This window comes from Anomaloglossus baeobatrachus, chromosome 5 (genome assembly GCF_048569485.1).
Source record: "Anomaloglossus baeobatrachus isolate aAnoBae1 chromosome 5, aAnoBae1.hap1, whole genome shotgun sequence".
Taxonomy (NCBI): domain Eukaryota; kingdom Metazoa; phylum Chordata; class Amphibia; order Anura; family Aromobatidae; genus Anomaloglossus; species Anomaloglossus baeobatrachus.
In genome coordinates this window covers 425,310,343-425,432,238 of record NC_134357.1, presented here as the reverse complement: position 1 = coordinate 425,432,238, position 121,896 = coordinate 425,310,343, and the positions used below count along the sequence as shown (strand labels likewise).

Below are 121,896 nucleotides of genomic sequence, written 5' to 3'. Positions count from 1 at the left end.
GCACCGCGCCGCGCTGTCCCTGCAACCCTGCACCTCACCAACCCTGCCTCCCCGTCACACCACTGGGCCCCGGGACCACCGACCCCTACCCACGGAGGGGGAAAACAACATCCCAGCTTCTCCCTACCATCGCTCCCGGGATCCCCGTCACCAGCAGCGGTGGTGCCCATCTTCACCACAACCCGTGGGTGGCGTCACGGACTAAATCCCCCAAACCAACCACCCTTTTCACTCACGGGCGAGGAGCGTCGCTCGAGTCCCCGGATCCGGCCCACCGCTCGAGCCACCGAGCACCAGCCGCAGCTGCGCCGGACCCGAGCGTTAGCAAGCGCAGCAGCGGCGTCCTCCTCGCCCGCGACACATGGCATTATAGCTATGGTTGTATTTTTGATATATGCTCCAGTGGTCTAGTTTTTCACACCAGATGGGATTACGGCACACATTATAGACTTCAGGCCCATATCCCAACCCCATAGTACAGTGAACAGAGATAGCATTTTGTATAATATATAATGGTCTCACTATTATTATTGTATCCCATGCAGCATAAGAAATCCTGTTAACAGTTTTTTCCCAGTCTGTACATCCTGCTTTATTTTTTCTGTTATATGACATTTTTTCATTATCTGTAATTACCCTCATTTCCTGCATCATTACTATTATTGCTTTCTAAGTTATTTCAGTTTTCAGACTTTTGTATACTGTAGTTTAAACAGATGGATTTTTGTATTGTGTAACTTACACATTTGTATATTTTTTTTCATAAATAGGGCTTTACACGCTACGATATTTCTATCAATTGCTAGCGATATCGTACGCAAAAGCACCCGCCCCCGTCATGCATGTGATATCGTGTGATCGCTGCCGCAGCGAACATTATCGCTACGGCAGCGTCAGACGCACTTACCTGGTCGGCGGTGGCGCTGTGACTGCCGAACAATCCCTCCCTCAAGGGAGAGGTGCATTCGGTGTCACGGCGACGTCACTAAGCGGCCGGCCAATCAAAGCGGAGGGGCGGAGATGAGTGGGACTATCATCCCGCCCACCTCCTTCCTTCCACATAGCTGGCGGGACGCAGGTAAGGTGAGGTTCCTCGCTCCTGCGGTGTCACACACAGCGATGTGTGCTGCCGCAGGAACGAGGAACAACATCTATAAACAACCATTAACAATTTTTGGTTTTATGACGACCTCTCTATGCTGAACGATTTTCACCACTTTGGAGGACATTTAAGGTCGCTGGTAAGTGTTACACGCTGCAATACCGTTAATGACGCCGGATGTGCGTCACTAACGTCGTGACCCCGGCGATAAAACATTAACGATATCATAGCGTGTAAAGCCCCCTTAAGTCTGATGAAGGGTCTAAGGGGTACTTTGCACGCTGCGACATCGCAGGCCGATGCTGCGATGCCGAGCGCGATAGTACCCGCCCCCGTCGCGGCAACGATATCCTTGTGATAGCTGCCGTAGCGAACATTATCGCTACGGCAGCTTCACATGGACTCACCTGTCCTGCGACCGTCGCTCTGGCCGGCGACCCGCCTCCTTGTTAAGGGGGCGGGTCGTGCGGCGTCATAGCGACGTCACACGCCAGGCGGCCAATCGGAGCGGAGGGGCGGAGATGAGTGGGATGTAAACATCCCGCCCATCTCCTTCCTTCCGCATATTCTATGGAAGCCGCGGTGACGCCGGTAGGAGATGTTCCTCGCTCCTGCGGCTTCACACACAGCGATGTGTGCTGCCGCAGGAGCGAGGAACAACATCGGACCGTCACGTCAGCGTAATTATGGATTACGCCGACGCTGCAGTGATGATACGATTACGACGCTTTTGCGCTCGTTAATCGTATCATCGAGCCTTTACACACTACGATGTCGCATGCGATGCCGGATGTGCGTCACTTTTAATTTGACCCCACCGACATCGCACCTGCGATGTCGTAGTGTGCAAAGTACCCCTAAGATACCCAAAAAGTTGTTTGTAACAGAAATATACATCATGACTTGGGAGATGCTCCATCATTCTATACAGAAAGTGTTGCTACATAGGCGCTGCTTAGTTTTGATGTAAGCGGTCAGCCATCATTTTGGAGTAAGTTTGTTTCCTGATGAGCGACTGACGACAGGTTATACGGCAGCTGCAGAATATATTCTAGAACTCTGGTCTGAATGTATTACAGAAAATTCTAATAATCTGACATATATACGGGATTATGGAAAATTAAACACCACCAAAGGATTGTATATTGGTGTTAAGTAGATGTAGGATTTTAGGAGCTCTTATAGAGGACCAGTGCCAGATCCTAGAGTCAGCGAGCGCAGATGATGGCAGGGTAACCACATAGGAGACGGCCCACTGCTCTGCCAGAGTGATCTTGCAAGGCCTTATGTCCAATGTGAGATTACCAGAAATTGTGGACCATCAGGACTTTTCCTCAAAATAAATATAGCACAATAAATAAATAAAGCAATAATTTAATTTATTTATTCACTAAATGTTCACATTTAAGGGTTTGTATGAAAAACAGCATCACTCCTTTCCATTAGCTGTGTCATATAATACAACTCAGCTTCAGTCAGTTTACCCCGTTAAAGGGAATCTGTCAGCAAGATTTTGCTATGTAATCTGCAAGCACCATGATAATTCAAGTGATGTGTCACTTACTAGGCTGCTTTTGTTTCAATAAAATCAGTGTTTTATCAGTGGGAGATAATTACTACAGGACAAATTTCCACATGCCTCTTTGTCCAACCACTTCCCCACTACTGATACCAGCTTTATGTGAATAAACAATGTAATAAACAATGCTGCCAATCAGTTGTGTGGGAGGGGTTATGCCAATTCTATCACAACTGCTGCACCCCGTAAACTAAGTGACACATCACTGGAATCAAGGGTTCTGTCCCTACATCATACTGCTGTGAGGTTACTTAGTAAAAACCTGCAGACAGATTCCCTTAAAAGGCAATTTGTCAGTTTCCAAACACATTTCAAACTAACTACATACCCATTTTAGCCATTATTAAATGTATACCTTTAGTTTAATAATTGTTCCTTACGTAGTGCAGCAAATGTTTTTATTCACTGTGCAAATTGGGTTATTGGTGCACACTTAACGTGGCTGGAAACCCAGTGTCCCTTGATTTTTCTTGCCTTGCTACCTCCCTCTATGGTGAATGACAGTGCTGGTTTGCTCAGAGAAAGCTGTGTGAAGAGGAAACTTTCTGCATGCGCTCACTGTTTCAGTGCCGGAGCGGTCACACACACACAGCACTCTCTCATCTTTGCTTCAGCTGCTCACCACACAGGGTAACAAATGCAGCAAAGATGAGAGAGCGCTGTGTGAGCTGTTTCAGTGCTGGGTGTGACTGTATCAGTGCTGGCCAGGGGCCTGCACACAGGCCTCTCACTGTGTGGAGAGGAGCCTTAGCTTAGAGATAAGAGAGAGGTGCATGACTGCGCACTCTGCTGCTAACACAGTGATCTGACTGTGCACTCTGCTGCTAACGCAGTGATCACATGAATGAGTGCACTCTGCTGCTAACGCAGTGATCACATGCATGAGCGCGCACTCTGCTGCTAACACAGTGATCACATGCATGAGCGCACTCTGCTGCTAACACAGTGATCACATGCATGAGTGTGCACTCTGCTGCTAACACAGTGATCACATGCATAAGCGCACACTCTGCTGCTAACGCAGGGATCACATGCATGAGCGCACTCTGCTGCTAACACAGTGAGCACATGCATGAGCGCGCACTCTGCTGCTAACACAGTGATCACATGCATAAGCGCACACTCTGCTGCTAACGCAGGGATCACATGCATGAGCGCACTCTGCTGCTAACACAGTGATCACATGCATGAGCGCACCCTGCTGCTAACACAGTGATCACATACAGGAGCATGCACTCTGCTGCTAACACAGTTATCACATACAGGAGCGCGCACTCTGCTGCTAACACAGTGATCACATGCATTAGCGTACTCTGCTGCTAACACAGTGATCACATGCATTAGCGTACTCTGCTGCTAACACAGTGATCACATGCATGAGCGTGCACTCTGCTGCTAACACAGTGATCGCATGCATGAGCACGCACTCTGCTGCTAACACAGTGATCACATGCATGAGCGCGCACTCTGCTGCTAACACAGTGATCACATTCATGAGCGCACTCTGCTGCTAACACAGTGATCACATGCATGAAATTTTCACATCAGGTGGTGCTCATCCAGGACAAGCCAGTTAACATTAGAGTGAGAGGTGATTAAGCATGCTAAATCAGGGGATGGAACAATGTACTGACTGCTCAGCCATGTCAAGCATGTACTATGCACTCAAATTTACATGTTGGATAAAGATCTTTTTCTGTACAATAGAGGAAATGACTATTAAGCCAAAGTAGCCTATATGGCTAAGTAGTTCATTTGAAATGTGTTTGGGGGCTAATTGACTCCTTTTAAAGGAGTTGTTCAATGAACAAAGTACATTTTCATCAATACACATTGGAATGGTAAAAAGTTCCATAATTGGATGTGTTACAAAAAAATGATCCTGTGCTGAGCTAATCCTATAAATGAGTCCATGCTTTGTACTATCATTGTGTCCAACTATGTAGAGTTGCTCCAGTTCAAGATTAGCATATACCAAGAGCATGGCCAGGGAAGGAAATATAAGTCACTTATGATAAGTGAGTATACAGACGAAACAGCGGGGGCTCACAGCTATGGCTTTTTGAAAGAATACATTTCCCCACCTAAGGTAACACATTTTCCTGCCTGAGGCAACACATTTTCCTGCCTGAGGCAACACATTTTCCTGCCTGAGGCAACACATTTTCCTGTCTGAGGTAACACATTTCCCTGCCTGAAGTAATACAGGAGTGAGTGTTTCTGCCAAGTCTCCAACCCTGCAGCAGCTGCTGTGCACGTGTCACTGACTTTTTTTTAAGAAGAGCTTACTGGACTGGCTCCAATGACAAGAAAGACAGGGGAATGAGTACCCTTAGAAGGTAGCAGCTGTGAGCCCTCTTCTGTTTCATCTCTATACTCACTTATCACAAGTGACTTCCTCCCCTGGCCAGGAGCTGTGGTATGTACAGACAATGAACTGGAGCAGCTCTGCATGGTTGGACTCATTACACAGCACATACCAGGACACATATATAAAATTATCTCAGCACAGGGCCATTTTTTAAACACATCCAATTGAGGAACTTAATATTATTTTAAGATCTAATAACAAAAAATGTACTTAGTTCATGGGACTAACCCCTTTAATGTTTTGTCCCGCTACTAAACAGAAAGAACAAGATAAATACAAATATAAACACCATACAGATCTATAGCATGCTATAGTCACCAAATACTGTACATGGAATGTCCACAATAGCAGCCATCAAGATTGAAACCCATATAAAGCTCCATTCAGATGTCATAAGGCAGACACATTACATACACAAGACCCAAAACCCACACTGTTAAGTGAATTAAACTAAATCTAACCCCCCCCCCCCATACACATTAGACCAATGTCGGCTGAAACCAACAATATCGATGGGTTCGGCCTACTGACTTGTGTGGGGGCCCTGAAGAACTGATTGTTGGGAGAGGTAAGGATCGGACCTGTCCGATTTTGGATTTCTGATCCTTCTTGGCAGCGGCTCTCATAGAGAACACAGGAGCGCTCAGCCAAATAAGCGCTTCTGTCTATGGGAGAGATGGCTGCCAGCAGAACGATTGGCTGAGGCATTATTCAGCCAATGGCCATTTTGTGTGTGGCTGGCTTTAGTTTACTTCAATTCACCTGGAGGTGGTTCCCAGTCTGGCCCTAAAATGTGGCTGCGTTACATTTCTCTGAATGAGGCATATACATTACAGTGATTTATGAAATACATTGGATAAAACTTGCCACAATCAACATATCAAACATGAACAAAAAGAAAATGTTTCCATCAATTTCTACAGCATATTAAAATCTCCAAAATAAGCTATGCACAATGACGCAATCATCCAATATGAATACGTCATATGATACAACGCAACATATTTACAAATCGGCACCTTTTTAGTGCATTATTTAGGCAGGGATCACACGTTACAGACCTAATGCATGAAAATGACTGCTAAAAGCAGATTCACTGTCAATGGCCGTGCAGTATGATGCCATTTAGCTGCTGAACCGCACGACCATTGACAATTAAATAGATTTTAAATGCTGTCAGCGTAGATTTGTCCACATTGCAGACACACTTCATCTGTAGGGCACTCACAATGTGTGAACACAGCCATATAAAAGACACAAATACTCAAACATTTGTCTATATAGAGCCCTCATTGCACCTGGGCACAAAGGTGGCAACACAACAGATGACATAGGACTATAGTGATGAAGAAAACTGTTCGTTTCAAATCAGATCCAATGTGTTAACACAGTGGGCTACCTTCTCACAGTGGGCTACCTTCTCTGAGAGTCATGCCTCCTTTATCTTCCACCATGAAAGGTGAAGAAACCCTTAGCTCTTTCTACTCTGATGGAACCAGAATAAAGAAACATCCTATTATTACTAATAATCCAAAGATAGGATCATAGTTACATGTTCATAAAAAACTTAGATCCATCAAGTTCAACCTTTCTTCACTCTTCGAGGCACCGGACACTTGGGTATGACCCACCAAATAAGATGTAATATTTGTGTTCAAAACACTGACCCAAAGACCCACTAGAGAAGATAACATATCTCCTTGATGGTGAGATCTATGACTTCTTGGAGATTGTCTCTTTTAAAGAGATATCTACTGTTGGACTTGCAAGGACCTTCAGTAGACCAATATTAGTCCTTCATCAGTTTCATACCTAACACTTCCTTATAGACTGGTGTTCTTGATGCCATCTAAAAAGTTAATTTACCACTGATGATGGATTTGGTCCCTTTTAAGGCTCTAAGGTATTTTGTCCTATCCATGGTATCCTATAAGGATCCAATGAGAAGGAGTTCACATTAAATGAATAGTTGACCTGAGGTATATGACACATCAGATACATGCAGTCCTATATACAGTATATGACTGCTATCTTATTGCAATTTTGGTAAAATTGTTGATGATATACACAATTGTGTAACAATTAAAAACAAATAATCAAATACCAAAAATATTGTAGTCTTTGAAAGTGACCCAGTGGCAGATACAGAGCAGCCATTTTGTTTTTAGAGTTACAGGCAAACTTATTTCAACATTAGTGTCATCAATGTCAGTCTTTGTGATCATCGTCGATGAAGGTGTGAAGCTCGCACAGTTATCCCCCAGTGGTCATGTTATATGTAGTAGCAGCCAAGGTAGTACTGTTGTCCAAATTGATTCCAACCCAGTCAGGGAAGGTGCCTAGCTGAAATAAACTTGAGGCCCAAGTATTCATAGCTAAGCTAAGAAGCAGGACACCCATCAGGTTCATCAATAGTCCAGTTCTAGCCTATAAAAAAACAAATATAACAAATAATTTAAAATAATGGCAGCAGGACAACCTTATCACTTATTACATGGAGTTTTATTGGATCGAAACAATTAGCTTAACTGCATCCGCATATACTTACCATGTCTTTCACCAACAAATGTCCAGTGGAAAATGCTATAGAGTTGGGAGGTGTAGACACAGGGAGCATGAATGCATAGGAACAGCCGACAGTACCAGGAATCATTAGGTACAATGGATTTACCTTCAAACGTATGGCCTAAAACAGCAGAGAGATACTCAATTTAAGATTCTATGTATACATTGTTGTTACTCTTTGATGAGTGAGCATGTTGTACTGATGAATAGGTAGATTCCTTTAGGATATTTTCACACAGGGCCTTTTTGATTAACTTTTTTAGCATGTTTTTTGCTCTGGTTATGCATATCCATGCTAATAAAACAAAGCCTTCACAGTCCCAGCAAAGTCTATGAGATTCCATAAATCTCACACACACAAAACACCTGTGTTTTTTTCTTACTGTTTTGTCAACCTACTTGAGTTTTGCTCCGTTTTTGAAAGAAAGAGCATGTCAATACTTTTTAGTGTTTTTGTCACAGTTTTTCACCCAACAAGTAGTGATGGGCGGACTCACAGATATCCAGAATTGATCCCTGAAATCTGGCCAGATGCCAGTTCCCATATAAGTCTATGGGGACCAGAATCCGGCGCTTAAAGATGTTGGTAGGAAGGATAGGGGAATTGCAGCAAGTGCACCATACTTATCGAGTCTCCGGTGCGGCAGTAACTCCTGGCCACTCATTCTACTTCCGGGGCCACTCATTAGCCTTCATGCATATGCACTGCTTCCCCTGCAGGCCTGGCTTCTGTGATTGGTTGCAGTCAGATGTGCCCCCACCCTGTGTGACAGCATCTGACTGCTTGCAATCACAGACCCTGTCTGCGGGTCCCTATCGCGGTATATAAATAAATTGGCGTAGGGTCCCCCTGTATTATGATACCCAGCACAGATAAAGCACATGTTTATCTTGGCTGTGCACCAAATAAGGGGAACCGCATGCGCTTTTTTTTTTTAAATCATTTAAGTAAATAATGTAAAAAACTGGCGTGTGGTCCCCCCCACTCAGCCATGATAAAGCCCGACATCCCCCCCAACCTAAAAATAGTAGCCTGCAGTCGCCCAGGATTGTTGCATCTATTAGATGTGACAATCCTGTAACTTTACCTGGTTCTTCCCGATTACCCTAGTGCGGTGGCAATCGAGGTAATAAGGGGTTCATGTCAGCTCACATCTGCAACAAAGCCCTATAAAAGTAATGAGGAGAGTCTATGAGACCCCCCAATACTAATCTGTCAGTGAAAAGAAATAAAACAGAAATACCAAAAAAAATATTTTATTTGAAATAAAAGACAATAAGCATGAGTCACCCCAGCCTGAGAATACCAGCCCCCAGCTGTCAGCTTTACCATGGCTGGGTATCAAAATTGGAAGGGACCGGACACCGTTTTTAAAATTATTTATTTAAATAGGGTTTTTTGTTTTTTTTTTTTGAAAAGCCACATGCGGTTCCTCTTATTTTTATACACAGATAAGATAAGCGCATGGTTGGAGTCTGCATTCTGTAGCGATATGCTTTATATGTGCTGGGTATCATGATATGGAGGAACCCTATGCCAATTTTTTTTAATTTATTTTTTATTTTATACCACGATATAGACGCACACAGCACCTGTGATTGGAAGCAGTCACACTAGCTGCCACTTAGGCTGGGGGGCGCTATCTCAATGGGGAGTAAGCAGTGATTGTGTATGAGGCTAATGAGAGTCCCCGGAAGCAGTTACAGCTGTGCTGGAGAATCAGTAAGTATGGCGCGAATGCTGTATTTTTTTTCTTTATTTTTACTTTATTTTTTTTATTACCCGAGTTTCAGGCTCTACATTCGGGTACTTTTAAACCCGCACGGGGTCTGCCCATCACTACCAACAAGTCATCGAGGAAGTGGAAGAAACACAGAAAAAAAACGCAGAAAAAGTCATAAAACTGCACCAAAAACTCAGAAAACCACCAGGAGACTTCCTGCCACAAGATAAAGTTTTGCTGCAGAAATAAAACGCAGCAAAAACGCCCTGTGGGAATATAGCCTTATTATGGGGGTACATTACTTTAATATGTATGTAAAAAACTATGATTTGTGAGTAGAGTTGAACAAATCCATTTCTGCTTTCTATGGCAGCATGGCCAGGGCAGTCATCAATTCTGCGTCCGACAACCACTGACCGACATTTGGGTACCTTTTGCACTTATTAGACTCTTAAGGGTACTTTACACACAACGATATCGCTAACGATATATCATCGGGGTCACGGTGTTCGTGACGCACATCTGGCGCCGTTAGCGATATCGTTGTGTGTGACTAAAAGGAGCGACGATCAACGATCGCAAAAACGTCAAAAATCGTTGATCATTGACACATCGCTCTTTTTCATAATATCGGTGGTGCATGCCGCTGGTTGTTCGTCATTCCTGCGGCATCACACATCGCTATGTGTGACACCGCAGGAACGACGAACATCTCCTTACCTGCGTCCACCGGCAATCAGGAAGGAAGGAGGTGGGCGGCATGTTCCGGACGCTCATCTCCGCCCCTCCTCTGCTATTGGGCGGCCGCTTAATGACGCTGCTGTGACGCCGAACGAACCGCCCCCTTAAAGGAGAGATTGTTCAGTGTCTCCAGCGACGTCGCTAAGCAGGTATGTGTGTGTGATGCTGCTGTAACGATATTGTACGCTATGGCAGCGATCACACCCATGACAAAACAGCGATGTGGGCGGGTGCTATTGCTAGCGATGTCGCAGCGTGTAAAGCACCCTTTAGACGTTATTTGAGGCCTAGGCAGAAACCCTCACATGACATCAGGTCATGTAGTCACATTAGACTTAAGGGGGCTTTACACGCTGCGACATCACTAATGCGGAGTCGTTGGGGTCACGGAATTTGTGACGCACATCCGGCCGCATTAGCGATGTTGTTGTGTGTGACACCGATGAGCGATTTTGCATCGTTGCAAAAACGTGCAAAATCGCTCATCGGTGACATGGGGGTCCATTCTCGATTATCGTTACTGCAGCAGTAACGATGTAATTCGTCGCTCCTGCGGCAGCACACATCGCTCCGTGTGACACCGCAGGAACGAGGAACCTCTCCTTACCTGCGTCCCGGCCACAATGCGGAAGGAAGGAGGTGGGAGGGATGTTCCGGCCACTCATTTCCACCCCTCCGCTTCCATTGGGCGGCCGCTCAGTGACGTCGCTGTGACGCCGCACGGACCGCCCCCTTAGAAAGGAGGCGGTTCGCCGGTCACAGCGACGTCGCCGGGCAGGTAAGTATGTGTGACGGGTCTGCACGATGTTGTGCGGCACGGTCAGCGATTTGCCTGTGTCGCACAACAGATGGGGGCGGGTACCCACGCTAGCGATATTGGGACCGATATCGCAGTGTGTAAAGTAGCCTTTAGTGAAGGAAGACCAGACTGGTCACCAGACAAGGGTACCACACATTTTTTTGCTGAACTGCTGTAGATGGATTTTTTTATAAGTGGGTTGATTTTTTTTTTTATTAGTGAGTGAATCTTTTTTTTGTTAGGTGGGAAGATCCATGTCTTGCTTTGATGGGTGGATTTCTTTCATGATTGAATAGACTACTTTGATCTGTGAGTCAGTGGATTCCTTTTCTGGGTGGGTGGATTTCTATTGTGGAACAATGGATTATTTTGAGAGATGGGTGCTTCCCTTTTTATGAGTGATCCCTATCTTACACAGGTGAATCTCTTTGATAGGTTGGTTTAATTTTTTAATGAGTGGGTAGAATCCTTCTGTGGTCAAAAATATATTAAACTTCAAAAGCCTCATAAGACAAACATTCATCAATTCAGTCATATGTGTATGAGACAATGGCCCTTTATCATGCCTCCCATCAGACACCCTTCAGTATTAACCCACTCACCAGCTCAGACAGGACAGGGAGAAAAACAATGATGGTGGCCGTGTTGCTGGCAAATTCTGTAAATGAAGCAATCAGGATGGTAATAAGGAGGACAGCGAGCGCTGGTGGAAGGCCTTCAAGGGGTTGCAAGCGACTTCCAATCCACGTGGATAAACCAGATGCCTAAAAGAGAGTGGCAATACCCAACATGCATGTAGGAAAAACAAATAGACAAAAGATCACAGATACAAAAGAAGGTGAATGTGAATAAATCAGGTGTCTAAAAGAAGGGTTGTAACACCTGCATATTACTATATACAGTATAAGTGCATCTCAATAAATTAGAATATCATCAAAGAGTTATTTATTTCAGTAATTCAACACAAAAAGGGAAACACATATTATATACAGTCATTGCACACAGAGTGATCTATTTCAAGTGTTTATTTCTGTTAATGTTGATGATTATGGCTGACAGCCAATGAAAACCCAAAAGTTATTATCTCAGAAAATTAGAATAATTATCACAAAAAACTTGCAAAGGCTTCCAAAGGATTTAAAATGGTCCCTTTGTCTGGTTCCGTAGGCTACACAATCATGGGGAAGACTACTGACTTGATAGATGTCCAGAAGGCAGTCACTGACACACTCCACAAGGAGGATAAACCAAAAGAAGGGAATTTTGTTTACTTACCGTAAATTCCTTTTCTTCTAGCTCCTATTGGGAGATCCAGACAATTGGGTGTATAGCTACTGCCTCCGGAGGCCACACAAAGTATTACACTTTAAAAAGTGTAACCCCTCCCCTCTGCCTATACACCCCCCCGTGCATCACGGGCTCCTCAGTTTTGGTGCAAAAGCAGGAAGGAGGAAACTTATAAATTGGTCTAAGGTAAATTCAATCCGAAGGATGTTCGGAGAACTGAAAACCATGAACCAAAAGAACAATTCAACATGAACAACATGTGTACACAAAAGAACAAACAGCCCGAAGGAAACAGGGGCGGGTGCTGGGTCTCCCAATAGGAGCTAGAAGAAAAGGAATTTATGGTAAGTAAACAAAATTCCCTTCTTCTTTGTCGCTCCATTGGGAGACCCAGACAATTGGGACGTCCAAAAGCAGTCCCTGGGTGGGTAAAAGAATACCCCGATAAAAAGAGCCGACAACGGCCCTCCTCTTACAGGTGGGCAACCGCCGCCTGAAGGACTCGCCTACCTAGACTGGCGTCTGCCGAAGCATAGGTATGCACCTGATAGTGTTTCGTGAAAGTGTGCAGACTAGACCAGGTAGCTGTCTGACACACCTGCTGAGCCGTCGCCCGGTGCCGCAATGCCCAGGACACACCCACGGCTCTGGTAGAATGGGCTTTCAGCCCTGAAGGAATCGGAAGCCCAGAAGAACGATAGGCTTCAAAAATCGGTTCCTTGATCCACCGAGCCAAGGTTGACTTGGAAGCCTGCGACCCCTTACGCTGGCCAGCGACAAGGACAAAGAGTGCATCAGAACGGCGCAGTGGCGCCGTGCGAGACACGTAGATCCGGAGTGCTCTCACTAGATCTAACAAATGCAAATCCTTTTCACATTGGTGAATTGGATGAGGGCAAAATGAAGGTAAGGAGATATCCTGATTGAGATGAAAAGGGGACACCACCTTAGGGAGAAAGTCTGGGACCGGACGCAGAACCACCTTATCCTGGTGAAATACCAGGAAGGGGGCTTTGCATGACAGCGCTGCAAGCTCTGACACTCTTCGGAGTGATGTAACTGCCACTAGAAATGCCACCTTCTGCGAAAGACGTGATAGAGAGACATCCCGCAGCGGCTCAAAAGGTGGTTTCTGAAGAGCCCGTAGAACCCTGTTGAGATCCCAGGGTTCCAGCGGCCGCTTGTAAGGTGGGACTATGTGGCAAACTCCCTGCAGGAACGTGCGGACCTGCGGAAGCCTGGCTAGACGCTTTTGAAAAAACACGGAAAGCGCCGATACTTGTCCCTTGAGAGAGCCGAGAGACAAACCCTTGTCCATTCCGGATTGAAGGAAGGAAAGAAACGTGGGTAAGGCAAACGGCCAGGGGGTAAACCCCTTATCAGAGCACCAGGCTAAGAAGATCCTCCAAGCTCTGTGATAGATCTTGGCTGACGTTGGTTTCCTGGCCTGTCTCATAGTGGCAATGACCTCTTGAGATAACCCTGAGGACGCTAGGAGCCAGGACTCAATGGCCACACAGTCAGGTTGAGGGCCGCAGAATTCAGATGGAAAAATGGCCCTTGAGACAGCAAGTCTGGTCAGTCTGGGAGCGCCCACGGTTGACCCACCGTGAGGTGCCACAGGTCCGGGTACCACGACCTCCTCGGCCAGTCTGGGGCGACGAGGATGGCGCGGCGGCAGTCGGACCTGATCTTGCGCAACACTCTGGGCAGCATTGCCAGAGGAGGGAATACATAAGGCAGTCGAAACTGCGACCAATCCTGAACTAAGGCGTCCGCCGCCAGAGCTCTGTGATCCTGAGACCGTGCCATGAATGCCGGGACTTTGTTGTTGTGCCGAGACGCCATGAGATCGACGTCCGGCGTTTCCCAGCGGCAACAGATCTCTTGAAACACGTCCGGGTGAAGAGACCATTCCCCTGCGTCCATGCCCTGGCGACTGAGAAAGTCTGCTTCCCAGTTTTCTACGCCCGGGATGTGAACAGCGGAGATGGTGGAGGCTGTGGCCTCCGCCCACAGCAGAATCCGCCGAACTTCTTGGAAGGCTTGACGACTGCGAGTGCCGCCCTGGTGGTTGATGTACGCGACCGCCGTGGCGTTGTCCGACTGTATGCGGATCTGCCTGCCCTCCAGCCACCGATGGACCTGGTTCTCACATGTCTGTTGAGCAATTTGAGGTCCAAAACGGGACGGAATGAACTGTCCTTTTTTGGCACCACGAACAGGTTGGAGTAAAAACCTCGACCACGTTCCTGAAGGGGAACGGGGATCACAACTCCTTCTGTCTTCAGAGTGTCCACCGCCTGAAAAAGTGCAACGGTTCGCTCGGGGGGCGGAGATGTTCTGAAAAAACGAGTCGGAGGACGAGAGCTGAACTCTATCCTGTAACCGTGAGACAGAATGTCCCTCACCCATCGGTCTTGGACATGTGGCCACCAGGCGTCGCAAAAGCGGGAGAGCCTGCCACCGACCGAGGATGCGGTTTGGGGAGGCCGAAAGTCATGAGGAGGCCGCCTTGGAGACGGTGCCTCCGGCGGTCATTGGAGGACGTGACTTAGACCGCCATGCCGAAGAGTTTCTCTGGCTCTTCTGTGGCCTGTTGGACGAGGAGGATTGGGATCTGGCTGAGGGCCGAAAGGACCGAAACCTCGCTTGAATTTTTCGTTGCTGAGGTCTCTTTGGTTTGGGCTGGGGTAAGGACGAGTCCTTTCCCTTGGATTGCTTAATAATTTCATCCAATTGCTCGCCAAACAATCGGTCGCCAGAAAAAGGCAAACCGGTCAAGAACTTCTTGGAAGCAGAGTCTGCCTTCCATTCGCGTAGCCACATGGCCAAGCGGATGCTACCGCTGTACGGCTAGCCGAGTCCAGGACAGCATTCATGGCGTAGGATGAAAATACCGACGCCTGAGAAGTCAAAGACGCTACTTGCGGAGCAGAGGTACGGGTGACCGCATTAATCTCAGACAGACAAGCTGAGATAGCCTGGAGTGCCCACACTGCTGCAAAGGCTGGGGCAAAGGACGCGCCTATGGCTTCATAGATGGATTTCATTAGGAGCCCTATCTGCCTGTCCATGGCATCCTTGAGCGATGAACCGTCAGCCACTGCTACTACGGATCTAGCCGCCAGTCTAGAGACTGGAGGATCCACCTTGGGACATTGAGCCCAACCCTTAACTACGTCAGGGGGGAAGGGGTAACGTGTGTCATTAAGGCGTTTAGTAAAGCGCTTGTCCGGAAATGCTCTGTGTTTCTGGACAGCATCTCTGAAGTTAGAGTGATCGAAGAAAGCACTCCGAGTACGTTTGGGAAACCTAAACTGGTGCTTCTCCTGCTGAGAGGCCGACTCCTCTATAGGTGGAGTTGGGGGAGAAAGATCTAGCACCTGGTTGATGGACGCTATAAGGTCATTTACTATGGCGTCCCCATCAGGTGTATCAAGATTGAGAGCAACGTCAGGGTCAGAGTCCTGGGCTGCGACCTCCGCCTCATCCTCTAGAGAGTCCTCAAGCTGAGACCCCGAACAGCGTGATGAAGTCGGGGAAGATTCTAAGCGAGCCCGCTTAGCCGGTCTGGGACTGCGGTCCGTGCCGGAGTCCTCCACGTAATAACTAGAGGCCACCCCAGGAGCACGCTTCGTCGCAGACCGAGAGGGGCCTGGGGGCGATCCCGCAGTGCCCGGGGCCTGTGTAAGGGCCGGTCTGGACTGCAAGACTTCTAGTATCTTAGCAGACCATTTGTCCATAGACTGAGCCATGGATTGTGAAAGTGACTCAGAGAGTTTCTCAGCTAAAACTGCAAACTCTGTCCCTGCCACCTGTACAGGGGTAGCCGGCGGTTCTACCTGGGCCGAGGGTCCCACCAGTGCCCCAGGCTCCGGCTGAGCGAGTGCCACAGGGCCCGAGCATTGCTCACAGTGAGGGTAGGTGGAACCTGCAGGTAGCATAGCCGCACAAGAGGTACAGGTTGCAAAATAACCCTGTGTCTTGGCACCCTTGCTCCTTGTGAACGACATGCTGTTGTCTCCCAGGAGAATGATCACTGAGGGATATATAGCCACAAGCTAACAGTACAGCCGAACCGAGAAAATGTATACAAATATAATATATATAAATACAGTTCGGCACTCTAGGGGGACCAGCACCGGGTGACCGGTGTGGCTTACCGACCGCTCAAGCGGTGTGTGGCCACCAGATTCCCTGCCTCGGGTCTCCCAGAGCTGCAGCCAGAAGTCCTCCACCGGCAGAATGTGCTTAAAACATGGCTGTCGGCGTTCACAGGGGAGGAGGGAGCCGTGGGCGTAACTACAAAAGTGCGGGAATCTGGTGCCCCAGAGTGATTAGTGAGGGGGGAGGAGGACAGCTAAGTGTGCTCCAGCCCTCACTGTCGGCGTCAGACCGACCGTCCCGCCCTTACCCCTGACTGGCAGGCCCGGGGGCGGGAGTTTAAGGCACTAGGCCGCAAAAGCCGGGGACTAAAGTTAAAACCGCGTCCGGCAAGCAGGCGCGGTCGGCGCGGTAGTCCCGGTCTCATACCAACACCGCAGTCGCTGCAGCGTCTGAGGCCAAAGTGCTCCATGCACCGTCCCCAAGGGGACACAGAGTACCTGTAGATGCAGGGCCCTGTCCCTGATGATACTCAGTCTCCTGTCCGTCAGAATCCCAAAGGGGCTGCGGAGGGAGCCCGGTCCCAGTGCCTGGATGACCGGATAGGATCCCACTTCTCCCAGAGCCCCTAAGGGATGGGGAAGGAAAACGGCATGTGGCTCCAGCCTGTGTACCCGCAATGGGTACCTCAACCTTAACAACACCGCCGACTTAGTAGGGTGAGAAGGGAGCATGCCGGGAGCCCTGTTAGGGGCCCTCTTTTCTTCCATCCGATACAATCAGCAGCTGCTGCTGACTAAAATGGGAGCATGAGTGAATGTGTGCCTCCTTCAACACAAAGCATAAAAACTGAGGAGCCCGTGATGCACGGGGGGGTGTATAGGCAGAGGGGAGGGGTTACACTTTTTAAAGTGTAATACTTTGTGTGGCCTCCGGAGGCAGTAGCTATACACCCAATTGTCTGGGTCTCCCAATGGAGCGACAAAGAAAAGGTCATTGCTAAAGAATCTGGCTGTTCACAGAGTGCTGTATCCAAACATATTAATGGAAAGTTGACTGGAAGGAAAAAGTGTGGTAGAAAAAAGTGCAAAAGCAACCGGGATAACCACAGCCTTGATAGGATTGTTAAGAAAAAGTACAATAAAAAATTTGGGGGAGATTCACAAGGAGTGGACTGCTTTTGGAGTCAGTGCTTCAAGAGCCACCACACACAGACATATACAGGACATGGGATACAACTGTCGCATTCCTTGTGTCAAGCCACTCATGACCAATAGACAACGCCAGAAACGTCTTACCTGGGCTAAGAAGAAAAAGAACTGGATTGCTGCTCAGGGGTCCAAGGTGTTATTTTCAGCTGAAAGTCAATTGTGCATTTCATTTGGAAATCAAGTTCCCAGAGTCTGGAGGAAGAGTGGAGAGGCCACAATCCAAGTTGCTTGAGGTCTAGTGTGAAGTTTCCACAGTCTGTGATGGTTTGAGGAGCCATCTGCTGGTGTAGGTCCACTGTGTTTTATCAAAACCAAAGTTAGTGCAGCTGTCTACCAGGAAATTTTAGAGCACTTCATGCTTTCCTCTACCGACAAGCTTTTTGGAGATGGAAATTTCATTTTCCAGCAAGACTTGGCACCTGATCACACTGCCAAAAATACCAATACCTGGTTTAATAACCACAGTATTACTGTGCTTGATTGGTCAGCCAGCAAAGTCGCGCCTGACCTAAACCCCATAGAGAATCTATGGGGTATTGTCAAGAATAAGATGAGAAACACCAGACCCAACAATGCAGACGAACTGAAGGCTGCTATCAAAGCAACCTGGGCTTCCATACCACCTCAGCAGTGCCACAGGCTGCTCGCCTCCATGCCACCCCGCATTGATGCAGTAATTCATACAAAAGGAGCCCCGACCAAGTATTGAGTGCATTAACTGTACACACTTTTCAGTAAGTACCAACATTTCTGAGTTTAAAATCATTTTTTCATTTGTTCTTAGGCTCTGTGCGCACTAGAAAAAGGATTTTTCTTAAGAAATTTCTTGAGAGTGAAGGGTTAGCTCACCTATGTTAAAGAATGCACCAATAACGCACTGAAAAACGCATGCGTTTTTACCGCATTTTGGTGCGGTTTTGGTGTGTTTTTGGTGCGTTTTTTTGCAGGTTGGTCCCTGCGTTTTTTAACCCCTTCACGACCTTGGACAGATCCATCCGTCCAGGATCGTGTCCCGTTAAGCCCCGCCCCCTGCCGCGGGCAGGTGGCGTGGATCGGCACACATTTCAGCTGTTTTCAACAGCTGACATGTGTGCCTGCTAGCCGCGGGTGGAATCGCTTCCACCCGCGGCCATTAACCCCTTAAATCTTGCTGCCAAAGTCAGCAAGATTTAAATGCGCGCGGCCATGTTTTTTACTTACCGCCGCCCCCACCGGAAGTCACGTGTCTTATCACGTGACTATCAGTGGTTGCCATCGTAGCACAGGGTCATGTGATGACGCCTGCAGCTATGATGTTTCACTTTCGTTTTCCCTCGGCCAAGAGCAGAGGGAAAAACAAAGTGACTGAATCTGCTGTTTACAGCTGTATTGCTGTGATCAGCAGATAGATAATAGCGATCGGATTGCTGATCGCTATAGCCCCCTAGGGGGACTAGTAAAATAAAAAAAAAAGTAAAAAAAAAAGTTTTAAAAAATAAAAAAAACAAAAAACCTAAAAGTTCAAATCACCCCCCTTTCCCCCCATTGAAAATTAAAGGGTTAAAAAATAAATAAATATACACATATTTGGTATCGAGGCGTTCAGAAATGCCCGATCTATCAAAATAGAAAATCAATTAAAGGAGTTGTCCGACATAACAAAAATGTTTGAGTTTAAGCTAATCTGTGCTGTATTGTCATATTAATCACCCCTACATTGTTATTTTTTGTTTTCTAACTTTTGTTCCTCTTGAATTATACCTTTATTCTGTGAAGCTTCTTGTTTACATTCAGCTCCAGCAAACTGACCACTTCCTGTGCAAAACCTCCCAGTCACAGCTGTCACCGCCCGGCCTCAGTGTCCAGCCCCACCCTCTGCCCGCCCCCTGCACACACATTCCCTGTCAGTATATTCTGCCCCAGCACTGACCTCTCATCACTACACGGCAGGACACTACAGGGCAGGACACTGCAGGGCAGCACATTACAGGACACTACAGGACAGGACACTACAGGGCAGCACATTACAGGACACTACAGGACAGGACACTACAGGGCAGCACATTACAGGACACTACAGGACAGGACACTACAGGGCACTACAGGGCAGGACACTACAGGGCAGCACATTACAGGACACTACAGGACAGGACACTACAGGGCAGGACATTACAGGACACTACAGGACAGGACACTACAGGGCAGGACACTACAGGGCAGCACATTACAGGACACTACAGGGCAGCACATTACAGGACACTACAGGACAGGACACTACAGGGCAGCACATTACAGGACACTACAGGACAGGACACTAGAGGGCAGCACATTACAGGACACTACAGGACAGGACACTACGGGACAGCACATTACAGGACACTACAGGACAGGACACTACAGGCAGGACACTACAGGACACTACAGGGCAGCACACTACAGGGCAGCACATTACAGGACAGGACACTACAGGGCAGCACATTACAGGACACTACAGGGCAGCACATTACAGGACACTACAGGACAGGACACTACAGGGCACTACAGGGCAGGACACTACAGGGCAGCACATTACAGGACACTACAGGACAGGACACTACAGGGCAGGACACTACAGGGCAGCACATTACAGGACACTACAGGACAGGACACTACAGGGCAGGACACTACAGGGCAGCACATTACAGGACACTACAGGACAGGACACTACAGGGCAGCACATTACAGGACACTACAGGGCAGCACAGTACAGGACACTACAGGACAGGACACTACAGGGCAGCACATTACAGGACAGGACACTACAGGGCAGCACATTACAGGACACTACAGGACAGGACACTACAGGGCAGCACATTACAGGACACTACAGGACAGATCACTACAGGGCAGCACATTACAGGACACTACAGGACAGGACACTACAGGGCAGCACATTACAGGACACTACAGGACAGGACACTACAGGGCAGCACATTACAGGACACTACAGGACAGGACACTACAGGGCAGGACACTACAGGGCAGGACACTACACGGCAGGACACTACACGGCAGGACACTACAGGGCAGCACACTACAGGGCACTACAGGGCAGGACACTACAGGGCAGGACACTACAGGGCAGCACATTACAGGACACTACAGGACAGGACACTACAGGGCAGCACACTACACGGCAGCGCACTGCACGGCAGCGCACTGCACGGCAGGGCACTACAGGGCAGCGCACTGCACTACAGCATTGCAAATAACAGCCCCACATCGGGCTCTGCACCCCACACCACATCAGGCTCTGCACCGCATACACACACATCAGGCTGTGCACCGCATACACAAACATACATACACACACACACACATCGGGCTGTGCACCGCATACACACACACACACACACACACACACACACCACCCCATAGGGAGTACATACTCACCCGTCATCGGTCCCCGCCGCTCCTGCACGTTCGCGCGCTGTCTGTGCTCTAGACATATCAGCACAGTGGTGACTTCACCGCTGTGCTGAAGAGAGCTCAGACAGCGTGCAAGATGAGAAGCAGCGCTGCGCTGCTTCTCATCAGCACTTTCAAATGTACCGGCATCTGTGATCTGTGATGCCGGTATATTTGAATGTGTGATCCTGAGCAGGGGGGCCGGTGCTGGAGCTGACACCATGGCAGCTGCCGCCAGGCCCCGCCGCCAGGTCACGGACCCCCACAGCAGTGCAGGGGGAGGTGTGGGGGAATGTGTGGGAGGGTGCAGGGAAGGGGGGCGGGGCTCATCGCACTGTACAGCCCAGCAGGGAGGCGACATGCTGTTTCCACATTTGCATGTCAACATGGCCCTGCCCATGTAGACATGAAATGACCGGAAGCAGCAAAATCGCGGCAGGAGCGGTCACATGACCGCTCTGAGCCGGGGGAGAGGGGCTGACAGCAGGGCAGGTAAGTGGTCTCTATCTACTTACCTGCCCCAATGTAGCCCCATAGGGAAATAATAAAAAAAAAGAAAATTAAGCCGGATAACCCCTTTAATCTGATTGGTAAACGGCGTAGTGGCAAAAAAATTCCAAACGCCAAAATTACGTTTTTTGGTCGCCGCAAGTTTTACGCAAAATGCAATAACAGGCGATCAAAACGTAGCATCTGCGCAAAAATGGTACCATTATAAACGCCAGCTCGAGACGCAAAAAATAAGCCATCACTGTGCCATAGATCCCAAAAAATAAGAATGCTACGTGTTTCGGAAAATGGCGCAAAACGTGCGCCACTTTTATTGGACAAACTTGTTAATTTTTGTTAACCCCTTAGATACAAGTAAACCTATACATGTTTGGTGTCTACAAACTCGCACCGACCTGAGGCATCACATGGATACATCAGTTTTATCATATAGTGAACACGGTGAATAAAACATCCCAAAAACTATTGTGCGATCACACTTTTTTTGCAGTTTTTGCACACTTGGAATTTTTTTACTGTTTTCCAGTACAATATATGGTAAAACCTATGGTTTCATTTAAAAATACAACTCATCCCGCAAAAAACAAGCCCTCATATGGCAAGATTGACGGAATAATAAAAACGTTACGGCTATCGGAAGAAAAGGAGCAAAAAACAAAAACGGAAAGTGCCCGGGGGCTGAAGGGGTTAATGCTTTAACAGCAATAAATAATATAGATAATAGATAGATAATTGATAGATAAATAGATAGATAGATGGATAGACAGATACATAGATAGATAATGGATAGATAGAAAGATGGATAGATGAATTAAAAAAAAAAAACGACGTGGGGTCTCCCATATCTTTTGTAGCCAGCTAGGGTAAAGCAGACGGCTGCAGCCTTCAGACCACAGCTGGCAGCTTTACCTTGGCTGGTAATCCAAAACAGAGGGCACCCCACACTGTTATTTTACATTAAATAAATAATTTAAAACAAAAAACGTGGAGTCTCCCCCCAAATTGGATCACCAGCCAAGGTAAAGCGGACAGCTGTGGTCTGGTATTCTCCAGGCTAAAAATAGCAGGCCACAGCCGCCCCAGAACTGGCGCATCCATTAGGCGTGCCAATCCTGGCGCTTTGCCCCAACTCCTGGTGCTTGTTACCCTGGTGCGGTGGCAAACGGGGTAATAAATGATACCAGATGTGTAATGTCACCTGGCATCAATCCCTGGAGTTAGTGATGTCACGCGTCTATCAGATACCTGACATCACCAACCCAGTCAGTAAGAAATAAAAAATAGACAACAAAAAAAAATTTATTTGAAGAAACACTCCCCAAAACATTCCCTCTTTCAACATTTTATTGAAAAGAACAATCAAATCCGGGTCTTGCATAATCCAATAAGGGGGTCCCACGACGATCCATACCATAGTCACTGTCCCAGTCAACGAAGAACAGGATGTTCCCCATTGGCTGGGAGAGTAGTGCAGTGACCTGAGCTAACATCAATAGGTCAGCCCAGGTCACTGCAGGGGATGACGAGTTCTGCTGTCAGGAGGTTAGATGAGATCATTACCTGCTGTGACGATCTCCTGCACTCTTGACATCAGCACTGTCAAATAAAGAGAAAGAGACTGTACACTGACTTCCATTGCCTGCCGCTTTCTCAGCGACACATGGGAGCCCGTGACGTCACTGCTAGTGAGAGTCTTGGGCCGCCCGGGAGACATGACGTGAAAACGCGGCGGGCAATGGAAGGCAGTGACAGCGCTGATGTCAGGAGAGCAGGAGATCGTCACAGCAGGTAATGATCTCATATAACCTCCTGACAGCAGCACTCGTTATCCCCACGGCTGCCCGCACTGCAGTGTGAGAAGCTGCTGATACTGCAATGCGAGCAGCTGCGGAGCTGGCAGTGAGTGGGACACAGACTGCACGGGCACCTGACGGAAGTCACACGTAAGTGCTTCCGTGCGGCGTCCAGGGATTGAGTGTGATCTTTGTGTGTTTACTCTCTCCTCAGCTTCCTCTTCCTGTCATAATGACATCACTTCCTTGCAAAATGCAAGGCAGTGATGAACATTATGTCCCGAAAAACGTGAAATAACGCGGGAATAACACAGGAAAACGCAATGAAACGCACAGAATTTGCTACCTACGTTATTCCCTGCGTGATTTCATGATGACATTACAGTCAATGTGTGACGCCCTGGCGGAACCAGGTAGTCACAGACAGGCCCCTGCATAACACCTTCCCTCACTAGGAAACACACAGCCAACCATTAAACCCTAGTCACCCCCCTTAGGGACAGATAGACACAGCAGTGGGCATGGCCAGGCGGTTGGTGCACGCCCACCCAGGGGTTTAGACTGCCCGGGGCGGGAAAAGCAGCAGATCAGTTTTAGAGTTCAGTGAGAGTGGAGGTCAGGCCTGTGTGTCAGGCCTGAAGCAAACTGACAGGTACCAGGGTAGGAGCCATGGTGCCTTGGCTAGGAGGCAGACGGTGGTCTCCGTCAACAGGAGAAGATGGCTCGGTGGAACCGAGGTGGACCGGGCCAGGGTTGTAGCTCGCCAATACCGACACGGGGAACCGACCCGGAAACCGTAGCACAAAGGGGGGTACTCGGACCCTGAAACCAGGAACCAGAACCTACTGGAACTGGTTAATTAACCGATTGAGGCCAGGTCCTGTCCCACCCAAAGTCCCTCATAAAAGACAACAGCCCACCGATTAGGGATAAGAGGTCACCGCCAGGGCCTATAGATCCCACAAGCCAGCGTCTGCGGGCACGGCTCCTTAGGCCACATCCAGCCGGGAGCGGACTCCTACGTTTCGTACAAGGAAGTCTTTTCTACTTAAACAGTGCAGAAAAAGGATAGAGACCACTAGCCGGGTGGGAGATCCCGAGCACAACTGTCCGCAGCACCGGCCACCACCACCTTGGTTTACCAAAGATTCGTGTGTTTTACTGAAAGTGAGTACACCAACACCCCCTGCAGTCGTCATTCCCCCTGCACCAGAGCCATTGGGTCCCGGGGCCACCATCCCTGCCCACGGAGGGGTTAACTTCTTGCTGCACAACATCTCCCCCGGGTGCCCCGTAACAGCAGCGGTGGTGACCCACCTCCCCACACACCATGGGTGGCGTCACGAACCAATTACAGCCTAGCCTGTACATCTACGTCCCCCATTTTATTCGGCGTGTTCGCAAGACCCACGGGTCTGGAGACCCTCGAGCCACCACCCCTGAAGGTCCGGATCCGAGCAGCGGCGGCTGCTGGCACGGGGGCGGCATAAATGGAGTGAATAACGCAGTTCGCTGCAGAAAAGAAGTGACATGCTCATTCTTTTTCTTAAGAACATCTACTGAAAGAATTTTCTTAAGAAAAAAACGCAGTGTGCACACAGCTAATTGTTTTTGCCATAGGTTTTGCTGGGGAATGTCTGTAGAAAGGTTACAACCATTTTCTCAAGCAATTTCTGCAGCAATTTTCTGAGATAATGACTTTTGGGTTTTCATTGGCTGTAAGCCATAATTATCAACATTAACAGTAATAAACACTTGAAATAGATCACTCTGTAATGACTCTATATAATATGTTTCACATTTTGTACTGAATTGCTGAAATAAATTGACTTTTTGATGATATTCTTATTTATTGATATGCGCGTGTATATATGATGTATCATAAGACAACCGAATAGATAAGTCATCACATCAGCGAAAGAGGGTTAATGTTTTATGTGGTTGGACAGATCACCGCTCCTCACCTCACAACCCTTTGCCATGGCAAATCCACCACCCAACAGTAAGATGATGTTCCAGGGTACAGTCTCCTGAGCTTTCTTCCAAGACAGCAAGGGCTTATTTTCTTTATTCGGGGCTAATGAAAGTAATATTCCATTTATCAATGATTACTTCATGATTACACTTTTCCTAATGGACATTAATATATGCATTATTCCTGTACTGTGACATTACTGTGTGCATTAGTCTTGTACTATAATTTATTTTAATTGATTACATCTCTACTCTGACATTACCATGTGTAATATACCCGCACACTAGGGCTATGTGCGCACGCTGCGTTTTTTTCACGCTGCGTTTTTGTATGTTTTTGGCCGCTAAAAACGCACAAAAACGCACCTGCGTTGAAAAAACGCATAAAAAAAACGCATGCGTTTTTACCGCAATTTGGTGCGTTTTTGGCTGCGTTTTGCTGCATTTTTGATCTCTGCGTTTTGCTGCGTTTTTCCAATGCATTGCATGGGCGGAAAACGCAGAAAAACGCAGGAAAGAACTGACATGTCCATTTTTCTTTTCAAGCTCAAAAACGCAGCTTAAAAAAACAGTTGTGTGCGGACAGCAAAAATGAAAACTCATAGACTTTGCTGGGGAAGCAAAGTCATGCAGTTTTGAGGCCAAAAACGCACCCGAAAAACGCGCAAAAACGCCGCGAAAAACGCACTGTGTGCACATAGCCTAGCTTTGTAGTGTGAGAATACAGTTTGCGTTACACCTGTACCTTCTTCTTGTAATGTGACATCACTGTGAGCCATACTCACATTGTTACATCATTGTGTGCATTACTAATGTGTTGTAAGCTCTCACGAGCAAGGTTGTCTTTTTTACTCTAATTATTGTATTTTCTATAACTGTTACTTGTTTGTATATGAACCTCCTGCATTATAAAGCGCCACAGAAAATGCTGGCGCTATAGAAATAAAGATATTATTATTGTTATTATTACTGTGACATCGCGGTGTCATTATTTGTCTGCTATATTTTGTGCAGACTGTAACATCACTGTTTCTTTCCAATTATCGAGTATCCATATATTGTAACATTATTATGTGCATGCTCACTGGGCTGTGAGTTTGTGTTTTGCATTATCCCATTACTGTGACATCCCTGTGATGTCAGTAATTTAATTGAGTTAATTGTCCCTGTAGTATGACGATACTATGTATATCATCTCAATGATGTAAAAAAATACAATGTGCATTATCTCTAGATTGTGACATTGTTGTGTCCATTTATCCCTTTGCTGTAGAATTGTATAGATTGAGGACAAGGACTGGCTTCGGTAGGTGAACATGGTGGAGTAACACCCCAGGTTTTATTATGCAAGCCATGGTTCTAAAGGCCGCTTTACACGCTGCGACATCGCTAGCGATCGCACCCGCCCCCGTCGTGCGTGCTTCACGAGCAAATCGCTGCCCATGGCGAACAATATCTCTAGTACACGTCACACGAACTTACCTTCCTAACGACATTGCTGTGGCCGGCGAACAAACTCTTGTTTAAGGGGGAGGTTCGTGCGGCGTCACAGCGACGTCACACAGTAGGCAACCAATAGAAGCAGAGGGGCGAAGAGCAGCCGCCTTAACGTCACTCCCACCTCGTTGCCGGAGGACGCAGGAACGCAGTTGTTCGTCGTTCCTGGGGTGTCACACGTAGCGATGTGTGCTGCCTCAGGAACGACGAACAACCTGCGTCCAGAACGAGAACGATATTTGGAAAATGAACGACGTGTCAACAATCAACGATTTTGTGAGTATATGGGATCTTTAGCGGTCGCTCATAAGTGTCACACGCAACAACATCGCTAACAAGGCCGGATGTGCGTCACGAATTCCGTGACCCCAGCGATATCTCGTTAGCGATGTTGTTGCGTGTAATGGGGCCTTTAGTCACTCTAATTGATGGCCCAAACTGGAAAATTGACTTAAATGTAATGAAGAAAAATTATTTTGAAAATCCTCAGCTTTATCTGATTATGGTATAGTTTAAGAAAAAAAAACCCCTCTCCTGTACCTTTAAGATCGAACCACCATGACAATGAAGGCTTTTCAGACGGGAAGAAAAATAAAATAATGGAGATAGTAATTCCAGTGACCGCGTCGGAGGTGAACCTGCAGTCAGAATTCATTATATTAGGGCATTATTTAGATTTAAGCAAAGCAGATTAACATTTTTAACAACACCCCTACTGTGGTCGGCCTGCTGAATGCAATTTATAACAAAGTGCAAATGATATTCTATGAGGCTCAAGGGAATGTAACTCATCGCCAGCATGAAGTCAAGTAAGGTAAGATCAGATAATACTGCCAGGAGAGAATAGAAACATTAGATTATTGCGCTGTAAGGATTTGCCTATGTCAGAGCCAGGAATGGTGGTCCCATGGCCGCGAGAATGCAATATAGATACTCCTGGCCACACTCCGACTAGATGGGCACGGCCTCATTCAATATAGTTGTGTTGAGCATTGAGCGAGTGTAAGGAGGTGGACATATTGCTAACGTCCCCCCTTGAAGACACTGATGTTATTGTTATGATAAGTAATGTTTTTAATGTGTAATGTGATAAGGGTTAATAAGGTGCAATGTAAATTGTAAAATGTGTAATTAGTGATAGACTGTGTTGTGCAAGACAGTAGGGTAAGTGAAAGGTAATGTTTGGGATTGGCCCAGAGTGGGAGGGGCTAGGCTGAAGGGACAGTGACTGTTTGCTGTTAGATAGGCAGACAGGGCCTAACTTGTAGCTAGAGCAGACATTTGGTCTGAGTGTTCAGCAGCGCTGCATGAGTTGGGTGTCGCTAGAGAGAAAGGAGGCCAAAGTCATGGATAGCAAGATCCTGGAGAGAAAGAGTTGACCGAGAATCAGAATCATCCATTGGAGACAGGTTAGAGAATCGACAAAAGTATAGAGTTATCAACAGGAGACAGGTCCTGGAAAAGGATGCCTAGCAGTACGGCCCCGATTTTATAATTCTTATGGTAATAGGCCAAGACGGAACACAAGTGTGAGACAAAGAGTGTGACCCAGGCAGTAGTTCCTTAAGCATCAGAGAGCTTGAGACTACAGTTGGCCATATTGGTAAATCACCTCCTTCAATAGAAAGACAGGACGCTAAACCGCGGGTGGAAGATTTGACTGTTATGGACTGTACTGGGGTGCTAAGCTGCATTGTGGTGAAGTAAGTGAGACAAACAAAGGGAGGCAGACTAAAGGTACCGTCACACATAACGAGATCGCTAGCGAGATCGCAGCTGAGTCACGGTTTCTGTGACGCAGTAGCGATCCCGTTAGCGATCTCGTTATGTGTGACATCTACCAGCGATCAGGCCCCTGCTGTGAGATCTCTAGTCGTTGCAGAATGGTCCAGGCCATTTTCTTCAAAGGCGATGTCCTGCTGGGCAGGACACATCGCTGTGTTTGACACTGTGTGACAGGGTCACAGTGACTGCTGAGATCGTTATACAGGTCGCTACTGCGACCTGTATTGTTCCTGCATCGCTGGTAAGATCTGACTGTGTGACATCTCACCTGCGACCTCCCAGCGACTTACCTGCGATCCCTATCAGGTCGCATCGTTTTCGGGATCGCTCGTAAGTCGTTGTGTGTGACTGGGCCTTAAGTGAGTGTGAAGCAGTAAAGAAACTGTGTTTAGGCATGCTCTGTGTTCATGGCGAAATGTATGAGAAGCTGTGTACTATCTACTGTACATAGTTATCATCATATAACTATTATGTAACATAACGTTTATAAAAGAAACTTGTGGTCTCCTTTATTGAACTGGTTAACATCTGGTTCTGGCCAGCTGAGGTCATCGGCACCATGCGGCCGGTAAAGGCATATCGCCTCTATAGTTCAAATCCAGTCAGGACCCCCTCTTTCATGTAACGTGCCGTGCGTGAGAGAAGACTACCTCACCCATGACTACCGAATCATACCACGCTACATGGGGCTGCGCTGATCTAGTCGTATTCTGGCCAGAAGTATGCAGTATATTGCATACTCGTGGCAATATGTCTGCCATTCCCGACTCTTATACCGTAGAGCCCTCATAGTGCACAGTGCGTGAGATGTGAGGATTCACAAGTTTTCAGTCACATACAGTGACTGTAGATTTGTGGATTTAGACTGGACAACCCCTTTTAACTCTACCAATCAAATGTTTTCTCCACGCTGACCACATGTGACTACACTTCCAATCTTTACAAAGACTTAAGATTTATCGTGCCTACCCATTCCTGTCTTACCCGGGTCTGAAAGCTGATGCCCATCCAGGAATAAACTTTGGGTCTCTTGTAAATAAGAGGATGGCAAAAAGACAAAAGAAGACAAAGACTGCCTTCTCTGCAAAACTAAAAAAAAAAAGAGAACAACATTAGTCATAGGGCTAAATAGAGAGTCTTTATGGAAACTATTCATGGCTTTACTGAGATTGGATACTCTATAGACTAGGTCTAATATATGGGCACTGTTTGCGGACAAGGAGTTCACTATTTTTCTGGGTACTATGTCATTAATTATATGGCCAATGATGAAAGAAGTGCGACAGTATTTTTGACTAAGATGCTACTTTTTCTGGAAAATGTACACTTTCATGGCTGACACTATTAGCAGGCATAACTATTATTGACACTATTGAATAGGAGCTGATATGTTGTATGGTTGGTTCAGGAGTTAGGCTATGTTCCCGCGGATTTTGACCGGAAAACCTGCGGATTTATCTGTATTTTCCAGATAAATCCGCAGGTTTGCGCAAGTATAGACACTCCCCATGTTATCCTATGGGATTTGGGAAGTGCTGTAACAATGCTGCGGTATGTTCGGCTGCGGAAAATGCTGCGGATTTCCCGCAGCCGCACGTAACTGTATGTCAATTATTCATGCGAAAATATCTGCGGAAGTCTCGCCTCTCCACTATGAAGATACAGGGCGGAATATCCGCAGATATTTCCGCACTTGTCCCGCAGGTTTACCGCAACAAAAATGCTCGAATCCCACAGCAATGGATAGCTGCGGATTCCGGGGAACAGCTGCGGTAAACCTGCAGACAAACCTGCGGCAAAGTCCGCGCGTACATTGTCCCGTGGGCACATAGCCTTTGTGCGACTCTATTGGGCAGTGGCATGGGGTTAGCACTATTTTATAGTCACTGGTCATTTCATACATATGTATAAAATATATTTTTATAGCAATGTTTTCCCTGGGTATGCAAAGATAATATTAATATATGTTCTACATTGAGGGGATGGAGAACCAAGCTAACCAACCAAGTGAAAGAAAGCTTTGCTTCTTCTATGGTCCCTTTAATAGTTAAAGGGACAGTACTTTCATATACACTGTATCTAGTAGGGGTTTAAAGAAAAATTAACAACTGGGGCACATTTTGAAACATTTGCTTTTTTCTACTCACATAATGGGTCCGAGTTTGCGGTAATCTTCCCTTACTACTTCCTTTGCTTTAGCTTCTGCATCCGACCTAACCTCCGACTTCTCCTTCTTTCTGCAGCTGATACATAAATGGAAACATACATCTTATGTAATGAAGAACAAAGTAAAAAGAATATTTATAGAATGTGTTAACTTCCAAGATTTCCATCATACCTTAAGCTGATAGCGCCATGTAAAATTGAGATCCATAACCAACTGAGAATAAGGAACAAAATCATCAGCGGACACGCAAAGACGAACCAGGAGCCAAAATTGATCACATCACAATCCGGGAAAAAACTGGAAGGAACAAAACAATGTTTAGGCTTTCAGAGCTAGGTACCAAAACCATACCTATCATGGTTGTAACATGATTGGAGCATATATCCAAACAGTACATCATACTCAGCGACCGGAAACCTTATGAGTAGGTCACTATCTCACAAATCATGCTGGACACCTGTTCCTGTTTGCTTACATTGACCCCTATCAATATGTTATTTACAGTTTTCCCTGTTGTCCTTAAGGCCCCGTCACACTAAGCAACATCGCTAGCAACATCGCTGCTAACGAACAACTTTTGTGACGTTGCTAGCGATGTTGCTGTGTGTGACATCCAGCAACAACCTGGCCCCTGCTGTGAGGTCGTTGGTTGTTGCTGAATGTCCTGGGCCATTTTTTAGTTGTTGCTGTCCCGCTGTGAAGCACAGATCGCTGTGTGTGACAGCGAGACAGCAACAACTAAATGTGCAGGCAGCAGGAGCCGGCTTCTGCGGAGGCTGGTAACCAATGTAAACATCGGGTAACCAAGAAGCCCTGTCCTTGGTTACCCGATATTTACCTTTGATACCAGCCTCAGCCGCTCTCACTGTCAGTGCCGGCTCCTGCTCTGTGCACATGTAGCTGCAGGACACATCGGGTTAATTAACCCCATGTGTGCTGTAACTAGGAGAGCAGGGAGCCAGCGCTAAGCATTGTGTGCTGCTCCCTGCTCTGTGCACATTTAGCTGCAGCACACATCGGGTTAATTAACCCCATGTGTGCTGTAACTAGGAGAGCAGGTAGCCAGCGCTAAGCATTGTGTGCTGCTCCCTGCTCTGTGCACATTTAGCTGCAGCACACATCAGGTAATTAACCCGATGTGTGCTGTAACTAGGAGAGCAGGGAGCCAGCGCTCAGTGTGCGCTGCTCCCTGCTCTCTGCACGTGTAGCTCCGTGCGCTGGTAACCAAGGTAAATATCGGGTTGGTTACCCGATATTTACCTTAGTTACCAAGCGCAGCATCTTCCACGCTGCGCTGGGGGCTGGTCACTGGTTGCTGGTGAGCTCACCAGCAACTTGTGTAGCGACGCTCCAGCGATCCCTGCCAGGTCAGGTTGCTGGTGGGATTGCTGGAGCGTCACAGTGCGACATCTCACCAGCAACCTCATAGCAACTTACCAGCGATCCCTATCGTTGTTGGGATCCCTGGGAAGTTGCTTAGCGTGACTGGACCTTTAAGCTGGGTTTACACACTGCAACATCGCAAAGGACATCGCTGTAACGTCACCGGTTTGGTGACGCAATAGCGACCTCCCTAAGTCTCTGCTAAGTCTCTGGTGAGCGTTCAAACAGGCAAACCTGGCCAACAACTCAACAGCGATCCGGACCTGCAGAGCGACCTAGCTGGTTGTTGGGGACGTTGATAAGCAGCCTTTTGAAAGGGAAGTTGCTAACAAAGTCGCTGCAAAGTCTTAACACACTGAAACTTCATGCTGCACAGCGGGAAACAAAGGACCTAGGAATGGTCCTGAACGATTTGTAAGGATTACAACTTCACAGCAGGGGCCGGGTCGCTGATAGGTTTCACACACTGCAACATCGCAAACAACATCGCTATTTCGTCACAAAACCGGTGACGTTACAGCGATGTCGTTTGAGATGTTGCAGTGTGTAAACCCAGCTTTACAGTCACCTTAATCCGACAATAAAATGATAATCCTATCAAAAAAAGGTGGTCATCAGTGACATGTTGTATTGTGCTGGCATTTTATTTTTTCATTGTTTTCAGCAGGCTCTTTATCATCAAGGGCAAGATTACAATAATAGGTAACACCTCTTTACACAACTGATAAGATGGTATCCACCAATCACAATAAGTGATGTCACAGCTGACCCTACAATTACCTTTGCACACGCTCATTAGACACTTCAATACAAAAGATAGGGTTGGTGTGACTAATGTACATGTGTTGTTTCTTGAAATAATAGGAAGATAGAACCTAAAAAAGCCACAGTGGCAAGTATGAAAATTGCAAGAATCCTATGTTATTTTGTAAAAGAGATTATGATGTGTTAAATTTATTTTTCTTTATATAAAAACCTAATTTTAACAGCAGGTAATTTTGTTATGACATATTGCATATAAAACACCTTCTCAGTTGACCAAGAAGAATGAGGTTGGGTGCCGTCCCAGTGAGGGTGGCGGTTCCTCCGATACTGGCCGAGTATGGGATAGAGATAAGAAATGCCTTCCAGATCCTGTTTTGGTATTCGCGCTCTTTCTCCATGTCCGCATGATTCTCAGTGGGCATGTCCACCTTCTCTTGGGCTTCTTTGCTTTAGAAATAATGACATGGATTTCATTAGTTAATGTCACAAAACTCTATGGTAGTAAGATGGATGTACTGTATGCAAAGGCAACAAGAATTATGGAGGCCACATGAGGCATACCAAGAGTTTACCGTCTATCTCAGTATACTGATTGTATCAGTATAAGGGTGATATCCATTGCAGTCCATGTGTACACCATTTGAGAACACACACTTGTTGCCAATTACACAACTGCACCATCATTACTAAATAATCCATGTTGTATGGCTCTATCTGCTCACCCCATTGTCTTGTTTAAAGCACTACTCCAGCGTTTTTTCTTACTGCACTGCTGGAGTGGTGCTTTAAATCTATGTCCCTTTCTCCCAGTATTATACTCCCCTTCCTGTGCCTTATTATTATTATTATTATTGTTTATTTATAGAGCACCATTGATTCCATGGTGCTGTACATGAGGGGGTTACATACAGAATACATGTACACGTTACAATAGACAGACTAGCACAGGGGGAAGAGGGCCCTGCCCTTGCGGGCTTACATCCTAAAGGATTTTGGGGAGGAGACAGTAGGTGGGGTGTAGGTGGGGCGGCAGCTCCGCACGGTGGTGGGGCGGCAGCTCCGCACGGTGGTGGGGCGGCAGCTCCGCACGGTGGTGGGGCGGCAGCTCCGCACGGTGGTGGGGCGGCAGCTCCGCACGGTGGTGGGGCGGCAGCTCCGCACGGTGGTGGGGCGGCAGCTCCGCACGGTGGTGGGGCGGCAGCTCCGCACGGTGGTGGGGCGGCAGCTCCGCACGGTGGTGGGGCGGCAGCTCCGCACGGTGGTGAAGCAGTGAGGTCATTGAAGGTTATAGGCATTTCTGAACAGATGAGTCTTTAGGTTCCGTTTGAAGCTTGCGAGTGTAGTAGATAGTCTGACGTGTTGAGGCAGTGAGTTCCAGGAGACTGGGGATGCTCGGGAGAAGTCTTGGAGTCGGTTGCATGAGGAGCGAATGAGAGAGGAGGATAGAAGGAGATCTTGGGAGGACCGGAGGTTACGTTTTGGAGTGTAGCGAGAGATTAGTTCAGAGATATATGGAGGAGACAGATTATGGATAGCTTTGTAGGTCAGTGTTAGTAATTTGAATTGGATACGGTGGAAGATTGGGAGCCAGTGGAGGGACTTGCAGAGAGGAGAAGCGGGGTGGTATTGAGGAGAGAGGTGGATCAGTCGGGCAGCAGAGTTAAGGATGGACTGGAGAGGGGCGAGTGTGTTAGCAGGGAGACCACAGAGGAGGATGTTGCAGTAGTCGATGCGGGAGATTATGAGGGCGTGCACTAGAATTTTTGTAGATTGGGGATTGAGAAAAGGGCGGATTCTGGAGATATTTTTGAGTTGAAAACGGCAGGAGGTGGTGAGGGATTGGATGTGCGGTATGAAGGACAGGGCAGAGTCAAAGGTCACTCCGAGGCACCGAACTTTGGGTGCTGGGGAGAGCGTGATGTTATTAATTGTAATGGATAGATCAGGTGGAGAGTGCAGGGGAGATGGAGGAAAGATGATCAGTTCAGTTTTGGCCATATTGAGCTTTAGGAAGCGAGAGGAAAAGAAGGAAGATATAGCAGATAGGCACTCTGGGATTCTGGACAGCAGAGATGTGACATCTGGACCAGAGAGGTAGATCTGAGTGTCATCGGCATACAGGTGGTACTGGAAGCCATGGGACTTTATGAGTTGTCCCAGGCCAAATGTATAGATAGAAAAAAGTAAGGGTCCCAGGACAGAGCCTTGAGGGACACCAACAGAGAGAGAACGGGATGAAGAGGTTGTGTGGGAATGGGAGACACTAAAAGTGCGGTTGGAGAGGTATGAAGAGATCCAAGAGAGAGCGAGGTCTCTGACACCAAGGGAAGAGAGGATCTGTAGTAGCAGGGAGTGGTCAACAGTGTCAAAGGCTGAGGATAGGTCTAGAAGTAGGAGTACAGAGAAGTGGTTGTTAGCTTTGGCGGTAAGTAAGTCATTTGTGATTTTAGTCAGGGCAGTTTCAGTGGAATGATGTGGACGGAAGCCGGACTGTAGGTTGTCAAAGAGAGAGTTAGAGGAGAGGTGGGAGGAAAGTTCAGCATGGACATGCTGTTCCAGGAGTTTTGAGGCAAGTGGGAGTAGCGATATGGGTCGATAGCTGGTAGTAGAGGTTGGGTCGAGGGAAGGTTTCTTTAGGATAGGTGTGACTGTTGCATGCTTAAAGGCAGAAGGGAAGGTACCAGTTGTTAGAGATAGGTTGAAGAGATGGGATAAGGCGGGAATAAGGATAGTGGTGAGGTTGGGGAGGAGGTGGGATGGGATGGGGTCAAGTGCGCATGTAGTGAGGTGCGCTTTTGAGAGAAGATGTGCAAGCTCTCCTTCGGTGATAGTGGGGAGGAAGTTTATGGGGGAGGGGCAGTGGTCTGTTATATAAAGGGGTTGTGGTGGTTCAGCAGAAAAGACTTGTCTGGTTTGGTCGATCTTTTCTTTGAAATATGTGGCAAATTCTTCTGCGGAGATGAGGGAGGTTGGAGGGGGCAGCGGTGGGCGAAGGAGGGAGGTAAAAGTGTTAAATAGCTGTTTGGGGTTGTGTGTTAAAGAGGATATGAGGTTTTTGAAGTAATTCTGTTTAGCCGAGGTAAGGGCCAAGCGAAATGTGTGAATTGCATTTTTGAATGTGGTGAAGTCTTCCTGGGAGTGCGTTTTCTTCCAGCGCCGCTCTGCGGCTCTAGACACTTGCCGTAGTTTTTTAGTGAGGCTGTTGTGCCAGGGTTGTCTATTGATTCGTCTTGCTCTGCCGTTCACAAGAGGAGCGACTGAATCAATAGCTGATGTGAGAGTGGCGTTGTAGAAAATGGTGGCACTGTTTGTGTCGTGGAGTGAAGATATGGAGGACAGCGGTAGGATAGAGTCAGAAAGGGTGTGTATGTTGATGTGTGCAAGGTTTCTGCGGGGGTGTGATATGTGCTGGACAGGGGGGGCAGGTGAGGAGGACAAGGCTGAAAAGGTCAGCAGATGGTGGTCAGATAAGGGGAGAGGGGAGGTAGTGAGGTTAGATAGAGAGCAGAGACGGGTGAAGATAAGGTCTAGTGTGTGGCCATCTTTGTGGGTGGCAGAGGCGGACAACTGAGTTAGACCAAAAGATGAGGCGAGGGAGAGGAGTTTGGAGGCCGCTGACTGGCGGGTGTCAGTGGGGATGTTGAAGTCACCCATGATGATAGTGGGGATGTCAGCAGAGAGAAAGTGTAGAAGCCAGGCGGAGAACTGGTCGATAAAGGCAGTGGTTGGGCCCGGGGGTCTGTATATGACGGCCACTTGGAGGTTGGAGGGAGAGTAGATGCGGACAGAGTGCACTTCAAAGGAAGGCAGGACAAGGGAGGGTAGAGGTGGCATTGGGGTGAAGCTGCAGTTGTTAGAAAGGAGGAGGCCCACTCCTCCACCCTGTCTATTGCCAGGGCGAGGGGTGTGGGTGAAGTGGAGGCCGCCGTAGCACAGCGCAGCAGGGGAGGCAGTGTTGGATGGTGTCAGCCATGTTTCGGTGAGGGCCAGAAAGGATAGATTGCTAGAGATAAGGAGGTCGTGAATGAAGTGCAGTTTATTACAGATGGAACGGGCATTCCAGAGCGCTCCAGAGAGAGGGGGCTGCGGAGTGGCAGAGAGGGGAATGGATTTTATGTTGGAGAGGTTGCGGTAGTTACTACTAGATGGGGAGCGGTAGGGGGGTGATAAAGAGGAGTGTCCCATCTGTGGGGGTCCAGGATTGGGAGATATGTCGCCAGCAGCGAGGAGAAGTAGAGAAAGGGAGAGCAGGTGGGAGAAGGAGAGTGGACGGCCTGGTCTGCGCGATACTAGAAGCGATCTGCGGTTTAGGAGCAGGTCAGCAGATGAGGACAGGTGGGGAGGTAAGAGGGAAGGGGAGATGAATATTTGTTTGGAGAGTGCTGGGGTTTGGGGATAGCGAAGGAGAGTGAGGAGGAGTGGAGCAAAGACTGTGAGGGCGTAAGTGAACATGGTGTGAATTGGGTTTTCAAGTGGGAATAAGGGGGAAGGAGCAAAATGCAAGTGAAAGACACAGTTAAAGAAGTAGAGTTCACCTTCTGGTCACTTCTGGGACATTTCTGGTATATTTCTGAGCACTTATGAAGCACTTGTAGAAGTACACAGACCAAGGTGCACAGACCTAATGGCCTAAATTTATACCAGTCTCATTACACAAGATGAACAGCAGGTGAGCAAGAGAAAAGGAAGCAGATCAAAGAGTTACACCATGTATGGAAACAACTCACAGGAGAGAAGACAACACATAACTAATTACACAGCAGAGATAGGTCAGTTTAACATACCAATATCAGAAACAGCTTTAAGTGTGAAGACAGAGCATGAGAATAGATTAGGATCTGTGCAGGAAATTCAGAGGGTCAATTCAAATGAACAGTGTTCATACCTGTGAATTCTATCAATACCGTCAGTCTTAGTACAACTACAATCCTCAATACAACTCAATACAAGTCTATGAGAGCCTCATTCTGGCTCTCATAAACATGCATTGCGAGCTTGTGATGTAACTTTGGACTTCCGGCCAGACAGACGCTACAGTCACGAGATGACACCGCGGGACTGGAATGGTGTCAGTAAAAGGTAAAACCATGGGAAGGTGAGTTCAGGATATGACAGAGGGCTTACATTTAGAGGATCAGCTTCTGCTCATATATATATATATATATATATATATATATATATATATATATATATATATATATATATATATATATATATATATAAATCTGCAACAAAAGATGTAATAAAAAACGATTATTGGAAAACACTACCATCATTTTCCTGCATATCCTTTTGTCTATGTTCCCCTGTCTGTCCTCCTCCCCCTTTGTTATATTACAGTCGCGATGATGTCTAGTGTACTCACCGGCCTTGGCACTAGACAGGGTGAGTGGAGGGACAGTTAGTTAGAGACAAGGAACGTGACAGCAATGAGGGGAAGGACTTGTATAGGGATGTTAGGGGAGGTCAGAGGCCAGACACAGCTAAGTGTCAGGAGGTGTCCCATCCCCTGCTCCCTATGGTCTTCCTTTCCCTTTCTATCCCATTGTAACCTCTGTGTTGCGCCGTGCGCCAAACATTCCCTGTTCCATGTGAGACACCCATACATAGGAACGTTCAGCTTATTTTATTGTTCGTCTGTTTTCTAAGGGAAGAGCAGGGAAAGCTTCTGTAAAATGGCTCATGGTAGCAAATTATCTCCTGAAAAAACAAAAAAACCCAACTGGCTAACCCTTCTGGGGGAGAATCGGGAGGCTTCCTTATATAATATTCACAAAAAGTTAGGGATATTTGGCTTTCAGGTGAAATTTCAAAATGATCCTAAAATGCCCTCTAATCTTTCCAGGTGGACCTAATATGACCTTCTCTAAACCTCTGAATGCACATGTCCAACGGTCTAGTGTCTCAGAATTTTGTGCACAACTTGCTGTTCTCTAACAAGGAGCTTAATGGCAAAATTTACAAGTGTTTGATTCATACATGCTCAATACATTTTGTGGTTCAATTGGAATTGGTATTTAAACAGACCTCCTCATCTTGCTGTTCACATTTTGACATTATGAGACAAAGGCGACACCTAGCAATCAGTCAACAGTACATCACCATTACGAAGCTTCAAGTGTGATGTTCTCAGACAAAAGTGGCCTCTGAGCTTAGAGTGTCATCACCAGGTTGCAACAGAGATATAGAGAAACTGGAACAGTCACAGAAAGGCATAGAAGTTGACGTCCTTTGGCCATATCCCACACTGATGACTGCTTCATTGTGAACCGAACCAAATGATGAATGCCACACAACACCAGTAAGACTTAAGGGAGGTGAGAGTCACCCATGTGTCACGTCAGACCATTCAAAACCATTTACATCACAATGGTCGGCGTGCTAGATGACGTGCTAGGGAACCTGACCACACCACCAGGCACAGGCGTCATCATCTTGCTGGACGAGGCACCAGTGGGCCTCAGTGCTATTCAATGATGAAAGTCGAGTCACACTGAGCCAAAATTATTGACATCAACGATGTTGGAGACATCAATGAGAGCGCTATGTATCATCCACAGTTGTCAGCAGACAAGCCTTTGGTGGTGGTGTTACAGTGTGGGCCAGTGTGTCCAATCAATAGAGAATTGCCCTAGACTTTGTGAATGGTACAGTGACAAGCCCCTACTACTTGAATAACATCATTATTCCAGTCATTGTGCTCATCGAGGTCACATCATTTGGGAATGGCTGCTGGAGACTGGGGCACCTCAAATGGAGTGGCTTGCATTGCACTTTATCCACATCTGAATCCATTAGAAAACCTATGAGATCAGCTAAGTTGCCGTGTAGAGCGTGGTAACTCTGTACCCCAGGACCACAATGACCTGAGGGAGGCCTTCAAGAAGAGTGGGATGCCATGCCTCAGCAGACAGTAACTCCACTTGTGAACAGCATGAGATGTTGTCAGCTGTGATTGATGCTCAAGCCCACATGGCAAGTTATTGAGACACTGACATTTTTGGGGGTATACCCACCACTGTTGGTGACTTTTGCTTCAATAGATTTTTTGAGATCACCAAGGAAATCACCATTGCATGTGTGACGCCCTGGACTAGCCAGGTAGTCACATGCATACCAACATACACACCCCCCACCCTAGACAGTAACAACAGTCAGACAAAAACCCTTGTTGCCTCCCTCCAGGGCCTGATGTCCACACCAGGTGGGGCGGAGCCAGGCGGTTGGCCCCACCCACCGAGGAGTTCACAGGCCTGGAGGCGGGAAAAGGAGTCAGATTCTGGAGGTGAAAGTGAGAGGAGTAAAACGTCTGCGTGTGCCTGGGTAGGAGCCCAGGCACTGACAGCAAGGTTGGCAGACGGTGGTGGCTGTCTGCAGGAGTTGGTGGAACTCTGCAAAGCCGTAAGGACCGAGGCTGGGCGGTGGCCCACCGGTACCGAACAGGGGAGCGGAGTGAAGCTAAGCACACAGGCAGGGCCATCGGACCCCGACCAGGCTTGGAGCCGCCGTAAATAGTCAAATCCGAGTGTGACAGGAACCCCAGAAGGCAACAGTCCACACCGTGAGGATATAAAGCCACCGCCACAGGCTAGAGATCCAAGGGCCAGCGCCTGCGGGCAAAACGGGCTCCTACGGCCCCTATACGCCGGGGAGCAGACTACCGGTGGGCAACCACAGGAGTCAGAACATTCTAAAAGGTGCAGGGAAAGACAGCCACCATCAGCCGTCCGGGGAGAGCACAACAACACTGCAGCCGGCTGCGGGACCCGTCCATCTGGCCGTTTGGTTTACCAGAGACTCTGCCATTGATTGTCTGAGTGAGTACACCAGTGCCGTCCGGCACCGCGCCGCGCTGTCCCTGCAACCCTGCACCCCAGCCATCCAGCCTCCCCGTTACATCACCGGGCCCCGGGATCACCAACCCCCTACCCACGGAGGGGACAACATCCTAGCTGCACCCTACCATCTCTCCCAGGATCCCCGTTACCAGCAGCGGTGGTGCCATCATCACCACGTCCCGTGGGTGGCGTCACGAACAATCTCCCCAACCAAACTATCCCTTTTCATTCACGGGCGAGGAGCGCTGCTTGAGTCCCCGGGTCCGGTCCCCCGCTGGAGCCACCGAGCAGCAGCAGCAGCAGAAGCTCCAGACCCGAGCGTGGTGAGTGCGTCCCCACCGCCCGCGACACATGTTTCTACTTAAATGCCCTACTATCATGATAAAATATCACTGTAGCGTGAACATTTTACTTTTTACATATATTTCATCTGAGCCAAATATCCCTAACTTTTTGTGAGTAGTCTATATTAGACTATTGGGCGATCCTGACAATATTTAAATTAACTTTGAAAATATAATTTTATTTAGAAGTTCTTCTCTGAAATGTCTTCTAAAAATCCATGCTGTTGGCAGCATTTAATAAACTACTTACTCTTCCACACAGGTGAGCAGTTGCAGTTCTGTTGGGACTTGGTGTAACCCGTTCTCCGATAACGTAGCTGGTTTATAAAGAAAATAAAAATAGATCAGCAACAAGCAATAACTTTTCACTCATCTACACATATTCATATGTATCCTCTTAGGTTACACAGGATATAAAGATACACCGCCATATTATATGGGGCCCCTGAAATCATGGTTAGTAAGTAATCAAAGTAATCAACTTTAGAGAATACAGAAGCACAGGGCCAAGATGAGCGATCCTGTGTATGGGAGAGATGGAGAGAGCTGTCAGCTAAACAATTGTCCAGATGACAGCTAACTACTGCATATGGGGGGCTTTTGGTGGCAAACCTCAGTGTAATAAAAGGGGCTATCTTGTATCTGTAAGGATTTTTATTCTCCTATGTACACTTCTGTGTAAGGTCACATAAAAATGGCTGCGTAAAGCAGTGAAGTCCAGAACCACAAAAAAATATGCCCATAGAATTGTACGGGTCCGTAATGTACCTATATTTGTTAGAGACAATTCTAACATGTTCCATCACATTCCTTCCAAAGGGAAATATAGTAAGACAGAAGGGCCCTACATAGTGGCACCTCAAATGTTATGGGTCTATAATATAGGACCATAGGGACTCTGTTTGCCAAGGTAGGCATTTGATGTAAAAGCCCCTAGTCTGCACCCACCTATATACAATAATTCTTTCCTTCCCATGTCCTTCCCCCTGCATGTCTTTGATGGGAACACAACTGACATTCAAGGTCCCTGGATGTCTGGACTGCCCGTGGGTGTCCTGATTCAGATTCAATCTCTTTGCGGTCCTTACTCATACTGTACATGTCGGATGTGTGAAACTGGCCTAACCCCAATAATTGTTTCCGATTGACTCATGTGGATTACAAGGGGAAGGAATTGAGGAATTGGATTTGGTAAAGCCCCACATGAACTTCCATAGTTGATTACAATGTCACCCGACATCCCATATGCAGGGAATGCGGTGAGTGAATGACTATTGCTCTCATGTGATGAGTGAATGACTATTCCCCCCATCTATTGGGTACGGAGGAAGTGGACTAAGCTTCTCAGACAATGTTCACAGCAGCTTATCTTTAGGGAGAACAAAATGGTTGAGCATGTAAAATTCAACATGCCCAATAGCCACCAGGTTCAAGTGTATGAGGGCCTCTTACATAATTTCTTATTCAATTTCTAGGACTTGCACTCATTTCCAGAACAAGTGTTCTTTGATCCTCCATTCCAGCTTTTGTCGGACCACCACTGAGTGGAGAGGTGTCAGCTCATGCTTTCTCAGCTCTTTCCATTCATTGCTATTGAAGTTCCAAATACAGACGAGTGCATTTGCCTCATGATAGTCCACATGCATGTAAATATTAAGTTGACTTTATGCATTTAAAGAGAACCTTTCACCATTCTGGCGCAGCCCTTATCTATATATATAATTGCCTTATTCTGTCTGTCTGTCTGTCTGTCTGTCTGTCTATCTGTCTGTCTATCTGTCTGTCTATCTGTCTGTCTGTCATGCTCCGAAATTGTGTCGTTACGGTGACACAAAGCTGATTGGCCGCTGGGCTCGCCATGGCCCCGCCCCCCCCACACGGATTGGCCTCTCGCCCCGGCTCTCTGCAGGCCCCGCCCCCCTCACGCAATGCACGCTCGCTCTGGCCCAACTGACACGGAGCCGCGACTCCCAGGTGAGTACACACACACATCAGATCACACTCACTCTCACACTCACTCTCACACATCACATCCACACACTCACAACATCCTGGGATATCGCTTGCTTCTACACCGGCTCCGTCAGGATCCCAGCAGCGCCACACATAACCTTGCGATGCTGGCATCTTGACGGAGGCCGTGAAAGCTGGTAACCATTATACACATCGGGTAACTAAGGTCCCTTAGTTACCCGATGTGTATCATAGTTACCAGTGTACACCGGCTCACACTCACTCTCATACACACCTCACACACACATCACATCGCATCCACACATCAAGGTCCTGCAGCGGCGGAAAATACAGACACATAACAGCACACACACACACATACACACACACACACATACACACACACAAATCAGATCACACTCACTCTCACACACACATCGCATCCACATACTCACAACATCCTGGGATATCGCTTGCTTCTCGGCGGCGATACTGTGCTGTTGTGAGCTTCCAGGACCTGCGGGAGGATCACATGGCCAGAAGCATGTGATATCCCCGGATGTTGTGAGTATAAGCGCGTATGTGCGATATCGTCAGTGTCTGTGTGTGTGAGTGTATGCGATCGGGTGTGTGTGAGTGGATGCGATCGGGTGTGTGTGAGTGGATGCGATCGGGTGTGTGTGAGTGGATGCGATCGGGTGTGTGAGTGTCGGCAGAGGAGCACGGCGTGCTGGAGGAGGCTGGGAGCAGAGAGGCTGATCATGGGGAAGGCTGGGAGGAGAGAGGCTGATGCTGGGGGAGGCTGGGAGGGGGAGGCTGGGACGAGGGAGGCTGATGCTGGTGGAGGCTGATGCTTGGGGAGGCTGATGCTGGGGGAGGCTGGAAGGAGAGAGGCTAATGCTGGTGGAGGCTGATGCTTGGGGAGGCTGATGCTGGGGGAGACTGGGAGGGGAAGGCTGATGCTGAGGGAGGCTGGGAGGAAGGAGGCTGGGAGGAGAGAGGCTGATCCTGGGGAAGGCTGGGAACGGGAGGCTGATGCTGAGGGAGGCTGGAAGGAGAGAGGCTGATGCTGGGGGAGGGTGGAAGGAGAGAGGCTGATGCTGGTGGAGGCTGATGCTTGGGGAGGCTGATGCTGGGGGAGACTGGGAGCGGAAGGCTGATGCTGAGGGAGGCTGGGAGGAAGGAGGCTGGGAGGAGAGAGGCTGATCCTGGGGAAGGCTGGGAAGGGGAGGCTGATGCTGCGGGAGGCTGGAAGGAGAGAGGCTGATGCTGGTGGAGGCTGATGCATGGGGAGGCTGATGCTGGGGGAGACTGGGAGCGGAAGGCTGATGCTGAGGGAGGCTGGGAGGGGGAGGCTGGGAGGAAGGAGGCTGGGAGGAGAGAGGCTGATCCTGGGGAAGGCTGGGAAGGGGAGGCTGATGCTGAGGGAAGCTGGAAGGAGAGAGGCTGATGCTGGGGGAGGCTGGAAGGAGAGAGGCTGAGGCTGGGAGGAGAGAGGCTGATGCTGGGGAAGGCTGATGCTGAGGGAGGCTGGGAGGGGAAAGCTGATGCTCGGGAAGGCTGGGAGGACGGAGGCTGGGAGGAGAGAGGCTGATCCTGGGGAAGGCTGGGAGAGGGAGGCTGATGCTGGCGGAGGCTGATGCTGGGGGAGGCTGGAAGGAGAGAGGCTGATGCTGGTGGAGGCTGATGCTTGGGGAGGCTGGGAGAGGGAGGCTGATGCTGAGGGAGGCTGGGAGGAGGGAGGCTGGGAGAGGTAGGCTGATGCACACACACACACACACACGCGCGCGCACTGCACAACACACCACACACACACACACACTGGGAACCACAAACAACTGCCCTACACAGACACCCACACACACAGACAACGCTGCACACACACAACACCCAAACACCGCGGCACACACAAATATACGCACATACCGCACAACACACACATTGCACAAAACATACCTCCCCCCAAAACACACCACACACACACAAACCGCGCAACACACACACACAACGCTACAGACACACAGCGCTCCACAAACAACGCAACACACGCAACACACATACAACACCGCTCTCACCCCCCGTCACACCCAGACAACACCCAGAACATGTACAGCGCCCTACACAAACACTTGGTAACTACACACAACAACATCTCTATATATATATATATAACAAAAATCATACATGAACTACACAATACGTAAATTCTAGAATACCCGATGCGTAGAATCGGGCCACCTTCTAGTCTATATATATAATTGCCTTATTCTGTCTGTCTGTCATGCTCCGAAATTGTGTCCTTACGGTGACACAAAGCTGATTGGCCGCTGGGCTCGCCATGGCCCCGCCCCCCCACACGGATTGGCCTCTCGCCCCGGCTCTCTGCAGGCCCCGCCCCCCTCACGCAATGCACGCTCGCTCTGGCCCAACTGACACGGAGCCACGACTCCCAGGTGAGTACACACACACACATCAGATCACACTCACTCTCACACACACCTCACACATCACAACATGCTGGGATATCGCTTGCTTCTACACCGGCTCCGTCAGGATCCCAGCAGCGCCAGATATAACCTTGCGATGCTATGATCTTGACGGAGGCCGTGAAAGCTGGTAACCATTATACACATCGGGTAACTAAGGTCCCTTAGTTACCCGATGTGTATCATAGTTACCAGTGTACACCGGCTCACACTCACTCTCACACACACCTCACACACACATCACATCGCATCCACACATCAAGGTCCTGCAGCGGCGGAAAATACAGACACATAACAGCACACACACATAACAAACAGCACACACATACACACACACACAAATCAGATCACACTCACTCTCACACACACATCACATCGCATCCACATACTCACAACATCCTGGGATATCGCTTGCTTCTCGGCGGCGGTACTGTGCTGTTAGCTTCCAGGACCTGCGGGAGGATCACATGGCCAGAAGCATGTGATACCTCCGGATGTTGTGAGTATAAGCGCGTATGTGCGATATCGTCAGTGTCTGTGTGTGTGAGTGTATGCGATCGGGTGTGTGTGAGTGAATGCGATCGGGTGTGTGTGAGTGGATGCGATCGGGTGTGTGTGAGTGGATGCGATCGGGTGTGTGTGAGTGGATGCGATCGGGTGTGTGAGTGTCGGCAGAGGAGCACGGTGTGCTGGAGGAGGCTGGGAGCAGAGAGGCTGATCATGGGGAAGGCTGGGAGGAGAGAGGCTGATGCTGGGGGAGGCTGGGAGGGGGAGGCTGGGACGAGGGAGGCTGATGCTGGTGGAGGCTGATGCTTGGGGAGGCTGATGTTGGGGCAGGCTGGAAGGAGAGAGGCTAATGCTGGTGGAGGCTAATGCTGGTGGAGGCTGATGCTTGGGGAGGCTGATGCTGGGGGAGACTGGGAGGGGAAGGCTGATGCTGAGGGAGGCTGGGAGGAAGGAGGCTGGGAGGAGAGAGGCTGATCCTGGGGAAGGCTGGGAACGGGAGGCTGATGCTGAGGGAGGCTGGAAGGAGAGAGGCTGATGCTGGGGGAGGCTGGAAGGAGAGAGGCTGATGCTGGTGGAGGCTGATGCTTGGGGAGGCTGATGCTGGGGGAGACTGGGAGCGGAAGGCTGATGCTGAGGGAGGCTGGGAGGGGGAGGCTGGGAGGAAGGAGGCTGGGAGGAGAGAGGCTGATCCTGGGGAAGGCTGGGAAGGGGAGGCTGATGCTGGGGGAGGCTGGAAGGAGAGAGGCTGATGCTGGTGGAGGCTGATGCATGGGGAGGCTGATGCTGGGGGAGACTGGGAGCGGAAGGCTGATGCTGAGGGAGGCTGGGAGGGGGAGGCTGGGAGGAAGGAGGCTGGGAGGAGAGAGGCTGATCCTGGGGAAGGCTGGGAAGGGGAGGCTGATGCTGAGGGAAGCTGGAAGGAGAGAGGCTGATGCTGGGGGAGGCTGGAAGGAGAGAGGCTGAGGCTGGGAGGAGAGAGGCTGATGCTGGGGAAGGCTGATGCTGAGGGAGGCTGGGAGGGGAAAGCTGATGCTGGGGAAGGCTGGGAGGACGGAGGCTGGGAGGAGAGAGGCTGATCCTGGGGAAGGCTGGGAGAGGGAGGCTGATGCTGGAGCAGGCTGGAAGGAGAGAGGCTGATGCTGGCGGAGGCTGATGCTGGGGGAGGCTGGAAGGAGAGAGGCTGATGCTGGTGGAGGCTGATGCTTGGGGAGGCTGGGAGAGGGAGGCTGATGCTGAGGGAGGCTGGGAGGAGGGAGGCTGGGAGAGGTAGGCTGAGAGAAGAGAGGCTGATGCACACACACACACACACACACACACACACACACACGCGCGCACTGCACAACACACCACACACACACTGGGAACCACAAACAACTGCCCTACACAGACACCCACACACACAGACAACGCTGCACACACACAACACCCAACACACAAACACCGCGGCACACACAAATATACGCACATACCGCACAACACACACATTGCACAAAACATACCTCCCCAAAACACACCACACACACACAAACCGCGCAACACACACACACACACAACGCTACAGACACACAGCGCTCCACAAACAACGCAACACACGCAACACACATACAACACCGCTCTCACCCCCCGCCACACCCAGACAACACCCAGAACATGTACAGCGCCTACACAAACACTTGGTAACTACACACAACAACATCTCTATATATATATATATATATATATATATATATATATATATATATAACAAAAATCATACATGAACTACACAATACGTAAATTCTAGAATACCCGATGCGTAGAATCGGGCCACCTTCTAGTCTATATATATAATTGCCTTATTCTGTCTGTCTGTCTGTCTGTCTGTCTTGCTCCAAAATTGTGTCCTTACGGTGACACAAAGCGGATTGGCCACTGGCCTCGCCATGGCCCTGCCCCCCCGCACGGATTGGTTGCTCGCCCTGGCTCCCCCTCCCCCACTGATTGGCCGGCCGCTCGCACAGGCTCCGCCCCCCACACGGATTGGCCTCTCGCCCTGGCACCCTGCATGTATTGGCAACTCGGCCACGCCCCGCCCCGCCCCCCTCACGCAATGCACGCTCGCTCTGGCCCCGCCCCCCGCACGCATCCCCCGAACTGACACGGAGACACGACTCCCAGGTGAGTACTGTACCCCCGGGAGCTCACATCAGCGTACGCCGCCAACCCAGCCAACACAAACCGTCGCATTGCTGGGGTTTGCCACCGTATGCTGGTGTGGGCTCCCGTGCGAGTGGGGGACGTGATACGCTGGTAACCATGGTAGCATAGTTACCAGCGCATCAAGGTCCTGCAGCAGCGGAAAATACACACACGCACACACATAACAGCACACACACACACACACACACACACACACACACACATCAGATCACACTCACTCTCACACACACCTCACACACACATCACATCGCATGCACACACTCACAGCATCCGGAGATATCGCTTGCTTCTCGGCCGCGATACTGTGCTGTGAGCTTCCAGGACCTGCCGGAGGATCACATGGCCAGAAGCATGTGGTATCTCCGGATGTTGTGAGTGTGAGCGCGTATGTGCAATATCGTCAATGTGTGTGTGCATGAGTGTATGCGATCGGGTGTGTGTGAGTGTATGCGATCGGGTGTGTATGCGATCGGGTGGGTGTGAGTGTATGCGATCGGGTGTGTGTGAGTGTATGCGATCGGGTGGGTGTGAGTGTATGCGATCGGGTGGGTGTGAGTGTATGCGATCAGGTGGGTGTGAGTGTATGTGATCAGATCTGTGAGTGTCGGCAGAGGAGCACGGCGTGCTGGAGGAGGCTGGGAGGAGAGAGGCTGATCCTGGGGAAGGCTGGGAGGGGGAGGCTGATGCTGGGGGAGGCTGATGTTGGGGGAGGCTGGGAGGGTGTAGGCTGATGCTGGGGGAGGCTGATGCTGGGGGAGGCTGGGAGGAGAGGGGCTGATGCTGGGGGAGGCTGATGCTGGGGGTGGCTGGGATGGGGGAGACTGATGCTGGGGGAGGCTGGAAGGAGAGAGGCTGATGCTGGGGGAGGCTGATGTTGGGGGAGGCTGGGAGAGTGTAGGCTGATCCTGGGGGAGGCTGATGCTGAGGGAGGCTGGGAGGAGAGAGGCTGATGCTGGGGGAGGCTGATGCTGGGGGTGGCTGGGATGAGAGAGGCTGATGCTGGGGAAGGCTGATGCTGGGGGAGGCTGGAAGGAGAGAGGCTGATGCTGGGGAAGGCTGATGCTGGGGGAGGCTGGGAGGGGGAGGCTGATGCTGGGGGAGGCTGGGAGGAGAGAGGTTGATGCTGGGGGAGGCTGATGCTGGGGGAGGCTGGAAGGAGAGAGGCTGATGCTGGGGGAGGCTGATGCTGGGAGAGGCTGGGAGGGGGAGGCTGATGCTAGGGGAGGCTGGGAGGAGAGAGGCTGATGCTGGAGGAGGCTGGGAGGAGAGAGGCTGATGCTGGGGGAGGCTGGGAGGAGAGAGGCTGATGCTGGGGGAGGCTGGGAGGAGAGAGGCTGATGCTGGGGGAGGCTGGGAGGCGGAGGCTGATGCTGGGGGAGGCTGGGAGGCGGAGGCTGATGCTGGGGGAGGCTGATGCTGGGGGAGGCTGGAAGGAGAGAGGCTGATGCTGGGGGAGGCTGATGCTGGGGGAGGCTGGGAGGGGGAGGCTGATGCTGGGGGAGGTTGGGAGGAGGGAGGCTGGGAGGAGAGAGGCTGATGCTGGGGGAGGCTGGAAGGAGAGAGGCTGATGCTGGGGGAGGCTGATGCTGGGGGAGGCTGGAAGGAGAGAGGCTGATGCTGGGGGAGGCTGATGCTGAGGGAGGCTGGGAGGTGGAGGCTGATGCTGGGGAAGGCTGGGAAGAGGGAGGCTGGGAGGAGAGAGGCTGATCCTGGGGAAGGCTAGGAGGAGGGAGGCTGGGAGGAGAGAGGCTGATGCTGGGGGAGGCTGATGCAGGGGGAGGAGTGCAAGGAGAGAGGCTGATGCTGGGGGAGGCTGATGCTGGGGGAGGCTGGGAGGAGAGAGGCTGATGCTGGGGGAGGCTGGGAGGAAGGAAGCTGGGAGGGGTGAGGCTGAGAGAAGAGAGGCTGATGCTGGGGGAGGCTGAGGCTGGGAGGAGAGAGGCTGATGCTGGGGACAGAGAGGCTGATGCTGGGAGGAGAGAGGCTGATGCTGGGAGGAGAGAGGCTGATGCTGGGAGGAGAGAGGCTGATGCTGGGAGGAGAGAGGCTGATGCTGGGCGGAGAGAGGCTGATGCTGGGGGCAGAGAGGCTGATGCTGGTGCAGCATGGGGGATGGAGCACGATGGGGGGTGCGCAGCATGGGGGATGGAGCACGATGGGGAGTGCGCAGCATGGGGGATGGAGCACGTTTGGGAGTGCGCAGCATGGCGGATGGAGCACGTTTGGGAGTGTGCAGCATGGCGGATGGAGCACGATGGGGGGTGCGCAGCATGGGGGATGGAGCACGATGGGAGGTGCACACCTCCCCCCAACACACACACACACAACACACCACACACACACTGGGAACCACAAACACCGCCCTACACAGACACCCACACACACAGACAACGCTGCACACACACAACACCCAACACACAAACACCACGGCATACATAAATATACGCACATACCACGCAACACACACATTGCACAAAACATACCTCCCCCCCAAAACACACCACACCCACACAAACCGCGCAACACACACACAACGCTACAGACACACAGTGCTCCACAAACAACGTAACACACGCAACACACATACAACACCTCTCTCACCCCCCGCCACACCCAGACAACACCCAGAACATGTACAGCGCCCTACACAAACACTTGGTAACTACACACAACAACATCTATATATATATATATATAACAAAAATCATACATTAACTACACAATACGTAAATTCTAGAATACCCGACGCGTAGAATTGGGCCACCTTCTAGTTATTTAATAATAGGGTAAGCATCCTCAGATAGGTAATTTATAGGTTATTGTCAAAAGTCCTCATCAGGTAACCCTAATGACTCCTGATAGAGCCCAATACGCAATACCCCATTGTGCCCTTCGGTTAGTGCGAGGAGCAAGATCTTGTACTGTGAGAAAGACTGCCAAAGGCTGGTGAGATTCCGCTCTGGAACTCACAACCCAGAAATTGCGGGCCAGATGTTTGCCAGGAAGTTGTGCTCTTTTGGTGGGCATTAGGGGTACTTATGAGTACATTTGACAATAACGTATATTTATTAAAGTCCTCAATATGGGCTTGCCACTCTGTTATTCTATGAAAAACGCAACCCCAGACTGGTGGTAGGTTCCCTTTAAAGCACCACTCTAGCAGGAAGGGGGGCTTCAGCACTGGAGTAGTGCTTTAAATCTAAGGCCCCTACCCCCAATATTATACTTACCCGCCAGCGTTTTCACACTTATTCGGCATCACTCTGGTCCCGCGGCGCCATCTTGTGTCTTTAACTTGTGAGTGGCTGGAAGTCAGAAGTATCATTACAAAGGCTCAGCACAACTCTATGAGAGCCAGAATGAGGCACACATAGAGTTGTAATGATTTGTGACCCTTGGCTTGCTTCATGAAATACTGGAGCTGCCAGCAGTTCACAAATCGCTGCGGCGGTGATAGAAGATGAAGCCACTGGAGGGTGACTATAAAACTAGGGTCAGAGGCCTTAAATTTAAAGCATTATTCCAGTGGTGCAATAAAAAAAATGCTGAAGTGGTGCTTTTAGAAGAAGTGAGTTTATTTTGTTTAGGTGTAAAGGTCTAGCCTCCAGATTGTCTATTAACATCATAGAGAACAGTACATGGGACTTTGATCATAACTTATAGATAAGTCACATACAATTCTTAGCTCAAAGCCACACTACATAATAACAAATACCAATTTAGGAAAATTTCCATCTACTTGTCCTTTTTTATATATTTATCTATAGAATCTCAATGCAATGACCTAACAATGGCTTTGCAGAATAGGGTACATATAGAATCAATAGGCAAAGCCCTCATTAGATTTTGGCTTAGAGAAAAAGGGTCACAGCACTTAGGGGATATAATATTAGTAGACAATATTAGGCCATTATTATTGGTGTTAAATTCAATGGCTGCATCAGAACTTCCTTTGCAAATTGGACCAATGTGGTAGTGATGTAGGCCCAATGACCTGTCGGAGGTAGCTGTATTACTATTTTCACTCATCTACCAAAAATGTACCTGGGATGTTGTCGTGACTTTTCATAGCATGTTCATTGCTAAATTTTTCACCAAACAGACTCTTAAGAATAGCATTGGCAATAGGAAGCATCATTGCTGTGGATGCGGTGTTACTCAGCCACATGGATAAGAATGCCGTGGTTATCATCATGCCTAGAATAAGCCTGGAATGAGAGAGAGGTATATTTACTCTTCTGGGTGTTAAGAACAGATTATTTCATTGATTAGTTTGATGTAGACTTAAGGGGTATGTCCACTATTGAATTAAATCCCTAGTGCTTCAATGCACCTAAAAATATAAAATAACTCAGTAAATAGTCTTAATAAAAAATCTAGTTTTCTGTACACAGCTCCTCTGCAGGCCTATGTGTTCATAGTTTGGGTTTTCAAACAAGCCCTGTTTAGTCTGTGTTAAGGCCACGTCACACTAAGCAACATCGCTAGCAACATCGCTGCTAAGGAACAACTTTTGTGACGTTGCTAGCGATGTTGCTGTGTGTGACATCCAGCAACAACCTGGCCCCTGCGGTGAGGTCGTTGGTTGTTGCTGAATGTCCTGGGCCATTTTTTAGTTGTTGCTCTCCCGCTGTGAAGCACAGATCGCTGTGTGTGACAGCGACAGAGCAACAACTAAATGTGCAGGCAGCAGGAGCCGGCTTCTGCGGACGCTGGTAACCACGGTAAACATCGGGTAACCAAAAAGCCCTTACCTTGGTTACCCGATATTTACCTTTGTTACCAGCATCCGCAGCGCTCACGCTGTCAGTGCCGGCTCCCTGCTCTCTGCACACATAGCCAGACTACACATCGGGTAATTAACCCCATGTGTACTGTGGCTAAGTGTGCAGGGAGCCAGCGCTAAGCAGTGTGCGCTGGCAACCAAGGTAAATATCGGGTTGGTTACCCGATATTTACCTTAGTTACCAAGCGCAGCATGTCTTCCACGCGGCGCTGCTGGCTGGGGGCTGGTCACTGGTTGCTGGTGAGCTCACCAACAACTCGTGTAGCGACGCTCCAGCGATACCTGCCAGGTCAGGTTGCTGGTGGGATCGCTGGAGTGTCGCTAGTGTGACATCTCACCAGCGACCTCCTAGCAACTTACCAGCGATCCCTATCAGGTTGGATCGTTGTTGGGATCGCTGGTAAGTTGTTTAGTGTGACTGGGCCTTTACTCTACTCATTCTGTCCTGGCTGTTTGCTAATCTGCAGACACATAGAGAGGGGGCAGAAGAAAGAGGCCATGGAGCAGACTTTGTATGGAGACATTTAACTGCTAAAGTATTAAGTATATGGAGACTACAAAAATATTGCCTGTACAAAAATGTAACTACTATAATACTGCCCCTATGTATGAGAATGTAACTACAACAATACTGCCTCCTCGGAACAAGACTGTAACTACTATAATACTGTCCGAATGTATGAGAATGTAACTACTACAATACTGCCGCCTAGAATATAACTACTATAATACTATCCCCTAAGAACAATACTGCCTAATAGGAACAAGAATATAACTACTATAATACTGTCCCTTATACACAAAAATATAAGCAATATAATATTGACCCTATATACAAGAATATAACTACTATATTACTGCCCTTACGTATGAGAATGTAACTGCTACAATACTGCCTCCTAAGAACAAGAATATAACTACTAGAATACTATCCACTAAGAACAAGAGTATAACAACTATAATACTGTTAGACAAAAATATAACCAATGTAATACTGATACTTTTATACAAGAATATAACTAATATGATATTGTCCATATGTACAAGAATATAACTACTATAATACTGCCCCCTAACAACAAGAATATAACCTTTAGAATACTGTCCCTTATATACAAGATTATAACTAATATAATACTGTCTCTTATATACTTAAATATAACTACTATAATATTGTTCCTTATGTACAAAAATATAACCAATATAATACTGACCCTTATATACAAGAATATAGCTAATATAATACTGTCCCTAATATACAAGAATATAAGTACGGTAATACTGCCCCTATGTACTAGAAGATAACCACTATCACACTGCCATTGATGTACAAGAATATAACTACTATAATACTGCCTCCTATGTACAAGAATATAAATAGAATAATACTGCTCTCTATGTACAAGAATATAACTACTCTACTATAATATTGCCCCCTATGTACAAGCTAATTACTATAATACTGTCCCTATATACAAGAATATAACTAATATAATACTGACTCTTATATACAAAACTATACCTACTGTAATACTGTCCCTTATATACAAGAATATACCGTAACTACTATAATACTGTAACTTATATACAAAATATAGCCAATATAATACTGACCCTTATATACAAGAATATAACTAAATTAATATTGCCTTCTAACAACAATATAAGTTCTAGAATACTGTCCCTTATACACAAGAATATAACTAATATAATACTGTCCCTTATATACTTAAATATAACTACTATAATACCGCCCCTTATGTACAAGAATATAACTACTACAATACTGCCTCCTAGGAGCAAGAATATAACTACTATAATACTGTTCCTTTTTTACAAGAATATAACTACTATAATACTGTTCCTTATTTACAAGAATATAACTACTATAATACTGTTCCTTATTTACAAGAATATAACTACTATAATACTGTTCCTTATTTACAAGAATATAACTACTATAATACTGTTCCTTATTTACAAGAATATAACTAATATAATACTGTTCCTTATATACAATAATATAACTACTATAATAATGCCCCTATGTACAAGAATATAACCAGTATAATACTACTCCCATGTACAAGAATATAACCACTATAATATTGCTGCTTATGTACAAGGAGATAACTATATACTGCCATATATAATGCCACTTATGGACATAATGAAAGGAATCATTTGAAGACCATCCCTTACCGAGCAGGCTGAACTCCCACCAACATGAGCACCTTCAGGGCAATTCTTCTGTGCAGATTCCACTCTTCGATTGCAGCAGCCATGAGAAGTCCACTAAGGAATAGAAAGTTTGTATCCAAGAAGTACTGAGGACAGACTTTGCTGGAGGGCAGGATTCCCATGAAAGGGAATAGTACTATTGGCAGCATGGCGGTAACAGCCAAAGGCAGCGCTTCTGTGCACCAATATAGAGCCATGAGTAGGACCACATAGAGGCATTTTCCTTCCTGCAAAAACAATCAGTAAATCATTTCCATAATCATTCCGGAGAACAAGTGACGTCACTATAACCAAGAATATCTGTTAGTGATAAGGAGTTGTATGATATTAGAAAGGGGGCAACTTCTTTATAAACTGCCCGATTCAGCGATTTTGCCCTTTCTACTTTATTGGATGTTCACATTAGAATGGAGACAGCCATGGGGCTTTATACAAGGGGGAATGTGTTCTATCACTATGGAGAATAATTTCCTTAGAATTAATTTATTAATTTATTTGATCTTTATCTTAATTCCCTTTTTATTTAATTGATATTATGTAACTTTTGTCAATAGAGATTCCGACTAAACCCTGCTTTACACGAGACGATAGATTGTGCGATAGCACAATCGATCGTACCCGCCCCCGTCGTTTTTGCGTCACGGGCAATTAGTTTCCCATGGCGCACAAACTCGTTTACCCCCCGTCACACATACTTACCTTCCGGACGACCTCGCTGTGGGCGACGAACGTCCACTTCCTGGAGTGGGCGGGACGTTCGGCGTCACAGCGACGTCACACGGCAGGCGGCCAATAGAAGCGGAGGGGCGGAGATGAGCCGGATGTAAACATCCCGCCCACCTCCTTCCTTCCATTAGGCCGGCGGGTGCCGCGGGAGGCAGGTAAAGCTGCTGTTCATCGTTCCCGTGGTGTCACACGGAGCAACGTGTGATGCCACGGAAACGATGAACAACCTCCGCCATTTTAATTAAACAATTTTATGAAACCTAGCGACGAGTACACGACTCACGATTTGTGAGCGTTACTGCGTCGCTAGGAGGTGTCACACGAGACGACGTCGTGCGGTATGCCGGATGTGCGTCACGAAAACCGTGACCCCGACGACATATCGCAAAATCTATCGCCTCGTGTAAAGCCCACTTAACATTAACTTAACATTTCCTAACAATGATATCATCAGCTCATGTGATCTGTAGGTTGTGGAGTCTTTAGATTCTATTGCTGCTGGATTTTCCTCTTTTACGCTACTGTGGAGCCTGATTTCTGCTTTTTCTGAGAATGTGTGGACTTCTGAATATTTGGAGTGATTAGAGAACTATTTCTTTTTTATATGTAAGTGCTTATCCCATTCCACAAAAGCAAAAGCTGCAACATTTACTCGAAGTCTAAATGGGGCTTTACACGCAACGACATCGCTAACGAGATGTCGTTGGGGTCATGGGATTCGTGACGCACATCCGGCCTCGTTAGCGACGTCGTTGCGTGTGAAACGTACGAACGACCGCTAACGATCCAACTTACTCACCTAATCGTTGTTCGTTGACACGTCGTTCTAATCCCAATTATCGTTGCTGTTGCAGGACGCAGCTTGTTCGTCGTTCCTGAGGCAGCACACATCGCTACGTGTGACACCCCAGGACCAAGGAACAACACCGTACCTACGTCCTCCGGCAATGAGGTGGGCGGCACTTTCTTTCGGCTGCTCTCCGCCCCTCAGCTTCTATTGGACGGCTGCCGTGTGACATCGCTTTGACGAAAGGAAGCGGTTCACCGGCCACAGCGACGTTGCTAGGCCAGTAAGTACGTGTGATGGGTCCTAGACATGTTGTGCGCCATGGGCAGCGATTTGCCCGTGATGCACAACCGACGGGGGCAGGTGCTTTTACCAGCAACATCGCTAGCGATGTCGCTGCGTGTAAAGCAGCCTTTACAGGGTAATAATGGTGAACTCCTTGAATTTGGTCTAGAGTTAGTGAAGTCCAAATCTGTGGATTTCTGTGAAGTTCGCAGATGTCAGGGGAGATAACGTATCAAACAGTGAATCCAAACACTCGATCCTTTCCTTCCTCCAAGAGTCTAGCAGCAGCTTACTTCCCTCTCGTCATTGAAAATACATCAATGCTCAGCTAACAATTATTTAAAGGGACTTTCTGGGCTTGTAACAAGTCTGCAACTAGTCTACAGTATGTGGCTGCTGAATCGTGACAGCGTTGGGTGTGCAGACAGTCACAAATCTCCAGTATTCTCGGTATGAATGGGCAGTCACAACACCATAAGTATTAGATCTGCATACTTGCAGTCACAAGCAGACTAGACTTACCTCCGCTTCTCTCAACAGAAGTGAATTGAGAAGAGTCTAGTTGGCATGTGACCACCTACTTGTACCAGGAATACCAAAGAATTTGCCATGATTTGCAAATCTGCAGTGAATTGAGAAGAGTCTAGTTGGCATGTGACCACCTACTTGTATCAGGAATACCAAAGAATATGCCATGATTTGCAAATCTGCAGACTTTTGTCCCTCTCGTGGACAATCTCTTTTAGGGTAATCCCACACTATCATATAATAAATAGGCCCGATTTTCATCCATAAAAGTCGGACAATTTCTTTCTCACTTGTCATTCGTATGCTGTCCGTATGCAAGCTGTTGTTTTTTTTAGCAGCTATTATATAATTTACAATCATTTATAGGACCATTTACAGTGTTCTATGTTACAGAATGGCAATGTATTCACAAAAAATGGATGGGACAGAGATGGTCTGTGTGGCATCCAATTATTTTTCTAGCATCCATACAGTGGCTTGTGAAAGTATTCACCTCCTTGACATTTTTTTGCGTTTTGCTACCTCCCAACCTGGAATTTCACAGGTTTTTTTTTAAGGGTTTGCATCAGTTCATGTAAACAACATGCCTAAAACTGAACACTTGTTTGTTTTTTTATTGTGAAAGAAACAACAAATTGGACAAAATAACTGAACACTTCAGTGTGCATAATAACTATTGACCCCCCCCCCCCTAAAGTCAGTACTTTGTAGAGCCACCTTTTGTGGCAATTAGAGCTCCCATGAATAAGGCTATGTGCGCACAGTGCGTTTTTCGCTGCGTTTTTGGGGTGCGTTTTTGGCCTTAAAACTGCAGGACTTTGCTTCCCCAGCAAAGTCTATGAGTTTTCATTTTTGCTGTCCGCACACATCTGTTTTTTTTACCTGCGTTTTTGAGTTAAAAAAAAAAATGGACATGTCAGTTCTTTCCTGCGTTTTTCTGCGTTTTCCCCATGCAATGCATTGGAAAAACGCAGCAAAACGCAGAGATCAAAAACGCAGCAAAACGCAGCCAAAAACGCACCAAATCGCGGTAAAAATGCATGCGTTTTTTGATGCGTTTTTTCGACACAGGTGCGTTTTTGTGTGTTTTTAGCGGCCAAAAACGCACTAAAACGCAGCGTCAAAAAGACGCAGTGTGCGAACCTAGCCTAAATCTCTATGAGCTTTACACATCTTGCCACTGGGAGTTTTGCCCAGTCCCCAAGGCAAAACTGCTCCAGCTCCTTCAAATTATATGGTTTCCTCTGCTGAACAGCAATCTTCAAGTCTGACCACAGATTTTAAATTGGATTAAGGTTTGGGCTTTGACTAGGAAACTCCAAAACATTTACACTTTTCTCCTTACACCTCTTGAGTGTTTCTTTAGCCGTATGCTTTTGTTATTGTCTTGTTGGAAGGTGAACCCCAGTCTCAAGTCACTGACAGACTGAAACAGGTTTTGCTCAAGAATATCCCTGTATTTCGCACCATCCATCTTCCCCTAGACTCCATTCATTTCCCCTGTCCCTAGTGTCCAAAAACATCCCCACAGCATGATTCTGCCACCAACCATGTTTCACTGTGGGGATGGTGTTCTTGAGGTGATAAGCTCTGATGGTTTGTGGTTAAAAAGTTAGATTTTTTTATGTATGTGAAAAACACTGACATCTGAATGGGGCATAGATAAGGCCTGTTTCATACCACATTTTTGTGGTGGATTTAATGTATCAATTTGTACTATAAAAATACATTAAGATACATTTGTATTTCTACAGAATACAATAGGAAAATGTTAAATTGGTATCCATTGACAAACTTTTATGCACATATTTGTTCTATCTCTGTTTTACAATAAATAAGTATGCAGCATGCTGCGCTTTCATCTTTTAACCCTATATATGTATATTATAGCACTGATGATCATGTGTGAAAGGGTTCAGGAGCTGTGGCATCGATCTCTAAAAGCCGAGGTCTGGGCATAGCTGTTAGCCATTTAAATGCTGGAGAAAACCTGTCATGATAAAAATAGCAACAAGAAGAGGAATAAATATCCTCCAAAAATTAAGTATTACAGCAAAGATGTACATCTTTGCTGTAAGTAAGAAAATCTGTCATGACGGCGTTTACATGGAAAGTGTGTCAATGTTTGTGCATATCGGCTCCCATTGCCTTCATCACATTCTTGCTGAAAACCCCATCGCTGCCATCTTGGTCTTCCTCTGAATCTAAGCTATATGCTGATCTTCAAAGTACACTAAAGTATTCTAGAATTTAGTATAGATGACTTTGAAGACTAAAAAAACAATGTAATTACTAAAAAAAAAGTTTAAAAAAATATTTAAGAAATGTAAAAAAATTTCACTGCGCTTGTAATTTTTTTTTACCCATTTTTCCTGAACAATTAGACTACAATTTCTTCTGAAAAAAAAAAACAAGTCTCAATGCGAGTATATTATGTCGAAGAAGAATAAATATAGTTATGACTCTTGGAAGAAGGGGAAGAAAAAATGAAAGTGCAAAAATGAAAACTGGCATCTGTTTTTTTCATGTTTTTTTTTCTTTTCATAAAGTCACATGATCTTCTACCCTGCTCATCCCCATTATTGTCCTTCTAAAAAATAGATGATAACTGACAGATGCAACATACAGTGGGGAAAATAAGTATTAGATACACTGATGATTTTGCAAGTTTTCCCAGCTACAAAGAATGGAGAGGTCTGTAATTGTTATTGTAGTTATACTTCAATTGTGACAGACTGAATCCCCCCAAAAATCCAGAAAATAACGTTGTATGACTTTTTAAATGATTAATTTGTATTTTATTCCAGATGAATGTACATAAATCCAGGAATCCAACTCCTCCATTCTTCGATGAACATATAACCGACTAAAACTTGAACAAAGGACCGGCACTCCAAATCTTCTGGAATTTATGAGAATTTATTCCATATAAGCATACAGGTGTAAATATTTACGCCTCTATGCTTACGGTATATGGAATAAATTCTCATAAATTCCAGAAGATTTGGAGTGCCGGTCCTTTTATCAAGTTATATTGTGGATGCCTTCCTCGGACACGCGCACCTTGGATTGTGTGTCGCCTGGAACACTTGCTGCTATATAACCTACAAGTCATCTATAGAAAAACCGACATCAATGCTCCCCTTTTACAGCACTTTTCCACATTTGCAGAATGTCTGACTACCCTACAGACAATGTACAGTTTATTACTAAACTCTCAGGCCAATAACTGGATTAATTAATGGTTGATGTTCTCTGGGTGTAAACAAACTTTCCTCCTTTGAAATGTTTGTCTATAGCAAATGGTAACAATGACAGGAAAGGACGATAGGATTGGAGGTAACAAATCCCATCATTTCAGGTGTTGGTTTTGCATAATGAACAATGAAATTACCTATTTCTAAATTCTTTGCAAAGATATGAAGCTTTTATCCTTTCTGCTCTCATCAACACATCAAAATAGGATTTGATAAACGTCATAGGTTACTTAAGGCCCTGTCACACAGATCGCTAACGAGATCGCTGCTGCGTCACTGTGCCGCAGCAGCGATCTCGTTATGTGTGCCACCTACCAGCGATCAGGCCCCTGCTGTGAGATCGCTAGTGGTTGCTGAATGGTTGGGACCATTTTCTTTAAAGAAGATGTCCTGCTGGGCAGGAAGCATCCCTGTGTTTGACACCTACCAACGACCTCCGAACATGGTCCTAACGCCCGCCGAGATCGTTATACAGGTCGCTGATCGTTACTGCATCGTTGGTAAGATCTGACTGTGTGACATCTCACCAGCGACCTCCCAGTGACTTACCAGTGATACTTATCAGGTCACATCGTTTTCGGGATCGCAGGTAAGTCGTTAAATGTGACGGGGGGTTTAGGGCTCCCTCATTGGAGCGTATAAATGGGACAAGTGCAATTCAATAACATAGGGCTTGAAAACGAAGTTAAAAAAAAATAACATAGGGCTTGGACTTGGACCAATGTTATGCATCGAGGCAGTGCAGGTCTGTATTTTATTCTCAGTTCTATTGGGCATGAGAAAAAAAAATCGTAGCATTTACGGATATATTACTATTCAGTAACATGAATAGAAAACATGGTCTCACTTTTCTGGGTGAGAATGGGACCGACTTTTTTTATACGCTTGTGTGACCGCAGCCTTAAAGTAGTTGTGTGGTGAAAACACATGATCACCTATCTGCAGGATTAGTGCTAACTTATTGATGGGTGTGTGTCCAACCACTTGGACCAGCACTGATCAGTGGAACAGGGAAGGTTTATCCCCAATAGGAAACTTTTATCTCCATTCTAAAATGGAGCAGCAGGTGGAATGTCTGACCGCCAATTCATTGTCTATGAGGATTTCGGAAAAAACAGATACATAGGGAATGAATGGTGAGTAGGGTGAGAAAGTGCACTCACTCTATTCTAAAAGGCCCCAGCAGTCAGAACCCCACCGATTAATAAGTTATCACAAGAGATGAGCGAACCTGAACTGTAAAGGTCGGGGTTCGTACCAAACACTGGGTGTCCAAGGCGCGAGCCTGAACATGGCCTTTTAAAAAAGTCTGTGTCCGCGTTTGGGTGCTGTTTGTATGCTAACCACTAGATCAAACATCAGTGTGCTCGGGTATGCTCTGTGCTTGGCCCAGTCTCTGACTGGCTCTCAATGGGAGTAACAACATTTTTGGATGCTGTCTCTCTCAAAAAAAACCTCACCCTCCAACCCATGGGATTGCTCTGTTTATGGCTGGCTGTATGAGGGCGGAGAACTGCCCAGTCATTGACTTCCATTACACTGTTTACTCGAGTCGAGCCCTTTAGCTCTGGTCCCCATTGACTTATATGGAGTTCGAGGTCCAGGAACAAGTTTAGGTCAAGTCTGGGTCCCGAAATGAACTTTTAACTAAAGTCCGGCCCAAACCGGCTTACCTGAACACACAAGGATCTCATCTCTAGTTATCACCTATCTTGTGGATAGGTAGTACCTTATTTTCATTGGACAACGCCTTTAAGTTGAAAACATATACAATTTAGGTTACGGTCAGTCAAACCATGATTCCGCTGATTGTTCGGCCAGCAGCTATCTCTGCCGTCTTTCCCATAAATCTGTGTCGAGCGCTTGCGTGTTTTCTATGAGAGAGCCGCTGATAGACATCTCTGCTGGTGGCAGGGGCGGACATATCATTGGTGCAATCTGTGTGGTCGCACAGGGGCCCAAAGAGTAAACTGGCCCATTTGTACCTCCAAACCAGGTGGAATTGTGCATTATCGTGAGCTATTGGGCTGAAAAGGGCCCATATATTGTTCTTGCACAGGGGCCCCTTTCTGTCTGTGTCCACTAGTGGCTGGTGGATTATCTCCGCACTGAACAAAAGAATCAGCAGTCCTAAATCAGACATATTAGATTCTTAACTCGCCCTACAATCCGCTGTCTCGGGCCCCCATGCACATTAGGGTTTGACCAGTATAAGGCTGGGTTCACATCACATTTTAAGCTATGTTCAGTGACTGTTGGGGCTTACGTCTGAACACCCATAAAACGATATTAAGGAGTATGCAGCAACGGGACCATTGACTATGATGCAGATACAGTTGTAGTTTGTCATACATCATTTTCAGTCATGTGAGCTATTTGAGGCTGGTAGTAGGCTACTATGCCTTGCTGCCCTCCTCAAATAGACATATATAGCCAATATGTACAAAAAAGCACATTGTGACTCTGTCTGCATAATTATCATCAATGGCCCAATCCGTACATACACTGAATCCCATTTTGCAGGGGTTGAGGCATAAGGCCTGAGGGTGCCATGGATTGTTGGTTGTTGAATCAAATGATATGTGAACACAGCTTTAGTGTACAGTGTATGGGAGGCTTTAGAGGCAGATTCAGATATCCCAGTATGAGGAGACCCAAAAATGAAGAGACCCAAAGAGATCAATCATTGACTTTCCATAATGCTCGTTACTCGAGTCAAGCTCGTCTGAGCGTCTGACCAACTCGAATCAAGTAAGGAGCAATCAAGTATATTAGTGCTCGCCCATCACTAGTAACACATTTTTTGGCCACCAATGAATGGAGAATAAAGATTACACTGACCACGCTGCTTATTAAATTTATCCCCATGTGATGAAAGTCTGGCTTATAGACAAGACAGTAGGTTACAGGGGTTACATAGGTAGAAGAAGCAGCCTGGCTCTGGCGCATAAGAAGACATCACAGGAATGGATGACGCATGGTAATTACTGAGTCTAGTTACTGATTTCTCATTGGGGCCTAAAAGCTTCAAATTTAATGTGAAGGGGTTCTGAGCGTTCACTATAAACTGCTAATTACACCTGCAATATTACAGGCTGTAGATATAACGAACGGCAAAAGAATTACCATGGAAATGTACAAGGATAAGATATAATCCATGTAAAACCTTGTTAATTAAGAAAATTGGATTATAGCCGTTTACTGACACTGGATTACATAAATATGGATTTAGAGGAAACAAGCTGGCAGCGTTGTCGCTCTCTGCGGAAAGTTACAATGAGGGGGAACACAGCCAAACATTTTGATGATGGAAGCAATTTATACAAGTGGGGTATTGTTCGCCAACACACTCCGCTCCTGTTAAGAAATTGGGACAGAAGTTCAAAGTCTAATGAGGATGGCCAGGAACTTCATGGAGAGAAAAGGAGAGCGTTCAATGGAAGGGTTAATCGGCAATTGCTTTACAGTGAAGCTTTACTTCCTTGGGAGCTTGAAAAAATTATACTATTAATTATAGGGTATGATTGACAGAATTGATTGGATGGAGCTCTTGGCTCTCATACACCCCCTGCTGTTATTGAAGTAGTACTGCAGTTTCCATAATCCATGCTGACTAGCAATCTGAGTATGGCCACAATGTGGTAGGATGAAGCTAAGGTACCTGCTCTATCAACATATGGTGGCCTGGAAACAAGCCTATTGCTGATTAGCTGATCCTGGTCATATATTTTATTATATCAAATGAATGCCTGACCCTAAAATACATACACTGGTCATGTCCTACAGACCAAGAGCTGTACTCTATTTCAGGTCCAGACTAAAGCCCCTGTCACACACAGAGATAAATCTGCGGCAGATCTGTGGTTGCAGTGAAATTGTGGACAATCAGTGCCAGGTTTGTGGCTGAGTACAAATGGAACAATATGTCCATGATTTCACTGCAACCACAGATCTGCCAAAGATTTATCTGTGTGTGACGGGGCCTTTAGGCTCACAGAAAAGGCCCTACATGGAAGACCCAATCTTCTACACTGATATGCAATAGAGCATCTAATTTCTGTGGCCTACTAGGGCATATGTGTGTAAAAGATGGAGTCCCCCATTTGGGACATCATTTTAAAGTCATAAGTTGTGAAAATTAATTAGTGAGGGCCTAATGAATGTTTTCTTGGGCCATAGATGTTCTTCTATAAAATGCATAATAACCTCTACCCCATTTCATATAGACGTTTGTTGCATTTTTTATGGAACCCTCTGCAGGGAATTCTAAGCATAACACATCCATATATATGGAATATCTGATATGAACAGGTCTTTTGAGCCATGCATGCCTATGTATGTATCATAAGAAATACAAAAACCAGAGAAAAAAAATGTTCAGCCTACCGTTGTATGCCTTAGATGAAAAAGAATCTCTGATGCACGGAGGATCACCAGATTGGAGGCCCAGGGGAACAAACTTCAAAATATGTATAATAATGGTCATGTTTTTTAATTTTGTATGTATTTTTAACATAATGATCTAAATAAAACAGAAGAACTTTTTTACTCATCTTATTGGCTGGATTCCTATTATGGTGCTGGAGTTTTTTCTACATAATTTAATCATAAGAAATAGCTCTCGGGACAAAAAAAAGTGTATAACCAAAAGCCAACAAAAGGTGTATCGCCAGTCAAATATGCCATTTACTGGTTGCATTGAATTTTGCCACCCATGTGTATAGAGCAGTAACAAAGTCAATTATTGCCTGAAATTCTACTGGTCTAGACGGGATGCAATTAAAATGGCAGCTGATTACCCAATTGGTGTTATGCAAGGTTTCTGTCCAACCAAGGTGAAGACAGAAATAGAAACTGATTTTTTTGTGGAAGTGGAGTAGAAGAGTCCTGTGACCTTGAGTCACTAATACAGACAGGCTACTATCAATTCTTACTGCTGAAACTTCCTAACATAAAAGTTATCAATCCGACCATAAAAATAATTGCAAACAGTGGATCAGCCGTTGTGCCCAACTCATCGGACCATTAAGGCCCCAATAATTATTAGATGAAAGTTGGTTGATCCTGTTGATTGTGGAAGGATTGATTGACCATTTGATGTGTATTGGCACCTCCCGACTCTCCCCTGAGATTATGTTGGGGTTAAGGGTACCTTCACACTTTAGCGATGCAGCAGCGATCCGACCAGCGATCTGACCTGGCCAGGATCGCTGCTGCATCGCTACATGGTCGCTGGTGAGCTGTCAAAAAGGCAGATCTCACCAGTGACCAGCCCCCAGCCAGCAGTGACGTGCAAGCGACGCTGCGCTTGCACGGAGCCGGTGTCTGGAAGCTGCGGACACTGGTAACTAAGGTAAACATCGGGTATGGTTACCCGATGTTTACCTTAGTTACCAGCGCACACCGCTTAACTTAGCGTGTACAGGGAGCAGGAGCCGGCACTGGCAGCGTGAGAGCTGCGGAGGCTGGTAACGAAGGTAAATATCGGGTAACCACCTTGGTTACCCGATGTTTACCTTGGTTACAGCTTACCGCAGGCTGTCAGACGCCGGCTCCTGCTCCCTTCACATTCAGGATTGTTGCTCTCTCGCTGTCACACACAGCGATCTGTGTGTCACAGCGGGAGAGCAACAATAAAAAAACGAACCAGGGCTGTGTGTAACGAGCAGCGATCTCACAGCAGGGGCCAGATAACTGCTCAGTGTCACACGCAGCAAGATCGCTAATGAGGTCACAAAAAACGTGACTCAGCAGCGATCTCAGTAGCGATCTCGCTGTGTGTGAAGTACCCCCTAAGAAGAACCAGACTGTTGGAATTTCTGTAACCAACCTTTTCGATTTTAGGGAAGATAAGGGGAGTCTGACTTTGGCTGTTTTCTCTCTCCTCCTTGAAAACAAATGAAAGAATGGCCAAGCCGAGAGCTCATGTGTATGACGAAACCAGCTGACAAATGAAGGATTGGCCAACAGTTATCTGCTTTGTTTGATCTGCTTAGTTTAGTGATTTTATGAAAGGAGTTGGTTATCCAGGTGTTTAAATTGGAGGCCTATCAACTACTTGACGGAGCTATGGCGCTCTCGAGAGCTTAGCTCCACAGTAGGGATACCTGGTATTACAGTTTAGAAGAAGTAGTAGTAAATTTTATATCCCTACATAGCCACTAATCTAAGTGTTGAGCTATGTCTGAGTACTCAACGCTTGCAGACCCTTTCTACGACACCCTATCACTTTAATATTAGTGGACTTACAACTGGCAATCGATTTTTAAAGAGCAATGCTGCCTCCTGTAAAGAACAATATTAATGCAAAATGGACATTCAGATATAGATCAATATACAGGTATTTTAGTAAATGAGCTACTATGCCTTAAAAATGTTATTATTTTGTACTCCCTTGGCTCACGGGCAGTTTTTGGCAAAATATAGGTGTTTATGTATCCATTATGGCTTTTGTGAACCAAAGAGGACCAGGTAGAATCTACTAGGATCCCATAATCTGAAGATTTAAAGTGATTTTCCATGTTAGGGCATATTGAGATAGAGAGGACGGGGGTCCTGCTTCATTTGAGAAAAGCACATGTCCAGGGTGGAGGACCTAACTGACATGGTCACCCATGGCTGTCATCAATGATACCGGGATTGCCTAGTGATAGGTGTCTGCCTGAAAAAAGTGGGTTCCCCCTAGGCAGACAACCCTAGAACACTACTCCTAAAACTCCTATCAGATATGGTGCTCTTTAAATTACCCCCTATGTGACAGAAAGTAAAATCATTGCAGCCTTACCTGTGGTGGAAGTGTGAGGAGGATAGGACACAAGATCACAGGAGTCAAAATCAAGACAATGTACTTCTTAATACACCAGATTTTCTTGACCAGAGCTATGAGTACAGACATTGTGCAAGGAGGCTGGTGCAGCTCTGGAGTCGCTGATTATATTAGTGTGGACAGAAACTCCAGTGTCACTTTGTAATTCAAACAACACACCCCTGACCCTCGCACCTCCCTCTTCCCCACACAACCAGCACTAGACTTCAGGGACACTTTTTTTTCATTTATATATTTTGGAAAATCATTTCTAGGAATGGGTTATCTTATAAGCTTTAAATAGTTACACAATATCCTAATTTTCCTGAATCATATGAAGTGCTCCCAAAGAAGGTGTTACCCAACTTTCCTAGAATCCTGAGGGTCAAATTTTATTTTACTAGAGACATAAGAGCCTATTTCCATATACCGGTACACCTTCATATATATGTAATTCAGGAGTCTGGGAAAGCGGGGTGTCACACACTACGGCTGCTAAAACAGTTCCCACAAGGATGGCATCCGGGGTAATCAGCCAATAAGTCCATCTTCCGTATTGCTGCCCAACTAGCCTTCATATGTTTGCCAATCAGAAGTCTGGAAAAGTTGGATTCCCTTTATCAGCATGAGCATATTCTCTGCATCCAACTCTTCAAGCAACACTCAATTTACACATTTACCCATCTTTTGCCCTTCAAATAGTTGGTGGGTATATTCTAAGTGGCGTAAAGCAAAAATTAGTAACTGGGACCCTACTCCAAGAGAACCAACTTCAGCCGTGTCCTCAGAACATGAAATGTTTTTGGCCTCCCATTTTTATTATGTTTTTACGTAAAGAGAACCTGTCAGCAGCATTTTGCTGTCATACCAATAAATATGTTACCTGAGGTGAAGAAATCCATTTTGTATATTTCATTATTCGATGTTTGAATTTTTCTTCTCTTCATATCTTCGTGCATCAGGGCAGACCTGTGGGGCGAGACTGATGGAAGGGTCTTCCCCTCTTCTTCAGCCCCTCCGCTGCCTGTGGGTGTCTTTTCATCTTCCTTATCTAAATTTAGCGCTGCTACCGTGCTTGCTGTGGACAACGCTGGAGCAGATTGATGTCATGACAGCCAGCAGGAAAATGGCGCCGGTAGATCTCTCAGTGCCACCGTTGTCATTTTACTGAAGTCCACCATGACATCAAGCTGCCTTTTCTGTACTTTACTTAGTAAAATGCTGCTGACAGGTTCTATTTAAGTCATAGGAATAATGCTGAAAAGATACATAGGGATAATGCCACAGTAATGTCACAGCATCAGGCTAATACACAGTGATGTCACTGAATCAGGGTCATATACACAGTGATGTCACTAAATCAGGGTAATACACACAGTGATGTCAATGAATCAGGCTAATTTGAATCAGGGTAATACATAGTGATGTCACTAAATCAAGGTAATAGTGATGTCACCGAGTCACGGTAATCCACTCAGTGATGACACAGAATTAGGGAAATACATGCAGTGATGTGACAGAATCAGGCTAATACACAGTGATGTCTCAGAATAAGGCTAATATACTCAGTGATGTCACTGAATCACGGTAATACACACAGTGATGTCACTGAATCAGGGTAATACACAGTGATGTCACTGAATCAGGGTAATACACACAATGATGTCACTGAATCACGGTAATATACTCATTGATGTCACTGAATCACGGTAGTACACACAGTGATGTCACTGAATCAGGGTAAAACATTCAGTGATGTCACTCAATCATGGTAATACACACAATGATGTCACTGAATCAGGGTAATAAATAAACATGGTGGGAATGCACAGCAAATATATAGATAATAAATAAACCAAATAGATAAAGTGATGGTGCATAATGCCCACAGGCCAAAAGAAGTCAATAATTAGAAAAAAAGCGTAGGCATAAAGCAGAACTCAACCCACCAGTATGTATAAAAGGATATAAATTTTATTGAAAGTGTAACATTAAAACCACTTAAAACCACAGTAAGGGCTCGTGCGCACGTTGTGTACTCACATGCATTTACGCTGCATATAGCACTGCAGCGTAAATGCATGTGTGACGCCCTGGCCTATCAGGCCGTCACAGGGTATTGTGCAATGTGCCCTTCTGCACAGTATCCACTCCTCCTTGGTTACGGATCCTGGTCCTTTGGTGTTGCTAACAGCTTAGCCAATCAAAATCCTAGGAACACTTTACACCGAACCCACCGGACATACCATTGGGAGGCCTGAAGAGAATAGGGCCGCCCATATGGGGGTTAGTAGGGGAAAGTGAGAAAAGTGATAGAGAAGTAAAACAGGAGTGAAAGGAGACGGATGTGGAAAGTGACTCTCTGGGAGAGAGAGAGGTCACTGGTCCGGAGCAGGGCTCCTGGAGGTTACTAGGTGGCAGACGTTGGTCTGGGCCTGGTAGGAGCTGGAACCCCGGTCGCAGGGGATCGCGTCAAGGGGCACGGTCTGCCGAGGAGGGCAGCCGGCGGCCTTGAGCCATCACCGGGCAGGGGCCAGGGCACGACGGGGTACGTGGACCCTAGGCCAGGAAGTAGCTTCACGCATCCCGGTAATTTACCCAACGGGGGTGCAGACTTCAAGATTCCTCCCCAACCCGCTCCAAAATCGGGGTACTAGCGCACCGATGGGATAGGACTTTCCCAAATACAGTCCAAAGTAATCCTACGTGTGAACCCTGAGAGAAGCTCACTCCGTTAGCCATACGGGTGAGCGGGACTCTAAAAGTTTCAAGCTTGAGGGTCCAATTAGTGAGAAGGTGCCACGGAAAAGGCCACAGGCTAACAACAACACCAAGGGCACGGATCCCAGTGTGTTCCCTCTAGGCTGCAGTTGTGCTCAGAACTCTGGTTTACAAGCTGTCGGTGTTATTATTCCTGGACTGAGTGAGTACACTGAAAAGCCCCTTTTCCTCTACCCAACGACACCCCACTCTCCAACTCCCCAACGGGCCCCGGGGCAAAAACGCCCTACCCACGGAGGGGTTAAACATCCTGCTGCTACACCATCGCCACTGGGCTCCCTTCCCCAACAGCAGCGGTGGTCTCCTACATTACCATGCACCGTGTGTGGCGTCACGAACTTTCTAATCCCCTGAACATACTCCCCCTTTCTTCTTTTGATTCGAGTGTCCGCGCAACCCCCCCGGGTCCGGAGACCCCTCGAGCCACCGCGGCTCCGGATCCGAGTGGCTCGGCCGCTGACACGGGGGCGGTACACATGCGTCCTACATCCCCTGCACAATCTATGTAGATTGTGCATGAGACGTGCGCACATTGTTTTTATGAACGCAGCGATTTGGGTGCTAAATTTTTTACCCAAATCCGTGCATTCATAAAATGAGCATGTCAATTATTTCTGCTTTTTGGATGCAGCTCCCACTCTGTCTATGGTGGGGGCAGCAGCCAGAGTGCATGAAATCGGCTTTTTTTAACAAAATAACTGCATTCATTACTGCATTCATTATGCAGTCTTTCTGCAGCGATTTGACGGGCATATGTGCTGTCAAATCGCTGCAGAATATTCTGCAGTTACGTGCACATGAGCCCTAAGGGTCCATAATGTAGCGAGGAAACCACCAAAATGACAGCATAATTCACTACAAACAAGCATCAATAGAAGGAGATAATATACGGTAAATGATCCCTAAAATACATGACCAAAGTGTGGTCCTGAATACACAAGTGAGGATGGTGCCAATAAGCACAATAACCTAAATGCGAGACCTGGGGGAATAACAAATACACATAAGAAAGTTAGACAAAAATTAAAAGGTCCAAAATCCCACAAGGACTCATAATGCATTCATATTAAGGTACAATGGTCTCAGCAAAAGCAAAACCAAATAGGTAGCAGAACGTACTAATCGCATAACATGATTGAGCAACCTGATCACCCAGCCCAACATGTGTCGCTACATAAGCTTCATCAGGGGAGGAGGGGATAAACATAAAACAAAATATATTATATATACTGTCAGGGCAGGGAGGACTGGTAGGCCCAGGAGGTGGATCCACTGGACCATGCACCCCACCGGAGGGCAGGGTACACGGCAGCCGGAGCACTGGCGTGGCAAGGACAGGTATAACCAGGTCACCAGGGTCACGGAGTTCTTTAAGATGGTACAGAATGCTGGAACAGGTAACAGGACACAGTACAAGGGGACCTGAGGACCTAGCTCAAAAGACAAGGCTTCAAGACACGTTGATCAGGCCCCGCCCACATGGACAGGCAAGTCTTATATACCCAGCACAGCCCTATGTCATTTCCTGCTTCAGGTGTGCTGGGCCTATAAGACCAGGAGAATGGGCGCGGCCTGGTCCTATACAGAGGCACTAGTCAGAGTCAGACTCCTGAGACCAGGAATAGAACACAGGAGAGCATGAGCGGGGGCGGTAGCCGTGACCGGAGAACACGTGGACCGGATCAGTGGTCACGGAGCGGTGCCGAGATGGTGCGACCGGGTCAATGGGTAAGGAGCGGTGCTGAGGCATCGGGAGCGTGACAGTACCCCCCCCTCTATGCCCCCCCTCCGTGCACAGTACCCCAGGGGTACCCCGGATCGAGTCACCGGACCAGGAACCAAGGCAAAGGCGGGGAAGGACCGCTGACCCCGTGCCGCCTTCTTGGCCACACGACGCTTAGCCGACGATCTACCAGTAGTGGCAACGGGAAGCGGAGGATAGACAGAAGTAGGACCGGGGTCGTGAACGACCGGATCGGGCGTCTCGGACCGGGTACAGGACATTGTCTCATCCTCAGTAGCCGGTAACATCGAAGTCTCAATAGCCAGGGACGGTGGAGCGACGCTAGACTGCGTCGTTTCTTCCTCAGGGCCCGGTGGTACCAAGGACTCAGGCGACAGGAGTTGTGGTACGACGCTGGACTGCATCGTCTCCTCTTCTTGTTCTGGTGGCACCACAGGTACAAGAGACAGGAGTTGCGGTACGACGCTGGACTGTGTCGTCACTTCTTCCTCCTGTTGTGACATGACAGGCCCAGGTGACAGGGACCGGGGAACAGGCTGTAGACAGGTATCCTGGCACAACGGACTCCAACGAGTGAATGCGCCAGAGCGCCAACTGATGTCAGGTTCATGGAGGTGTAGCCAGGGCAGACCCAGCAGGAGCGCGGGAGTCATTCTCGGGATGACGTACAAAGCAATAGTCTCAGTGTGCAGGGCACCAACACAGAGTCTCACGGGTTCGGTGGTGTACCGGACGGGTTCGTATAGTTGTTTTCCATCCACGGAGGCGAACCAAAGGGGTTTAGCAAGCGGGATGACCGGTATTTGATAACGGTCCACTGTAGCTTGTAGAATGAAATTACCCGCTGCTCCCGAATCAATGTGAGCCTCTGCCGTGAACTGGGTCTTCTCGGTCGTGACCTGGACAGTCTGTGTAACCGGGACTGAAGGGATTCCGGTACCAAGGGTGGCGGTTCCCACCATCCCTTGCACTTGGGGTCTACCTGGTCTCTCCGGGCAAGATCGAAGCAGATGTGTACCGCTTCCACAATAGAAACACAGGCCTCGGGCAAGTCGCTCTGCTCGGCGTTGTTCAGCTTGGCTCAGTCGGTCGATTTGCATGGGTTCGGAAGCGGAATCGTAGGACGGCAATGGCGGGGGAACGGTAGACCTCTGCGGAATGGAGATGTGACGGATTGGTCGTTTCTCCTGAGATACTTCCTTGGTTCGCTCTTGAAAACGGAGATCAATCCGGGTAGCTAGTGATACTAAAGTATCCAAGGTACGGGGAACATCACGACCGGCTAATTCGTCCTTGATGCGACCGGATAGCCCCTCCCAGAAGGCGGCAGTCAATGCCTCATTGTTCCAGCCTAGCTCGGAGGCAAGCGTGCGGAACTGGATGGCGTACTGGCCAACCGTTAAGGTCCCTTGGCGTAGCCGGAGGAGCGAAGAGGTAACCACGGTAGTACGTCCTGGTTCATCGAAGGTACTTCTAAAAGCCTGAAGGAAATCCCGGATGTCGGTGGTCACCGGATCCTCGTTCTCCCACAACGGATTTATCCAGGCCAGAGCTTCGCCATCTAGATGTGACATTAGAAATGCCACTTTTGCTTGGTCCGAAACAAACAGGTGCGGGAGCAGCTGGAAATGCAGAGAGCACTGGTTCAAGAAGCCTCTGCAGGTCTTGGGATCTCCCGCATAGCGAGGCGGTGCAGCGAGGCGGAGTTGCGAGGCCGAGGAGACAACGGGTTCGGACGTAGTAGCTGTACGCTGTGTAGATGAGGTCGAGGCGGCGGTCTGTAACGTATACAAGCGGCTGTCCACAGACGTCAGGAAATTCAATATACGGGTTAAGGTTTCTCTCTGTCGCACCAGTTCCTGGTGCAGTTCAGCCACTTCAGACGTCTGTGCTCCGGCGGAATCCATGGCCTGATCAATCTGTCAGGGCAGGGAGGACTGGTAGGCCCAGGAGGTGGATCCACTGGACCATGCACCCCACCGGAGGGCAGGGTACACGGCAGCCGGAGCACTGGCGTGGCAAGGACAGGTATAACCAGGTCACCAGGGTCACGGAGTTCTTTAAGACGGTACAGAATGCTGGAACAGGTAACAGGACAGAGTACAAGGGGACCTAAGAACCTAGCTCAAAAGACAAGGCTTCAAGACACGTTGATCAGGCCCCTCCCACATGGACAGGCAAGTCCTATATACCCAGCACAGCCCTATGTCATTTCCTGCTTCAGGTGTGCTGGGCCTATAAGACCAGGAGAATGGGCGCGGCCTGGTCCTATACAGAGGCACTAGTCAGAGTCAGACTCCTGAGACCAGGAATAGAACACAGGAGAGCACGAGCGGGGGCGGTAGCCGTGACCGGAGGACACGTGGACCGGATCAGTGGTCACGGAGCGGTGCCGAGATGGTGCAACCGGGTCAATGGGTAAGGAGCGGTGCTGAGGCATCGGGAGCGTGACATATACATACATACAATATGTCACGCTCCCCGGGTCCTCTGCTCCGCTCCCCGGCTCACCTGCCACGCTCCCCGCTCTCCAGCCTCCATTGGCCGCGCTTCCCAGGCCTCCTGGTCCCCGCTCCCGGCGCCCGTCGGCTTCCCAGCCCCTGGCCGGCTCTGCTGCTTCCTCCTCTCAGCTTCCTGCCCTGGCTTCTGGCACCCGGGCCGCGCGCATGCGCATTAGGGCGCGCGCGCGGTCACTGACCCTTTCTTAAAGGGCCAGTGTCCACTGACAGGAAATGATGCACACAGGTACAGGGTATAAAGGGGATTAATGTCCAAGGGGGCGGGGCCTGTTCTTCGTGTTTCCCAAGCTAGGAGTCAGGTCTCCTTGTGTTCCTGTGAGATACTTACCTCTCTCTCTTTTAGAGCCGATCCTGCATTGCCATCCGGTCCTGCTGTATCTCAAACCCCGAACGCTGCCTATCTACCATCCTGACAGTCCGTACCATCCCGGTTCCCTGCGGTGACCCGCCATCTTGCTCCAACGGTTCCGGACCCCGCCTGACATCATCCCGGCTTCCGAACCTGAGCTCCGTCACCCGGACCACCATCAGTGACCCCGTGGTCCCAGGGACTTCTCCATTGTGTTCTAAGTGCACGGACTGTTTTGCTACCTAAAGTGCTTCGGCTACCGGACTCCGTTCCCTCTTCGGGGAGTTCGGTCCAGTGGATCCACCTCCCGGGTCTGCCCATCCATCTGGCCCTAACAGTAAGAACAGGCCATGGATCCCGCCGAAGCACTAGCGGCCTTGCAAGAGGAACTCCAACGCCAGCGTGAAGTCCAGACCCGCATGCTGAACTTTATGACTTCCGTGGATGCCCGCCTGAACACGCTACAAGCCTCGGTCACATCTTCAGCGCCCCGGGCCTCCACTAGTCAATCCACGGCTCCCGCTCCCGTGGCAGCCTCTTCGGATGCTTCCAGACTTCGTTTGGCTTCACCACCCCGGTACGCCGGAGATCCCAAGACCTGCAGGGGGTTTATAAACCAATGCTCCCTTCATTTCACGCAGCTGCCGCATTTGTTTGCCTCCGACCAAGCCAAGGTCGCCTTCATAAGGTCTCACCTAGAGGGCGAGGCACTGGCGTGGATGAACCCCTTGTGGGAGAAGGAGGACCCTATGACCAAGAACCTCCAAGAGTTCCTGCAGGCCTTTCGCGGCACCTTTGACGAGCCAGGATGCGCCTCCGCGTCTGCTTCATCTCTTCTCCGGTTACGTCAAGGAACTCTGACGGTGGGTCAATACGCCATCCGTTTCCGCACCTTGGCCTCGGAACTCGGGTGGAATAACGAGGCCCTAACCGCCGCCTTCTGGGAAGGACTCTCAGGTCGAATCAAAGATGAGCTGGCTGGACGTGACGTACCGTCCACCCTGGACGCGACTCGAGTGGACATTCGCTTTCAGGAGCGGTCCAAAGAGGTGTCCCGTGAGAGACGTCCGGTACGGCATGCCTCTCCTCCACAGAAGCCCGCCGTACTCCAGTCAACGACCTCTGGTGCCTCCGTCCATGAGCCCATGCAGATCGACCGCGTGCGACAGTCTGAACAACGTCGAGCAGAGCGACTCGCCAAGGGTCTCTGCTTCTACTGTGGAGAGGGCACACACCTGCTACGCGCCTGTCCAGAGAGGCCGGGAAACTCCAAAGCCTAGGGTTGGTAGGAGAGGCCACCCTAGGTGCTGGGACTCTCTCAGACCCGGTTACATGGACTGTGCAAGTGACAACGGGAGAGACGCGGTTTACGGCTGAGGCGTACCTTGATTCTGGGGCAGCAGGCAATTTCATCCAGCAGGCCACGGTGGACAAATACCAGGTGCCTGTTACTCCACTCGCCAAACCTCTTGTGATTGCCTCTGTGGATGGGAGACCCCTCTCTGACACCATCTCCTGGATCACCAAGCCGCTTGAACTGCGTATCGGTGCTCTGCACACCGAGAACATCGCTCTCTACGTCCTCCCTCACATGTCACATCAAATCCTGCTGGGTCTTCCTTGGTTGCGAACACACGAACCTTCAGTCAGCTGGGGCACTGGCGATATCACTCGATGGGGGTCTTCTTGCCATGACACCTGTCTGAAGACCATAAAACCCATCCGGCGACCTCCGGTTCCAGAGACCCTACCGGGACTACCCTCAGCCTATTGGTCTTTCGTGGACGTCTTTGATAAGAAGGAGTCAGAGGTACTTCCGCCACATCGTCCTTACGATTGTGCCATTGACCTGCTCCCGGGAACTACACCACCTCGAGGAAGGATATATCCATTGTCTCCAGCCGAAACAAGGGCCATGTCTACATACATCACAGAGAGCCTGGCTAAGGGATTCATTCGGAGATCCTCCTCTCCTGCTGGAGCTGGCTTCTTCTTCGTAAAGAAGAAAGAGGGCGACCTACGACCATGCATAGACTACCGGGGATTGAACCAAATTACCGTAAAAAACAAGTACCCCCTACCGCTCATCCCCGAATTGTTTGATCGGCTCAGAGGAGCTCGTGTCTTCACCAAGTTGGATCTTCGGGGTGCCTACAACCTGGTCCGTATTCGCTCGGGGGACGAATGGAAGACCACGTTCAACACTCGTGATGGGCACTATGAATACTGCGTGATGCCCTTCGGCCTGTGTAACGCACCAGCCGTCTTCCAAGAATTAGTGAACGACGTGTTCCGGGACCTTCTCTACGTCTGTGTGGTGGTATACCTGGATGACATCCTTGTCTTCTCTCCGGACCTCCAGACCCACCGAGAGAACGTGCAACAGGTTCTACAAAGACTGAGAGAGAATCGTCTGTACGCCAAGTACGAGAAGTGTGTCTTCGAACAGTCTTCTCTCCCCTTCCTGGGTTACCTCATCACCGAGACCGGACTGCAGATGGACCCAAAGAAGGTCTCTGCCATTCTCAACTGGCCTCCTCCTTCTGGGCTGAAGGCAATCCAACGTTTTCTGGGATTCGCCAATTATTACCGCCAGTTCATTCCTCACTTCTCTGCTCTGACTGCTCCTCTCTCCGCCTTGACCAAGAAGGGGGCTAATACAAAGGACTGGTCACCTGCGGCCGACGCCGCGTTTGGCTCTCTAAAGCGAGCCTTTGCCTCCTCTCCTGTACTCCACCATCCAGAGTTAAACCGCCAGTTCACCTTGGAGGTGGATGCCTCCTCCTCAGGAGCCGGAGCAGTGCTCATGCAGAAGTCCTCCTCCGGGAAGATGGTGACTTGCGGTTTCTTCTCCAAGAGCTTCTCCGCCCCTGAACGCAATTACACCATCGGTGATCGAGAGCTATTGGCAGTCAAACTGGCTCCGGAGGAATGGCGCTATCTTCTGGAAGGAGCAGTGTACCCCGTCATTATTTACACGGACCACAAAAACCTGGAATACCTGCGGTCTGCTCAGCGACTGAACCCCCGGCAAGCCAGGTGGTCCTTGTTCTTTGCCCGGTTCGATTTCCAGCTCCATTTCCGACCAGCGGACAAGAATGTACGCGCTGATGCCTTGTCTAGGTCTTTCATGCCCATGGAGCAGGAAGAGGAGACATCCCAACCCATCGTCTGTCCAAGTAAGATTATTCCGGTGGCTCCTGTCACCCTGGCCCAGATACCGCCCGGGAAGACCTATGTCTCTGAGACAGACAGGCATAAAGTGCTACACTGGGGCCATGCCTCGAAAACAGCCGGTCATGCTGGTCAGAAGAGAACATGGAGTGCGATTGTACGTCATTACTGGTGGCCATCCCTTCGCACGGACGTCGCCTCTTTTGTCTCTGCTTGCTCTTCTTGTGCCAGGAACAAGACGCCCAAACACCTGCCATATGGCCGTCTACTGCCTCTGCCCATACCCTCAGTTCCCTGGCAACACATTGCGATGGACTTTATTACGGACTTGCCATTGTCCTCCGGACACACAGTCATATGGGTCGTGGTGGATCGGTTCTCTAAAATGGCCCATTTCGTCCCTATGGCTGGACTGCCCTCTGCCCAGGAACTCGCGGACGCCTATATACATCATATCTTCCGCTTGCACGGCTTTCCATCACACATTGTGTCCGACAGAGGAACTCAGTTCACCTCCCGCTTCTGGAGGGCTCTCTGTAAACATCTGGGAGTAACGCTGGACTTTTCTTCTGCCTACCATCCTCAGTCGAACGGCCAAGTGGAACGGGTCAATCAGATATTGACCTCTTTCTTACGTCACTACGTCAACGCCCATCATGACGATTGGTCCACACTTCTTCCTTGGGCTGAATTCTCCCATAATCACCACGTCAGTGAGTCCTCCTCCTGTTCTCCCTTCCATGTCGTCTACGGACTTCAGCCGTCTGTCCCATTGCCTGTATCCTCTTCCTCGGACATCCCTGCTGCTGATGCAGTACTCCGTGACTTTACAACCATTTGGGACTCAGTTAAGGCGTCCCTTGCACGTGCATCCCTGCGGATGAAGAGACACGCGGACAAGAGACGTCTGGATCCTCCATGTTTCTCTCCGGGAGATCTCGTCTGGCTTGCTTCCAAGTACGTCCGATTGAAGTTACCATCCTACAAGCTGGGACCTCGCTACATCGGACCGTTTAAAGTCATCGGCAAGATCAATGAGGTCTCCTACAAACTGCAGCTTCCGGCCACGATGAGGATACCCAACTCCTTCCACGTCTCCCTGCTCAAGCCGGTTGTCCTTGGTCCCTTCTCCGCTGCTGCCAGTCCGGCTCCTCCTCCTATTGCTGAGGACGACATCTATGCGGTAAGGGATATCGTGGCCATGAAGACCGTACGAGGCCGACAGTTCTTCCTGGTGGACTGGGCAGGGTATGGTCCTGAGGATAGGTCCTGGGAGCGCAAGGAGAATGTGGGTACTCCGCTGATCCGTGCCTTCCTGTCCCGGTTGCGGGGAGGGGGGCGTGGGGGGGGGTACTGTCACGCTCCCCGGGTCCTCTGCTCCGCTCCCCGGCTCACCTGCCACGCTCCCCGCTCTCCAGCCTCCATTGGCCGCGCTTCCCAGGCCTCCTGGTCCCCGCTCCCGGCGCCCGTCGGCTTCCCAGCCCCTGGCCGGCTCTGCTGCTTCCTCCTCTCAGCTTCCTGCCCTGGCTTCTGGCACCCGGGCCGCGCGCATGCGCATTAGGGCGTGCGCGCGGTCACTGACCCTTTCTTAAAGGGCCAGTGTCCACTGACAGGAAATGATGCACACAGGTACAGGGTATAAAGGGGATTAATGTCCAAGGGGGCGGGGCCTGTTCTTCGTGTTTCCCAAGCTAGGAGTCAGGTCTCCTTGTGTTCCTGTGAGATACTTACCTCTCTCTCTCTTTTAGAGCCGATCCTGCATTGCCATCCGGTCCTGCTGTATCTCAAACCCCGAACGCTGCCTATCTACCATCCTGACAGTCCGTACCATCCCGGTTCCCTGCGGTGACCCGCCATCTCGCTCCAACGGTTCCGGACCCCGCCTGACATCATCCCGGCTTCCGAACCTGAGCTCCGTCACCCGGACCACCATCAGTGACCCCGTGGTCCCAGGGACTTCTCCATTGTGTTCTAAGTGCACGGACTGTTTTGCTACCTAAAGTGCTTCGGCTACCGGACTCCGTCCCTCTTCGGGGAGTTCGGTCCAGTGGATCCACCTCCCGGGTCTGCCCATCCATCTGTCCTAACACAATAATAGGATTAGATAGACAAATTCCGGTGTCCCCTGGTGTCCAGAAATTCACAATGTGCATGCGCAGGAAGTCACCAAAGTGCTGAAAAATTGTACTGTGCATGCACAAATCCACGCAAGCCCGGCAGAGGTGGTATTCATAGCGCTAAATACGGTAACAGAGCATAGTAATGACTGCGCAGAAAGTCACCAAAGTGCAGAAGCCGAAAAATTGTACTGCACATGTGCAAATCCATGCAGGCGTGGCAGAGATAGTATTCACAGAACTAAATACGGCAACGTAAGTGTAGTAATGAATTATTTAAGTCAAGCCTGCGCAAGCGTATCCAAATTGATATTCACAAACTATTTACACAAGAGTAGAGTCAAATAAGCAGAGCAACGCAGAGAACGGAGGTACTACTGGTAGAACAAAGCACTGGATCTTTATGGAAACTTAAAGAAGTCTGTATTATATAGACAAGAGGGAATATAGGGATTTTCTGTTGTATGTAAATAATTACAGTAACCATTTACGGTAATATATAAAGGATAAATAAGTATAAAGAGAGATGCTGACAGTAGGGCAACATGAGATTTCTTATATATGAATTGAAAAGGAGAATCTGTGCATACACACAGATAAATACATATAAATTATGTTCTAATTGATAATACAGACTAATAAACAATGGCTCTTAAATATATAAAGCAGAAGCGCAGTGGTAGTGGTCCTGTCAAGCAGAACGGTACCCATGGGACATCTAAATATACCAAAAGAAATAAATAGAATTTCAGTAAAAAACAAAATACCAGGAGGATCATGGACCACACACATCTGGTTTTATGTAAAAAAAAAATGTAGGGACAATTTAGACAAAAAACAGGAAGGTCCCATCCATTTCATGATAGCACACAACAATGTCTTCAACATGGCAGATGAAATCCATATCCTTGCTTGTGTCCAGTGGCGTAACTACAGCGGTCGCAGGGGTCGCCATTGCGACCGGGCCCGGCAGGTTAGGGGCCCGCGGCCGCCCTGCAGATCAGCAGCAAGCTTCTTTCTGTGAGAGAGAAGCTGCACTGTTCTGTCGCAGACAATGAGGCCGCTATACGACCCGGTGCCACCGCCACTGACATCGGGCCCCCCTGCCCGGTTTCAGCGGCTGCGGCACTGGGCCCCCCCTCTCCTGGCATAACACACTGCAATTATATTGCATCGAGCGGCCGGTGCCGCTCCATGCATCATCATTCTCCCCCTGTGCGTGTGCGGTGACATCACTTCTGTGCGACTACTGTGCTGAGAGCACAGAGCGCAGGATGGGAGGACGCTGACCGGAGCAGTGGGGGAACAAGGTCAGAGGTGAGGACAGAGCGGTGGAAGGAGAAGAGAGGTGAGTACTTGTTGTTCTTTATTTTTACAAATCAGTGGGTACACGGTGGCCAGAGGCCTGGGGTGATGCATGATACATAGAGGCCAGGGGGGCTGGCTGCATGATACATGGGGGCCTGGGGGGCTGGCTGCATGATACATGGAGGCCTCGGGGGGCTGGCTGCATGATACATGGAGGCCTGGGGGGGCTGGCTGCATGATACATGGAGGCCTGGGGGGGCTGGCTGCATGATACATGGAGGCCTGGAGGGGCTGGCTGCATGATACATGGAGGCCTGAGGGGCTGGCTACATGATACATGGAGGCCTGGGGGGCTGGCTGCATGATACATTGAGGCCTCGGGGGGCTGGCTGCATGATACATGGAGGCCTGGGGGGCTGACTGTTTGATACATGGAGGCCTGGAGGGGCTGACTGCATGATACATGGAACAGCAATAAAGAGTATGCTGGGCTCACTACTATATGCCTGGTGCTCAGGAGAAAATATCCATATAAACAAAGAGAATCCTGGCACACAGTATGAAAAAAGGAAGATAATCGATAATTCTTGTTGTATGTTGTGGTTTTATTCAAGAAAAAGTTCTCATAGCAAGTTGTAATAAAGTTTTTTCATGATAACAGGAAAATGAATGACAGTCCAACGTTTCGGCTCTAAATTAAGCCTTCATCAGGGACCATAAGATACTAGATACAAATATATGAAAACACAGACATAATTACAATAATATCATGTTCTGAATAAAAACATAACAACAGAGTTTTGTCAGGAAATGCGAAAAAACAAACGTGAAACAGTGAACGTGAGGCTAGGTGAGTCAGATGAACATCCGGTAGGGGGGGGGGGGAAAGAGCAGAAAAGAAGGGGAGGAAGGGGAAAGAAAACGGGGGAAAGAAGAGAAATGTACATCAAGGGAAGAAAAAGGTAGAGAGGGAAGAGAGGAAGCAACAGGGGAGAAAGAAAGAGAAAGAGGAAGAGATAAGGAAATGAAACATACCCGTGTTGTTGTTATCATAAAAAGAGTCCTATTAGCAACGCTAGAGACTAAAACGATTCAGAGAAATATGGAACTTCCCAAAAGAAGAGGAGGGCTTCGGTTATCAGGTGTGGGTCACTCTAGAATGCGGCTAATGGGTAGAAAAAGGAGGCAGGAGAGAAGGGAAGAAGATAGGAAAACAAGAGATTATGGCAGAGGGCATTGTATATAAAAGTAGGAAAAAACAAAAATTGTGAATTAGGTGACACGTACCTATGGAAACCACCTTGTCATATGAGTAAGTGTATGCCTCTATATCGTGGAGGAGCTCATAGTACGTATATGTAATGGCTAGAAGAGAGTAAAGATCAAGGAGATAAAGGGGATTATACTGTAAAACCCTATACGACAAAATGCAACAAAATGCAACAAAATGTACCAGACTGCAGACGTACCGCTGTAGATGGAGAAACTGTCTCAGGGTAAATTGTCGGAGGGCGCTTGGTGTGTTTAAGCAATGGGTAAATCGCCCAATGAAAAAAGGGGACTAAAAAATAACATAAGACTGTTAGAATCACATGAGAGCAGTTAGCATATGGTATGGGCACCTGTGGTCACATACCTAAAATGTCCGTGAGAAAAACAAAGGCCGAGGTGAAAGCCGCCAATCATACAGATATGCGGTTTGTCATATATATCATATAAGGACGAGTATATGTGAAATATGCCGCTATAGGAAATAAGGGAGAATAAAGAAAAAATCACTTTCACTAATGAAAAGCAAGCCCTAATGTACGTAGGAGGGTAGAGAAAATAACCTACCGCAGTGTTATAAGACACTATTTCAAAATTGGAGCTCCTTGTCAGTGTGGTGAGATGGCTATACAGTAGAATAAGGGAAAAAGGAGAAATTGTAATGCAACAGAACAAAGCAAAGATATGACCTAATGAAGATGAGCCATAATGCAATATGGAGCCATAGTTACATACCTAGGCTGGCAATGAAACGGTGGAGACCGGAGGAGAAAGCCAATGCCCTAAGGATATGTAAGTATACATAAGAAAGATAAGAATAGCAAAGATGAAAAAAGATGAAAAAAGGGGGTATAGACAGAACGTTACCTTAAACCGCTTGTGAATCGGAATAGGAGCTCAGAGAACAAGGTGTAAGGACCGGATATATAAAGGGAATGTGCAGGACGGCGTCTGACGTCATGTCCGGGTCAGGGAATGCTGGGAAGTGATGACGTGGGCGCGCATGCGCATTGTGCCGTGCTCGTTCTGTCATCCAGGCTGGGGAAAACAGAGGAGCGATGCGCAATGTACGCATGCGCAGTACGTGAAGTGACAGGTAGTTCGGCGTCCGAGTATAGGATCCGTGGTAGCTTAGAGGCAATAGTGCAGCGTGCAGTTAATCAAAGAAATGGGTGCACGCTAAAGGCCATGTGGAGGGGTGTTCTAGGTAATCTGGGGAAGGAAAGAGAAAATTATTAAAAACATAATCATGGGTATATTACAAGAAAAAGACTGTTAATGAGTTGGGATTATTAACGCACTATGCAGACAGACATCGTCAGAGTATTGTCAACCTATGTACATACAATTAATACAATGAATCATAGAATTTTTGATAAATCATCTGGTATGAAATAGGCATTGTCTTAGCATTGAGGGAGCAACAGTGTGAGCCAAAAGTCCTCAGGAACAATGCGTATGTCATAAATATACATTCAAGATGAAATGACAAGTGTAAAAAGTTTCTTATCAGGGAATCAAAAATGGATTACACCTGATAAAATTACTTGATAGAAATTACAATACAGTCATGAAATAAAAAGTTTAATATAGGACTTCATACTCTCTATTGAGACCCGAGGGCTCCAGTGTTTTGAGAGTGTGAATCCAGTAGGCTTCTCGTGTCTTAAGCCTAGTGATTCTGTCTCCCCCTCTCCTGATGGGGGGAACATGTTCAATGACCTGAAAACGTAATTGGGATATGGAATGGTGGTGAGAAATGAAATGAGATGGTATGGGTAAAAGGGTTTGTTGGCAGCGAATTGTGGATTTATGTTTGCTAATGCGGTCTCGGATATGCTGGGTAGTTTCCCCGACATATCCGAGACCGCACGGACACTTGATGAGGTAAATGACAAAAGAGGATTCGCAGGTGAAAAAACCTTTAATGGGAAAGCGTTGGCCAGAGTGGGGATGTGTGAAGGAATCACCCTTGGTGATGTTAGAACATTGGGTACAGCTCAAACAGGGGAAAGTACCCCTGCGTTGGGTTGTGAGAGTAAGTTGAGTGGGAGTAGAGGTGGCTGATCCAAAATCTGCTCGCACTAGACGGTCCCTAAGGTTTTGAGGTCTTTTGTGACAGAAGAGTGGTGGTTGACTAAAAGAAGGAATGGAGGGGTAGGATTGTGATAACAGAGGCCAGTGTTTACGTATGGTGTCCCTAATTAGTGTGTTGAACGGGTGATAAGTGGAGACAAACGGAATTCTAGAGACCTCGTTGTTCATACGGGGATGACGTGTGGAAGTTGTAGAATATCGGGAAATATGGGGGGGATACCCCCTCTCTTGAAATTTGCGAGACATTTCATCATGGCGAGCTGTGCGAGTGACAGGATCAGTCACGATCCGGGCGATTCTGTGATGCTGCGAAAGTGGTAGGGAGTCTTTAACATGTCGAGGGTGGCAACTGGTGTAGTGTAAAAGGCTGTTTTTATCTGTATCTTTAGTAAAAAGATCAATGGAGATGGTGCCTGTATCATCCTGGATTACAGTAGTGTCTAAAAAATGGATGGCGGTAGGATCATAGTGAAGGGTAAAGGTCACGTTAGGTACACAGCTGTTAAGAGAAATTAGAAATTGTTGTAAAGTTTCACTGTCGCCTTGCCATATCATAAAAACATCATCTATGTAACGTTTCCAGGTGAGAACATGTATGTGAAAGAGTGACGAATCATAGATGTAATGTTGTTCGAACCAGGCCATGAAAATATTGGCATAAGGAGGTGCCATATTAGACCCCATTGCTGTGCCTCTTCGTTGTACATAGAACTGGTCCCTGAATAAGAAAAAATTCTGCTCGAGGACAATGTGCAGGAGATCCTGACAGAATGTATGCTGAGGGTCAGAGAGATTGCTAAAGTTTTCAAGGAACCAGTTAACAGCCTCTATACCAAGATGATGGTCTATACTGGTATAGAGGCTGTTGACATCCAATGTCACCAGCAAACAATTGGCTGGTATGGAGCCCAAAGAACGAACATGTGTCAAGAAATCCGTGGTGTCCTTTAGATACGAAGGGATGCTTGGGACCAAAGGAGACAGGATTTTGTCGAGGGTGATTGCTAGGGGAGAGAGAATTGAGTCCGTGGATGCCACGATCGGGCGACCTGGTGGTCGCGTCAGATTTTTGTGAATTTTGGGGAGTATATAAAAGACTGGTGTGATGGGATTTGATTTCTGTAGAAATTCGGATAATTTTTTGTCTATAGTGCCGATCTGGAGGTGATAGCTGATGGTGGAGGAAATCAACTGACGTATTCTGGGAGTGGGATCACTGCTGATAGGTGTATAAGTAGCGGTGTCATGAAGTTGATTGTAAATTTCTGAAAGATAGTAAGTTTTGTCCAAAACTACAATGGCCCCACCTTTATCGGCTGGTTTAACAATTATCTGGGAATTATTTTTCAAATCGTTAATGGCACGTGACTCCTCGGGAGTGCAATTATGCTTCAGGTGAAATTTGCCCTGGTGTATCTGATTGAGAATACGATCAATATCGGTTGTTACCAAAGAGATGTATGTCTCCACTGGATGATAGGTCTTGGGGGGGCAAAATTAAGCTCTAAATTAAGCCTTCATCAGGGACCATAAGATACTAGATACAAATATATGAAAACACAGACATTTCTACTCGGCTATAATCAACCACGTCGCACTCCATATCAGGGACACTATTCGTCGTCCAATAGCTCTGATAGCGAACACAGTCAATCCCGCTCTTCTCATTTTTTAGGTCCAAGGTACATCTCTTTGGTAACAACCGATATTGATCGTATTCTCAATCAGATACACCAGGGCAAATTTCACCTGAAGCATAATTGCACTCCCGAGGAGTCACGTGCCATTAACGATTTGAAAAATAATTCCCAGATAATTGTTAAACCAGCCGATAAAGGTGGGGCCATTGTAGTTTTGGACAAAACTTACTATCTTTCAGAAATTTACAATCAACTTCATGACACCGCTACTTATACACCTATCAGCAGTGATCCCACTCCCAGAATACGTCAGTTGATTTCCTCCACCATCAGCTATCACCTCCAGATCGGCACTATAGACAAAAAATTATCCGAATTTCTACAGAAATCAAATCCCATCACACCAGTCTTTTATATACTCCCCAAAATTCACAAAAATCTGACGCGACCACCAGGTCGCCCGATCGTGGAATCCACGGACTCAATTCTCTCTCCCCTAGCAATCACCCTCGACAAAATCCTGTCTCCTTTGGTCCCAAGCATCCCTTCGTATCTAAAGGACACCACGGATTTCTTGACACATGTTCGTTCTTTGGGCTCCATACCAGCCAATTGTTTGCTGGTGACATTGGATGTCAACAGCCTCTATACCAGTATAGACCATCATCTTGGTATAGAGGCTGTTAACTGGTTCCTTGAAAACTTTAGCAATCTCTCTGACCCTCAGCATACATTCTGTCAGGATCTCCTGCACATTGTCCTCGAGCAGAATTTTTTCTTATTCAGGGACCAGTTCTATGTACAACGAAGAGGCACAGCAATGGGGTCTAATATGGCACCTCCTTATGCCAATATTTTCATGGCCTGGTTCGAACAACATTACATCTATGATTCTTCACTCTTTCACATACATGTTCTCACCTGGAAACGTTACATAGATGATGTTTTTATGATATGGCAAGGCGACAGTGAAACTTTACAACAATTTCTAATTTCTCTTAACAGCTGTGTACCTAACGTGACCTTTACCCTTCACTATGATCCTACCGCCATCCATTTTTTAGACACTACTGTAATCCAGGATGATACAGGCACCATCTCCATTGATCTTTTTACTAAAGATACAGATAAAAACAGCCTTTTACACTACACCAGTTGCCACCCTCGACATGTTAAAGACTCCCTACCACTTTCGCAGCATCACAGAATCGCCCGGATCGTGACTGATCCTGTCACTCGCACAGCTCGCCATGATGAAATGTCTCGCAAATTTCAAGAGAGGGGGTATCCCCCCCATATTTCCCGATATTCTACAACTTCCACACGTCATCCCCGTATGAACAACGAGGTCTCTAGAATTCCGTTTGTCTCCACTTATCACCCGTTCAACACACTAATTAGGGACACCATACGTAAACACTGGCCTCTGTTATCACAATCCTACCCCTCCATTCCTTCTTTTAGTCAACCACCACTCTTCTGTCACAAAAGACCTCAAAACCTTAGGGACCGTCTAGTGCGAGCAGATTTTGGATCAGCCACCTCTACTCCCACTCAACTTACTCTCACAACCCAACGCAGGGGTACTTTCCCCTGTTTGAGCTGTACCCAATGTTCTAACATCACCAAGGGTGATTCCTTCACACATCCCCACTCTGGCCAACGCTTTCCCATTAAAGGTTTTTTCACCTGCGAATCCTCTTTTGTCATTTACCTCATCAAGTGTCCGTGCGGTCTCGGATATGTCGGGGAAACTACCCAGCATATCCGAGACCGCATTAGCAAACATAAATCCACAATTCGCTGCCAACAAACCCTTTTACCCATACCATCTCATTTCATTTCTCACAACCATTCCATATCCCAATTACGTTTTCAGGTCATTGAACATGTTCCCCCCATCAGGAGAGGGGGAGACAGAATCACTAGGCTTAAGACACGAGAAGCCTACTGGATTCACACTCTCAAAACACTGGAGCCCTCGGGTCTCAATAGAGAGTATGAAGTCCTATATTAAACTTTTTATTTCATGACTGTATTGTAATTTCTATCAAGTAATTTTATCAGGTGTAATCCATTTTTGATTCCCTGATAAGAAACTTTTTACACTTGTCATTTCATCTTGAATGTATATTTATGACATACGCATTGTTCCTGAGGACTTTTGGCTCACACTGTTGCTCCCTCAATGCTAAGACAATGCCTATTTCATACCAGATGATTTATCAAAAATTCTATGATTCATTGTATTAATTGTATGTACATAGGTTGACAATACTCTGACGATGTCTGTCTGCATAGTGCGTTAATAATCCCAACTCATTAACAGTCTTTTTCTTGTAATATACCCATGATTATGTTTTTAATAATTTTCTCTTTCCTTCCCCAGATTACCTAGAACACCCCTCCACATGGCCTTTAGCGTGCACCCATTTCTTTGATTAACTGCACGCTGCACTATTGCCTCTAAGCTACCACGGATCCTATACTCGGACGCCGAACTACCTGTCACTTCACGTACTGCACATGCGTACATTGCGCATCGCTCCTCTGTTTTCCCCAGCCTGGATGACAGAACGAGCACGGCACAATGCGCATGCGCGCCCACGTCATCACTTCCCAGCATTCCCTGACCCGGACATGACGTCAGACGCCGTCCTGCACATTCCCTTTATATATCCGGTCCTTACACCTTGTTCTCTGAGCTCCTATTCCGATTCACAAGCGGTTTAAGGTAACGTTCTGTCTATACCCCCTTTTTTCATCTTTTTTCATCTTTGCTATTCTTATCTTTCTTATGTATACTTACATATCCTTAGGGCATTGGCTTTCTCCTCCGGTCTCCACCGTTTCATTGCCAGCCTAGGTATGTAACTATGGCTCCATATTGCATCATGGCTCATCTTCATTAGGTCATATCTTTGCTTTGTTCTGTTGCATTACAATTTCTCCTTTTTCCCTTATTCTACTGTATAGCCATCTCACCACACTGACAAGGAGCTCCAATTTTGAAATAGTGTCTTATAACACTGCGGTAGGTTATTTTCTCTACCCTCCTACGTACATTAGGGCTTGCTTTTCATTAGTGAAAGTGATTTTTTCTTTATTCTCCCTTATTTCCTATAGCGGCATATTTCACATATACTCGTCCTTATATGATATATATGACAAACCGCATATCTGTATGATTGGCGGCTTTCACCTCGGCCTTTGTTTTTCTCACGGACATTTTAGGTATGTGACCACAGGTGCCCATACCATATGCTAACTGCTCTCATGTGATTCTAACAGTCTCATGTTATTTTTTAGTCCCCTTTTTTCATTGGGCGATTTACCCATTGCTTAAACACACCAAGCGCCCTCCGACAATTTACCCTGAGACAGTTTCTCCATCTACAGCGGTACGTCTGCAGTCTGGTACATTTTGTTGCATTTTGTTGCATTTTGTCGTATAGAGTTTTACAGTATAATCCCCTTTATCTCCTTGATCTTTACTCTCTTCTAGCCATTACATATACGTACTATGAGCTCCTCCACGATATAGAGGCATACACTTACTCATATGACAAGGTGGTTTCCATAGGTACGTGTCACCTAATTCACAATTTTTGTTTTTTCCTACTTTTATATACAATGCCCTCTGCCATAATCTCTTGTTTTCCTATCTTCTTCCCTTCTCTCCTGCCTCCTTTTTCTACCCATTAGCCGCATTCTAGAGTGACCCACACCTGATAACCGAAGCCCTCCTCTTCTTTTGGGAAGTTCCATATTTCTCTGAATCGTTTTAGTCTCTAGCGTTGCTAATAGGACTCTTTTTATGATAACAACAACACGGGTATGTTTCATTTCCTTATCTCTTCCTCTTTCTCTTTCTTTCTCCCCTGTTGCTTCCTCTCTTCCCTCTCTACCTTTTTCTTCCCTTGATGTACATTTCTCTTCTTTCCCCCGTTTTCTTTCCCCTTCCTCCCCTTCTTTTCTGCTCTTTCCCCCCCCCCCCTACCGGATGTTCATCTGACTCACCTAGCCTCACGTTCACTGTTTCACGTTTGTTTTTTCGCATTTCCTGACAAAACTCTGTTGTTATGTTTTTATTCAGAACATGATATTATTGTAATTATGTCTGTGTTTTCATATATTTGTATCTAGTATCTTATGGTCCCTGATGAAGGCTTAATTTAGAGCCGAAACGTTGGACTGTCATTCATTTTCCTGTTATCATGAAAAAACTTTATTACAACTTGCTATGAGAACTTTTTCTTGAATAAAACCACAACATACAACAAGAATTATCGATTATCTTCCTTTTTTCATACTGTGTGCCAGGATTCTCTTTGTTTGCATGATACATGGAGGCCTGGGGGGCTGGCTACATGATACCTGGAGGCCTGGGGGGCTTCATGATACATGGAGGTCTATGGGGTTGCATAATAAACATGAAGGACACCTTATACATTAACTGTAGGGGTGCATTATACATGCATGGAGGTGTATGGGGCTGTATTATACATGGAGGTCTATGGGGATGCATTATACAACATGAAGGACACCTTATACAGGGACTATAAGGGTGCATTACACATGGAGGAATATGGGGCTACATAATACAATATGAAGGTTTATGAGTGCATTATAATACATATAGGACTATGGGGGTTACATTCTAATATATGGAGGACTATGGAGACTACCTTATACATGGACTATGGGGGTGCAGTATAAAACATGGAGGACTATTGGGTGCATTATATGGAGGACTATGGGGTGAATTATAATATATGGAGAACTATGGGGTGAATTATAATATATGGAGAACTATGGGAAATTCATGATAATAATTGAAGGGCTATGAGGGCTACTTTATACATGGAGGACTATGGGGGTGCATTATAATATATGTAGGACTATAGCGTGAATTATAATACATGGAGAACTATGGGAAATGCATACATGGAGGACTATGGAGGTGCATTCTAATATATGAAGGGTTATGTGGGACCCTTTATACTATATGGAAGGCTATGTGGGGGCCATTATAGTATTTGGAGAACTATATATGGGGGGGACAAAGATACAAGTGTGACGCCCTGGGCAAGCCAGGGGTCACAGGTCATAACACCACCACACCCTACACCCCAGTTAGGAACACCAAGACTAACCAAAAATCCTTGTTGCCTTCCTCCAGGGGCTGATGTCCACACCAGGGGGTGGGCCAGGCAGTTGGCTCCGCCCACCGAGGAGTTCACAGCCCTGGAGGCGGGAGAACCAGGCAGTTCAAGCCAGGGGAGTGAAGTAGAAGGAAGTGGTAAAGGAGGACAGTGAGAGTAGTGGCAGAAAAAGGAACAGTTAAGCAAGCCTGAAGTTGGTCCGGGTGTGTGCCCCGGTCTGAGACAGCAAGGTCAGCAGACGGCGGTGACTGTCTGCAGGGGAGACTGTTTGGAGGTTGCTGAAAGGACCGCGGATGGGTGGTGGCCCGGCGGTACCGGAGCAGTATACGAAGAACAGTCAGCACCAGTGGCAGGGGCCTTTCGGATCCCGGCAAGGCTAGGAGTCGCCGTGAATTTGCCAAATCCGTTAGTGAAGGGGACCTCTGGGTCTCCCAACAAGCAAGTCCCGATTGAAGGCACCAGTCCAACCGTTACAGAGAGACACCGCCACCGCCAGGGCACCAGTTTCTCAGGGCCAGCGCCTGCGGGCAAAATAGGGCTCCTCCGGCCCATATCCAAGCCGGGGAGCGGGTTACCGGTGGGAACCCATCGCAACCATCATCATCTTAGGTGCAGGAAAAGGGACCGTCACCGTCAACTACTGGGGAAAGCAAGTGCAGCCGTCCGTGGGAACCGTCTTTCCAGCCGTGTGTTTTACCGAGAACTGTGTCATTGTCTCATACTGAGTGAGTACCACAGTGCCGCAAGGCACAGCGCTGCCCCCGCGTCCCTGCACCCCACCAAGCCCTGCATCACCCACCTCATCACTGGGCCCCGGGACAACTACCCCCTACCCACGGAGGGGAGGACTAACATCTAGCTGCTCCATACCATCACTCCCGGGATCCCCATACAGAGCAGCGGTGGTGTCAACAAATCACCACAACCGTGGGTGGCATCACGGACAATAAACTATCCCAAAACCCAATCCTCTTTCACTCACGGGCGAGGAGCGCCGCTCGAGTCCCCGGGATCCGGCCCATCGCTCGAGCCACCGAGCAGCAGCAGCAGGCCGTAGCAGCCGCAGCGGCAGCCGGACCCGAGCAGTGGGAGAGCACGGCGTCCCCTCCTCCGCCCGCGACCACTTAGCGTCAGGAACAGGATCTTACCGCTCTGCCGTTGGGTAGAGGTGCGCCTTATGACCGCCGGAGGTATCCGGCCGGAAAATTTCAGAAGTCGCCATCTTTGGCGCGAAAAGTTCCCGCTCGAGCGTCTTCTCAAGTAGTAGAGGCGCGAAGGCCAAAACCACGCCCCGATAGAGGAGGGGCCGGAAAGAGGCTGAGGAGACGGAATGGCGGCTAGCTGCATGTGAGCGCGGCTATAAAAGCAGGGACGCCAGGACCCTGCAGCCATCTTGTTCCTGGGAGAGGCCGCCAGCAACATGTTCATGCCGTCCCGCAGCACCGCAGCCCCCGCGCTTGGAACCGCAGCGTGGGTGGATATCCGGACCGCGCAGCTCTACCAAAGGCTGCAGGTCAAGATGCAGCTCCTCATGGATGAGTGGGAGACCGCCATGGCGGACGTCATAGCGACCGTGCGGAGACGCGAGGAGGAAGCGGAGAAAGGGAGGGTGAGTGACCCACGCCCCGATGCCCTCGAAGGGCCGGTCATCGCGGCTGCGGGACCCGGTCCAAACCCTCTCCCCCTGCTGCCTCCTTCGCCACCCGTTCCGGAAGCCGTGACCCCGCCACTAGGCCCGCTACCACCGCAACCGGTAGCGATACCCAGCATGTCCGCCCAGGCGGACCGACCTGCAGCCGGAGCCCGTAGTCGACCGGAGGTGCTGCCCTGGAAAGCCCCGAAAACCGAACCGGAGGCGTCCCCCGAGAAAGTCCCCGAGCCGGAGCCGATGACCCGCTCTGTGCCGAAGGCCCAACTGCGGAAAGCCCCTGTGCCCATCCCCCACACCTCGGCTGAGGTTGCGCCGGGTTGCCGATGCAAGGCAGCGTCTAAGGCCAAGTCACCGCGGGACCTGACGCCCAGAGTACCAGCAGTGGGCAATGTCCAACAGGTCTCGCGGGGCCCGACCCGTGCGCCGGAGCTCGCAGCAGCGCCGTACTGGGACAGGGAGCCGGTACCGTTGGGCCCGGAGATTGAAGAGAGGGAAAGAAGGAAGGCGGAGTTGGTGGCCCGTGCAATCTGGGAAAAAGAGAGCCTCCGTCAGGCAACTTTCCGTGTCCAGGGCCCGCTGTACGAAGGGCAGGTGAGGCGGTTTGATGTCCGCCGGGGCTATGGGTTTATATATGAACCGGGCCTGGAGGCCGAAGTGTTTATAGCCCGGCGGGATGTGAATGCCCACCTGCCTGAGGAGCATCCCGGTCGTAACCTGATGCCGGGCGACATCGTGCAGTACACCCGGCACTGTGGGGAGAGGGGGTGGTTCGCGCTGGATGCAAAGTTAAGGGGCAGCCAGGAGTCCCGTGTGAGCGCCGCGCCCCCTCCCTCAGGTGATGTTGAGGACTCGGAATAACGACAGCGGAGCACCGTTGCACCGTCCCCGTTGGGACCACCAGTGTGTTTGTTTAAAGTTCTGCAGATGATGATAAGAAAATGATAACCGAGGATTTATCTGATTTTACCGTGATTGGAAACCGGCCGTTGCCGGCACCGTTGTCTCCGTGGGGACCGTTTGAAAAGTTGTATTGCATAGGAACTCCTATGGACAAGCCCGTGAACTTGCAGGGCAACCACAAACGTTAAGTGGGTTGTAAATAAAAATGATGTTGTGCAGCTACCGTAACCGCCTCCGGAGAGGCAGGTGGGAAGGACAGATCCCGCTCGGGTAACTTGGTGCAGGACTGGGGTCAAGGGGTGCTGCCTGGGTTTTAGGGGCAGCATCAGGGCCAGGTTACTTGGGTGGGAGAGAGCGGCAGCCGCAACCGTTTAGAATGTTTGCAACGTTTAAGTACCGAACCTCCCGATGTGGGATGATGTCATAAGTTGTATTATGTTTACCTTTTATATATTTTTCAGAAAATAAAACCGGTGTTGGATGGGCAGCCCGCGGACGGTCTGCATTTTGCTAAGGGGGAATGTGACGCCCTGGGCAAGCCAGGGGTCACAGGTCATAACACCACCACACCCTACACCCCAGTTAGGAACACCAAGGCTAACCAAAAATCCTTGTTGCCTTCCTCCAGGGGCTGATGTCCACACCAGGGGGTGGGCCAGGCGGTTGGCTCCACCCACCGAGGAGTTCACAGCCCTGGAGGCGGGAGAACCAGGCAGTTCAAGCCAGGGGAGTGAAGTAGAAGGAAGTGGTAAAGGAGGACAGTGAGAGTAGTGGCAGAAAAAGGAACAGTTAAGCAAGCCTGAAGTTGGTCCGGGTGTGTGCCTCGGACTGAGACAGCAAGGTCAGCAGACAGCGGTGACTGTCTGCAGGGGAGACTGTTTGGAGGTTGCTGAAAGGACCACGGATGGGTGGTGGCCCGGCGGTACCGGAGCGGTATACGAAGAACAGTCAGCACCAGTGGCAGGGGCCTTTCGGATCCCGGCAAGGCTAGGAGTCGCCGTGAATTTGCCAAATCCGTTAGTGAAGGGGATCTCTGGGTCTCCCAACAAGCAAGTCCCGATTGAAGGCAACAGTCCAACCGTTACAGAGAGACACCGCCACCGCCAGGGCACCAGTTTCTCAGGGCCAGCGCCTGCGGGCAAAGTAGGGCTCCTCCGGCCCATATCCAAGCCGGGGAGCGGGTTACCGGTGGGAACCCAGCGCAACCATCATCATCTTAGGTGCAGGAAAAAGGACCGTCACCGTCAACTACTGGGGAAACCAAGTGCAGCCGTCCGTGGGAACCGTCTTTCCAGCCGTGTGTTTTACCGAGAACTGTGTCATCGTCTCAGGCTGAGTGAGTACCACAGTGCCGCAAGGCACAGCGCTGCCCCCGCGTCCCTGCACCCCACCAAGCCCTGCATCACCCACCTCATCACTGGGCCCCGGGACAACTACCCCCTACCCACGGAGGGGAGGACTAACATCTAGCTGCTCCATACCATCACTCCCGGGATCCCCATACAGAGCAGCGGTGGTGTCAACAAATCACCACAACCGTGGGTGGCGTCACGGACAATAAACTATCCCAAAACCCAATCCCCTTTCACTCACGGGCGAGGAGCGCCGCTCGAGTCCCCGGGATCCGGCCCATCGCTCGAGCCACCGAGCAGCAGCAGCAGGCCGCAGCAGCCGCAGCGGCAGCCGGACCCGAGCAGTGGGAGAGCGCGGCGTCCCTTCCTCCGCCCGCGACACAAGCATGGGACAGGAATGTTTTGTGCTGAGGGAAAAAGGCTCTTTCCCTCAGCACCCAGCTTTCCCATGCTCTGCTATACATCTTCTCTCAGCACCCAGCTTCCCCATGCTCTGATATGGGAAAGCTGGGTGCTGAGGGAAAGATATATAACAGAGAATGGGAAAGCTGGGTGCCGAGGACAAGATGGATATCAGAACATATGAAAGCAGGGTGCTGATAGAGGGATTTCAGATCATGGGAAACCTGGGTGCTGTGGGTAAGAGCCAAGTGTCAGCATCATTATACCGTACCCCGAGTGTCAGTGTCATTATCTCGTGCCCCAAGTGTCGGTGTACGTGGAGGGGGGGGCCTAGGTCCAAACTTTGCACCAGGGCCCATCAAACTCTAGTTATGCCACTGCTTGCGTCACAATCCATGGGTCGCCAGATGAAACATAATTCATGATCCCAGATAAGGAAACTCCGAGAGAACCAGTCAATAGCGATGTATAGGCAAGAGTAATAAAAAAAATGAATAAGTGAATACATACAGTACAGACCAAGAGTTTGGACACACCTTCTCATCTCTAGAACTACTGTTAAGAGGAGACTTTGTGCAGCAGGCCTTCATGGTAAAATAGCTGCTAGGAAACCACTGCTAAGGAAAGGCAACAAGCAGAAGAGACTTGTTTGGGCTAAGAACATAAGGAATGGACATTAGACCAGAGGAAATCTGTGCTTTGGTCTGATGAGTCCAAATTTGAGATCTTTGGATCTAAGAACCGTGTCTTTGTAGAAAAGGTGAACGGATGGACTCTACATGGCTGGTTCCCACCGTGAAGCATGGAGGAGGAGGTGTGATGGTGTGGGGGTACTTTGCTGGTGACACTGCAAAGTTTAATCTGCCCAATTCCAGCCTTGTTGAAGCATCCCCAGATCATCACTGAACCTCCACCAAATTTCACAGTGGATGCAAGACACTGTGGCTTGTACGCCTCTCCAGGTCTCCGTCTAACCATTAGATGACCAGGTTTTGGGCAAAGCTGAAAATTAGACTCCTCAAAGAAGATTACCTTACTCCAGTCCTCCATGGTCCAATCCTTATGGTCTTTGGCAAACTTCAGCCTGGCTCTCCTTTGCTTCTCATTGGTGAAAGGCTTTTTTTCTAGCTTTACATGATCTGAACCCTGCCTCTAGGTGCCTGTTCCGAACTGTTCTTGCCATGCACTTCACCCCAGCTGCAATTTGCTATTCCTTTTGTAGGTCACTTAATGTCATCCTGCGGTTGCTGAGTGACATTAAGAATAAGATGACAGTCACCCCGGTCAGTGGAGAGTCGCTTTCGCCCTCTGCTGGTCTGTACTCTGGTTGGAATTCAACTGACACTGGAATGGAATGGCTAAGAGGCATGTAAAGAAGCTGATTTTTATAAAAAATGTGCAATGGTCTCTTAATTTTTGACAGAGCTGTATATATAGGGGACATAGTGTATAGTAATTCAGCCCAGAAAGCCTGTAAAAAGCAACTCTTCATTTAGGCCCAGTGGGGAGACAGCATTAGGCTCCAAATCCATTTGGAATCAGCGTAATACACACAGACATGTCATGGAGATAATGCACACAGTGATGTCACTGAATCAGGGTAATACACACAGGCCTGTCATGGAGATAATACACTTAGTGATGTCACAGTAGAAGGGTAATGCACATGTATCGGACCAGGGGTTATGAACACAGTCATGTCACTGTCACCCCATAGGCATAATGCACACAGAGATATCATAGCATTGTGATAATGCACACCGTTATGTTACACAATCGGGGGAACGTACACATGATGTCACAGATATGTCATAGCATTGCAATAATGCACACAGTGACCGGCTGGTCTCCACAGGAGCTGCTACATCTGTTGGTAATTAGGTCTACTCATGAATTAGATGTTCCTTTAAAAAGCTTATCCACTCAGGACAATCACTGACCATACAAACATCATGGTCTCCATTGTTGGTTCTAGTAGTTCTTGATTTCAGTGGGTGCTTTGTAGTTCATTAATTCCACTACTGTGATTGGTCCACATAGGGGGAGCTGCCTCCTGAAATTAGGCTGGTCCTCTGTGGACTCCTCCAAGCTTCAATGAATAAGCACAGTATTGATATAATCCCAGTGCAGTCAGCGGTGGAGTCAGGACGGGAATGTGCCGGATTCTTGTCAGGACAGCAGAGTGTGCTTTGTGCACGGACATGTCTCTGCCCCCCTGAGTGACCCTAATGTTCACACATTGCGTTTTTGCTCTGTTTTTTTGCATGTTTTTTTTCATTGGTTTTATGCAAATAAATGTAAATAAAAAGCTGCTTAAAGTACCAGCAAAATCTATGAGATTTCAATAATCTCCTGCACACACAGATACACACTTGTTTTTTTTTCCTGACTGAAATGGAAAAGTGCTGCGTTTTTGAAAGAAGCAGAGTGTCAATATGTTCAGCCTTTTTGCTGCCTTTTTCACCATTGAAAGTGTTTTTTGGGCATTTTTTGCTGCTTTTGTGGTGAATGAAACTAACTTTATATAAACGTAATGTAGACAAATGACACACCAAAAACTAAACAAAAACACAGCAAAACCTAAGAAAAATGTAGCTAAAATCGCAGGTTTTTTTTACTGCCAAGAGAGCAGGTTTTGCTGCAGAAAAACACACAGCAAAAATGCAACATGTGAACATAGCCTTAAAGGGGCCTTTTCATCTCAGACATGTATAGCTGGACATAGTATAAATCGTTGCCTTATATTGAATTACTGGGAATGGAAAGGTGGCCATTAAAGCCCGTCTCTCTGCAATCACTAATACGGGAGTTATTTGCAGAAATCCCACAGAAGAGAATGAAGAAAGTCAGCCATGTGCGGCTGTAGTGACCAGAAAAGCCACTACCAATGTGTGTTCTGTATTATCTATGTGATTACTTTTGTGACACCTATTCCCCACCTTGGGAGGAGGTAAATTATTTAGCGTTGCGCTGCCCTCTACTGCCTTACTTTGGTATTGCAATTGATTTGAAAGCAAGGAAGTGGATGTTGGGGGCGGAGCTTGAGGAGGCAGTTAAAAAGAAAAACCGGTTAGATGCGGTTGAGTTGCTGTGATGCAGCAGAAAAAAAGAGAGACCTCCATTGAGATATGCGTGGAGTGTAATTATCACACTATTCGGAGCGCCCCGTTTCTGCAACAACAGAGTACTGAAAAACGCAGTTAATCCAACTGATAGTGACATCCATCCTCCCAAGGCCGGGATAGGAAAAACGCTTTAACCCCTTCAGCCCCGGGGCACTTTCCGTTTTTGCGTTTTTGTTTTTTGCTCCCCTTCTTCCGTGAGCCGTAACTTTTTTATTTTTCCATCAATCTTGCCATATGAGGGCTTGTTTTTTGCGGGACAAGTTGTACTTTTAAATGAAACCATAAGTTTTACCATATGGTGTACTGGAAAGCAGCAAAAAAATTCCAAGTGTGGAAAAATTGCAAAAAAAGTGTGATGGCACAATAGTTTTTGGGATGTTTTATTCACGGTGTTCACTATATGGTAAAACTGATGTGTGGGTATGATACCTGAGGTCGGTGCGAGTTTGTAGACACCAAACATGTATAGGTTTACTTGTATCTAAGGGGTTAAAAAAAATTCACAAGTTTGTCCAATAAAAGTGGCGCACGTTTTGCGCCATTTTCTGAAACACGTAGCGTTTTTATTTTTTGGGATCTGTGGCTCAGTGACGGCTTATTTTTTGCGTCTCGAGCTGATGTTTCTAATGGTAGCATTTTTGCGCAGATGCTACGTTTTGATCGCCTGTTATTGCATTTTGCGTAAAACTTGCGGCGACCAAAAAACGTAATTTTGGCGTTTGGAATTTTTTTGCCACTACGCCGTTTACCAATCAGATTAATTGATTTTATATTTTGATAGATCGGGCATTTCTGAACGCGGCGATACCAAATATGTGTATATTTATTTATTTTTTAACCCTTTAATTTTCAATGGGGGGAAAGGGGGGTGATTTGAACTTTTAGGTTTTTTTATTTTTTTTTAATTTTTTAAAACTTTTTTTTTACTTTTTTTATTTTATTTTACTAGTCCCCCTAGGGGGCTATAGCGATCAGCAATCCGATTGCTGATCGCTATCTGCTGATCACAGCTATTCCGCTGTAAACAGCAGAAATAGTCACTTTCTTTCTTCCTCTGCTCCGTGCCGAGGAAGAATGAAAGTGAAACTTCTTAGCACCAGGCGTCATCACATGACCCTGTGCTACGATGGCAACCACCGAACGTCACGTGATCACTCACGTGACGTCCGGAGGGGGCGGTGGTAAGAAAAAAAGATGGCCGCGCGCATATAGATCTCGCTGCCAGACTTTGGCAGCGAGATCTAAGGGGTTAATGTTCCGGGTGGAATGCGATTCCACTCGGAACATGTAGGCACACATGTCAGCTGTTGAAAACAGCTGATATGTGTGCCGATCCACGCCGCCTGCCCGCGGCAGGGGGCGGGGATTACCGGGACACGATCCATGACGGAAAGATCCGTCCATGGTCGTGAAGGGGTTAACTAGTCCACTGTGTAAGAGATCTCTTTATTTATTGCTATGAAATGACTGTCTATTGGAAATGGAAAAACAACTTTGATTGACTAAAGATTAATTACAAGATTTAAGTAAAGTTCCTCATTTACGTTTTCACAGAATCCTTGGTGTCTGTCTTCCTTCAGCGGCCTTATACCTGGAAGATATCACCACCACTCAGTCTCCTATCTCTGTTATTTTTCTCTTTATAATTTACCACCTAACCTAGGGATTTGCTGGAGCCATCGGAGACACCGTGACCTGAACATCCTCTGAGGTAGTAGGCCCGGCTTCTCACAAGGCGGTGCGGCAAATTACACGGCAAACCCGCCGCTTACAGTGTTGTAAGTAGGGCCCATATTCTGAGATATATATCATATCATACCCGGTGGATATGTGAAGCCCCACAGGTGTTGTATCGGTGCATTACCTTCAGGGACTCCACGTAGCTGGTGCTGGTCACAGGTAGGGAATCTTCGGTTTTGATCGTGACGCCACTCTCAGTATTGCGGTCAGTAGGGACCGCCACTGCAGGTTGAGGGTCGCCTGGGGCTGATGGTGTGTGCAGTTAGTTGGAATAGCCTCCTGAGAGTGAGGCAAGCCCCAGGGCCCGGTGTAGGTTTGTAGTACCACAAGTCGCAGAATGACTCACACAGGCAGAACTGTCTTTCAAGGGCTTTACTCACATTTGATGGCAGGGTGAGTAGCCCGGGCGTAGCTGGGATGAACCAGATGGGAACCAGGTATCCTTCCGGCTGACTTTATGAGGGTGACTACTGACTCGCCTTCCTTAGCCCTTGGTGGTTTGGGGTGACCCCGACTTTGAGTCCCTATGGGGGTCACCCAGGGAAGATGCTGCAGCCTCTCTCCCCCTTTTGTTTGCCGTTTGCTTGTTCCCCGGACCAGGCCACTCCAGCTGCTTGCCTCCTGTGACCTATGGGCCCTCACTGCGGTTACGTGGCTGCGGCTTTTGTGGTGTTGTGGTGTGGGCTTTGAGAGCCCCACACCGGCAGGTTTAGCAGAAGAAAGCTGGATCTATCTTCGCTTCGGGATCTGCCGCCCGGTTGGGCCTGGTGCTCTCTAGCAGTCTCCTTACTTCCCACTCCGTGCTTTCTCTCTAGCTGAAGCTGGCTTTCAGGTAGCACTCCTAGTTGACCGTTCTCCCCCGTCAGTAGCCACTGCGCGGGCGCTGTTAGACAGCCACAGCCCCACAGGTCTGCTCCTCACTGAGCCCTATGGAGTTCTCTGCTCTAACTGACTCACTGCTCCTCCTCTCCTGTTCTTGCCTACGCCACCTAGCAACCAGACTCTCTTACCACACCCCTTGAGAGGAGATGGAGGCTTTTGGCCCCCTCCTGGGACCCCCAGGGGTCCTCTCATGGGTACATGTGTGAGACCTGATCACTATGCGCCTGTGTTCCACACCCCTGTCAGCCTTCTGGATTACCTGTATTGTACTGTCCCCAGCATGGGTGCAGTACTCAGTGGTGCCTGACCAGGTCAGGGGCGCCACATTCCCCCTTAGTTATCACCAGCACGTCCTCGGGCTGCAAGACAACATTTTAAAATGCATAAAACATTAAAACATGTAAAACATTTAAAAGCACCAGGTACCATACATCACCACCCTCCACCCACAAGTCCGTTAACCCACCCAAAACCCTCTCACGTTGGCCGCGGCTTCAGCCACTTCTGGCAGGATGTAGAGGCGGCTTTCATGGGCTGGTGGTTTCAGGGTATACCTGGCCGGGTGGATCCGCGCCTTCAGCCTCTTCTGGCAGGATGCAGAGGCGGCCTCCACAGTTGGTGCTGACCAGGTACCCTCTTTGTGGTGGAGAGCCAGGCCCCATAAACAGGCATGCTCTCTGGTCGCAGGTGAGCCAAGGCCCTATATACGGACGGGCTCCTCCTGGTTGCAGACGAGCCAAGCCCCTAAACAGGCTGACTCTGGTGGCGGTGGTGCCCTTTTGGTGTAACTATTTACACTGCGAGAGTTTGTGGCTATAGCCAGTTCATAGCCTTAAGGTTTATTTCTCACAATAGTTTTTGTGGGCACATGCTTAAACGTAAACGTTGCAAAACAAAACTTTTAAACTGGTCGAAACAGTAACTTCTTACTTTCCTTTACTTTACTCCTCTTTACCAGGGCTTGAGCCTGTATGGCGGTGGCACCTGCTGCTTTCCTGCTCTTTGTCGTCGTCTGTGGTTGTTTCATCTGTAGGTTCCTTGTCTTTTCTTTCTTGATCTTCATCTGTGTCTTTATCTCTGTCTTTTCTTTCTTGTAGCATGGGGTGGCTGTAAGGTTTGCTGGTGCATAGTGCTACGTCAAGCGCATACAGTCCTCTTTCGCCTTGATGCATAGTAAACTGGACTGAATCTCCCATCTTTAGATTTCTGCCAGGGTGTCCTCTAGGCAGATGAGCGCTCACATCTCTTCTGTTGACAAATATCCCTTCTTTGATACCAGGGGCTACAATAAAGCCGTATCCGCTTTTCAAGTTGAAATCTTCCACTACTCCTCTGCAAAGGGGTCCTCTAGCCTGGGCTCTGGACCTTCTCAGTAACCTTTTCTCCTGTAGGTCTCTGGCTGCAACTTCTCTCTGCTCTGGAGATTGTGGTGCAGGGGACAGCGTTGTTTTATTGCGACGCCTTGTCTTGCGGCCTGAACTCTGCGTGGTACAGCTTGCAAACTCCCAGGTGAGACTTTTAGGCAGATCTTCGTCAGCGGACGGTGTCAAGTCTTCCTCATCCCAACGGGAATAGGGTAACATCTCCGGCTCTGGGTATGGCTCTGGAGTCAGCTCCTCAGCTTCCTGGCCTCCTCTCCCCCTTAGTTCTTCTTGGCACTCCTTTGGTGGCAGTGCTGGGGATGGGCTTTCTTCAGCTGGTCTGGGCGGTGGACTCTCTGGCGCGGCTGCAGGGGTTGCCTGAATCTCCTTGGGGGTATGCGGAGGGAGCAGATACCGATCCACCATCTCTTGTGGGAACTGGGCCTCTAGGTCAGCCTTCAGCTTCCAGTATTCGGGGTCCTCTCCTATCAGGGACTTCCTAGCAGGGACCTCTTTGGACTGGGGAGCGGTGTCTGCTCTGGCCTTGCAGGCCGGGGTAAATGGTGATGCAATCTCTTTGCGGGCCGCGCCCTGTATGGCGGCGGCCTGGTCTTGGCGGGCCGCGCCCTGTATGGCGGCGGCCTGGTCTTGGCGGGCCGCGCCCTGTATGGCGGCGGCCTGGTCTTGGCGGGCCGCGCCTGGCATGGCGGCGGCCTGGGTCGACGTCGCAGCTGCGATGGGATCTGTGCAGGCTGGGCTGGGCGTCGCTGCAGGGACCGGGTCTTGGTGGGCCGAGCAGGGCATCGCTGCGGCGGCCGGGGCTTGGCGGGCCGAGCAGGGCATCGCTGCGGCGGCCGGGGCTTGGCGGGCCGAGCAGGGCATCGCTGCGGCGGCCGGGGCTTGGCGGGCCGAGCAGGGCATCGCTGCGGCGGCCGGGGCTTGGCGGGCCGAGCAGGGCATCGCTGCGGCGGCCGGGTCTTGGCGGGCCGCACCTGGCGTGGCTGCGGCCTGGCTCAGCGTCGCCGCGCCGGGCGCCTCTTCAGGGACCGCGGGCGTGGCAGCAGGGGTCGGGGCATCCGGGCCGGCAGGGGTAATACTGGACTCACCCATCGGTGGCAGCATCGGGGTCTGAGTCGTCGCCGTCCGGTCTGGCACTCGTCGTGCGGTTCCCCTCTCATAGGCCTGAACCGCGGCAGCCATCTCCAGAAGTTCCATGCGTTCTTCCCTGATCTGCTCCACGACCCGGTTCCCCATTGGCTCGCAGAACTGGGCCAGCTCCCGATACCACCAGGCAGCGGAGCCCGGTTCTGGGTTTCTGCGGTCAGACGCCATTTCTTCTGCGCCCTCTTCTGCACGATTTCCCAGCAGTGGACTCGCCGTTGCCTCTGATAGCAAGCTGCTCAATTTCTGCTCTGCCTCTTTCAGCAGCTCCTCTCCCAGCAGCAGGCTTGTGGCTCTCTTTCTGTCCCGACGTCTCTGGACGCTTCCACTCTCTTCGCTGGCAAGCTCAGAACTCTGCAGGGGATCTCTGGGTAGCCACACCTCTTCGTGGGCGGTAACTTCTCCCAGCGCGGGCTGCTGTTGTTTTTCAGCGCGCTTTTCATGGTGGCAATATGGCGGCGCTTCCAATTTTTCAAGCGGACCGCCCAGGCACATGGTCACCTGTCTGAACAGGTCTAGTCCTTATCCTGTTCGTGACGCCAGATGTGAAGCCCCACAGGTGTTGTATCGGTGCATTACCTTCAGGGACTCCACGTAGCTGGTGCTGGTCACAGGTAGGGAATCTTCGGTTTTGATCGTGACGCCACTCTCAGTATTGCGGTCAGTAGGGACCGCCACTGCAGGTTGAGGGTCGCCTGGGGCTGATGGTGTGTGCAGTTAGTTGGAATAGCCTCCTGAGAGTGAGGCAAGCCCCAGGGCCCGGTGTAGGTTTGTAGTACCAAAAGTCGCAGAATGACTCACACAGGCAGAACTGTCTTTCAAGGGCTTTACTCACATTTGATGGCAGGGTGAGTAGCCCGGGCGTAGCTGGGATGAACCAGATGGGAACCAGGTATCCTTCCGGCTGACTTTATGAGGGTGACTACTGACTCGCCTTCCTTAGCCCTTGGTGGTTTGGGGTGACCCCGACTTTGAGTCCCTATGGGGGTCACCCAGGGAAGATGCTGCAGCCTCTCTCCCCCTTTTGTTTGCCGTTTGCTTGTTCCCCGGACCAGGCCACTCCAGCTGCTTGCCTCCTGTGACCTATGGGCCCTCACTGCGGTTACGTGGCTGCGGCTTTAGTGGTGTTGTGGTGTGGGCTTTGAGAGCCCCACACCGGCAGGTTTAGCAGAAGAAAGCTGGATCTATCTTCGCTTCGGGATCTGCCGCCCGGTTGGGCCTGGTGCTCTCTAGCAGTCTCCTTACTTCCCACTCCGTGCTTTCTCTCTAGCTGAAGCTGGCTTTCAGGTAGCACTCCTAGTTGACCGTTCTCCCCCGTCAGTAGCCACTGCGCAGGCGCTGTTAGACAGCCACAGCCCCACAGGTCTGCTCCTCACTGAGCCCTATGGAGTTCTCTGCTCTAACTGACTCACTGCTCCTCCTCTCCTGTTCTTGCCTACGCCACCTAGCAACCAGACTCTCTTACCACACCCCTTGAGAGGAGATGGAGGCTTTAGGCCCCCTCCTGGGACCCCCAGGGGTCCTCTCATGGGTACATGTGTGAGACCTGATCACTATGCGCCTGTGTTCCACACCCCTGTCAGCCTTCTGGATTACCTGTATTGTACTGTCCCCAGCATGGGTGCAGTACTCAGTGGTGCCTGACCAGGTCAGGGGCGCCACAGATATGCCATACACTAATGAGATGGGAAATAGCTTTTTTCGCCTCTAGAGCAAGAGGAATAAATAGTATTATGCTTGGGTTACTGTAATAATTGAACCTGCAGCTCTCCATATATCTCCTTTTTTTATATATAGTTACGGGTTTTACAGTATTTCCAAAGAGTCAAAGTTACTAATTATAGAAGATCATTACACTGTAACGTGATTATTCATGTGCACAGGGCCGGATTGTGACACAGTATGAGAGGAGAAGTGTCTGCAAGACTGAAACCTGCCGATCCTCGGACAACAAGGAAATCTCTTACATGGGTCACCTGAATATACCATACAGGCCCCCGGCTATATTTAATGTATGGCAGCTTGGGGGAGGGGAGCATATATATAATAATATGATCGCCCGATGTTACACACTGATATCCAACCTATTGCTCTGTAGCCTTTGCAATCAGTGCATGGTGGGAGTAATAGTGATAGGCAAGAGATTCTATACCATTATTTGCAAAGGTAGATTAAAGCCCTCCCATACACATTAGACTAATGTCAACCAAACCCGCAGATATCAACGGTTTTGGATAACAGTCTATTGTGTATGTCAGAGAAAATATAGATACAGCAATTGTTTTGTTTTCCAGAGATAAGCCACCCCTAGACATTTCTGTCAGCAGCTTTTTCATAGAGAACACAGGAGAGCCTGGACAAACAAGTGCTCCTTTGTATGGTAGAGACAGCTACTTTCACACATCCGGTTGTAGCAGTGCGGCACAATCCGGCGCTCTGCTGAAAAAACGAAACAGGTTTTTTTTGCCGCCGGTTTAGTTTTTTCCAGCATTGACTTGCATTGGCGCTGCATTGTGCCGCATGGGCTTGCGTTCCGTCCGGTTTTTACCGCATTCGGCAGATTTAGCCGATGCGGCGGCCGGATGGAACGTTCCCTGGCACGTTTTTTGCTCCGGCATAAAAAGCTGCATCCGGCCGCTGCGGCGCATTTTTCAATGCATGCCTATGAACGCCGGATGCGGCAAAAACCGCATCCGGCCGCCACATGCGGTTTCTTCCACTGCACATGCTCAGTAGTGTGCCGCAACCGGAAAAAAATGGACGGGCCGCATGTAAAAACTTATGCAAAGGATGCGATGTTTTTGCCGCATCCGTTGCATAGGTTTCACAGCCGGATTGAGCCGCAGTGCTCAAACCGGATGTGTGAAAGTAGCGAGCTTCACATCAGCGGTATTCTGCCACAATGACGGATGCAGCACAAATGTGTTTCACTTCAATACATATCCTATGGACTCGCGGCAAGTTCCGGTCACTTGCGGTTGTGTATGACGCACGCAACCGCATGTGATTAGAACTTGCCGCGATTCCATAGGAAATGCATTGAAGTTAAATGCATTTGTGCCGGATACGGCATTGCAGCAGAATACTGCTGATGTAAAGCCCACCTAAGCTGAACAAACCATCATTGGGCCGTCAGCTATCTATCGTGTATGGTGGGCTTTAGGCCTTTGGTTTCCTATGAGGCAAGTGGAAGCAGAGGTGTCCAATAACCACTTATGTCATTGAAAACATCTATAGTACATGGAAAACTTAAAGTGGTTGGTGTGACTTACAAAAATAAGGTGTAAAATGGAATAAAATGATAAAGGAAGGTATATTCACTGGCTCTAACCCCCTTAGCTTCAGCACAAATTGAATTTAGTGGCAGAACACATTAAATATTCTGGGCTGTATTTCCAGGACAGGTATACATGTATTAAATTTCTTTATATACAGTACCCCTTTCTATAGAGTTGAAGGTGTAAAACAGATGGAGTTTTCTATAGCCAAAAGGTCTCTAATCAGTCACCTTCAGTCAATTATTGTCTGTCAATGGCCTTCAAAGGTGCACAGAGACAAAGGATTCACAGAGACAAAGGCTCTTTTAAGCAGAGGTAATTTCTTAGTGGTGGGCAAATATTAGGGGTCATTGACCCTCACATCTATCTGTGTGACTTGAATGTAATGATGTGCTAACAAAGGATAATCAGGTTGTCAAATAAAATGCAAATGTCACAGGCAGGGGCGTACATAGAAATCATGGGGCCCCATAGCAAAATTTCTAATTGGGCCTTCCCCACAAAAAAAAAAAAAAATATATATTATATTATACCTTACAAACTAATTTTCCTCCTATTGAGACCCTGGATTTCCCTTTCATTGCACCCAGAATGTATGATGCCAACAAAATTGTCTTACAAACACTGCACAATACCCCCACAGTGAATTCCTCCACAGTACCTTCAACACGCACAGTATGATGACCCTACTGTACCCCCCTTCAACTACTCCAACACAGTGATCTCCAACTATGACCCCTACACCTCTCCACACTGTATAAAGAACCCTACATACAGTATAATGTACCTACATAAAGTATAATGGCCTCAACATTGTATAATGCCCCCCCTGCATAGTCCTCCATGCATTATAATGCCCCCCCGCATAGTCCTCCATGCATTATAATGCCCCCCCCGCATAGTCCTCCATGCATTATAATGCCCCCCCGCATAGTCCTCCATGCATTATAATGCCCCCCCACATAGTCCTCCATGCATGATAATGCCCCCCGCATAGTCCTCCATGCGTTATAATGCCCCCCACATAGTCCTCCATGCATTATAATGCCCCCTGCATAGTCCTCTATGCATTATAATGCCCCCCGCATAGTCCTCCATGCATTATAAGGCCCCCCGCATAGTCCTCCATGCATTATAATGCCCCCCGCATAGTCCTCCATGCATTATAATGCCCCCCCGCATAGTCCTCCATGCATTATAATGCCCCCGCATAGTCCTCCATGCATTATAATGCCCCCCGCATAGTCCTCCATGCATTATAACGCCCCCCCGCATAGTCCTCCATGCATTATAATGCCCCCCGCATAGTCCTCCATGCATTATAATGTCCCCCGTATAGTCCTCCATGCATTATAATGCCCCCCGCATAGTCCTCATGCATTATAATGCTCCCCGCATAGTACTCCATGCATTATAATGCCCCCCGCATAGTCCTCCATGCATTATAATGCCCCCCACATAGTCCTCTATGCAATATAATGCCCCCATGTAGTCCTCCATGAATTATTGATGGGATGAGGCATACACGTTACCTCGGGGGGTAGCATATATATTATCACTCCAGCCATACCTGGGCGGAGCCCATACGCTCCAGCCATACCTGGACGGAGCCCATACACTCCAGCGACACCTGGACGGAGCCCATACACTCCAGCCACACCTGGACGGAGCCCATACACTCCAGCCACACCTAGACGGAGCCCATACACACCAGCCACACCTGGACGGAGCCCATAAACTCCAGCTACACCTGGACGGAGCCCATACACTCCAGCCACACCTGGACGCAGCCCATACACTCCAGCCACACCTGGACGCAGCCCATACACTCTAGCATCTACCCTAAATTACTACCACCGCTGGGCCCGGGTCACGGTCCCCTAGCTCATGGGGCCCCATAGCAGTGGCGTGGCTTGCCTCTATTGACGGTACGCCACTTGTCACAGGGTAGGTGATGACAGGCTAGGGGCCCCTAGGCTGATCCTCAGACTTGGGACCCTGCGCTGTCCCTTATCTCAACCTCCCCCCACCGAGGCAGAGGGCTGGAAACCCAGAAACAAAACCCCACAAATCGACAGGGACGAGGGAGAATGGAAACTCGTACACATTGCACTCAAAATACGCAGGAGAGACGATACGTGTACAGGGAAGTATAGTGCCCCTGAAGCCATCAGGGAGCTACAAGGTACTGCATCCCCCCTAGGATGCAGGACCTACACCCAGGGACCCAGAAGACCAGTGCTGGTAACAACCAAACATTCCAGTTAATCCCTGTTTTTCCCCAAAGACTGGTACCAGACTAGGGTTGGAGCTAAGGATGGCCACTTAGAGGTAGAGCCGATCCAGTCCACTAGACGACCAGGTGGGAGGGGCAGACAGTGAACAGTCAGAGAGATAGGACAGAGTGAGTCGGCGACAGAGGGAGCGAGTGGAAGCACTGACAGGAGTGTGATAGTGACCTGAGGGCCCAGGCGGTTGGTTGCCGGTAGAGTACGGTGGAGTACTCCCGTAAACCCCAGCACCAACGGGATAATCCTAGGTCAGGCAAACACTCCAGCAGACCTGATAAAATCTGCACAGTGAGGGGACCATCAAGGACCTCACTGACCTTGAAGTTCAGGACACAGTAGCAACGGAAGAACCAGGGGAACAGGACCAGAGACTCCGACCCCACAGGGTTCACGCTACCGTCATACGGACTACCGTTGAGAGACTACCAGGAGGGGACCCCCAGCCGCTCCAAGCCACGGGGACCCTCCAACCAAAGACAGGTGCAGGGGAAAGAAGTCACCAGGTTACTAAACCAGCATTGGGACTAAGGGGACCAGCAGTCAAGACCAGCCTTCCTCGGGTGACTTTTCAACTGACTGTGAGTAAAGAAACCAGTTACACTGCAACCCCTTGTGTGGCCTACCTTCTTTCTACACCCATCTACATCACCTATCCTCTGGTGCCTGGCCCTGCTTGCGGAGGGCCTAACATCCAGGCTGCCACCAACACCAGCCCCAGTAGCGAGAACTGTGCAGCGGCGGCTCCATCCGCATAGCCGCAAACCGCAAGTGGTGTCACGTACAAACTTTCAGGTAAACTCCCCTGTAAATATACCCTTTTTTAAAAAGCGTCACCAGGACACGGAACTGGGCAATGGCCACCAAGTGACATCTCCCCAGCTATACACCTCCCGGGACTGAGTACCCCATAGCTCTGGGCAACACAGAAGGAAAGAAAAAATAGTAATGTACAACAGGGGAATGTTCACACCACTCAATATCGCAACAAAGATCACCATCCACAGGTTCACCTACAATACCGGTATCGCTTGGAGCAAAAGCTGAAGCTAATCGTCACTGAGTAGTGAGATCCAGGATCTTATATTGGAAGTAGATGACCTTGATTGGCCATTGGCAACCTGAGCTCCTAGAAGAGTTCCCCAAGAATTAACTCCTGTAGGACTAAGGAACAGAACACATTAAACAGCTGACACCCAGCTCTGGCTGAACAACTAAGAGACTTCAGGTTGCCTGTCAGACTCTGTAGTGTGAACAAAACCCGACACTGCTGTGACACCTAATGCGTCTACCCGAAGACTGCATGACAGTAGCCCTACAAGGGGCCTCAGGACCCTCGAGACCCACATACCTGGGTCTCTCTGGATGACTGCGATGGAACGCCCTGACAAGGCGATCCGCATGGATGTCTGATGCTGGCACCCAAGTTCTCTCCTCAAGACCATAACCACGCCAGTGCACCAGATACTGAAGGGAAAGGTGCACATCCCGAAAATCAATAATTTTAGCTACCTCAAACTCCAGTGCACAGTCAACCAAAACAGGGGGAGGAGGGATGGGGAGCGGGATTCAAAGAGACTTCTGGAATACATTGTGGCTCTTGTATACTGCTGGTAATGCCATCTGATAGGCCGAGATTTTGAAGGGACCAATAAAACGAGGACCCAACTTAAGAGAAGGTACCTTCAGTTTAATGTGTTTTGTGGACAACCACACCCAATCACCCACACACAGGTCTGGACCAGACACACGTCCACAGTCAGCCACCCGCTTATATCTAGTGTTCATGCTTCATAACTGCTGCTGAACTTTACACCATGTAGATGATAAAATGAAGCCTGCCTGGTCCTCCTTTGGTACCCCAGAAGAATAACCCTTACGCAATGTACAAAACTGAGGATGATGACCATAGACACAAAAGAAGGGCAATACCCCAGGGGACTCATTGCAGTGGTTGTTAATAGCAAATTCCGCTAGGGGAAGGAACGCTGACCACTCCTCCTAATTATCAGATACAATACAGCTCAAATATTCTTCCAGGTTTTGATTCATACACTCCATCTGACTATTGGATTGTGGAAAGAAAGCCGAGGAGTGTGACAATTTCATCCGCAACCGGGAACAGAATGCATTCAAAATTTCGCAATGAACTGAGAACACCTATCAGATACGATGTCAGACGAAACTCCGTGGAGTCTGACTATCTCACAAATGAACAATAGGATAAAGAGTTGCACACTAGTCACAATGTATAGGGGAATAATGAAAAGCAGAACTGCTATGGGAAAACTAGACTGAAAAATACAATGGACTATCTGAAAAAAGTGAAAAACATGAAAACGGTATGTGCATAACTGCTATGAATAATAGGAATGAGACATGTTTAGCCATTGTATTGATCAATACAAAGGAGCCCCAAAACCAAACGCCAAGGTAATCTCTATTTTTGGGGTCCCTAACCTACGTGTAACCTCACCTGCAGTTAAAAAACTTGCTCTGTATGGGAAGCAAAGGACCAAGCTATATATGTGAAATATGACACATGGCTATGGGTGGGACAGGGTTCTCAGACAGAAAATGCATACTAATTAAAGAATGTATGTCTGGAACACCATGGTGTGAACAAGGTGCAAGACTCAAAAATATAATGTGACGCCCTGGCCTATTAGGTAGTCACAGGGTATTGTGCAATCTGCCCTTCTGCACAGTATCCGCATCCTCCTTGGTTACGGATCCCTGTTCTTTAGTGTTGCTAAGATCAGAGCCAGTCAAAACCCTAGGAACACTTTGCACCACACCCACCAGACACACCATTGGGGGGCCTGAAGGGAATAGGGCCGCCCATTTGGGGGGTTGGTAGGGGAAAGTGAAAAGTGACAGGAGAAGTGAAAAAGGAGTGGAAGGAGTAGGAGTGTGGAGTGGTGACTCTCAGAGGGAGAGGTCACCAGTTTGGAGCAGGGCTCCTGAGGACTACTAGGTGACACACGTTGGTCTGGGCCTGGTAGGAGCTGGAACCCTGGTCGCAGGGGATCATGTCAAGGGGCACGGATTGCCGAGGAGGGCAGCCGGCGGCCTTGCGCCATCTCCAGGCAGGGATACGCAGACCCTAGGCTGGGAAGTAGCTTCAAGCGTCCTGGTAATTTACCCAACGGGGGAGAAGTCTTCAAGATTCATCCCTCACCCGCTCCAAAATCCGGGTACTAGCGCAACGAAGGGATTGGACTTTTCCCAAACCACAGTCCATCAAATCCCAAGCGTGAACCCTGAAAGCAAGCTCACTCCGTTAGCCATACGGGTGAGCGGGACCAATTAGTTCCACACTATAGGGTCCAACATTGAGAAAGTGCCACAGAAAAGGCCACAGGCTATCAAGCAACACCAAGGGCACAGATCCAAGCGTGCTCCCTCCTTGCTGCAGCGGTGCTCAGAATTCTGGTTTACAAGCTGTCGGCGTCAGTATTCTTGGACTGAGTGAGCACGCAGAAACCCTTTCCTTTCCCAACGGCACCCCTTCACTACCAACACCGGGTCCCGGGGCACAACCCCCTACCCACGGAGGGGTTAGACACCTTGCTGCCATACCACCGCCACCAGGCTCCTCAACCGCAGCGGTGGTACTCCATCTTACCATGCACTGTGGGTGGCGTCACGAACTTCCTAATCCCATGTACATATCTCCCCTCTTCACTTCGAGTGTCCGCGCGACCCCCCCTCCTGGATCCAGAGACCCCTTGAGCCACCGCGGTTCCGGATCCGAACAGCTCGGCCGCTGATACGGGGGCGGTACAATACAACTAAACAATAGGATAAAGAGTTGCACACCAGTCACAATGTATAGGGGAATAATGAAAAGCAGAACTGCTATGGGAACACTAGACTGAAAAATACAATGGACTATCAGAAGAAAGTGAAAAACATGAAAACGGTATGTGCATAACTGCTATGAATAATAGGAATGAGAGATGTTTAGCCATTGTATTGATCAATGCAAAGGTGCCCCAAAACCAAACGCCAAGGTAATCTCTAGTTTTGGGATCCCTAACCTACGTGTAACCTCACCTGCAGTTAAAAAACAGTTAGAGCTGGATAATTCCACTGGGTGTCTAGTGGTCAGCGCCGGAATTTGGCACAGTAATCCTCCGACGGTCGATACCCTGTTAAAGTGAACAGATATGCTAATGACACTTTATCGGGGTCGTCGTAGATGAGACCAAGAGCGGGGAAAAAAGTCCACTGAACCAAACACAGGAGAATCGTGAGGCAGGGAAAAAGCCCATGACTGTGGATCACCGCTTATCAGGGAAACAACAATCCCCACCTGCTGGGCCTCATTCCCATAACTTACTGGCCTCCAGAAAAGAGACAAACTGACCGCGATCCCCACCAAACCGTTCCAGAAGAGGTAGTTTGGGCTCTGGAAATATATGGGAAGGTATATGACATGATCCTTTATATACATATTGGAAGGAGAGAACAAAGATTGATCTGTACAGTGTTTTGATATAGGTTGGAAGGGAAAACTCAAAGTTAGAGTCTCAAATGGCAGTTAAAAGACCCAAGCATGATTTGATCTGCAGGAGAGATGAAGCGTTCAAGAAGAGTAATGAAGAGGGTCCTACCCAGAAGAAGACACTCCAAGGAGAGAGGTGGGCCACACCAAGGTGCAATAACAAGGAGTTACCATGCGTGTCACCAAGAAGACATTGAATGGTGATACTGCCCGTAGTGTGTGATGGGATCCTTTCTGGTAACTATGACATTTTAGAAATCACTATAAGCTTGATAAATTCATGACAAGAGATGAGCGGACTAAAACCTTTAAGTTCGGACCCAACACAGTTTGGACCCAACACAGACTGTTCCAAAAACTTATTCTTTGAGTGAGTTTGTGTGTTTTACATATGCAAATGTGCCGCCCCGCGAAAGCCAACGGGCTGCTCGGATCCGGATCCGCAGTGGCTCGAGGCGTCTCCGGACCAGGTGGGGTCGCGCGGCCGCTCGAAATGAAAAAGGAGGAGAAAGGTATTTACAAAAGGGGGAGATGGGTGGATTGGATAGTGTTCGTGACGCTACCCACGGGTCGTGGTAAAGCGGGATACCACCGCTGCTGCGTTTAGGAGAGAGAGGGAGCGCCCGGGAGCGATAGAATGGCAGCTGGTGATGTTAACCCCTCCATGGGAAGGGGAAGATGCCGTGTGATGGTAGGCTTGGGACCCGTTGGAAGCAAAGGGGCACAACGTACTCACACAGTCCAGAGATGCTGACACTGACACCGGGTAAACCAAAGTCTTGAAAGCCCTACAGCTTTAGTTCAAACATGCTGGGTCCGTGCCCTTTTGGCGTTGCTGGTTGCTGAAGCCTTGTCCCTTGGCACTGTGTTTAGTCTTGGTGGATCCCTTTTGCCTAAAACCACTCGGGTCCCGCTCACCTGCGTGGCTAGCAGGGTGAGCTTGCTCTCAGGGTTCACGCTTGGGATTTTCTGGACGGTTTTGGGAAGTCCTATCCCTCTCGTTGCGCTAGTACACCGATTTTGGAGCGGGTGGAGAGCGGTTCATGAAGATTCCGTCCTCGTCGGGTGAATTACTGGGCTACATAAAGCTACTTCCCAGTCTAGGGTCTGCGTACCCCATCGTGCCCTGGCCCCTTCCCGGTTGTAGCACAAGGCCGCCGAACTGCTCTCCATGGCAGTACCGTGCCCCTTGCCACTACCCCCTGCGACCGGGGTTACAGCTCCTTCCAGGCCAGGTCAACATCTGGCACCTGGGACAGGTACAGGAGCCCAGCTCCGCAGCGTGACCTTTACCTGTCACTGCTCACTGACACTCTCTGACTACAACTGACACTTCTGGCCCTCCTTCTACCATCCCTCCATCTGGGCGGCCCTATTCCCCTCAGGCTGCAAAATGGGTGTTTGGTGGGTGTGGTACAGAGTGTTCCTCAGGATTTGTGTATACCTGTTCTTAGCAACACCAAAGGGACAGGACCCGTAACCAAGGAGGAGTGGGTAACATGCAGAAGGGCAGATTGCACGGCACCATTGTGACGACCTGATAGGCCAGGGCGTCATACAAACAACTCAAGCAAGCATCGCTGTGCTCGGGTATGCTCGATACTCGGCCCAGTGCGAGCCACTTACACTTGTTATAGGTGCAATTTTTTTTGCTGACCACTTCCTCGAATCCACATAGGGATATTGCAAACATACAGTTCCAAATTGGAATTAAAAGACTTTTAGACCACGCAATGCTCCCTGGGAAATAAAATATGTCAATTGCTTCTTAATGGAGGAGGAAAACAGGAACTCTAGTGTCTCCTATTTCAAGTAGAAATCCAAGAAGTCAATGCTTCAAAGTGCTTTGCTACATGACTTAGGATAAAGAACCAATAGGAAGTATTTTCCTTTTGGAGAACAAGCTAGTTTGGCTTTATATTTTAAATCATGGCTATTACAATGTTTGATATTGACTTCTAGGATTGCAACTTCTAATCAGTCGTTCTAGGTACCTTACAGCTATTCCTCTGTGAGGAGGCTATGGATCAGAGGGAATACCCCCTAGCATATTCTGCCCTTTATATGCACCTGACACAGGGTTGCGCCAGTGACATAGTTGGGGAATCTTTTTCATCTCTGATGATCAAAGGATCACTGCACCACTACTTAGAGATGAGGAAAGAGATTTGTAGGACCGTAGTCCAGCATCAATGTTGGTACCCTGTGGCAGCCGGACCAACACCTTTCTTGGTCAGCACTCAAATGATGTTTACAAGGACCCCACAACGTCGGATTTTGTTAAGGCCTTGTAATCACAAGAGGCGTCCAGGATGTCAGGTACCATTAAGAACCAACGTGAATGCCGGATCATGCCCCTGCAAATCTTTTACTCAGATCTGGTTCCTTTTCCAACTTTCCTTGAGCTTGGAGAATCCACAGTCCATATTGTTCCACACAACAACCAAAGAACTAACCAAGCCCAAAAAAATGGCAAAATACTGTTCCAGTCCAAGTAATTAGTAATAGGCCTCCATCACTTGAAAGGATATGTTCACCTTCAGAGGTCCTCACAAGTGATCACCACTTCATGCTGTCGACACCTTCCTCCTTCCTGGAACCAATCCGTCTTCTTTTGGCCCTCTTCCCTGAGAAATCTAGGTGACAACAAGTTTTCCCAGAGATTATCATTTACTTTTTCAAGTCTCCTAAATGGCATTCCTTTTTCTGCTACCCAAACCCCTCTATCAGCACATAACTTACATTTTATATTGTTACCTTTGGGATTTGACCTCCTATCCAATTTTGAGAGAGAATGAGTCAATAGCAATATATGTGTGAATAATCATTGGTGGATATATGTCTGCATCACATTGAACATAACAACTGCAACACTGATATACATGGATTTCTATTCCTAAATAAACTTTATCTTAACCGGCTGTCAAAATATTCTTCCCATTCTCTATAGAGATGGTACATGCTGATTCCTAAAAAAAAAAAGTTCAGAACTCAAGAGGTGGTGATCAGCGACTTTCAAGATAGACAGGTCAGTGATCTCTATTTTAACAGCTGCACAAGATGTTGGTCTACCCAGCCGTGCTTTCTTGCCCCCCCCCATAACATGCAATAACAGATTGTTACTCAGAAGATCAGAAGCAGCTGCAACTACCATATTGGAAAGTACTACTCATTGGAATAAGAAGTAATGATGGAATCACTAATATCATATATCACATCTATATTTTTAACTAAATGGGGCCGTATTACATTAATTTATAATAGGGTTCCATTGAGATCGGCTGATCATTAGCTACAGTGGAGAGTCGTTGTCGATCGCACTGTTGGACCATGAATATCAGGCTTTACATGACCAACCTATGGATTTCAGTGTATACTTGCAATACTTCATTTCTCCTGTGGAGCTGCTGCAGATGAATTGAATACTTGCTGCCCAGTTTCCTACGAATTATAGCTGATCATTGGGGGCCACATCAGCAGAATACCATTTCATTCTTTTTTTGATGGACACTTTGAAGAAAAAGTAATTGTCCAAAGCTGACAATCTGGTTAACTCTATATATAAATAATATTACAAGACACGTTCCTGGCTGTCGAGTGTCCTACATCCATTGTGTTTGTAATGGTTTACACATTCACTAAGTAATGTGCTTGTGTTAATATAAGGGAAATTAACAAACCACGAGGAATCCTTGTGCATACATTACTAGAAAAAGAAAAAATGGAGGTGTTGGTCGTAACAACCAATTAGATTCCCTCTGTCACCTTTTTTATCTAATTTGGAGTCTTCATGCAAAGCACTCCTTCAGGAATTTTTCCTTTGTACCTCCTGCATTTTTCTTAACCAGTGTCCATCAATTTCAATTTTTAAGGATTCTTGGCCTGATGTTAAAAATGGTGCTACCCTACATGCAAATGATTGTCTAGAGTTTCACATAAACAATAGGTAAAAGTTGACTGAACCTAGTGATTTTGGCCTGATCAGGTAAGCATGTAAAGTACATGGGGTGGATAGCATAGGATAGCGGCTATACCAGCTGTATAGTACAACACAAAGGAAGCGGGAAGAAATGCTAGGGAAAGATGGAATTGTTGACCCCTAACAACAACCTGCAGCTTACCCTCACTGCCCTCACTAACCTTATACAGGTTCCGTACCTGTCGCCGATCCAGACAGCTTGGACCCTGTCTTCCACTTTCAAAAGGGCCCTAAGTAAGGATGTTGAGTATGAGCGCTAGTCAACAACACTAACACTTAAGAAAGACAAAAAGAAACAGTACAGGGGAAATATGAATGCTATCACCTGAGCTCAGGTATATATCAAAAGTCAAAAAGTCAAACACTTATCTGGAGAGCAGCAACCACAGACGTCTCTGGAGCAACAGGAGATGACCACTACAGACCACAGCAAAGAGCCAACTATAAACCACACTCAAACCATCCCAGAATGAGATTAATAAAGGATGGCAGAGGATAGCAACTGGGAGTAAAAACTGACAGTTCCCCAGGGTCATAGAGTCCGATACCTGCAGAAACAGGGAACTGTCAGATAACAACACGTGCCGACAATCTCTATGATCTTCTAGCACTCACTGCCACTGGATTGTCAGCCGGACAGGCCGTGACACATCTGTGACATGGGGTTCACCCAACTCTCACCCAATAGATAGTGTCAAGGAGAGAGGAATAAGTTGTTCTTGTGCATGGGGAGGGGGAGTCAAGACATATAGCTGTTGGCTGAGCAATCAGCTGACAGCTATCTATTGTGTATGGCCAACATTCCTTTTCCAATCCTAGAGACTTACCTTGAGCTTCTTGAACCTATGTGCAATAAGCTATATTTGATTCCAGCACCTAAACTGAGATATCTCTGATCTCTATATTACAGGAGGATCAGACAACCCATCTTTTCAGAATGTTGGATGGGGGTTTCTGGGACTACAAGATGAGATGGTTTTAGAGCTCACCCACCACCGACATACACCCTCAACATTGAAATTGTAAAAAAATTTTAAACATCTCAATTTATTCATTATTAGAGATTAGTAACTATTCGTGTTCAGAATATTCATAATGAATCCAAAAGTAGTCTTGCAGTATTCGTCACAACTAACGAGTAATGCAAGTCAATGGGGAACCCGTGCACTTTTCTTGCCGTGACAAATACTGGAATAGTACTCGGTTTTCGGTAAGCATTATCCAAACACAAATAGTTACTGTCCACTAGAGTTGAGCGCGGTTCGTGGTTCGTGGTTCTCCAGTTCTAGGCTCGAGTGATTTTGGGGCCTGTTCTAGATCGAACTAGAACTCGAGCTTTTTGCAAAAGCTCGATAGTTCTAGAAACGTTCGAGAACGGTTCTAGCAGCAAAAAAACAGCAAATTCCTAGCTGGCTTTCCGCTGTAATAGTGTAAGTCACTCTGTGACTCACACTATTATGACATTTCAGTGTATAGTGTGCGTGAACAGCGCCTTCAGATCACTCCTGTTTGTATAATTTTTTTCCTTGTCTTCCTTCCCTAAGCGCGCGCGTCTTGTGGGGCGGGCCAGCATGTCAGCCAATCCCAGACACACACACAGCTAAGTGGACTTTTAGCCAGAGAAGCAACGGCATGTGTGATAGGATGTCCATGTCACATGTCCCTGCATTATAAAACCGGACATTTTCCTCCAGGACGCCATTATCTCTTCTGCGTCCTTGGTGTCAGACATCACTGGCGCAGCTCCGTCCTCCTGAGTCCTATCGCCGATACAGCTGTATGCGCTCCATACACAGCGCTGGACAGCTTAGGGAGAGCACTTTCTATAAGTCCTTTTAAGGGCTCATACCGGCAGGGTCTGAGCCATAGGTGACAGGTCCTGAAAACAGAGTAGGTCAGGGATTTCGTCGCTGCATTTCCCCATTAGGAGGGAATAGAAAGGCAGGCTTCCATTCCTCTACCCAGAGCCCCACAATCCTGGCACTGTACCCTCCTGTCCTCTGCACACTCCAACTCATTATAACTAAGCCATTATACTAGCAAACACTCAGTGTACCTAGTGGCATCCTAAACGTGGCTATTGGACTTTGCTATAGTCCCACTAGTGCAAAGACATTTGCAGCACCTCTACCTGCATTGCACACTCAAACTCTTTTTAACTAAGCCATTATACTAGCAAACAGTCAGTGTACCTAGTGGCATCCTAAACGTGGCTATTGGACTTTTGTCTAGTCACACTAGTGCAAAGATATTTGCAGCACGTCTGCCTGCATTGCACACTCAAACTCTTTTTAACTAAGCCATTATACTAGCAAACAGTCAGTGTACCTAGTGGCATCCTAAACGTGGCTATTGGACTTTGCTATAGTCCTACTAGTGCAAAGATATTTGCAGCACCTCTACCTGCATTGCACACTCAAACTCTTTTTAACTAAGCCATTATACTAGCAAACAGTCAGTGTACCTAGTGGCATCCTAAACGTGGCTATTGGACTTTGCTATAGTCCCACTAGTGCAAAGACATTTGCAGCACCTCTACCTGCATTGCACACTCAAACTCTTTTTAACTAAGCCATTATACTAGCAAACAGTCAGTGTACCTAGTGGCATCCTAAACGTGGCTATTGGACTTTTGTCTAGTCCCACTAGTGCAAAGACATTTGCAGCACCTCTACCTGCATTGCACACTCAAACTCTTTTTAACTAAGCCATTATACTAGCAAACAGTCAGTGTACCTAGTGGCATCCTAAACGTGGCTATTGGACTTTGCTATAGTCCCACTAGTGCAAAGACATTTGCAGCACCTCTACCTCCATTGCACACTCAAACTCTTTTTAACTAAGCCATTATACTAGCAAACAGTCAGTGTACCTAGTGGCATCCTAAACGTGGCTATTGGACTTTTGTCTAGTCCCACTAGTGCAAAGACATTTGCAGCACCTCTACCTGCATTGCACACTCAAACTCTTTTTAACTAAGCCATTATACTAGCAAACAGTCAGTGTACCTAGTGGCATCCTAAACGTGGCTATTGGACTTTGCTATAGTCCCACTAGTGCAAAGACATTTGCAGCACCTCTACCTGCATTGCACACTCAAACTCTTTTTAACTAAGCCATTATACTAGCAAACAGTCAGTGTACCTAGTGGCATCCTAAACGTGGCTATTGGACTTTTGTCTAGTCACACTAGTGCAAAGATATTTGCAGCACGTCTGCCTGCATTGCACACTCAAACTCATTGTTACTAATACATTATAATACCAAAAATTGAGTATACTTAGTGTCATACAAGAAGTGGCTGTTGTACTCCATTAATGCCCCACTGGTGCAAATCTATGTGCAGCACCTCTGCAGGACACCCTCCTGCTCTGTTTTTAATAAGCTATTATGATAGCAAAAAATACTGCCATTTAGTGGCATCATAGAACTGGATGTTGTATTTCATTAGTGCCCCACTGGTGACAAGCTATTTCTAGCACCTGTGCAGGACACCCTCCTGCTCTGTTTTTAATAAGCTATAATGATAGCAAAAAATACTGCCATTTAGTGGCATCATAGAACTGGATGTTGTAT

At 48.2% G+C, this 121,896-nt stretch overlaps 1 protein-coding gene across 1 annotated transcript; it reads right to left on the bottom strand.

Annotated features, from left to right (window-relative positions):
• Window positions 1-2,492: 2,492 nt before the first annotated feature.
• Window positions 2,493-67,716, bottom strand: SLC13A3 (solute carrier family 13 member 3). The gene is made up of 13 exons (XM_075350343.1): window positions 67,508-67,716; window positions 55,102-55,367; window positions 52,158-52,321; window positions 41,219-41,285; window positions 33,048-33,233; window positions 30,810-30,935; window positions 30,619-30,714; window positions 29,456-29,560; window positions 27,227-27,324; window positions 25,180-25,292; window positions 11,484-11,645; window positions 7,601-7,738; window positions 2,493-7,479 (listed from the first exon to the last, which is right to left on the bottom strand). The coding sequence occupies exons 1-13, from the start codon at window positions 67,616-67,618 to the stop codon at window positions 7,306-7,308; spliced, it is 1,806 nt and encodes a 601-aa protein (XP_075206458.1). The 5' UTR covers window positions 67,619-67,716; the 3' UTR covers window positions 2,493-7,305.
• Between the last annotated feature and the right edge of the window lie 54,180 nt (window positions 67,717-121,896).

Excerpts from the sequence above, each read along its gene's own strand:
- SLC13A3 (XM_075350343.1), bottom strand. The coding sequence starts at position 67,618 with ATGTCTGTACTCATAGCTCTGGTCAAGAAAATCTGGTGTATTAAGAAG. Across the intron at positions 29,561-30,618 it reads CGCAAACTCGGACCCATTAT|TTTTGCAGAGAAGGCAGTCT; the intron begins GTGAGTAGAAAA and ends TTTTTTTTTTAG. Across the intron at positions 7,480-7,600 it reads ATTTGTTGGTGAAAGACATG|GCTAGAACTGGACTATTGAT; the intron begins GTAAGTATATGC and ends GTTTTTTTATAG.